This window comes from Ischnura elegans, chromosome 10, assembly GCF_921293095.1.
Source record: "Ischnura elegans chromosome 10, ioIscEleg1.1, whole genome shotgun sequence".
Lineage (NCBI taxonomy): Eukaryota > Metazoa > Arthropoda > Insecta > Odonata > Coenagrionidae > Ischnura > Ischnura elegans.
The window spans coordinates 78,429,591-78,556,870 of NC_060255.1; the positions used below are offsets into that span (position 1 = coordinate 78,429,591).

Here is a 127,280-nt window from a genome sequence, read left to right on the forward strand (position 1 = left end):
CGCCACTGGTTGTGGTTAACAAAATCAAATTCCTCCGCCTTTATATCAGGAAGATTGAAGAAAATAATAAAAATCAAATTTTGTAAACCCACAAGAATTTCTTGGTATCCACCGGTTTTATCATTCAGGACATGCTATGGTAAGGGGAAAACCGGTCTTCGCCAATAATTTTTTGCTGATTTATGAAGTTTTCCCTTTTCATTTCTGTTACTAATACATCTTGAACGGGCCAATCGAAAGCAGCGTTACTAAGAGAATTTTATCATAGGTGATTATTAAGTCTAAAAGATATTAATTATGAATCACCAATATCATCAAACTCAACGGAAGTTTTTGGCAACCAAATTTCCATAGCTAAAATTTTCGGTGAGCCCCTGAGTCGAAATTGAGCATTAACCGAAGGCCTACGAATTTGATGTTCATTGATGATGACCGAATGTCGATTATCAAAGATTGCCATTGATTTCACGCAGGACAACGGATGGCTCTCGATTTTCAATGGTTTGATTTTCCTGTAATAGGCAATGCGAGCATGTCGAATAACAGTCTAAGACTAGACCAAGCGACTAAAATTGCCGTCTCGAAGTGAGTGAGTTTAAAATCGCAGATTTTAAAAACAAAAAAGAAGCCTAAAATTAATCTATTATTGGATAAAATAAGAAGATTCAATCGTGATTGAGTTGAATTTTTCTAAATTAAAATAAATACAATGCATTACGACATAGGTTTCAATGCCACCATATTCTCATCAAAGTTCGACATGGACAAGCGAATTAGGTGGGAGACCCTGGAGACTCGGAGGCTGCGCGCTAGGCTTAGATTGCCTGAACAATGGAGAATGGATATCTATAATAATGACACCGAGGACGTAACACTAAAGCCCCACTATATTTCCAGGTCCGACAGAAGCGATAAAGGAGAGGTATTTTGCCGAACGGATAAATATTGGAATTCGTTTTTCCCCCGAACCATAAGGACTTTAATAAATGCCAGTCGTGATTTCGTCGAAGCACTTCTTTTTTATGTGTAAATGGATGGTGTCCTAACACCCCCAGCCACACGCCTTTTAGGTGGCTTGCGGGGTAGTATGCATATGCAGATGTAGACAAAGCTGAGGGTGATGCAGTAGAGTTGAAACCTAGGTCTTAATACATTTTATAATCTAGGAAAATTGCAATTATTTACTTCAGTACGATTATCGGATATATTGGGCGAAAATTTGCCAATGAACGAGTCGTCCATCAAAATATCGGCCGTGAGGGAGAACCTGACCCGGTGGAAATCCCGAGAAGCCATCCACGATACCATACGCCGGGAAATCCTGCTATCATTCTTCAAGTTGCCAATGCTTTCACTTCATTTGACAAGGACATATGTTAATTTTATTCCTGAAAAAAAACGCACAAATTTATTGACACACGTATATTACTAATGTACCGTGTCGTATATTTGCGCATCTCTAAACTATCCCTGAATCAATGTTCTCCCATAATGAAGGAGTCGTTCTTCACTTCCACTCACTACTCACGAGCCATTTGCCACATCAATGACCGCCCCTCCAAATGACCGCTGGCTATCCGGAGAGTGGGTGAGAATGGTATGGGTATAGAATCCCAAATAATATTTTTTTCCAACTTGAATAATAGTATTTTAGTACTGTGCTTCAATGTTTACCTCAGATTTTGGTGACGGTGAGGCCACCCTAGCGCTCTTGCTTATAAATACTCTAAGGCAGAGCCATTTATAAGGATCTTGTTTGCTGCATTATTGGCGCAGATTTTTAAAACAAGAAAAGGAAACCTACGAAAGGGCTTTATTATGAATTGAAGAATAAAGCTCATGAAAGGAGAGGAGACTGCTAGATTCTGCCTATTTATTAAATGTCTACTCCATGCAAACCTACCTTAAACGCTAGAAGACTTAAGTAAATAAATTAATCAATTATTGAATATTTTTCATGTGAGAAGTTACCCATGTTTTTGCTTCATTTTACAGGGGCATAAATTAATTTTATTAGTGAAAAAAGCTATATTATTCTATAACCAAACTATACCTACTCATAACTATATACGAATTATGCATGGGGGTACCCAAAAGGGGGGGCAACTGCCCCCCAGAAGTGAAAATAAATTCAGTACAAGACAAAAGTAATGAACAAATTTTCTTTTTGAATAAAAATGATATTAGTATATGACATGGGAATATGATAAAAATCATTATTTTTTATATAATTATTAAAACTAATAACTTGCTGTCATAATTTCCATGTAATTTTGGTTTCATTATCCTTTTCTGTGCAAAAAAGTTACAACTTGAACGACCACGGCTAGTTTTGTCCCCCCCCCCCTAGTTATGATTCTGGTTACGCCCATGTAATAATATTTCCATATCTCTAAACTATCCCAGAAGCAATGTTCTCCCCAAATGCAGGAGTCGTTCTTGCCTCCCCCTCACGATTCACGAGCCATTCGCCGCAACCACGACCGCCCCTCCAAGCGTTCGCTGGCCATCCGGAGAGTGAAAAAGAGAATGGTATGGGTATATAGCCTCCCAACCCCCACCCCTCTAATCCTGGGACCCCCTCCCGAGCAAAAGCGCCCAGCCTTTGCTTCTCAGTTCAGCCTCTGGCTCTCAAGCCGACAGGTCGAACCCGACAACGGCAGCCCACCCCAGGAGTGAGTGCGACGGAGCTTGCAGAGCGTCCCTTGGTTTTTTGTGCGTGCCCGAGTTTCGAACCGGTTGCACAGAGATTTGTTGAGACGATCGGTTTCGTGTTTGACACAAAGGAGGGGAGAGAAACAAGGTTTTTTTTTTGCGACCGTGGGAGGAGTGGGAAAAGAATTCAGAAAGCATCTCTTTCCCACAATCCGGCGGCGACTTCGGAAGGAAAAACAACGAGAGGGAATCATCGTTTCCAGCCGAGATGTTTACCCGGAGATCTGCTCTACTCCGCGAGTTATGCCTCTTCGCTCTCTTCGCCGGTGAGTCCAAATTTTCACTTCGAAATGTTTTGTTTATCGTTTCCCGTCTCTCTGTTGACGTTTGGTCGGGATTTCTTGCGCGCGTTCGCCGAAGCGTCTTAGGATTGAGGTGAAATTGACTATAACACCTCCGGAATTGGCTGGCTCCGACGAAAGAGTGTGTTGCCCTAAATTTATTTCGATTGTAAATTTGCTATTTGCACGCGAGTATTAGCGAAAATGCTTGGGTAACAAAAGTAGAATATAGAATCTCTTTGTTTACGTTTGGTGGAGATTTCTTGAGCGCGTTCATCGAAGCGTCTTAGGCTTGTGGTAGAATTGACCAAAGTACCTCCGGAAGAGAGGTGGGCAGACTCCGACGAAAGAGTTTGTTTCCCTGAAGTTTATTTCGATTTTAAATTAGTAATTTACACTCAAACATTAGCGAAAATGCTTGGAAAATAGGAAAATACTGCAATGCAAAAATAAAAAGTATTCTGTGGGTATTAAGTTTAGATGACCAAATTCTCCTTGTCAGTGATCGACTTGATCATTTCCACGGCCACTGTTATCGAGTTTCGTAGATTAATAAACTAAAATCATTTTGTCAGCTGCGATGAGAAAAATCTCACGATTTAATGCTTGCGCCCTGGATAGAGGAAAAATTGTTAAATATTAATTAAGTATTTCCTGCATAAAATTAGAATTGAATCAGCGATGCCAAATTTAATATGGCGCGATTTACCGCGGAAATGTTACAAAAATGACTTATTCGCCATCATTCATACTCTTTACTATACTTTTTACATTAAACTTTATTTACTATTGTGCTTTAAATAATTTAGCGGATATTTTTTCAAAAAAGCGGATGAACACAGGCCATCCGCAGCGGAACTGGAAGACGCGGTATTTGTGGCTAAATGTACACCTAAACGAGTTTGGAGAATAAAACCATAAGGTGGGAAAAAATGTAAATATCTGATTATGAAAAGTGAAGGACACATTTCTGCATGGTGAGATAAAGGAGAGAATTTAAACTCTTCATTACTTTTTACCGCTGTTAACAGCGAATGGATTGTGAGAATTATTCAATAGGCCAATATTCGCCAAAGTTAAACTTTTTCGACTTCCTGCGGGCTTCAAATTCTCTCATAAAATCGAATGATTCTGTCAAGCTATGACAACCATTCAAATCGGCATTTCAAGTGAAGGACAAGAATTGTTTAAAGTTGGAAAATGTGCACTAAACTGTGGCAGATGACGATAACATAAGATGGCTTTGTTGTGTAGTCATGAAGTGATGGCTCTAGTTTGTTGAAGAAGGTCATATTGGTTGATCGTAAAAAATCGTGGAAAGGGATGAAAATTATAAAAATCAATACGTGGAAATCAAATTGCCGATATCGGTATTTCAATCACCTTTGGACTGAGGGGTGGAAGGAGAATATTGAGTTTTTTGTCTCCTTAAGTAAGTGTATGGGAAAATACGAGAATGTTAATGTTCCTTTACTTAATGAGCTAAGTTCTACGTGACGCATCATTGGCTGTCAAGCAACAAATCTCCTCCGTTAAGATAGTAAGCTGATTGAAATGCCAATATTGATGATTTATTTCCCAATATTGCGGCTCTTAGAGAGTGTAGCACAGTGATGGTTTTTGCGGTGCACGGTCACGGTTTTGCAATGGTGGTCAAATTTATTGAAATTGAGGAATCACTATGAAAATAGAAGGCTACAGTGTTTTTAGGGTGGTGAATTCTAAACAAATACGAAAAAAGTAAGCAATAAAGTATAAGCAATTATTCTAATAAATTCGCGCATCCTTCTTTCATGTAAGTTAAATAGTTTTTGCAAAGAAAGTATTCTTGATGAACTGTTCCGGTATACGCAAGGATAGAGAAATAAAAATTAATAACATAAATTGGTAGCAGGAATAAGTATTTAGTTAAATCAAATAATATTATAAGAATTAAATTTAGGAATAAAAAGCAATTTTTAGGAATTAAAGTTGAACAAAAATTCTATAGTAAAACTCTGATTTTTATTAGTGTCTTAATGTGAAATCTCAGACAATATTAGACAGTGTCACTTACAAATTGACATTGAATTACAATGCGTCAAGTGACTGAGTCGGAGTGAGAAGGACCCCTCACCAAAGTTTCCGGAGTAAAAGAAAGTCCTAAAAGTCACTGACTCAAGTGTTTCATTTTGGGGTTTGGTTTAAAGACGTGGGCTCACCTCGTAGCGAGCTAAGCTGTTTGTTTTCAAGAATAATTTGTTCCGGGATGGGGGTCAGTTCTTTCTCTGGGCTTCCTGCGATTCAGATCAAATGTATGGCAAGCGGAAAACCGAATCGCTAAGAATATAATGGTTAGAGTTTTCAAGGTCTCTTCAATGGGATCCAAGCCCGTGACCTTTTGGTCCGTTGCACAGCGCTATGCTCATGATCCCACGATGCACAGTTATTTTTAAATTTTGTTTGCATAAGAAATTCATGTGTGAACAAAAAAATAACAATTCATCCATATATTTACATTTTCGAATTTAGATGCCATTCTAATAACTTTTTTGGAGCGACCCAAGAAAGTGCACGGATCTTTCAGGTTGTTAGATATGTTAGATTCAATTATTAATTCCTAATATTGTATTCATAATATGTTCATTAAAAAGACTATAAATTCACGTATATTTTTTTATAGAAATAAAAAATTTGATTTTTTTAATAATTGAATAATATGCAAATAAATATGACATCGGCTGATTTTGGAAACTATTTTTTGCAATTTCTTTGCGGAAGAGATATATTTATCTACAATATGCAATAAATCTATAATTATGGGCCCAGCTTTATTACTAATACTAATAATAATTATTAACAATAATCGTATTAAATACCTGAGAAAAGTTTTTCAATTATTTTATAATGCATAAGATTTAAAAGAAGTTTTTGAAATATACTGGAATTTATAATTCGGATATATAATTTATACCTCGGATGAGATATATATGGCAGGTGATGAAGGATGTATACAGATAAATAATGTAAATGTTAAAATACTAGATGATAAATTGTTTTTATTCTTTAAAATATTGTCCTTGCGAACAGCCTTGATTGTCGGCAGCCATTTGAAATAGCCTGCGTAGAAGTGAAAGTAAATTGCCGATCCAAACAGTTCGTCGGACTGGAAATGCTTCTCATTGAATATCGGCCCCCCCACACCACTGTGCTCTCAATCAATATGAAAGTGGATAACTTTAGTTTTGCGTTATTTTAGATGAAATTCTCCCATTAATTTGAATTTCGAGAGTAATTATTGGCCAATCAGATGACTCTATCGCCTCTAAGGCTCGTGCAGGCGTCGACAATCGTGATTAGTAGAGTTATATTTGCCTAAAAAACTATGAGTTGGGATAATTCAGAGAAAAACCCAGGTGGCATGATGATTTGATCGTCCCTTCAAAGGTGGCCTTGGTACTATGTGGTTGGATGCCATTTAATTAATCAATGTAATTATTACATTTCCGAGCACTGCATGAAAGAAGTGACTTTGTACGCAGTTACGCGCACGGGTGCAAAGTATATACACCAAGGATAAAGTTCACCATGAAAAATATTTTGGCTTAACCGGGATAAATGTTTATGAATCCCTGTAATGCGAAATATTTTTTCACCGTGAACCTCAACTACATTTAAATCTACATTCTACTCGGCAAGCCGCCCAAAAAGGCATGTGGCAGAGGGTGTTGGGACACCAGCCGTTTATATATATAAATCAAATGATCAAACAAAATTACCACAACCATTTATTAAAGTCCTTTATGGTTCGGAGGAAAAACGAATTACCATACCTATCCGTTCGACGAAATTTCCCTCTTAATTTATCGCTTATGTGGGACTTTGAAATACAGTGGGGCTCCAATATGAAGTTTTCGTATCGCTCTAAAGGTATCTATTCTCAATTGTTCAAGCAATCTAAGCCTAGCGCGGAGCCTCCGAGTCTCAAGCTGCTCTCAGACTAACTCGCATTTGGGTATCGCTATTTGTACGCCCTTGGCAGTTTTTGACGAATCGCGCAGCCTTCCTTTGTATTTTATTCAGTTCACGCATTAATTCTTTCTGCACCGCATCCCATATGCTCGCTGCATATTTAGTGTAATCGGACGAGTGCGAAATAGCAACTTTCTTTTACTTTCTCATCCGAAAATATTTCCACAATGTGCTTGACAAAACTTCATAAGGGCTCTACCACAAATATTCCTTAAATGTGTTACGCACGATAGGTTCGAAGTCATCCTTGGCGTATTTAATTACATTTCCGTTTTTTTGGTGCTGCGAGCTACATTTTTTGACGTACCGATTTTAGAATTCCGAATTTCGAGCTTCATCATCGCTCTGTACATTTTACCCTCTTGCGATCGCCAATGCTTACTTTTGAGCGAAGATAGGGACCGGACATAGTGGTCTGCCATCACAAGGGCAATGATTCAAAGTGAGCATGCGATGGACTCCTTTCCAATGAAGCGCGGACATACATTACTACAACGAACCCTGTCCCGCGCTAGGATGTTGAGGCATCGATGACAGCGAGTTCCGCAGAAAATCCATCAATTATTACGTGATTCGGCCTTGTTTCTGATAGCTTTCAAAGGAAATTTCCAGCCGAGGTGCTTCATCATGATCATTTGTCAATAATCCTAAGATTGGTTTGATGCTTTGACTCCTCGGTATAATGTGGTGGTTTCCCCTTGCCTTCCACATTGCAGTACTACAGCCGTTAAAGTAAATTTTACCACGCCTCTAGTGAAATGAGTGTCGCTGGACCGACCATTGTGGTCTCCATCTTCATTCATATGAGGAAGAGCAACTCTATCTCCCTCGAGTGATGTGAGGCATAATGGCTGGCGGCATCCCATCGCCAAGTCACGGCGACTTAGCAGGTTTAATGTATCATTTAGATGGCCTATCTTACCCAGGGATAGACCCATACCACCTCGGAATGTCGCCGCATTTTGTCCACGACTGTTTATTCGACAAGTAGACTCGCTTTATCTCGCAGAAAACCTCTTTATCTAGAGGTTGACCCACCATCCGCAACCCGGTGGCTTAAAGCTCTTCCGCAAGCCGAGGTGTTTATCCCTGATCAATCACCTCATACACGGAAAAGAATGCGAATGCGAGGAGAGAAAGAGTAATGAGAATTTTTTTAAGACGAGTGGTAGAAAAAAGAAATCTTTTAAAAACCTTTTTGGTGACCAACGGGGCAGTATAATCATGAGACACGAAGGTCTGATGAAAATTATCATTTAAAGACAGGTGGAGGTAAATAGCGGCAGAGAAAGACCTCACAAAAGATTCATATAGTAGGTGATGAGGGATGTAAAATAGATTTATTACCATCATCATTAGTTAACAATCCTAAGATTGATTTGATGCACCTGTCCATTCCACTCTCCTATCTGCTACCCTTTTCATAGCAACGTATTACTTCTCTTTTACATCCCTTATAAACCTCTCTATATAACTCATTCGGGGTCGTCCCTTGCTCTTCTTCCCTTCCACCTGTCCTGCTACGATTGTTTTCATCAGGCCATCTAGTGTCATAATGTGACCAAGTAAGTTGTCCCATCTTCTTCTTAAGGCTTTTAGAAAACTTCTCTTTTCTCCCACACTTCTTAGTACCAATTCGTTACTTACACGGTTTATCCATTTTATCTTCATCATTTTTCGGTATAACCACATTTCGAATGCTTCCACCTTGACTTCTCTGTCAACGTCCAAGCGTCACTCCCAATTAGGAAATGTAAATGTTAAAATACTAGCTGATATAGTAGATTGAGTGGAGAGCAGCATTAAACCAATCTTCGGATTGCTAACAAATTATGATGATGATGATGATAGAGGAAGGTCCTACCCATTTGTTTACCAACTTCATCTTTCAAAATACCATGATGGAATACATGAAAATTATAAGATACTAATTGATCACGACAGGGATTAAAAAGTAAGTTATTATATGTGGGACGTTGTACCTCCGGAGGCGAAAAATGAACCACTCTTGACAGGGGCGGATTCAGGAATTTTATTCTAGGGGGGGCACAAGGGTCTGACAGGTTTTCTCACGATTGAGATTAAAAACAAAATACAAAAATTACTGTAGAAAATATTCTCTTTATTTTGGTATGACAGCTATTAATATTAAATTAAATGATTGAGGCTAAATAATCCACAAATAAAACGAACGTAATGATAACCGTATTAAAAATCTTGTCTACTTTTTTTACGTCTGGGGGTGGCACGTGCCCCTATGCCCCCCCCCCCCTAAATCCACCAATGACTCTTGGCAATTATAATTTATTTCCAAGCAAAAATGGCCCGATCACCGGTTTGATATTTCTATAGACATTGTCTATGCTACTTTGGTAAATGCCTGACCGTGAAATGAAGTCTATCATGAATAAATTCGTAACAGTTTACTTTTTCTTGACATCTTAGGAAGTCTGTTTTTGGTATGCAAGATTTACCTCATATCACATCGGGTAGAAATAGTCGCCGTAAAAGCGTCGTTGATATAGCGTATGAACGTCTTTTTCATGAGAAAAACGCCCCATTTGGATTTTTCAAGAACTCCGACAACATAATTTTAAGTTTGGATCTGATTTTTATATAAAAACCCCAACTGTGCGAAACCCCATCTCGAAGCGAAATAAGCAGCCCTTTCCCGTGAGTTTATTTATTAATAAAAAGGAAAATTACTAATATATATGAATATAATCATTTATTAATTTATCTATTTATTTATGTACGTTAGAAAGCATGGATAAAGATATGGTTGGTATTACATTTGAAACTCACTCACCAATTACTAGTTGCAGTCACCATCACTTTTCATATTTTTTTTCATTGTTACTATGACTGCTTTTCAGATAAATATGAAAGATTTGCTGTTTAATACACAATTTTCGACACATACGAAGCCCCATTTTGCATAAAGGTTTCTCGGGTATTCAACCGGGTAATTGGCTCCATGTCTCCCAACGTTTCAAAGAGCGACTTGCTCTTCATCATCAGAGGATCTTCTGAATGAAAATCTAAGATCTTACACGACGCGTAAAAGAAAATCGACTGATATAATTGGATTCTTCATTTATTCAGAAATCCGTTTAAATAACTTCAAGCCTCGATCTTAAGTAAAAGCACATTTAAAAAGCAAACATTGAAACCGATACACTGGAAACAGACCACTAAATGGGGTCTTTGGGATCTATTTCAATGGAGTTAAATATAAAAGGCTAATTTGCAATTTTTTTACTCTTTATATTTCATTAAAGAATAACAGCTGTCATACTTCTCGGGAGGACATTTCTATTCACTATTGATTTCGTGTGGACTATGAGCAGTACCTACATCTTTATAGGTTGACTAATTCGCTGGGATGTCGGTGAGTCAAAATCTGCAGAAAAATTATCATCTTTTTATGATCATCGGTTGAAAATGATCAATCTTCCGCCTTAAATCATGTAACGTTCTGCTGCATTATATCGTCAGTTTTCTGTGTCTTTACTTCTTCATTTAATTCGTTGTGGAACAGTAAATTCTACGCTTAAAAAGGATATACCATTCACATTAAAGGAATGCCAGCGAAATATTGCTTTCCAGCCAATGGGAATTTTTTTTCAATTCTCCCTTACATTCCATTGTAATAAAACACTTCAACCACCAACAGCAAACTTCGTTTCATTGCTCTTAGAACCAGCCAAAAATATTTTCTTTCCCACTTTTTACGTCCCTGGCTTTCTTATTAATCAGTGAACAAGAAATGGAGCGTAAACCAGCGATAGGAGATATGACGAGCGACCAACTAATAGAGGCCTTTCTTGGTACATGAAAAAACCTCCAGTGGAGTCCTGGGGCCATTTTCGAGTTCTTCCGGGAAGTTCCCACACCCATTATGGAAGAGAAACAGACCACCACTGTAAAAAAGATACTCGCGCAGTCGATCCAGAGATTCAAATTGTAGGTCCGGTGGTGCCGGCCACTCCTTCTCAGAAAGGGCGACATACCACAGTCCTCGAGATAACAGCATAACCGATTCCTCTCGCTACTTCCATCTCCCACAGCTATGAGACGCTTTCTTTTTTCTCTTTTCCGCGAGAACGGAACGGTCTCAATGATTGGTATTCGGAATCTTGTTTCATTAAAACTAACTCACATAAATTTCCATGGAAGAACTTCTCCTGGACCAGGAATTGAACAATGTACTTTCGGCTTTCCGTTTAAAAAGTATTACATATCACCGCCTGGCGCGGCTTAAGCGTAGATATTGTACATTAGTAAGTATTGATAACATAATTTTCAATTATAAATTAATTGTCTGAGAGCCTTAGATTTTTAAAAATCAAACCTGAAAACTGAGTTATTGCCTGGTTATCTCCATGAATGCATATAGATCTCAGTGTCCTTTTTGTATAAAACATATTTTATAATTTAAAAATGGGTATAGGAACTTATAAGTATGATAATTTTAAGAAAATAATAATATGTAAACACACAACTTATATAAAGATTATGAATTAAGCGTGAACTATGGCAAAGAACATACATAATTACGGGATTTCGTGCAATATATCATTGCTATTCGAATATTTGGAAGGAAAAGCATTCGCTTAAAATATTCTCTTCATATTTTCATCCATGAAAGTAGCATTTTATTTAAGTTAAGTGCAGGATAGATCCATCAAAATTAAGTGGAAACGAGGCAGTACGCTCATAATTGACAGTACGCCGAAAACAATCCACCTTTTAGAAGGTATAACTCGCTCGTAGCCTGCATATTATCTTCGTGGAATTCCTTAGTTTTAATATCTGTATCTATCCATCGTAACACGTGTAGCGTCCGGGCCTATCTTTTTTCCGACTGAGATGGGTCAAATTATAGTAATTTCTCAAGACTGAGAGTGCCAATATAATTACGTTCCTCAGCCGTAGGCTTTCAGAAATATGGTTAAGAGACGATAATTTACCTTTTCATAATATGATGGTGCATGTCTTTGATCTCCTTCACGTCCAAACTCGTGGCGGTGACGCCCCTTTGCCTTCACCTGTAAGTTTTTAACGGCACGAAATGTTTTCTGTCCGTATCTTATTTTTTGTGGCACTGAAAAATACACGTTTATCGCTGATAAATAATTTCACCCAAATTTTTACACATAGGATATCTACGCATTCATATATGGCGAATTTTATATATTTTGAATCCAAGTTATGGTTGATGTGGTTTTACAAGAAAACAGGACAATATGATTTGATGTTCTCTAAAATTTCGAAAAACCCGATAAGAATACTCTAGCTCTAGCCAGGACGATTCACCTAAACCCGCTCTTTTTCTGTTAAAGGTTTCAAAAAATATGTACATTTGAAAGTACAGGAAAAAATGTTGATATTTATTTAAGCTTGTGTTTACACTTAAGATTAGGTGAACATTACTTCATAAAAGTTGTCCGTAGTCCATTTTGAAATCCATAACTATTTTTAATCATCCTATCCTGAATGCATCTTTTCTGTACATACACCACCTCTACTTTTTCAGTAAAGAGTTGAACATTTTCACTGTAAAGTCCCATGACAATTTACCCTTAATACTAAATGTAATAATTGTACGTCAATGTAATCAGACACCAGTGAAACTACTTCCTCAGTTCTAATTTTACTGTCTACTTCACTTATTTTTTAAGCATGTACTTTAGTTATTTTTTAAGCATTAGTTATAATTGACCCCTTGCGTACCGTCATAAGAAACACAACAGAGTGACAGCGACGTACAGCCAAAGGTAAGACGACATTCCTGGCGAAAAGGCCGCTATTCTGCTCCAAGAGCATTAGGATGGAGACTCGGTAACTGTCTGTGAAAACATCCTAGTGGACCGTGGTAGGTACTCAACGGATCAAAAACTTGGAGTTTTGAAAATGCTGGCCAGAAAAGATTCGAAACCTTGGGGTTTAGGTGCTGGCGACAGGTTCCCTAGATGAAAAGCACGAATAGGGTGAGAAACGAGGCAGTTGGCATCACTGTAATAGATAGCAAATATACTGTTTCAACAATTTATAAAGGGTTTTAGACGATTTTAAAAGGGGTTCATTCTATGACTTTTTGTCGTATATCGTTACGCTCTCCCCAAGCATAAGTAAGAATCAGTCAGTCACTGGTCGGAAGTGAGTTTTATAGTATATTTATTTATGCATTAATTTATCAATCAATTTATTTATTTATTTATACTTAGTTATTTAAGTAATTGCTCACATACAGAATTTCAGCCAATTTCAGTTACCGTGCAATAAATATGAAATATGAACGTAAGCAATCAAAAAAAAGACCAAGGGCTAAAAATAGTAAATAACACAATAAAATACACTTGGAAAGGGAGGTTGAAAAAGATGTTTATCAATTCGCCGGGGAATGGAACATGGCGAGATTGACAAATGAGTTCAAGGGAATAAAAAACGGATCAATATTTTTCAGCAATGAATTCAGCAGAGAGTAAAGGCGGTGGTGGAGTGAGCGCTTAACGACGGATAGCCTTAGGATAGGTACGTAGCGTAACGAATGCGTACGTGTGGATCGACTAGGCACTATGAAAATTAATTGAGGGAAGCAAATCAAGACAATCAATGTATGATTTGATAATATTGTAAATTAAATTTAAATCTGTTTAAATTATGGATACGTTGCGAAAAAAGAAGCGGCCGAGCAGGAGTGAATCGTCCTCTCAACCGTTAGGCAAATGGAACGAACAAATAACAGCAAACGGTCAGTCAGCCATTGGTCGGAAGTGAGTTTTTTAGGATAATGATAATAATTGCGTGCTAAAGATGCGAATATGGGGTCGGCAGCAGAGCTAGAGATCGTTTGGCGTCTCAAGGCGGGAATGGTCCGACCAATTCCTCAAACCCCTTCCCATCGTCCCAAAAATAAGTGAAATGATAACAATGAGTCATTGCGTAGAAGAAAGAGCTCAGAAACCCTCCACCCACTCGCCCATATGTGGAGATATAAAGTTCGTCCATCTACGAGATAGAAGCCCCGCAAGGGAAGCCATGCAGTAGTCCATTTGGAAGGGTCCTATTCCCTGAAAAGCATTTTGCTCGCTTGTATAGTATCCATTCCCCGTCAACTTCCAACCATCCCGCTGTCAATTTTTATCGCGTCATTATCCGAGTTCAGCCAATGAAGAACCTCAGCAGGTGAACTGTTTATTTAAGGGAAAAATATCTCTGGAAATTACTGTCATCTACATCTACGTACATAGTCCCCTGCAAGCTGCCTCAATAAGCGTTTGGCGGGTGGTGTTAGAAACACCAGCCGTTTGCACATAAAAAGGAAATACCCGCATGAAATTACGCCAAGCATTTATTGAAGTCCTTTTTATCGTGCGGGGAAAAACGAATTCTCATACCTATCCGTTCAGCAAAATATCCCTCTTGATTTCCTGTCGGACCTGTATATGTAGTCGGGTTTTAATATGATGCTCTCCGTATCACTCTTATAGATATCCACTCTCATTTGCTCAAGCAATCTAAGCTTGACACGCAGCCTTCGAGTCTCTAGCGGCTCCCAACCCAATTCTTCTAACAACTGTGTAACGCCTTCTGTACACCCGTAGCAGTATTTGACGAATCGCGCTGCTTTCCTTTATATTTTATTAAGTTCAGGGATTAAGTCTTTCTGCACCGGATGCCATATGCTCGCTACATATTCGACGAGAGGCCGTACGAGTGCGAAGTAGCACATATTTTTTACTTTCTCGTCCGAAAATCTTCTCACAACTCTCTTGACGAATCCTAGGTTTTTCATGGCTCTGACACAAATGTAATAGTTACTCAATGCATAAGTTGAAACCAGTTTGAACTCTCCCTTAAACATCGTTAGTAAACACTGTGGGCACTTAAATAGCCTCTTACTTTAAAAGAAGCGTTACAAAGTTTGTTTTTTTTCGTGATGCCAATGTAATATTCCACATCCAAAGCATTGTTTTTCAAGAAATATCAAGCTCATCCTGGAAGTGTCATCGGATAGCTATTGATTAGGTGATTAATCGCGGCTATTAACACTGCCAGCTGGTCATTCTTACACAAATAATGAACCGACCTACACAGCTAATATATTGTACACCAAATTATGTTGGATGATAAAGATCTGCCCGAAGTATTAAGCTGCCGATTGCTTCCTATTGCTACTAGCAAATTGCAAAGCATATTTCTGGAGCATTTATATAATGTATCTCTGGAAGCATATTCTGGATGAATACAGGAAAGAATAATCTCAAGATAAATTATTTTGGGGGTTTTCACTGAGTTTGGATGTCCGGATGCTGTTTTTTAATTATGGTCGATGATTGCTGACATTTCTCAGAGAAACGGACTCATTAAGCGTGTAATCACTATGGAAATTAGACTTTGCTTTCTTGAATACAAGAGAATTCTCAATTACAGAAGAATAATAGGAAGCCATTGATAGGAAGCCATTAATAGCTCAATACTTCGGGCAGATACTTATAATCCAACATAACTTGGTGTATATTATGAAAGCTGTATATTATTTAGTAAATTTTCGCATATCTTTAAAATCCAACATAATATGTTTTATATTTTATTAGCTGCATATTATATTAGTAAATTTTCGTTTTAAGTGCCTTTGATACTGATGACATCGTACGTAGATAGTCACCAACCAAGTATACCATGTTGGCCAATTTGTGGATGTGCTATTTTATGTTAATCACTTAATGATTCAGCTTGAAAGTTTGTTTGACAAAGTTTAAATAAGGTTAATTCAAAAACTCAGTTGAATACGTGTGAATAACACACATTCGGGGTGGTGAGCCAGTTCCTTTCACAGGGTCACCTCGCACTTCCAAGACTTTAGTTTGGGGAGTCCAAAACTTTAGAAGCGATTTGACCCCGGGACTCTTCAATCTGAAACCCAAACCATTACCCGATGGCTCATCACGCTCTTAAAATCAATTTCACGTATCGAGCTCCAGTTTTGGCACGGAATTTTAATTTGATCCTTGCGTATTTAATCGTGTCAAATCACGTAAATAAATCGTAATTGGAATTCATGCCGCATTATTCCCTCTGCTAAAATAAACGTCTCCGTTGGCTTTAAAAACTAAACTTCTATTGTACATGAATTCTGCTGGTTTTTCCGGGTATTCTTCCGCGTTTATACATTTTGTAGGACTACAAAATGGATAAACGCGGAAGAATACCCGGAAAAACCAGCAGAATTCATCATAATCTCCGCGGAAGCCTACTTGGAAACTTCTATTGTACAATTCAACCATGAAGCCGCTGCTAACCTATGCTTCCCCAGTTTGCTAGTGCATGCCATCTTAAGAAACTCCAATCATGCGAAAATAAAATAATCCGAAAAATTATAGGCGCCCCTTGGTTCGTCAGCAACCGTCAAATCCGTAACGATCTAAAAATCTGTCCAATTTTAACTTCATTAAAATCAGCTCTGACGCAATTTCAGAATTCTTGCAAAAGAACCAAAAATATTAGAGAAATTTCTGACAAATAGAGTATGCTTCTCTATGGCATTGAGGCGTGGACGACAAAAGGAACAGAGAAATGAAGAGTGGAGGTATTTGATATGTGGTGGAACAGATGAATGATGAAAATCATGTGGGTCAACTGAGTGAGTAATGAGAAAATCCAGCGAAAAGACGAAGACAGGAGTCTTATGAAGACTTTAAGAATAATATGGATAAACTTACATAGGATACATATTGAGGCATGATGGCCTGATTAAGACAATCGTCGAGGAGCAACTGGAATAGCGAGAATGAAGAAGGAAAACTTGGATAAAATATAGGAACAGGTAATTAAGGAAGTGAAAGAGAAGAATTATTTGGGCGTGAATAGATTAGCTGATGGGAGAATTGAGTGAAGAGCTGCGTCAAACCAATACTGCTAGTAATACAGGCATCGTTCCTTTGTTTTGATTGTGCGAGCGCTCACCAAAATGATTCTCACATCCTATCACATCTCCGATTCAAATATTCAAGGCCGCCTTAATCAAGCTGCGAGAGGGGGAAACCGGAGTGAACCAGAACCAGAATCGCATTTGGAACCGCGTCCGACACAACGTGCCCTATTCAGCACCCTCTTTACCCCAATCCAGTCTATTTCCTAAAATCACATCAAAACCGTTGAATGTAGTCACCATTATTTCAAAATTAAAAAAATAGAAAAATTATAACTGTAACGGAGTTTGGTTCAAGAAAAATATTCTCAAGGCCGCAATACACAGTGAATAATCATGCTGAATGATCACGTGATCATTCACACGATCATGCGAGCAAAATAGAACATGTTCTATTTTTTACTCAAAGATCATACTCATGACGGTTCATACGCGAATTTTCCGCTATACACGGTGAATGATTTCATTCGCATGATCATTCAGCAGGATCATTAACCGTGTATAGCGGCCTTTACACTCCATTGGAGATATATTTACAATGTAGTTGAATTTTGGAATTTCAATGGAAATTTTTGAAGCAATAGTTCACCTTTTTTTTCAAATTATTGAATTTTATTCTAACTTTAAGCGAAATTTGAAGAAAATGCTATGAACAGAGAAAGCCGCACTGTTGGCCGTAAATTCCATCAAACGAAATAACTTGCTCTTTATTTATTTCTATATATTCCTCTAATAACCATACGCCTCCATCGCGTCACATGTCCATTTGAATCTTGGAATATTTTATTAGTTTACTCGTTGAATCTGAAACTTGAATTGATGTTGTAGAAGAGGCACATCAAATCGCTTCACTCAAGCTTTCGAATGAAAAATATAATGAGTTTGCAGATGGCTCCTTCAAATTATTTTGAACAATATAATCAGAAGCTTCAAAAGCTTTTATTTTCGTTATATATTAACTCATAGCTTCGGAAACATTTCATGTTTGGAAACAATATCATGTAATAAAATGATTGACTTCTTCAAGCGGTCGAGGCCAAATAAACGAAGTATAATCCTAGAATGCCACCGACGACTAATGCTGTGCTCGTTAATTGCTTGATAGAAAAACTGGTAGCCTAAGTTTTACCAGGTAATTATTTGGTAGTAAAGGCGGTAGCCTAATAGGGTGGTTTCCTATTATTTTTATTGCCAAAATCGAAAGAATATTACACCTGGAGTAAGTATTTCACGCTTTTAGATTTTTAAATGACGATATCTATTTTTCGCGGTTAAACGAAAAGTGAAAATTTTCAAGCGCGCGAAAACGCGACGGCTAAGTATGAATGCCGGGAAATCCCTGTGTGACGTCGTACTGGTTCCCGCTGCCGCAAGTGAGGTGACCTTGGGGCGAAGGTTTGAGCGCTTATACGACGCAGGATGCTAGCAGGTAGCAGAGTACCCTGCTAGCTGGTAGCGCTTGGCTTAAATAAGAATTATTAATACCTTATCAAACGAAGAAAACTTTCCGACCTTAGCCAGTTTTAATAGGTGATTATTAAGACATGTTTCCCTGATCTCGGTGCCTCATGCATGCATTGGTAATCTCAGACGATGTATAACTCCTATCTACTCGTACAGAAACTAGGTCCCAGTGACGTCACGTGTTGTGGCATCGCATGTGCGCCAATCTGGCCTTTTTCATATGAGTATTAAATTGACCATTGCCATTTGTCTAAACTGGTATTTCTAAAACCAAAAAATTTGTATATTATGAATACACTAATGGTGGGTAACGAATCGCAATCAATGCCTTTCGTTTTCTTTGATAAAGGAAACTATCCTAAACTATATCTTACTTAGATTAAGTAGGTAGGTAAGTAAGCATATTTAAAAAGCTCACAATTGAGACCGAGCGTCAACCACGACCATTACCATCATACTGTTTATATTTTTCACCTGAGGACATGACATTTTTATTTTTATGACATCGTTTTGATCCAGTTATTTAGGGTTACGTATGCGCAGCACGACTCATGACGCGTGTGACGCTAGTGGGCCAGGGCAAGCTCCTCATGGAAATATTAACAAACAACGATTGTTTTACCTTGTAATGTATCAACTCATATTGATAGCCATGGGAAAAAAACACTGATACAGAATTCCAATGTTACAACGCATCTGCTGTTCACATTATTGACGTTTAACATAAATTGGGAAAATTACAAGCATTTTGTCTTTTAATCAGGCCTAAAGATTTAACAGTAAGGCCTATATAAAATCGAACAATTGCTGTAACAAGGTGTATAGAAAATATTTATGTGCCTCGCTTCTATTTAAAAATGACCAGAACCCACAAATTAAGGCCTTAAATCAATCTCTCTCAGCATTATCAGTCAGCATAAAAGCATTTTTTTAATTTTTAAATCACGATAAAGGAAGCACATTCTCTCTGTGCATCGCTTCCGCTGCTTTTCGATTATTCACGTCCGGATGCTTGCAGCTGATGAAAGACCATAGTTTGAACTCACCTAAAATGGAATCTCGGCGATCGCAACACTCCCTGAAAATTTTGAATACGCGTTCTAAAAGAATCCTTATCAGCGTCCATACATCAGTGGAAAATAAATTATGACTATACTAAAGTAGCCCTGTAGGGCTCGACACTGGGTATTTCCATTGCTGCCGACTTTCCACGACTTCAACAGCTCAATTCGCCGGAAATTCGTGAAATAATAAATAATTATGCTCATCACAAGTATGTAATTTGTCTAACAATTAAAAGCTTATATGCTTCTATATGTGCTTCTAATTATATTGACGTTTAAGTTATATCTACAAGACCACTTTAAAAATAAAGCACACTCACCAGTAAACCGCACCTTTTAATTCTTCATAGTTCACGTCCGAAAATGCCAATAGTTGAAAATTGCTATTTATCCAATACGGCACGACATTTAGATCGATTTAGACCCACAAAATCGATAGAGAATTTGAGATATCATCCTAAAAGAGAGATTTCGCTTCACCATACCGCTTCCTTAAATTATTCATGACTCATGTCCGGATATCTTCAACAATGAAAGACCTAAAGTATGGTCTCAAGTCGATTGAGCACTCAGTAATCGAAACCCTACAAGATAAGTTTGACTGCCAAGTCTCACAAGAATCGATGACCACCGCTCACTAATTAGTAAAAAAAAAAAAACAATCGGATAATGTGTATGTGGGCGAGAGAAAAAGAAGGGAATGAGACCAGCTCAACTTTTCCGGCACACCGAAACTTCCTCTAATTAAGACGGACGATTCCCTCCTCCCTTCCGTTAATTTTTTTTCTCCACCTCCCCCATACCCTCTTCTTATCCCACCGGAAGACTTGTGTGCGGATGGGCAGCCATCCATGAACTGCGTCGGCTTTTAATCGGTAACCTGGCCCCGGCGGTGAGCAGTACCCACGGCAGAGGATATGCGAACCGTCACGCTCCAGTGCAGCGGTGTAGCAGTGAGACAAAAATGCATCAACGGATGCCGCGTGGTGACAAAAAAATAATATGATATTCCCCGAGAAAAAAACAAGATGAAAGTAAAAATCATAGAAGCCAGACTGCAAAACCGATAGAGCTAACATTACGAATATCTTGTATCATATGCGGCACGATATGGTGGAAGTCCTTAATGTTAGTTTAATGAGACATTGAAGTATTTCCACAGGATTTATTAGAATACGACACGTGTAGTTGTTATGACAACATTGTCAAGTTAGTTGAATAACTACTTACTACAACAACGATACGCGTGGTGTTCTAATAAATCTTGTGGAAAAATTGAAATTTCTTATTTAACTATTAACGATTGAGTTAAGATGCCGTTTTTTCCGCGTACAATAAGGGACCATAATGCCTGCAATCATAAGCGGACTTAGCGGGGGAGGGGGGGAACACGAGGACAGGTCTCCCCCCCAGACGCTTAAAATATAGACAAGATTTTTAATACGGTTATCATACGTTTATTTTTTGTATAACGGAGCCTCAATAATTTAATTTAACATTAATAACTTTCACATCAAAATAAAGAGAAATGTAATACAGCAATTATTATATTTTGTTTTTAATCTCAAATATGAAAATATCTGTGAGACCCTTGTGCCCTTCCCCCGAAAACATCCCTGGCTACCCCTTGCCAGTGAGTTTAATTCTAGAATGGTTTGATTCGGGCTCAGCAAAATATTCTCTGCATTTATAGTTAATAACTTACAATAATTGTCAATACTAGCTAACGGTATGAATTTTGACGTAACGTAACGCTCGGGAAGACGAGAGAGCTGGAATGCGCCCGATAATGTCGTCCACCAACAATGAGTCAACGCGGCACTAACTCGAAAAACAATAATCAATTTAATGACCGCGGAAGCACAGAGTATATCCCTACTCTGTGGCGGAAGTGTCCGTAACAACTGATGGTTTTAATTTGTATGGTAGCATGTTCGTGTCCTGAGCACTCTCCTAGTTCCTCGTCTGACCGCATCTCGCTGTCCTGTGTGCTAGGCAAGGGGGTTGTTAATACCTGGAGGCGCTGTATTCGAGTTTTAAGCGTGGTCAGTATTCCGCCATCTTGGTTTGACAATTTTCGGACTTACGTCTCAAACAGTGTACGCATATAATCAAGTATTCTATTCCTTATATCGCCTCTGATGTATAAAATTAAATGCAACAATTACTTCTTGATTGTCGTCAGAGTTTTCCGATCGTTCGTCATACTACTGTGTATATTAAACCGTCCATATAGTCATATATATGTATGGTGATAATGTCGTCTTGAAGATACTTCCGTACTATTATTGCGACTAGTCCGCTATCGTAAGATTTCCATTGACTGTAATCAATTACTATAATTACTGTAATTAATTACCAATAGAAGTGCCGGGGAATGGATATTTTTCACTTGTAAAATGTTATTTTCAGCTTAGCTAGTTGCACAGCCGAACCGTGGTGATTGACAATAATTTTTCCTTGGGAAAATATATTCGAGGAATATTTTCACGAAGCCTTCCCATAATGATAGAAAAAAGGTTTACTGTGTTCGTTTGCGATAGATTATATTATAGCGCCAACTAGTAATCATTAACTCGTATGGGATTATCAATGTTTTGGTCTAAATAGGCGTGGCTATCCTACCCAAGGACTCCCATTCCTTCCACAGTGCCCTCAACGGTCGTGACCAGCGGTCCCCCCTCCAGTATATGTACAACCTCCTCGGTGCTCGGCTTATGTCCGGTAAGCGAGCTTAATTAAACGAAAGCTTTGATCGAGTATCTACAGTGCGATGGCGCAGTCTCACCCATTTTGAGATTAGAATTGCGTGGGTGAGAAGGCAAGGGCTACAAGGGATTTTTTTCTACACAGAGTTAGGTACAGAAATTAGGTATAAAAAGAAATGAAATCAATTACATATTTAGTAAAGCATTTGATTTTCCACTCGATGTCAGCACACTCACTCGTATCCCTTGGCAACGAAGTTTCTGTGTATTTCATCTAACAATTAACTTTACCTAACTCTGTTGAGAAAATAATCACTTGTACCCCTTGGCTTCTCAACTCGTCAATTAATAGTAGCGGGCGTAACTTACAATTAGAGAGAATCCTTTATCGTAGGAATAGAAGAAATAAAAACTTGGCTATTTCAACATTGTAATTTATTTTGACCGTCCACCGTCGATACATCGTTATATTATCAAGGTGAGGAGCAATTTCCCTGTAACTACTCACCTTGATAATGTTACGCTGTAACGAAACCATGGTCGGTCACAATAAATTACCATGTGGAAATAGCCAAGTTTTCATTTCTTCTATTCCTACCATTTTGAGATTTATTGTTTCAGACAATTGAGGGGGTGAGAAGCCAAAGGGTACAAGTGATTTTTTTCTCAACAGAGTTAGGTAAAGTTAATTGCTAGAATAAATGCACCAAACTTGGTGGCTAAGGGATATGAGTGAGTCTCAGTTCAGTGCTGACATCGAGTGGAAAATCAAATGCTTTACTAATTGTAAATATCTAATTGATCTCGGTTGTTTTCTATACCTAATTTCCGTTCCTATCTCTGCTCAGAAAAAAAATCAATTGTATCACTTGGCTTCATGTACATCTACTTAATATCCCGCAAGACGCCTAAAAGGCGCATGGCAGGGGGTATTATTACACCAGCCGTTCTTACATAAAAAGGAAGTGCTCTAAGGAAATTGGGACTAGCATTTTTTAAGGTCCTTTATGGTTCAGGGGAAAAACGAATTCCCACATCTATCCGTTCGGTAAAACATCTATCTTAATTTATCACTTCTATTGGACCTAGAAATATAGTGTGGCCCTAACATTTTGTTCTCCGTGTCGCTCTTAAAGTTATCCATTCTCAATTTTTCAAGCAATCTAATCCTAGCACGCAACCTTCGAGTCTCCAGCGGCTCCCAGCCAAATCCGCTCAACATATGGGTAACGCCTCTCACCTTTTCAGTAACAATCGAAGATTTTCGTCCAGCCATGATTATTTAATGCGCTTAAAAATCCAAAGTATTGAATAAAATGCCGAAAAGGTTAGCTAACAAAAAAAAACGTTTTCATGGTAACTGCTAAGTGCATCCTGACAAATATTTCCGTTTCCCTAGCTCAATAACTAAGGAGTTACGACTCCATGTAATACTTGAAACTGTCTCCCCTACCACCTCCTGAAGTATTGCAAATTCCTTCTGAAAAACCCTGTATTCTGAGACTTGTGAGCTGTATTTGCCACGCTACGACATTTTGTATAATGACACTGCTAGTTGAAAACATACACGGAGTTGAGTGCGGAAAAATGCCACCTTTCTCATTTCAATATGGATATTCACCTATCCTAACCAACCTTCAGGATGAAACAATGAGTGTATGAGTGACTATTAAGAGAGCGTTGCTCCCCTTAGCTTTCCGCAATAAAGGCATGAATGAAAAAGGAAAGCGAGAGAAACAAGCACTTCGCTTTGGATCTGGGGGAAGAGTGCTAGAGGTAGGGAAAATGGTGAAGTGGAAAGGGGGGCACGGATGTGGAGGGGGGGTTCAAAAGAGGAGTCGATGCGGCCGTAATGAGATTACTGCGGACACCCGAACAATTGAATTCTGAGAAAACTTTTTTTTTCTATTTTCAGTCCTAAGCATCCTCTTTGAAGGGAAACGAACGGAGGGGCAAAGCTTGTTTAACCCCGAGCCATAAGCTACACCAGCTTAAAGGGTGCACGGTCGAAACCAAGCATGTGCATGGCATAAAATGATACTATGATTTAATTTAAGACTGCGTACCGAAAGAGGTGACAAAAATTTCATGCTGACTCGCTAAGGCTTGGAGTTTAAGATTTTGAGGAGAATATATCGAGATAATATTCTCAAGAATTATCATAATTATAATTGTTAAACGGTTATATTGATAAAATTCGTTGCCTGGGGCGTAACTTAATAGAAATCGACTCAAAATAATGAAAAGTAAAAAACTGAATAATCCGTCATCTACACCAGATGATAGCCTGCCATTTCGATACCTAAGTCGTGCAGTATTAAATTTATATGTAATTATAAAGTTTTTAACATTTCATTATTTTGAAAAAGGATGCTTATTTATCGGGGATGCCGTTAGGTTCCGAGATTAAATCTCGGACAGGCCCGTTAACTTTTCTGTATCGGTATAATCACTCCATCATTTCTCCATTTAATTGACCATATACAACTTATAACGCTTGCCATAATAATTAAATATGATTTGCAAGTACGAAAAAATCATTATATTTATACTCTTATTATTTAATTTAGCCATCGTAAGTATTAATTATTTTGTTAAATGGATGCTGACCAAAGCAGTCCTAGCACCAGTTATTAACGTTCATATGAAAACTTTGACTAATTAATTGATAATTATAATTGATGTGCATTTATTTAAAATACTTATAGTCGTTTATCTATTGATAGACACACTCGAATTTGCAAATATTTCTCGACTTTGGTGCCCAGTGACTTTGTTTTATGTGCTGTAAAACTCAGAAGATCCCCTGAAGATGAACAGCAAGTCGCTGCTCGAAATGTCGGGAGACATGGAAAGTATCAACCGATGGAAAACCCGAAAAACGTTTTCTGCACATGATACTTCGGGAAAACCTAAGATCATACATCTGAAGATTGGTATCAAATCATTATTAGCATAGGTCAATTCACCCGGTAAATTTGAAAACAATGGGAGAGGCTCGAGTTTAATGGCATTTTGAATTCACTCAGAATGGCACGCTTCTGATTTTTTTAGAGAACCCGTATAAACATTTTAACAAAAATAATTTAATTCTTCCCAGTTTGTTTTTTCTATAAAATCGTTCCGTTGCTTAACTCATTATTAGTTAATTATGCCTTACTAAAGCCAGGTTGATTTGCTATATGATTTTGTATCCAAAAGTCAAATAATTATCTGTTTTTCGTGAGATGCCGAGGCAATTGAAAAATTTTCCCGACGCAGCTGCACAAATGGCGCTATTTATCGGAAAAAATGGACGAAACCAATCGCCAAGGGATACCTCCCATGTTTTTTTGTGTTCAAGTCAACAAGATCAAAATCCTTCTTCAATTTACGCATTTTACATCGGCTACAACCGTTTTTCTACATGCATTCGTTTCACGCTACAGAAATAAATAACTTCCATTTCGAGATATGAACTTGAAAAAATCCTTTGACTGATATGAGGTTTCATTAGTGTAGCTAAAGTAACATCCGGTGACGCTGCAATACTTGTTAATCTATTAGCTAAAACGGTGAGTTAAACAGTGGTAAGTTAAGGTTTCTCTATTTTCCTGGTGTTTATGTATCATGACGTTTTTTTACTTCAGAATAGTATATTCATACCCTATCAAAAATTCATAGAAATTTGAATCACCACGAAGATTTCACTTAATATTGTAGCATCCACTGCAAGGATTTAAATATTAATCGATTCGATAAGAGGCGGAAATGACGCTAGCTGACTATAAGTTTAAAATAACATAAGGCTATTATGCTACCTAAATTCATGGGTATGTGGAAAATATAATAATTATGATTTATTATGTATTAAGCTAGGAATTTGTTGGTTTAATTTGAGATTTTGGAGTTTTTAGCCCATATGAACGTATAATTCTTACACCTAGATTAATAAAGAAGCACTCAAGAGAATACAGCAGGATGGTTTCCTATAATAATGGCAATTGTATAAACGACAATTCAACATAATAAAAGTTCAACAATTCATAGAGTCGCATTTTCGTAAATTCGTGTTTTCACCGTCATAAAGCCACGAAATATATTTAAGACCCTCATTTGGCAAACACCCAGCAACTGTAATAGAGAGAAAGCGACTTATAAATGTAATACGCCAGGGTATTAAGTAATTTACATAAAATTTAATTAAGAGTCACCAGAATTAGTTGTCTGCAATGAAAAATATGCCGCAAAATACATTAGCAGACTTCCTGTCTGCCACTTTGTTCCAATAGAGAAAATCGAATGTAGGTATACAATTGAAAATTTCGCCTAATAATTGCAATTTTATATTAGGGTCAATAATTTCTCGTGAATAAATCCGCCGTTTACATTTATCCCATATGCTAGCAGGACTTTACCTGCTCATTGTAAAAAAATCCTATTCCTGTGGAAGAAATTATTTTCGCAACCACTCATTTTGCCCTTCGCCCTTTGGTTTGCTATGTGAGTGTGCTATCTCCATGGTTCTCCTTAGGTTAAGGATATCTCTTTGGGTCACCAAAATAGCAGTTACCTCCGCGGCACTCCCGATATTACAATATTCTCATTGAATACATGCATATGGTATTCATTTTTAGCACCCGTATTTATTAATAAAACTCTTCGTAGTTTTAATGCTTAGTTCCATGTAGCTCCGGGATGTAATACCAATTCAGAAACTTAATTCTATAATTTGGCACATAATAACGTTTATCTGCGATATGTATGAAGCTCTACAGTAAATCCATTAATGATGAGCGCAGGTAGTTTTTATGCGCATTTTCAAATTCCTTGTCCAATTAATTATTTGTTGTTTTTTTTAAATAGTGAGGCAATTGAAAAATTTTCCCGCAGCAGATGCTCAAAGATTGGTATGTACCTATGGGAAAAAAAATGTCGGTGCCAATCGCCAAGGCATAGTAGTATGTTTCCCATCCAATTTTTGTTCACCAGTAACCAAATTCTTCTTCGATTTTTCTGCTCGACAGCTGTGCCTACATTCTGTTTTTCTTGCTTCGTTTAAAAAAGGGAACTATTTCCTTTTCAAGAAACAAACTTGACAAATATCTTCCGACTTATATAATTATGTAGCTCATTTGATCCCGATATCGAGTGTTTTTCATGGCTGACTGATGAATTGACTGCTGGTAATACTGCAATGCATGTTATCTCTTCAGTTAAAGCGAAGCGAAACGTTTTCCCCTGAAATGTCGAGGAAAACGCTGAAGAGACTTTTTCATGGGTAAGGAAAAGAAGATTCCGTCACGGAAGGATAGCACAAAGCTAAGAGAGTTCATGAACCAGATATTTCCCTTCGGGTTTATTTTGAGACACGCAAAATGAAAAAAGGGAGCTTGGCATTGTGGGAAGACCGTTCGGATACTGATTGGAGGGTCCCTAGTTCATATCCTTGTGGAAACCTTCGGGAAGCCCTAGCAAAATCCTCGGTTCTGAGGAAATAAATCATGAAGGGACAAAGCTCAGGTTTTTATGATGAAGTTGAGTCAACCTAGATTGAGTTTTTTCTATTTTTCGGATTCAATCTCTGGTAAGCAACTGGCCCCCAAGAGTATGTCATATCCCACGCCTATTTAGTTTGCATTCGCCCCTTATCCGGCATAATATGTAAAATTTGAACTCAGAATATTTGCAAAAAAACTGAAATCAGGCGTGTATTTCGGATGATGGCTATGTTTGAGCAACAGTTTATTAAATAGTTCATTGTCTGGGATTCATCTACGCTGAGACTCAGCATTTACGCCTAGGCAATGTGTCATTCCGGGGTGATCTCCTGAAATCAACCTCGTGGTTATATCACTGTTGTGAGTGAGTGACATGAAATAAAAACGCTGTTATATGAATTTTAGAGATTAAACTCGGATACGCGTACTGAAATGGAAAGAAACTGCCGCTCTATTACCCTGCAGGTATGTTTTTCACACACCTGAAGCTAAGTTTTTGGTGAGCTCTACCCTCTAATACCAGAAACAACCTTCTGGATGAATCTTTCAGTGACTGAATGTCCAAGAAGGCTACATTAAATAATAAGATTCCAATTATCATGATTTTTTCGTGCTTGCAAATCAGATTTAACTATTATGGCAATCTTTATAACTTGTATATGCTCAATTCAATTGAATATTGATGGAACGATTATACCAACACAGAAAAATTAATGGGCCAGTCCGAGGTTTAATCCCGGAACCTAACGGCATCTTCGATAAAAAAGAGCGAGAAATGACTTTCGGGAAAATGGGAAGCCGCTGTAGATATGTGGAATTTTCAAAGATTTTCGCGGGTTACTGCGAGCTTGCTTCTCTGAACAACAAATATATTGAATACAAAGTTTGCCAACATAAGAAAGAAAGATAACCGAGGTTTATTGTGTGAAAGTTACTTCCTACCATGGAATATGCTAAAATTTTAAGAGTAACTTAGAAAATATCTTACGAGAAAAATAAAGGGCCTGTCCGGGATTTGAACCCGGGACCTCTCGCACCCAAAGCGAGAATCATACCCCTAGACCAACAGGCCGCATGTTTGTAGGCACAATTTTAAAGGAAGCAATTTAAAGAAGATTCAATTCGTTCCCACGCTTTCACATCCGCCTCTGGCATTGCAGTATCCCGTTTTAGACGCTTCCGCTACTCGGCGCCACTCGAGTTCCTATCTGCGGAATCTTAGAGGCAACATATACTTCGGAATCAATCTGCTACTTGGCACAAAACATTTATTCAAGATATGCGATGCATCAAGGAAGACCAGAATTAATTACTCATACCATCATACGATGAAACACCTTGCTGCGTTGTTAGAGCGGAAATGATGACCAGTTTATTCGATGTGGAAAGATGCTTTAATTTGAACACTCAAAGAAGTTAATGATCAAATGCGAGGGAGGGGCTTACACAGTGGTGTAGAATCTTTGAGTATGTTATTCCGGAACTTTCAGAATATATCATAACTCTTATCGTATATCGGCAGATGTGAGTTCGTATCCCGGTAAAGGCGAATATTTTTTCTCCGTTGAATTTTTGCACAATTAATTAATTTTAATTCGGAAATATTATATATTTACGGCCCTATTGCCAAGTGTGGGGTGGATCTACCGATATATAACGAAAAAACCTTAGGGTTGAAACTCGGAGTAAGTGATATATAATAAAAAATTGCGCTTTAAATGGCAAATAATTTAAATTTTTAGTGGCTATCCTGGCATGTTTTAATTAATCGATGACTATTTATCAGTCAGTTTATTCATCTTAGTGCATAAATTTTAAATGTTGCCAAATTGAATGTCAGAAAGGTCAGCAGACGAATACGAATGTCGGCCTCAGTTGCGGCGAGGATGAGCCCTCGCCTCCGGTAATTAAGCTCGCAGGTTAGAATACCGTCTGGATAGGTTGCCGTCTCATAAATATCCAAGGCATGAATGCCTGTAATCTTCTATTATTAATGATGCAAATGCACGATGTAAATACCCCATTTTGCTGTTTCGGGGGTCTATTTGAGATAAATAAATACGTCAAGAAAACACCCTCCTCAGTATTGAGCAAATTAGAAATACGCAAGAAATTGTATTGATTAGGCAATAATGTCATAATATAAAAAGGGAATACTTTCGAAAAAGATTTTCAATTAAGAGAATTGGTCGCAAAACACCGGAGTTTTAACAGAGGATACGAGGAAAGTATTTTGGATAGATACTGCAAAATTTATGAACAGCCTGTATTGCATAGGACATATAAAAGAATTCTTGGAGGAAATACCTTCTGTATACCCATTGACGTCGTCAGCATCAACACTTTGGGGGGGAAAAATGGGGTAATATTAAATTCTTTTATATTTAGACAATTCAGGGGGGGGACAAAACTGACTTTTCAAATATCGCGTCCCCCATATCCCCTATGGCGACGACGCACGTGTGTATACCTATAAAACTTTCGTAACTATAGAGCTTTGAGGATGATGCACAAGCACGAAAGACAAGTTTAGTAAAGTTGAGGAAATATCTGTATTAGTTACGACCGCGTCAATGCAAAGCATACGTAATAGATAGGAGATAGCGATGATGCAGGATCTTCGGCATGGTATCTCTGAATAACACGGTAAGGGAAATCATGTACTCGCTAGCAATACTATACAAATCATTCATAATATCATCATTATTGTATGCAGCACCGGCGTGGTGGGGTTTACTAACAAAAGAAAAAATCGATAAAATCGATCGAATGGAGAGACGACACCTGCGCTCTATTTTTAAAATAAGATAATGTTTGGGTAATGGAGCGGTGTACACGATTAGTCAAGTAACTGCAGCCAAAGAGGTGGTGCGAAAAATAGCTAAGGAGTATTTTGACGAACTGGCCGAAAAAGACAACGAAGCTATTCAAGAAATACTATCATATAGAGACACCTTGAGAGATAAATTTCGAAGACCTGAGCAAATATTGAACATATAAACAATAAATAAAAACAAATGACGAACGCAATGGCGTTATACTAATACGTCAGGGATGAAAAGAAGCCAGAAGACTTCAGTATCCGTTGAAACGAAGACTACACGCTAACATACTCTGAGTGGTGCAAGGTCAAGTAGCGTTTGATAATAGATTTTTAAGTCAAAATCTATTTTAAGTGCTCCAGATAAGGTAAATCTGAACCCCGGAATCAAATGATCCACAGAAATCGCTTTAGAAATTGCAAAATGAAAAATCATGGCCGAATTAAAAGTCACCATTACTCGAGGAACACTAGGCTATTCAGCGGTGTGCATTTTCGGAGTGTTAATTCGAGTAATAACGGCTCAGTAATTTCCCTTGCGTTTATATAACCCAACCGGTGTTGACTCTTATTGTGTCATTCTCAAGCTTACAAATTCACCCTGGAGTAATAGGAGTTGTACCAATAGGTGTCGCATATAGTTCAAATATACGTTGAATGGAAAATTGCTCACGATAAATCGTCACCACCCCCAATAATTTGACGATATTCTACAAAGTTAAGTCAGCGACTATGTAATCACTACCTTTAGGAAGTAATCCGCAAATACATACTAATTGTAAGAGTAAAATTCCTCAGCGAATAAATAAAACTCCGCAGAACACACAGGTGCCTCGTTGGTTCGAGTGATAGGAATCCAGGCGCAAATCCGGTAGATCCGAAATTAGAATCGCAACCAAGGAAAATGATTTTCCTCTGAGAAATTTATCTCTGGAAGTTATCATCTTTGCCATTGAGAAAATACACAATTTTGTAACACCCTCTATTTTAGTTGTTTAAATGATAAAAATACGTGCAAAAATTCTACAGAGAAGAAATCATTCGCCTTGACCGAGGTTTTTTTTGTACCGGTAGCTTAACTGGCTAAAGGACTCGACCGGAAATTGGGGGATCCGGGTTCGAATATCGGTCAAGGTGAATGATTTTTTTTCTCTGTGGAATTTTCACTCAATTTGTGCAATGCAGATGACTTATAAAAAATTTCACCGTGGCTATTACCAGTATACTTAAATTTGATACAAATAAGTTTGGCAGCATAATGTATAAATTGTGTTCGTTTGCCAATGCAATGTGTTAGTAGCTGATAATGAACGTGTGACAATTGAAACACGTGTGGTACGCTGTTAACCCTTTCTAAACCACAGCTGCTTCTGGGAGAAATCTAATTTCAAGATTTTTCATTTTGAAAACTTGACAATTCTACACTCAATCGTCATTACAATCAAAACCACAAAATAATGCGTAGTTTACATATTTCCTAAATAGAGCTGTGAATATACGCATTTTTGATGTTGCTCAAAAGCAGCGGTGGGTTATAATGGGTTAACAAAACTTTTGACTAATACGATATCTTATTTTATCATTACATAGTGTGTAGAGGTGGAACGGAACTCTGATTGATTAGGAACGACTCATTAATTTTAAACTTACGAACTAATCGATGAATCAGGAATTTTTGTTTTTATTTTGATCCACCGAACGGCCTTCAGCAGGAATGTTTTGACCAGAGGATGGACGACGCGGGATGGAATGAAGTTCGCTGACGGCCCGAAATCAAAAAAGAGGGCGATTACCTCACTTTAAAAATAAAAAAGGAACACTTGATGGTTGAGAGGGGTAACTAAATGCCTCCAAAAGTGGCCCACGGATGGAAGGAGGGTCGTCTCCTCGTGGTGCAGGCCGACAAACCGCGGGAGGGGAGGGATTGAAAAGGTAGGGGGGAAGGGGGGAACAGGGGTATCGTGATTGGAGCATCCGTTCCCGGTTTAAGGAGGGGAAGGGTGCAGCGCAACAAAAACGCAGCATCCTAGGAAGGGAAGGAAAGACGAGAGCGTCAAAACAATACTGCCTAGAAGTGGGTCGATGCCAAACAATAAAGAGGTCAACGTGCTCACGTTAGCAAACCCTTGAAGATTGCAGCTGGAAATTTTTAACCTTTCGCAATCAACCGCAATGCATAAATTGTGCGAAAAATTCCAGGCTGCAACACTCGAAATCGGGGGATCCGAGTTCGAATAGTAAAGATCGTTCGAATCAGTGGCGCAGCGAGGGGGGGATTTTGGTGGATAACCCCTCCCCCCCCCCCCCCCAGAGCTCAGAGAATTTTTTAAGTTTAATCGATTTTACTTAATTAGATTGATATTACTAATAGAATAGCGTAAGAATTAATAAAATATCCCTCAGAAAGCCGTAAAACTCACCATTTTGAGCCATTTACATTATAATTCCGCAATTTACTTATCTCGGTATTAGTTGCACCTAACCCTCCCCCAGCTTAATTCCTGGCTGCGCCCCTGGTTCGAATGGTTAGCGAATTAGTCTGGGAGCCGCTGGAGACTCGTAGACTGCGCGCTAGGCTTAGATTGCTTGAACAATTGGTAATGGATATCTTTAAGAGCGACACGGAGAACATAATATTAGAGCTCCAGTAAATTTCCAGAACCGACAGAAGCGATAAATTGAGAGAGATGTTTTGCTGAACGGATAGATATGGGAATTCGTTTCTCCCCCGAACAGTAAATGACTTTAATAAATGTTAGCCGTAATTTCCTTAGAGCCATTCGTTTTTATTTGTAAACGGCTGGTGTCCGAACACCTCCTGCTACACGCCTTTTAGGCGGCTTGCGGGGTATTATGTAGATGAATCCCGGTCAAGGCGACAGATTTTTTTTCTGTGAAATTTTCGCTCATTGCTACTGGATATCACAATAATTTTCCAAGGGAGGAAAATTCCTATCAACCGATATTTCAACCGTGGGCTTTTCTATATCTGGACCTCCTATATGTATTACCATGGCCACATGAATGCAGAGGAATGTCGATATGTTCTGTTTCTCCGTTATTTCATTGAATAGATCCCTAATCGTTAATAATTTATCTAGGATATGATAAATTCGTCAGAACCTCAGGAGCATATTTAGGAAAAAGCAAAGGCCTAGAAGTATTTGACAACACTGCAATGGATACAAAATTTAGTTTTTCGACAATTTTGCCTAGGGCTAAGGAGTATTTTTGAGGGGGTCGATTCGATAATTTTTTTCGTGTCTCGTCTCGTTCACCCGAAAACATTTCTATGAATCAGTCAGATATTAAGTGGTTTGAAGTGGATTTTATAGCATGAATGAATGAAAGTTTATTTATGCTCTGGGTTTCACCACAAGGACAAATATAAACTCATACTACAATTTGTGCTCTAGCGCCAAAAATAAAAATACACCTGTCACAATTATCTTGGCGACAAAAAATACAGAAAAAACACTGCGAGGTATAAATTACCCCAAGTAAATAATGGGAACATGGAGATACAAACAAGGGGAAGAAAGGAATCAGACAAAATACTTCCAGATAAACTTGTGACAGCACTCCATAAAATTTAATATATTATAATTTAAAGACATAATTGACCACTGAGGTAATAATTAAATAGCTTTTTTATGAAAATGGAAGGAGAAGAAGAATCTATAATCTAAGCAAATTGAACCAACAAATAATAGCCAACTTACGGCCAGTAAAGCTGATGCAACTTACTTTTTTGTCATTTTCAATAAATCTTAATTTTCCAAGGGTATTATAATTTGGAGAGTGCTTTTCTAAGCAGTAAATATTTTGCGATTTCGCCGAGCTTAGACATTCCTAGTAATTTCTGAGAATCGCAGGGATCATTTTGTATCATCAGTGTGGATGAAAAAAATAACTTTCTGGACTTGACATCTTCATTATCGCTTCCCCGAGATGACGTAACAATCTGGAATCCCGACGACGTCATGCCACTGGTATCGAGTTCGTCATCAGGAAACAAAGAGTTAAACGGCTGATGGTCCTCAATAGACTTCACGAAGTGCTACGAGGGTTGAATAAGATATCCACTCCTTAAGACATAGGTCATTATCCGTCGCAATTAATGACAGAGAAGCGTCTTAATAATCGTTCCGTTGCAGTGTCTTCTCCTTTCAAGCATGCCTATGCAATCCAATCCCTGACGCACTAAACCAACGCAAGTTTTCTTTTCCGTTCATAATATTTTATCCACCATTCCCGCCTGTCTCTTTATCCACCGTGACGACTTAATTCAAGCGGCAATTTTCAATGAAAAATGATTGATCGTTTTCCGGGGATGTGGTGTTAAAAAATTGAAGAACCCACATCCCCCAGCTTAACATGACCTTAAACAATCGCCATATGCTACCTTAATGGTTAATAATTAATATTGAACGGATGCGTAGCGAAATTCATTATTTTAAAAGTGTTACGTGTTGAGTGACATTAATAGAGATAAACTTGGGGACTTCGATGGATTAACCGCGACGATCGCTTAACTCAACAGAGTAGAATGGAACGACGATAACTCTTCTCCGACTGTACAGCTGTACCTACAAGAAAGTCCGAGTCAAGGGGACTGCATACATTAGGCCCAATTCCATCTCATAGAAGGCTGATTTCTGTTGCCACTTCGCTCGCATTTTAATCAGTTTTCAAAAATGTCCGCGGCGCGGTGATGAGTTCAACGCAATCCACTTATTTCCAATATTTTGCATTATAATGTTTTTAATAGCGAGGAATATCATTGAAAAGTTATGAATTTGATAGATCACATGATCATGCATATAAATTTCGGTTAACACCCCTAATTATACCTTATTTCCCCGTGAAACTCGGATCACTTTGTTCGTCAGCGACGCAAGTGGCGATTTTGTGAACCCATTTAAATGCGCGGTGGGGGACAACGCATTTATAGACCGACCTTAGGATCCTCTTCTGCAACATTCGCGGTCCGAGTGAAACCAATAAATTACGCATTCAGCCATCTTGGGAAGGGCCAACGAGCACTTCGCTCAATTCCAACGCATGGGAAATTATGTAAATTTGACTTTTTGTCTCAGCTCGTATAACTCGGCTTGAGCTGTTACTTGGATAGTAAAATACTGTTGGCACAACGGAATAAAAACTTTTAAAAAATCAATGGCCTTGCATTCGATTTTTTTGCAAGAATTTTCATTTGAAATTAATGACATTTGGCCATTTTGGGAGGTGCCGAACTGGATTATACGCTATGGACCTTTTGAAATCCGATTAAATAGTTACCGAAGCGGCAACATGAATAAAGAGTACTCAGAACAAACTGAGGTCCTCCAAGTACTGTCCCCTTGCAAACTCGAATCAAAATAGTTGCATTGTAACTCTTTAGGGACTCATCATAGCCGCGTTTAAAAACTTTAACTGATACCATTCCGCGTGGTGGCCACTTTGATAAGCGCGAGGTTGCAAATACAATGTAGGCGCTGTATTCGTGTTTTAAACGTGGTCACAATTCCGCCGTCTTGGTTTAAAATTTTCGGACTTAGTCTCAAACCGTGTATGAATATAATCAATTATTCCATTCCTTATATCGCCTCTGCTTCATAAAATGAAAATGCAAAAGTTACTTCTTGATTGTCGGAGGGGGTTTTCCGATCGTCGTCATACTACTGTGTATATTAAACTGTCCATATACACATATATATAGTGATAATATGTCGTTGTGAACATACTTTCATACTATTATTGCGACCGGTCCGCTATCGTAAGATTTCCATTGGCTGTAATATTATTAATTACGAGTAGAAGTGCAGGGGAATGGATATTTTACACTTGTAAAATGTTATTCTCGGTTAAGCTAGCTGTACAGCGGAACCGTGGTGATTGACTATAATTTTTCCTTGGGAAAAGATATTCGAGGCATATTTTCACGAAGCCTTCCAATAGAAAAAAGGTACTGCGTTCGTTTGCGAGAGTTTATTTTAACGTAACAACGATCATGACCGAAAACTTCGCCAACTAGTAAGCATTAACTCGTATGGGATTATCAATGTTTTGGTCAAAGTAGTCGTAGCTAATCCTACCCAAGCACCCCCATTCCTGCCACTCTGCGCTCAACGCACGTAACCAGTTATGCGCCCTCCAGTATATTTACAACCTCCTTGGATGAGCGAAAATATTTGGAGATGATACCAGGGTCATCCTTGTAAACATATTTGGGGCTGCTATTGTCCACCCTTTAACCGGCACAAAAGACAAGGACGGCCGCGAAGCTCTCGCAGTGAGGAATTGGCATTGTTCTCCTCCTTTTCATGTCGCAACCACCAACGCAGATTAAGTAATAAAGCCAATCCCCCCTTACCTCGTCCCTATTTGTGACGTCAGCAGCGACTGCTCCAATGTAAAATGCTCCTTGAGGGGATAAACTCTACGACAATACATTTATATAGAGCGCAGTCCGCCATCATTCTCCATTTAACTGCGGCCATTACCGTACCACTGCGAAGTCTTGAGGAATTCAAACGACATCTTCATTGTTGCAATTAAAGGAGATGTTCTGTCTGTAGCGATGCACAAAGGACTTGAAAAGCTTGTCTGGAGAGAAAGAGAGAGAGTGTGAGGAGCGAACGTCTAGTAAAGAAAACACAAGTGGCTCAAAATATTCACCCCGAGCAGTATGTATGTTTTTTAACTGATGTAATCATGATTGAATTAGGAAAACGTTAATTTTCCAACGATTGAGGAAGCTGTCTGTACACTCAATGCAGATCTGTCTATACGGTCTATACAGATTAATTTAGAACTCGTCGCGTGAATGTCAAATTTATTTGCGCAAGAAAAAAGTCAACCAAGATCTTGAATGAAACCGAAAACCTTACGTTACAATCTACTACGATATCCTGCATTCTGCTAGCAATAGCTATGAAGATAGAAAGTTGGTAGGCTGTATTTAATGAAAGGTGATTCTCACGGGTGTGAGAACAATTGCTTTGTTCCGTCTTGAAAAATAACTCGTTTTCATTGAAGAAGCTGGTTATTAAAGGACATGGTTACTTACACTACTGTACCATCGAAATCATTCTTTATGCTAATCTTGTTTGATTAATTTATTACATCAATTAATGCATAATGTATAAATCGTAGCATAACTTCAATGAAGTAAATATCATCGATATTTCATCATATTGCAAGTTTCCTTTTTCAATATGTAGCCGACAGTCAACCCGAGGAAAATGATGCAAGATATAAAAAGAGGCTGGTATGCGAACACTAATTTCAACGGGCAGCTCACTCTGCGCCTAGCCAAGATAATGGCGCAGTTGAAGGAACAATAAAAACATTTTCACTACGATGAAAATTTATAACAACATATTGAACATCCTAACTATCCGTTCCTCTACTACTTACGTCGGCCCTTCAAATATTTACACCAAACTAGCGAGCGTACAAAACCGGAATAAACTGTAAAAAAATTTAATCTGACGTTAAAAAAGAAAATATTTTTTGTAGTAAATATAAGTATCCAATTTTTTTTTTCAAAAGTCTACTCCTCATTGCATTATTTTAAAACCGCTAAACATGATAATGAATTTGCATAATGAGTGATTACTTACAATTTAATTTTTCAATTTAGGAAAACTGTATAATTTCCTCATAATTAGCATTGAGTGGTGTACGTGCATATTTTGTTGCATTCCTTGCCGTAAGTGACTGTATTAATACCGTTAATTGCCGTCTTTCTCGTTGGAATGCGGCCATTAATGAAAGGGTGACAAAAGAACGTCGAAAATAGAGTGGTTACCAATCGTGGGAGAGAAGTCACGCCTAGAAAAAAATTGGTCTAAGACAAAAAAGACAATGTCGGAACTAGGGATGGCGTGATAGACGATACATCATCTTTTCATAGATCGGGGTCAAAGGGTGCTGGTCGCATGAAAGGGTGCCCGTAGTGGTCATTGGGGAATGAGAAAAAAATCCACTACCACTCCAAGGGCTTAGTGCGGTGGGAATGCTAGTGGATGGCTTCTCCTCTCTAACCACGATTCCCCTCCTTCAAAGCTCTTCTATCCCGCGACCCCATCCCCAGTGGATGCGGTCAGAGGATAGGACCAACACCGAAAAGGAGAAGATCGTTAATTTCAATCACAGGGAAGGGATCACAAGTGAAAGATTACTCAACCAGCGGCCCCCTTGCCACCAGAGCCATCCTAACTGGGCGGTGGTTCTCGGAACTAAAAACTTCGTGCATTTCTTGGGGAAAGACAACACCCTCTTTTCTAACATCCCCAGCGACCTCAAACCCCTGACCACAGGCGCAACCACAACCCCCAACAGACACATAACACGTTCCTAGAAAAAAATTTACGCCATCGGAACGCGATTTCTGAATTTCTTAAGTCGCAGCAAGGATGTATTTTCCTGAGTCTCATTCACCCATAACTACTCGAATTTTGAGTTTGTTTTCTTGACCATTCACTAGAGCTGGAAAAAAAACAAATAATTTTATCACGCTCAATCGCTCAATAGTTCCAGTATTCTATCCATTATGAGCGTTATTTTCATGCTCTTCATTAAAGCATTGTTTTCCTATGACTTAAAAAAAGAAGTTTTTTGTTATAACAGTAGCTTACGGTTACTCTACATTTACATTTTTGTTTCTATTGAGATATTATGTACTTATATAAGTTGAATAAAGTCCTTAGGACTTCACGAAATTAAACGAAAAATTAGCAATTTGCCTTAATCGGAAAATCTATTAAACTGCCTAATAAATAACAAAATATCTTGTCTCCAATAACGCATGCTGAAAACTAAATTATATTGCTCATGAAAGTAAGTACGTAACATTCTCGTATACAGTTACTAAATTGATGGATTTTCCGAGCTCTTATGTTCTTATCTCGTGCAATAGTCTACGCGGAGTTATCATCTGCCATCGATTTATATAATGACTCATGCGATAAAGGTAAAGTAGATTATTTCACTCACTAATGTGTACAAGAGCAATGCTAGTCATGGGTAGTTATGGGATAGGTCCCTAATGGCGTTCATTAACCAACTCGAAGATAAGCCCTAGACATCAAACCAGCATTTGGGCCAATGGAGCCACTGATACCCCTCTTGAAGGTGTTCCTTCCCGCACTGGAATCCCGCATCGGCTGTGACCCGGATACGCGATATGTAGGGACCGTAGAGTGGATGTTAGGAAATAATAGCCCTATTATAGACATGATTACAGATAAACGAACCGCTTTGAATGGCAGAGCACATTATGCGGAACCTTCAGCTCCTAGAAAAAGTTAACAATATATATAGTCTCGAATGACCGGTAGCGAACCAGAGTGATCAAACAATCTGGGTAAATATTCTTGAAAATTGATAAAATAATACGAACTCAAAGTGAAACAGAAACTTGGCTCCTTTATACCTTTGATATGAAACTCTAATCGACACCTTGAATACATTCCAATGATACTTTATTCAATGAACATGATATATTGAGACCACAAGCTTCGGATTTTCCACACTTTTCTTTAATACCCGATCGAGGTTAACACCCTCGCATCATTTCTATGAAACCTTGTTATAATATAACCTTGAAAATGACGCATAGGTGTCTTAACTGGTGTGGTTTCTAATAAATATTTTGAACTAATGTATCAGGTTAAGTTATGATAAGAATATTAATGCAATTATATGAGTTGAATAAATTAAATATATTATACTCTGCGAAATAAAAAATGAAAAATTAGCAATTGGCCTTAATCATAAAATGTAATGAATTACGTAATAAACGGCAACTATTGCACAATAAATTTTCTTTGATCGATAATAACGGGCTAAAATAGTCATAGTACGATAGTTAAAAGCAATCTTGTTTAGAAATGAGGATGTTTTAGTAACTGATCATCAAGCTTAAGGTATATAGTATACATATATACGTACATATCTTTCTCTTTTATGATGCCCATACCAGTTGTATAAATGGGCAATTCCATTTGTGAGGGAATTACCGTTAGAGAAAACTATGCCATAGGATATTTCGATAAAATTGTAATATACAAAAAAAATGCCAAACTTCTTATTCAGCATGATCAAAAAACATTTATTAAGGTAATTTTCATATATAGAAACAAAATAAATTATCTAAATACTTTCTAAATATGCCCAAAATTAACATGTGACGGAATTACTGCTAGGTCAACCTCCTAAATGTAATGATTCCAAATATCTTCAAAACTCTGTGAATCGAAGTATAATTTGAAAACTTTTAATTAGGCCCTAAGTAATGTTTCAAATACTGATTTTTTTAAATTAAATCATTTAGCTGAAGATTTGTCCAGATAAAATATTTCCAGCCTGATTTTCAATTTGAGAGAAAAAGTTGACATTTTCATGGAAATGCCCAAATGTAATGAGTGGTTTTATTCCTGCTACATAATGCGGAATATGAAAACTTCAGCAGAGCACGCGTTATATTTTACGTTTCCGCGTACCTCGTAATTTGGGTTACACATTTTCCACCCTTACTCTTGCTTAAAGAAATGCCCAAATTTCCATAGTTCCCGCTCTGATTTTTAATTCTCTTTTCTCACTCTCTCCAGTTCCAAATTCCGAGTTCTTATTCACGTACTATATTCATTCAAATCTGTAGAGGTGAAGAATTTCGGGGTCAGGATTAAAAGAAACCTTCACGCCAGAGATTCTTTTGAATGCACGAGTTGGGGGAGTACGGTGACCTCTGAAACCTCTCATGAGACCCCAACATTCCAACTTGGTTTGAACTCTAACCCCTAAAATCTGGATGCTATCACTGCTACCCCTCATTGCATTTGTAAAGGGAGCTTACTGCAGAGGGTCGGCGGATGAGCTACAAGCATTCGATTGGATGTGAATGACAATTTTCTTTTTAACTTTCCAAGCGTTGATAACGCGTTATTAATTATGCCAATTTGAAAACTATTAGTGGGATTCTCCAGAAATATCATTAACTCCAGGATTTGAGTTCGAAAACCGTGTGTGAAATCAATATGCTTCAATGGAGGAAGCCTTTCAAAACTAGTAGCCAAACTTGTCACCATAAGCCAGACGCGACAGGAAAAAGTAATTTTATTCCAACCCTGAATATCAAAATCAATATTATCTCTATTTACATACCTATTTACCGATTTAAAGACTGAGCTTCGTAACAATATAACATTTTAATTGTTAAACATATTACAAATATTGAAATCACATTAAAAAATTTAATTCGAGTTAATTTTAAGGCCATTTCGAGTAGACACTTTACTTCCGTGTTTGTAAACAAATCTCCAAGCAATTGTTGACTATCGACAAAATTTCTGCGTTCCTGTCTACTAATGAAGCAGTTTGATTTCATTTCCTTGTTATTTTTGCAAATTCGTTTCATCGGAAGGTGAGCTCAACAACAAAGTGTTCCCGACGATGATTGATCGCCAGAAAAATCACAAACGGTTGATTGAGCGAGCAATTTTGGCGGCTACGAACGAAGATGTGGATGAGTGAAACTTGGTAAATCAGGATCAAATAGTTTGTACTCTGCATTAATTTAAATCTATTGACTGTGGAACAAACAAAAACGAAGTCACCAACTAGCCATCTGAATTTTTAAGTCCTTAGATGTTCGTGGCTTACCACGGCACAATTTACAGCTGATGGTTCGGTGTTCATGATGCTTCGAAACGCAAATCAACCAAAACTATGCAGTGGAACACGTTTAAAGATTAAAAAGAGCTATTAATGAATGTGATTCACGCGACTATTCTCAAACGAAAATTAAAAGGTGAGGAAGCTCTCATTCCGAAGATTCCATGATCACAACCTATTTGCCCTTTTTAAATTAAAGGAATTCAAATTCCTATTTGTGCTGCATTCGTGATGACGATTAACAAATCACATGGACAGTCTTTCAGTTTTTGTGATTTTTGTGCTCATGTGCTCATGAAAACCAATGATTTTCTCATGTTCATTTATAGGTGGTATGTTCACGTGTTGGTAAACCATCCGCTGTATTTCTTTCTTCGCTTCAGGGGCGCAGCTAGGCTTTCGTATTAGTAGTTACGTGGATACGAGTTCAAATCCCGGCGGTGGCGGCGAATTTTCAAAGGTTGTCCATGACTGACGTAGTGTGGAGGGAAACAAATTGGAGCTCTCCGTCCTTCAGATAGGACGTTCGTGATCTCCTTGGCGCCTTTCGTTAAAAGCAGATATCCTTAGTTTACCGTCGTACTTTGGTATACATTATCACGAGAAGAAAATGAAGGAAATATACAGCAAAAAGAGATTGATTTAAAATTTTATTCTTTCCACGCACTATTAAGGATAGCAACGGTGTCTCGATTAATAAAATTAAAGGCGTCACCCCCAAGAATGACTCATTGTATGTTTTTATTTTTCCATTTTTCTAGTCTTTCATGGTCTTCCTAAAGGAATTAGTTAACACTGAAAAGTGTTACATTTTCATTAAAATGGAAGAACATTTTGTTATTATGCATTATATTTTATAACCGTGTGGTGTGCTTGTGGGGATCTTCTTGCATGCTGGTGATTAATCATCCCCTGCCAAACACCCTAAAGGTAGCTGACAGGGTACTATGTAATGTAGACAAGAAGGCTGATTCCGACGACGGGTTTTTCTCCGCCATTCCTTCCTTACCAATTCCTCTTGTGCATATTTTCTAAGTTGTCGGTCGCCTCCTCCAATTACCACTCTAACATCCGCGAATATTACAAAAGAAGGTTACGTTGATCTGGATACGTTGCGCGTCCAAGGAAGGAAATTGGCCTATCTTTTTTTATTTTTGTCAAATTCACTCGCAAGTAATCTAGAGCTCTCGGTGAGTGTTAAGGCCGTTTTACACGGGGCACGGAATTGCGCAGGTTATAAATGAATTAGTTTCAAAAATGGCGTGGAATTGCACGAATGCATGAACGAAATTAGAACAGGGGCTGTTTTGCCATCTCACTTCCACGCATACTCGCATGTGTTCTAGCAATTCACCGCTTTACACGACGCAATTTTGACTGCCTTCTTAGACACGCCAAATTGTGCAAGTATGTGCCCCGTGTAAAACGGCCTTAAGGCATCCTCTAAATGTGCTGTCACCCACCGCGCAATGGGTTTACTGAAGTCGCCGCTCGCGTCGCTGACGGACAAATAGATCCGAGTTTCACGGGAATGTACGGTATAATAAGGGGTGTAAACTCAAATTTATAAGCACGATAATGTTATCTATCAAGTTCATAACTTTCCAATGCTATTCCTCGCAATTACAAATATGATGATGAAAAATATGGGGAAAAAGTGGATCGCACTGCACTCAAATCACCCCGCCGCGGACATTTTTGAAAACCGATTGAAATGCGGCCGCAGTGGCAACAGAAATCAGCCTTCTAGGGGAAGGAATTGGGCCTCCCCTATGCAGTCCCCTAGACAACAACATGGACTGAAGCGAGCGATGAACCGATGCATACTTCAGAGGCATTAGATATATGCGCAATTTTAACTTCTGCCTGGGTCTTTACGCGTGGGTACACACGCACCCACGAAGTCTGTGACTCTACATTAGTCCCTTCACGGCCACCAAGCGTCATTTCGACCTTTCAGTCGTGACATTGCCAGAATAGTAGATCGGTCAAGTAGTGTACGCCAGTAAAAAGGAGCGCTATTGTCCGTCGAGGCAGAGAATGGTTTTCCGTCTGCGTCTGGCCAGCCATACATATTGTCTTACCGCCACCGCCCGCTGGGTTTGACGTAGAGCCTCTTCAGAGGGAGCCCATTCACTCGGCTCAATAGCACTCGTTCAATTGGCGTCACACCAGCGCGAACAGAGTTTGAAAGGATGTCTATCACATTCTATAACGGGGCGAGAAAATAGGGGCCTCTTCATGTCTCCAGTTATATCCTATGTATGGCCTCCCGCGAGCTATGGTTTAGATTCGAGGAAATGGTCGGTCTGCCGTTTCATTCACTCCGGGAAAAGGATTTCAATCAAAACAGTCCGCCACACTTATTTTTTGGGCTCTCACCAAATGTGCCAAGTTGTGATTCGATGCCAGCGATTATAATACAGCAAGACCTAATTAAAGAAATAGTGAGTAAAGGAAGACACATTTTCGCCGAACACCTGATGCAATTCTGGCAGTGAGTCTAGCGTGCATGAAGATTGTATGTTGAAGCGAGGTTTAACACTTACTATTCAACAACAAAGTAGTGAATATTAAACGAATGGTCTTCCAAATACAAGAATATTTAACCCATAAAATTGCTCCTATGGGAGCTGCATTATTAGCATAACATTTGAGAATTTTTAAGTGGACAAACAGTTAAAAATTCAAGACGGAATATTTCCTTTCGAATATTTTAGTAGCTTCAGTATGCGGGGTCAAAACAGCCAATAGATTTAGATAAAAAATAAAATAGAGAAGACATTTTTTAAGAGTTTACTTTTGTTGCTGTGAATGACAAACAATTGTAAATCAAATTGTGTTCGAATTCACCGGGTGGACTTTGACAATGTGTCCCGCTGTGCGAATAGAGCGGTACATACCTAGTTTTTTCAATGCATTTTGATGCGAAATGTATCTTTGCGTAGCTATTGTATTATAGAAAAAAATGTAAGCACTTGGTGATAGCCAGGAAAATGCAGCAAGTAGTGTAGTGCATATTGCATGAGCATAATAAAGAGGCAGCTTATAGATTTTCAAGAAGAGACTTAACATAGAGTTAAAGACATGGAAGAGCTGTGAGTAAACCCATCAAAAGAATGCGCATTCTACCTCGGCCCGTCGTATATGGCGAATTATAACTCTATTAAAACTAAACGTTGCCATTTTGAAATGTTTACACTAGGGATGGACGGATCCAGGATTTTTTTCGGATCCGGATTCGGATTGAATCCTTGATTTTTAGAGCCGGATCTTTCGGATCGGATATTTTCGGATCCAAATGCATTTTCAAATTCCTTAGGCTGAGATTCCCCCGATGATTGTCCAATCTCTTTGGAAGAGTCACGCCATCTGCCAGTCGTATTTTGCCTTTTTTATTTTCCACGGCTGAAATTCTCCTAATAACCTCTGCGAGAGCTTTCAAACAAAAAGGTTCACGATTAGGACAAGAATTGCATGCGACGGCTCATTCGAAGATAAAATCGGAACTCTTTCCACCCTTTTGAGGTTGCATTCACTGAAGCTATTATTTAAAATTTCGGACCCAGATCCGATGTCTTTCGCGACTTTGGATCCGATGGATCCAATGAAGGGCAATATCCGCGGATATTTGGATCCCAGGTATCCGATCCGACCATCCCTAGTTTACACTAAATAGAGAAGGAATTAGTCGAGATTTTTCTGAATCTCATTCAAATTGGCAGAATTACGTTACGATGATGAAAGTAATAACGACCTAGTCATTTTCCGCACTACCTTTATTTAACCAACCAGTTTCGGTACTCACTATGTCGCATAAGATACAACTCCCTTGTTTTTGCGGAATAGTACTCTTGGGAAAAAAACAGTAAGTGTCGAAATCGTTTTGATTAAATAAACGTAGTTGATATTTACTAAATCGTTATTAATCTCATCATCATTCATTCTTTCTACCTTCCTAAACATGTATCTGTTTAAAAATTCAGCGATTCAAATACCTCCCTTCAAGTTAAATATTGGAAAGCCCTAGGAGTGGAGAAGTCAAAACTAGTTCCTCCGCCCAAGCCTCTTGGCTGACTCACGTGCATGTGTCCATGGACACCCCCATAGCATATAGCGCTCCTTCCGGCGACAACTCCGTACACCGATCAGCCGTCCATCATCCACGCCACCCTCCTACCGCCTCACCAATGCGTCACACGACCACCAGCACACGCTTCTGCCACGGACGTCCACAACACACAACTAGAATCAGGCAGAGAGGAGGCTCCACCCTCGTCACTTGGATGCGTCAGATTATAATCGTTCAACCGCTCCCGATGTGCGAACTCAAAGAGTAAATGCAAGGGGACTTCATGGAGGAGGCCCAATTCCATCCCAAAGACGGCTGATTTCTGTTGTCATTTAGGTCACATTTCAATCTGTTTTCAAAAATATCCGCGGCGCGGTGATACACTTTTTACCAATATTTTGCATTATAATGCTTGTAATGGCGAGGAATGGCATTGAAAAGTTATGAATTTGATCGATCACATCATCTTGTATAAAAATTTCGCTTAAAATCCCAAGTTATACCATGGAACAAGAACGGTTATACCTTATTTCCCCTTGAAATTCAGATCTCATTGTCCGTAAGCGACATACCATTTACTATCGCGATCAAAAGCATTGAAACTTGTGAAATTAATAGATCGCATCATCACGAATGAAAATTTCGGGCAACAGTCATAATTATTGATTATCTCTCCATGAAATTCGGAGCGTTCTGCCCGTCAGCGACCCGAGTGGCAATATTTTAAACCCATTTAAATGAGCGGTGTGTGATTACACATCTACAGGCTGACTTGAGAATCCTCCATTGAAATACTCGTTATTCTCAAGTTAGATACAACAATTAACAACGTCTTGCACTATATGTCTGGGAATGAAATACAAAAATGCTTGCCGACGTATCGATATATTTCTTATGTTTTCTTCAAGGCTATTAATGACAGAGTAGATGGAGTAGATTCTCCAGCTAGTCACTGCGATCAGACCTGCTGGTCTGAGCGATCCGGATTTTACGGAGAAATAACCTACAATTAGGGATGTTAATTTAGATTAGTTTTAAAATTTAGATTTGTGAAAATGTAATACCATACATCAGCTTAATATATTTCAATGTTATATTTCATGATAATAAATTTTATCAATCAAATATTGAGAAGGGGTAGGATTAATATTGAGGGATCGCTATCCACTCATCGCGGAAACTTTTGGAAACCGATTCTAGAAGGTTGCAACAAAAATCAAGCTTTACCAGGCCAGACTGATACCTCCTGTTTATAGGGGCAGAACCCCCCACACCCCACCGGAAAAGCCCTTTGGACTTTTATGGCCACTTTCCAAGTTCTTACAATTTCTGTTGAACCCTCTGACGCAATACCGTAACTCCCTCCGTTGGTGAGATAATAATTCACGAAATAGTTAAATTGTACTTTAAGGCCAAAATTAAAAGTACTTCTTTCCTAGGGTTTCAGACGATTTTAGAGGGGGTCGATTCTATGACTTCTTGTCGTATCTCGTCTGTTACACCCCAAGCATTTGTATGAGTGAGTGGTTAGAAATGGGTTTTATAGTATGAAGATGAGGAAAATGAGAGCGTTGAGTAGTGACAATGAAATTAATGGACTAATACATCTTGAATTTCTATATTTTCAGGCACTGCTGGTTTGGTAGAGGAAGAACTGTATCAAGGCCCTACAGATGGACTTCCCTACTTCATGAGCGAGCCGACAGTCATCAAGACTACGGAGAATGACACTGTTGTCCTGCCATGTTTCGTGGAGAACCTGGGTTAGTGAACACTTCTTAAAAAGCTACCATCAACACCCATCATGCTTCTCATCTGTCATTAGTTTGCTATTTCTATTGACATCCAAGCATTTAGTTCGTAGATGTAACTGTGTGTATTGTTTTATAAGCATGAAGTTTTCCTTGACGATATCACATGTGGTATAATATAGGAGTTCTCTCCAAAAATATTAATGGTCACTGCGGAAGAACAGAATCAAAATCTATTACATTGGCGCAACTACGGGGGGGATGAGGGGATAGATACCCCCCCCCCCCCCAAAGCCTCAGAGAAATAAAAAAATTATTTAAAACTACTTCCTAGTTTTGAAATTTAATAACTGCATCTGCCTATATTGAAATTTTTAGTGTTAAGATGATGTAAAATGTATATCCAGGATCGTCATTTTTCAAAAATTTTCTCATGTCCCCGTTTCCTGGGGTGGGGGGTCGCCATCCCAGGCAATCCCATCCCCCCAAGCACATTCCTAGTTACGCCACTGATCTGTTATGTTTATACGTTACGCCTTACAAGTCACTGGCAACAAGAGACTGCGTAATAAGACTACTCTTAATGCATTCTGTTGTCTCAGACATGAATTTGAGGAATTTGGTGATCATTTTTTTAATAATAAGAATAGAGTTAGTGGAATTACAAAGTTATTATAAAAATTATCATCAAAAAACAAATGTATTCTTAAAACAAGATATCGCAAAATGGGTGATATTGCAGTTGTTGTGGTGTTGATACTCACTCTAAGTTCTCGTTTAATTAAGATAAAAGATCAATTGTATCAGACAATTACAATCGCACAATTTCGTCAAACCTTAATTATTTAATGTCATTAAAAACCTTAAGTATTAAATTAAATTTTGAAAAGGCTGTATACAAAAATAGCGTTCATGGTTACTACAAAGTGCATCCAAAAACATTTTTAGGTTGCCATAGTTCAGTAACTAAGTAGTTGCGACCCCATGTTTATGGACAAAAATACTTTAAATTATCTCCCCTACCACCTCCTGAAGTATTGCACATTACTCATGAAACACCATGTATGTATGCATTAAGAATGGGAAGGGATGTTTGGATGGAGTGGAAAGTATAGAGATACTTGGTGCTGACTTGACGCTTCTGACAGATCCTCCTCTCGACCCCTTTCATTTCATCCGAGCACCCCTTCCGAATCTCACTACATATGGAAATGATAGATAGATATAATAACTGCTTATTGGAGATAAGTTGTATCGAAACCGGTCACATCAATAAATATAATATTGGAACCTGCCATTTCCTTCCCTTTCTGCGCTATCGTGGAGGATTTCCATCATATTCCCAAAGTATTGCAGGTTCCTCCTGAAACACCCTGACAATCCTGAACCCATTTTATCATATAAACATTTTCAGGGTACATAGAATAGACCGCTATCAATATTTTCCACTAACCCAAATATAGAAATCTTATTTTCATTTTCTTTATTTTTATCTTATTCATTTTTTTAAATTCGTTTTTATCTTATCCATTTTTATCTTACAATTTTATATATTATTTAGTTAAAATTTATTTATTTTAATAGAATTAACTTTATTTTTATTATTTTTACTTATACCCTCAGAATATTCACAGAGAAAAAAATTTCAAAACGGTGAATGGTATATTCCCTTAAATTTTAAGATAATAGTGCTAGTTTTGAACGAGCCATGCGTCATGAAAAAAAAAAGGAAAATATAAACTGTCGAGGGTACGTTATAAGCCCACTGAAGAAGCGGCCAAAATTTTATTTTAATTTCACAGTAGGCGATGTAGCTGTGCTTAGGTGGGCTTTGAAGTCTCGTCCTATCCTAAACAAGGAACGACTCTTTTGACCGGAAGAGGAATCTCTTGCCGAATGGTAATCAGAGTTCGGCCGGTAGCGGATCCAGGTGTCCGGTTCCGCTTGAACGTGCGCGATGACACCTGCGGGCAATGAAAGGAATAGCATTTAGCGCCCATATTGACACGGAGACAAGAGAAGGATCTCCGACAACCTCCCGCATAAGGCAACAGTAAAATACCCATCACTACTGGAAGTTAATAATATAAGGATGTTTTAGACTCGCTTCCTGTTTGAACGGAATATAAACGGGACTTAAACGAGGCTACCGCTAAGTTAAGCCCCAAAATTTCGTCAAGGCGACTCCTCAGCTTTTAGATTGATTTCTATGAAATTTTGGGGTCTTCAATTATTAATCATTGTTTTTTTAATCAAAATTTTCATGAAAATCCCAAAGCCTCACTTAAAGAGCATCTGTACATTAAGGCGGCTCGTATGTTGAATTGCGTTCACTATATTTATGATGAAGGTGTGTCATGAGATATTCAAAATCGAAGTTTATGTCGTAGATCTTTGGTTTGAATATTCATATAAACAGACCATACTGCATAACAGTTTAAAGTTATTTTTATTTTATTTTCAAAACTATGTTCCTATATCCTGTTTCTGTATTCAAAATAGAATATAGACGTTTATAGATTAATAGAAATTCTTGTGACGGTAGTTTTACGGGTTTCCCGTGGTCCTTAGGGTAAATGCCAGGCAAATACTACTCCCGTGCCAGTGTTCAACACCAGTAGTGCTGAAGAGGCGCAAGCCTAAACAGCTCCACGAGATGTATATTATTGTTATTTTGTTATCCTGTTAAATTTTATATTTTATTAATTGTTGAATCTCGTGGAATAAACAATTGTTGAACTGAACTGAGGTTCGTAAAAATATCCCCATCCCATTTCTGATACTATGCAACTTACTTGTTCATTAACGTAAAACTAAAATTTGATCATTTTTTCATGACTCACAAGGGTCACAAAATACCGAAAGAATTAGATGAGATTCAGTTTGGGTAACGTTTTGAATTCAAATGGAATAACCATCATACAAAATCGCGAATCCTCACTGTGTATTTTTTGTCAACTTGCATCCCATAACGACACTTGTTGAATGAAAAATGATGAAGATCGGTCGCAAGCGGTATGCTCTCTTTGACAGGCAGTGGATACGAAACCCTACGGCGGGCTCGCGAGGTTACACTCCTGGGCCGAAGTCTGAAGCCGAAGCTAATCACCTCTGCACCACAGAAGGGGGGAGGACTGGAGGGAGAAAGGAAGGAGGCGCCGCCGCGATAGGAGCCCGACGACGCCTCCTGGGAGTGGATAGGGAAGGAGGGGAAGGGACGAGGAATCCCGCACCGTCACGAAGGCGGGCGGGTCCTACCCTAGCGAAACCAGACAAAGCCATTAATGTTCTAACGATCTTGGAGGATCATTCTATGAGGAAGAAGGATCCAACTATCAAATCGTTAGACATCTCTTTGACAGGCAGTACTAATGAAACTACGGCGGAGAAACTATCGGTTAACCTGTTCGGTATTCACCAGCAAGTACTTTCGAGGTGCGAAAATCCTACGCTGGAAAAATGTTTCAGTCCGCACTCTAAACCAGGATTTAGAGGATCTTGGTTCCAGCGCAAATACAGGCAAACGATACTTTTCGGCAGTTATGAGACAGCTCTCCAGCTCAACTGGCATTTTTTGGTGACGGATAACTCGTTTAAAACTTGAAATGAAATGTCACCTTGAAATTCTCAGGGAATATGAAATATACCCTGGTCAATATCTGCTCGTATCTCAAATTTGAAAATTTTACGTCTTTAATTAGCTCAGGTTACAAGGAAATATATTTGAGAGACAGGCAAATGTTGACAAAATTCTACTCCATGTACTATGAAAATTTCAAGATGATTAGTTTCAAAAGATTTGCATGTCACCAAAGCAAAAAGAAATACGACTGATCGTGATGGAGAAGGAGCAGATATGCATTGCAGGGTAAAGGGGGGCAGAGGACCCCCCTCCTCCAATTGTTAAACCCCTATTTATTGTCAGCATCACACGATGCTAAAAATGTCGCACATGAGTTTTCACATCAAAATAAACGTTTTGTTGAGTGGAATTTTTTACTTTTCGGATTTTCAAAAAATATGTAGCCCCCAATTAAAATTAAGTAACTTGCTACTGTTAGAGGACCATATTTCAAGGCGAATGACTCAATAGGGTGGTTTCCTATTGTTTTTTTTATTGCCTAAATCGAAAGATTATTACTCCTGGAGTATGTATTTCACGCTTTTAGATTTTTAAATGACGATATCTATTTTTCGCGATTAAATGAAAAGTGAAAAATTTCAAGCGCGCGAAAACGCAACGGCTAAGTATGAATGCCGTGAAATCTCCGTGTGACGTCGTTCTGGATCCCGGTGCCGCAAGTGAGGTGACCTTGGGGCGAGGCTTAGCGCTGATACGATGCAGGATGCTAGCAGGTAGCAGAGTACCATGCTAGCTGTTAGCGCTTGGCTTAAATAAGGATTATTACTACCTTATCAAACGAAGAAAACTTTCCGACCTTAGCCAGTTTTAATAGGTGATTATAAAGAAATGTTTCCCTGAGCTCTGCGCCTCATGCATGCATTGGTAATCTCAGACGATGTAAAACTCCTCTCTACTCGTATAGAAACTAGGTCCTTGTGACGTCACGTGGAGTGGCATCGCATGGGCGCCAATCTGGCCTTTTTCAAATGAGGATAAAATTGACCCTTGCCATTCGTCTAAACAGGTATTTCTAAAACCAAATAATTTGTATATTATGAATACACTAATGGTGGGTAACGAATCGCAATCAATGCCTTTCGTTTTCTTTGATGAAGGAAACTACCCTATTGTCTACCCGTTGAATGTTCGCGATTTGAGTCTTGGTCATTCTATATGGTTGCAGGCGACAGCCGGGTGCAGTGGTGGCGCGGTGAGCGTCTGCTGGCGGACTCTAGCGGCGAGGCGCCTTCCTTCGTGGTGGAGCGAGTGAGAATGGGTCCCGACAACGGACTCGAGGTGGCAGCCATCATAGCGGACGACGCGGGGGAATACGAGTGTCGTGTGGAGAGGCCATCGCCATGGGAACCCATCGTCCAGAAACACTCCATCCAAGTGCTCTGTGAGTGCATCCACTATTCATATATAGATAGGCCTCCATTCATTCATCCTATCCCATGTTGATAAACGGATGGGCTTGACCAAACAGGCCTATTCGAAGGCTCGGTTGCCTGGGATGGTATCAACACATTCAGACTTGATGCAAGTAAAAGATGTCCATGAATGAATACAACTGTGTTTGGCGAGATATGGAGGAACAGTATTCTGAATAAAATGATAAAACTTATTCTACTGTGTACTGGTAAATCAATGATAACAACGCGATTCGGCGCCTAGCGTCATCATCAGGTCAAATAGAAATAACAAATATGTCGACTTGTTATGACTATTTGACCTGATGATGACTCTAAGCGTCGAAACGCGTTGTTATCATTGATAAACCAGTAGACAGTGGAATAAGTTTTATCATTATATTCCATGAATGAAATAACTGAAGCTCTTGCCCACAATTTTACTGAACACATAACGCGTTTTAGATCAAAGAGTCATCATCGCCTATTCTTTCACGAGGGCACCTGATGACTGACAAGCAAGGGTTCTACGTTCTCTAAACATCGCTTTCTTAATTTAATTCGTCATTTAAAGCAGATACCAAGGAATCAAATCAACTCTAACAATAAGAATTGTCGTTGTTTCACTAATATCGATTTCGCTGAACAGACAACATGATCAGTTAAAGTTTTTGTGTTACAGCTGACGGTTCCACAGTTCACAGAAATCAGGTTTTAATTTATTTCACTTCCTTCCGTGAAAATTCAGTCAATTTATTTCCAATATGAGTTCGATTAAATTTCAGTATCTTTTTGTCTAATTTTATTTGCATTTCACTAATGGAGGAGAAATCCCATAATATATTTACTCCACCTGCTTATTCAACCTATTTATTCTGAGAAACTTTTATTCCATTAGATAATCCGACGGTGTCCCTATCGCCTCCTGGGCCAGTGATGGACGTGAGGATTGGGGACGAAGTGAGCATCATGTGCGACGCATTCGCCTTTCCTACTCCGACCGTCTCTTGGAGCCATATGGTAAGCGAAAATCGGAAGCTATCCTCTTCGTATCATTCAATATAATTGGTTTTTTAAATTGTGTGGTTTACTTTCATATTCTCAGTAAAACCTAAGCACGGAGATACTTAGGTAAGAAGAAATAGTTCGATGGGCAATAGCCATGAGCGAATCAGTTCATGTCTTAAGTCATCATCTTTTCAATTTTTACACATTATACGGGGAGAGGAATGACCGCACCCCGCGCCCTACCTTTTAATTCGCCAATGGCATGATCCATTTCAAATATATTTACGACTGGCCCAGTCGTGCAAACTCGGAATAAGTCGAGCGGCATCGGGGCAGGACCTGAGATGTGGGATGGGGAGGGAGGGGGCTGGCGTTGCCATGTTTTCTCAAAAGACTCTGTCAGTGAATGGAAACGAAAAACAGTCAAAACCCCCTTCCCGCTTAGCAACACAGCTTACTCACGAGGCGTAGATCACAGAGGTCTGGAAGCGACTGAAATCCCAGAGTATAGACTCTGCCTATCGTATTTATGTTGTTTTTAGGAAGTCACGTGCTCTCTGCCGTCACCCTCCAAAAAACTTGGGTCAGCCTCTCCGAAGCAAAGACATTTGAAATGACCTCTAGGTACAAGGGTAATTTGATACATATCTTATCAAGTCTTACATATGTCTTCCTTTGACCACTCAGGCATTATCCCAGCAACCAAACGTTCATTATTGCTTTGTACACAAACTTAGCGTCCTAATCCTACCCAGCATCATCTCTATCTAATCTACAGAGCAGAAAACATCCTCGAATGTCTTTCCTTGAGTTGATGAAACTCGGCGATATTCTTGAAATCCTCATTTATATATCACAAACCAACATCCAGACCTTTCTATTCACTCCTCCGATTAATTGGAAAAGGACTAATAAATTATATTTGAAATATTATATTACTATAGACTTTCTTTTTATTTTTCAGCGCGTTCTTTGATATCTTGTTATCATAAACAGTAAAAACAATGACATCCTTCATTTTCCTCCGAATTTCCTTCTATCCGTACCATATTTTTAATCTATAATTACACATATTTCTACGGTGCACATCCGATAACTAGACAAAACTGCAAAAGAATCTTGCCTATGAAAAGGGCGGATGGAAGGCACTATTTTAAGGATGCGGGAGTTCACTTATTTCCGTGGCACCCAAGGGTATGGTATGCAGCTTATAACAATTGTAAAGATTGAATAATCTCCATCGATACATTAAAGAGATTGAAAATCATACATGAAATACATTAAAGCAATATGATGACCAAGTAAAATTTAAAAAATGCATTGGTTTACTTAGTTGATTATAGACATTTTTTCTCCTAAAATTTCACCGAGAAAAATATCATTCGCCTTGGCCCATTTCATTCGCATTTTGTTTTTCTCTGTGGAATTTTCGCGGGTGCATTGTGGGTGACTCCGTAAAGTTATCACCGTGGCCATTCCCGGTATACTTAAACATTTTTTTCTATTTTGTAATGAATTTCGTATCTCTATCTATTTAATAGCAGCACTGGTGTATGTCTTAACGGCCAAAAATCCTTTCTTCCTATTATCATTGACAATGTTTCTTGATTTTTCTGTGGAAGTATCGAATATCAGATGAGAAAATGTTTATCCTTTAATTCAATGCGCCCCTCCACGTAAGGACCCATGATATAACGTTTGAGTTGAGCTGGGTGTTCTTGTTGGTTGAAGGGGAACCTGCCTGAGGACTCAAGTTCGCTGAGCGGCGTTCGCAGCTCTCGACTCATCTTCAAGGCGACCAGCAGGAGACTCGCTGGCCTCTACACCTGCACGGCACAAAATGGCGTCGGAGGACCTGTCTCCGCCACGGTCCGGCTCCGAATACTGCGTAAGCCTCCTTTCCATAGTCATCACCAGTGACGCAGCGAGGGGGGGGGGGGGGGGTTTGGGGGATAAATCCCCCCCCCCAGGGCTCAGAGAATTTTTTAAGTTTAATCCACTTTACTTAATTGGATTGATATTACTAATAGAATAGTGTAAGGACGAATAAAATATCCCTCAGGAAGCCGTAAAACTCACCATTTTGAATCATTTATCTTTAAAATTACGCAATTTATTAATCTCGCACTTACCGCTTATCCTGGTGGGTATACTATACCCCCACACACAACGGTATTAGTTGCACCTAAACACCCCCCAGCCTTAATTCCTAGCTGCGCCCCTGGTCATCACCATGATAAAAATTACTCTTAGATATTAATAGATGCATGTAATCGTAAATGTCACTTGCCAAATATACATACACAGAAGAGAGGAAGAATTTTCTGAAATAGTCACTTTAACAGAACGAAAATTAACAATGAGAAAAATTAGTTTAATGAAATATTGCAATCTTTCCACAGAATTCATTGGAACACGGCGCGTTTCGTCTTTACAGTAACAAACTCAGCTATCCAAAAACGCAATGTTGTACAAACGAAACCCGTTACGCTCAAATTAAGTCATTGGAAAGATTGCAATATTGAATTTAACAAAAGTAATTAATTTCTATCACTTCGTGCCACATGCCATACAAGAATGAGGAAACTGTTTGAGCGTTCAAATTATTTTTTACTCTTCCAGAATGAAAGCTAAAATAATTCTTCCATTCTAACAACGTAGCATTGCCACGCAACTGCCCTTCCTATGAATAGAGAATGGCTTTGCTTAAATACACGCGTCTAGTAAGAAAATAACTAATTACGATCCTGTCTGATTGCTCTTATCATTTTTCAATATATATCTATAACTATACCACTTTTTAGTAGTTTGACATCCACCTTTTTTATAATTCATGAAAATTTCCCCATTTGCTAGTTCAATTTCTAATTACTGCCTAATTTTAGTATAATTTTCACCAAAAATGAGTTTATATACTGTCTGCATTCATCGAGCATATAAATTATTTTTTGAATGACTGAATGCGAAGTTAAATATGGATATTTTAAAGTAATTGTCGTCATTCCGATTTTCGGGTAGTCCCTGTCCCTTTTAATACCAGAAAATATTCCACTATTGATATCATTTTTTTAAATACTATAAAAGTTGCTTTTCCATTCAGAATAGAGTGTCCCATTGGGTAACGCAAAGCAGTGTTGATTAAAAAGTTTTCACTTATTCCGCAGATCCCCCAGAGGTGACCGTTGAGGAAGAGCGGGTTCATGCCACGCCCGGGCTAAGAGCCGAGCTCATTTGCATCGTGACAGCAGAGCCGACAGCCAAAGTAAGTCATGTAGCATTATGGTTCCCGTTGATGAAAAAGAACCTCAGTATATTAATCAGTGATTAATAATCACGTACTTGCAGTATTTTGACGTGCTTTACTAGCAAAGCTACAATCAAATTAGCTTCTACAATGATGGTAAAGCCATCAGTTACACTGAAGTGCTCTCCTTTCCATCAGTGGCGTAACTATGGGGGTGATAATGGGATAGATGACGTGATGATGAGACACTAATGACATGATGCTTTTTAGATCACTTTATAACCCCTCCTGTTTCGTGTTTTTGTGTTTAGTGATCTTACAATAGGTTCGTTCGCCATTTTTTAGTGTCGATTGTGATACAGTATGAAATAATTCAAAATAAAAATAAATTTTTATAGAAAACAACGTTTTTATCGCAAACTATAAAGAATGATAAAATTTTTCTACGTGGAATTGTTCATATGTACACAAGTCATGAAGAATTTGGTTTTTCTAAAGTTACATTGTAAATTTCCTACGTTATCTGTCTCCTCATTTTGTTTTGGCTCCATTTGCTAGTAATTTTTTGTTCAATCAATTTTTCAATGAAATTTGATGTGAACTAATTTGTTGCTATGGCTCACTATCATTCCCGTTCATTTAAATTATCGCAGCGCCTCCAGCGGATTTTGGTGGCCATTTTTTAACAAATCTCCATATTTAATTTGAAATTCTGAATAACAATCGAGATACAGGAAAATTATAATAATATTAAAATCATAAAAAAGTGTTATAATATTGAATTTTCATATGTTTCTTAGTTATCTGGAGTTATCCTGAAAATTTTAGCTTGAATCGGAAAGCAGGTTAAAATTGAGTTGCCAGATTTGACCCTGACAAGATGACAAACAAAAAAGCGAGTTTATAAAAACGCGATAAAAGAAAGGTATTCGTATTTTCCAGTTTTTTGCTTTATTTTACCATTTAAAAAGGCAAAAAATCGTTTTTTAAACTCGTCCCTTCCTTTTTCAAACTCTATCACAATCGATAATATTTTTTAAATGTTGAATGAGCCCATTGCAATGTCCCACGTAGCCATAGGCGAATTAAAGGGGTGGGAAGAGGCATATCCCCCCCTAGACGCTTAAAAAATAGACAAGATTTTTAATACGGTTATCATTACGTCCGTTTTATTTTGTGTATTACGGAGCTTCAATCATTTAATTTAATATTAATAACTCTCATATCCAAATGAAGAGATTATTTTATACAGTAATAGCTGTATTCTGTTTCGATCTCAAATATGAGACGAACTATCAGACGCTTGTGCCCCCCAGAAAAAAATCCTGGATCCGCTCCTGCACGCAAATAAGAGAAATTGGCCCACCACTATAAAAAGATTCCCGACGTTTAAGATAAGCTTCCGGTGTTTGGGTTGGTGACGGAATTTTACTTGATTGCAGGTGGTGTGGACGAGGGGAAAGCATCCGCTGCCCCAGACGAGTCGCATAATCCGCAAGGTGAACGGGGACCGATATTCGCTTGTCTTCCACCGCGTCCTCTCCGATGACCTCACCTCTTACACCTGCACCGCCACGAACAACCTCGGACAAGACCAAAGGACACTAATGCTCACAGGTGAGCCATTTTACCAATTAACACCCACTCAAGGCGTCCACTAAAGTTATAGTAAAGCATTCAATCACGAAGCCAGATTTTTAAATTTTAATATTCGAAACTTTTTGGGGTTATGTCAGCGACGTCAATACTGGAGGACCGATAGTGCAGGCATAATTAAATAACTTTCCACCCGAAATGGGGAAACGTTTTCACGATTAAGCTGTCTACCGCCCGTCGCTCAAAAGTATTGTAGTAATTACTAGACATATGCTATAAAAATATCGTTTTTTCTTATTTTTTTTAAATTTCACAATTACTTTAAATATGAAATAACATGATATTCACTTACTTAAATTACTCTTCTTTAGCTTTAATTGTTCCTGCCACACGAAAATATACTTCATGTACGCACGTAATTGAGATATGTATAAATGCCTTTTTTATCCGTGCCGATGCTTTGTTTCATAATTGCAGATACAAATTGTCCACTCTAAATTTAAATGAACCACGTTTCAGCAATTTATTGTCATTACTGTTTTAGGAAAGACGTGAGTTTTAATGATGAGAGATTATTGTTACAGTAAAACTTTCAATCAAAAATACTAGGTTTAAACATACAGGCTACGTACCGATTAAAATTAATAATCGCAGGCAATTAAATCAAAAATAATGAAAGGAGATCGCCGAAATGCTTGCATTCATTGAATGCGGTGTCCGATCGACACGCGGAGCTAAAGCTGCAGCAGAAAGAAATAGCAGTCCAGCCGAGCGTCGGAGTTCTTCGTTAATAGGTCTCTGAGCACCTATTTAGGTAAAGACGTTTCTGAAAAGTAGGTGTAATTATGAAGGTCAAAGTTGTAACAATATGGCTGTAAAGTCATCTATTTTTTTATTATGAGCATTTAAAATACCTCTTACAAGCCATCAAAGAAAAACGTAATTCGCACCGCGGCTATCTTGAATGACGTCAGCTCATGCAATAGTGTTGTTCTTAACCACCTTTATCGTGCACATTATTGAAGTTTACAATGGAGATATTGTGGTTATTACGCCGTATTTTTCATCTCGTAGTTCGTCATCATCATCATTAGTCAACAATCCTAAGATTGGTTTGACGCAGCTCTCCATTTCTCTCTCCTATTCGCTAATCTCTTCATAGCTACATATTTATTCTCTTTTACATCCTTTATAACCTGTCCTATATAACTCATTCGGGGCCGTCCCTTGCCCTTTTTCCCTTCCACTTGTCCTTCAACGATTGTCTTCATCAGACCATCGTGCCTCAAAATGTGGCCAACTAAGTTGTCCCTTCTTCTGCTTAATGTTTTTAGGAGGCTTCTCTTTTCTCCTACTCTCCTTAGCACTTCCTGGTTACTGACCCGGTCACTCCATTTTATCTTCATCATTCTTCGGTAGCACCACATTTCGAATGCTTCCACTCTTGACTTCTCTGCTGCTATCAACGTCCAAGCCTCGCTTCCATAGAGAAACATACTCCATATGTAGCATCTGATGAATTGTTTCCTTACTTCTATGCTGGTATTTTCAGCTGTAAGAAGATTCTTCTTTTTGTAGAAAGCCCTCTTCGCCTGCGCTATTCTACTGTGTATTTCTTTCTTGCTCCGTCCATCGCTGGTAATTCGGCTTCCCAGGTAAGAGAACTCGTTCACCTCTTCAAGCTTATGCTGTCCTAGGTTGATGTTTGTTTTAGCCTCCTCTCTTTTGCTGCAAACTAATATCTTAGTCTTCTTTTTGTTGATTTTCAGCTGATATCTGACCATTGTTCTTTCCATGTTTGTCAACGTCTTCTTCAAATCCTTCTCTGTCTCGGCTATGACTGCTCTTTCGTCAGCAAATCGCAGCATACTAATTTTTTCTCCGTTGATATTGACATCCGAAGCTTTCTGCTTGATTTCGTTGATGGCTTTCTCAATGTAAACATTAAAAATTAAGGGGGAAAGCGCACAACCTTGTCTCGCCCCTTTTCTTATTCTCGCTTCTGCACCATTTGGTCCACATTTGATCACAGCTACTTGGTTTTTATACAAACTATGAATAATTCTACGATCATTGTAGAGTACGCCGATTTCTTTCAAAATTCTAAGCATTGAATTCCATTCCACGTTATCAAAGGCCTTCTCTAAATCGACAAATGCTATGAAGGTTGGTTTGTTTTTCTCCATTCTCTTCTCTATGATCATCCTTAGAGCCAAAATTGCTTCCCTTGTGCCCCTGCTTTTCCTAAATCCGAATTGGTCCTCATCCAGGAATTCTTCTGCTCTTCGTTCAATTCTCCTGTAAATGATTCTTGTCAGAATCTTCGACGCATGTGTCGTCAGGCTTATGGTCCTAAATTCTTCGCACTTCTCAGCTCTCTTCTTTTTGGGTATGGGAATGATGATGTTCTTCTCGAAGTCACTAGGTAAATCTCCTGTTGAGTACATATCGCAGATAGTTTTATACAGTTGAGTTAAGACCTTTTCTCCTGCATTTTTTATTAACTCTGCTGGAATGTCATCTATTCCTGGGGCCTTATTCTTTCGCAGGTCTCTTACTGCAGCGTCAAATTCCGATCTTAAGATGCTTGCTCCAATGTCATCCTTTTCAACTTCACTTTCCTCTTCGAGAACTTTTGAGCTAAGTTTGCTCCCGTTGTATAATTCCTCCAGGTATTCCTTCCATCTCTCGGCTTTGTCTTCGTTTTCAATTAGAATGTTTCCATTCCTGTCCCTTATGCTATTACATTTTTTGTTTCGTTCCTTGAAATGGTTCCTCACTATTCTATAGGCCGCTTCCACTTTCCCTTTTACGAGGTTATTTTGTACGTCCTCACATATGTTCCTCATCCACGCTTCTCTGGCTTTCCTCGCTTGGCGGCAAATCTCGTTCATTATTCTCTTGTAGCAAGCCTGTCCTTCCTCAGTATTCGTATTCTTATACTTTCTCCTTTCTTCAATGAGGTCTAGGATTTCATCCGTGATCCATGGCTTTTTCTTAACACATTTTCTTATCCCTAGAACTTCTCTAGCGGCCTCCTGAAATCCAATTTTTATGGTAGTCCAGTTATTCTCAACTGAGTTTTCAGACTGATCTAGTCCTATCTTGCGCTCCACTACTTCTTGAAAGGCCTGTTGATTTTTTGGCTCCTTAAGTTTCTCTAATTGCCAGGTGTTCTTTGCTGATTTCTTCAATTTCTTGAATTTCAAATGGCATTTCATCATCACTAGATTATGATCACTGTCAATATCTGCCCCCGGGTAGCTTTTACAGTCCTTTATCTGGTTTCTAAACCTCTGCTTCACTAAAATATAGTCTAGTTGAAATCTTCTTTTATCTCCTGGCATTTTCCATGTGTATCTGCTTCGCATGTGATTCTTAAATAGAGTGTTGGCAACCACTAATTTGTGTTCTGTGCAGAACTCTAACAGCCTTTATCCTCTTTCATTTCTATTTCCTAATCCATATTTTCCGGTTATTCTTCCATCCTGGCCTTCGCCGACGACAGCGTTCCAATCACCTAAAACAATTAGGTTTTCTTCACCCCTTACCTTTTTGATTACTTCCTTTATATCATCGTAGACGTCTTCAACTTCTTCATCCTCGTAGTCTGTCGTAGGCATGTAGACCTGTACCACTACGGTTTCTACCGGCTAAGTCTCTATCTTCACCATAACTATCCTTTCATTGTACTGTTGGAAGATTTTCACACGCATTCCGGCGCTCTTTCTGAGCATTATCCCAACCCCAGCATTACCGTTCAGGGATCCTGTGTGTATAATCCTATAGCTTCCACTCCAAAAGCCTCCCTCCTCGGGCCATTTCATTTCGCTGATTCCTAGCACGTCGATATTCAATCTTTCCATTTCCACTTTAAGGTTTTCTAGCTTGCCGCAAGTCCTGAGTGATCTCACGTTCCATGTACCTATACTCATAACTTTATCTCAATTGACCGATATACCCTCTCGGGTAGTCCCCGCCCGGAGATCCGAATGGGGGACTAGTTTACCTCCGGAATTTTTTACCTGAGAGAATTCCATCATGTCAGACAATTTAAAGTTGGAGTAGCTGCGCCTCCTCGGGATAATAATGTGGTGGTTTCCCCTTGCCTTCCACATCGCAGTACTACAGCCGTTAAAGTAAATGTTACCACGCCTGAAGTGCAATGAGTGTCGCTGTACTGACCATCGTGATCTCCACCTTCACTCATATGAAGAAGAGCTGCTGCCCTCTCCTCCGGGTGATGTGAGGCATAATTGTTGGCGGCCTCTCATCGCCAAGTCACGGTATCTTCACAGGTTTAGTGTATCATTTAGATGGCCTATCTCACCCAGGGATAGACCCATGCCACCTCGGATAACCGCCGCTTTTTGTCCACGACTGCTTATTCGACAAGTAAACTTGCTTATATCGCAGCTAACCTCTATATCTAGAGGTTGACCCACCATCCGCAACCCGGTGGACGCACTCGGTGGCTTAAAGCTCAGCCGCGAGATGTCGTAGTTATTCCTCGATATTTCAAAGCGTAGCTTCAAGCACTGTATTGTGTCTAAGTGCAGAAATACGACAAGAAATGCTCCTAATAAATATTTTCATACGGTCCCCCAAGACGTAGAACGAAGATTGGTTTGGATGAGAAAGTGCCGACGAATATGAATGAATGAAGAATATGAATTCTAATATTAACACAATGTTTATAAGATTTGACATAATCCTATACTCATCTTCACCAGTGGAAAGATTTTTCGCTAGCTGGCTCTGTCCATTTCGAGAGGATCTCTGTCCGATACTTTTTGAAAAACTTGTATTCCTAAAAGGGGAATAATGCAACCATATAGAGCAAAATTTGAGAAGTTTTACTTTTAAAAATCAAATATACATAAAACATACTTTTCTCATGTACTATTTGTAACTATCCTTACGAGCAACAACAGGTTAAATATTTTTTTAAGATCTCTTAGTTTCCATACAAACGTATTTTTTATTTTAAAAAGTATTTCAAATACTGTTTTAGATTGTAAACACCCAAGTCACAGGTATTGTGCATTTCAAAGACTCCTGGGCCTGTATTTTAGGCCCAGGAGTGCTTACATAGTACATACTTCAACTGCTCTTACGTTCAAACTTTTCCTTATCAGAACTAGCTATGCAATCATTGCAAGAAAGGCTCTTAACTTCCTCCTCAAAAACTCGTGCCACCACATAATAGGTCTTATTTGTGCTCGGGGCACACACGAGCTCTAACGATTCATTCGTTTTGATTGTGCATAATTTGCACACAACCAATGGCGTCGTCAACGTAATCTTGTCGTCCGACCCTAATAAATGGAATTTCATTGTTAAATTTCATAAACACATTTAATATGTATTTTACAAGAGCCATTAATATTATATTTCCATACCTATGCATTTTCACTCCCCGGCTTTCAGCATGTATGTGGCAATTGCTGTTGCTTATGTAAGTAAACATTGCTGCCGTTGTAATTTTCAGCAAGTTTCTGCAGTCAGCCTTGGTGAAACGTTCCGTGGCGTTTGTTTTTTACGATAAAACCTCCAAAAGATATATAAGAAATAAAACCTTACTTTAAATTCGTTAAATAAACCGATAAATTTGGTGACAATGCGCAACGCCACTGATATTTCCTACACGATTGCATGAGCTGACGTCACTTTCCGGCTGGCCAATGGAATTACGATTTGAAGTGGGTGTGTTTGTGGAACTGTTACGGACATTTCTTTTGTAAATTCTTAATAAAATACGTGAAATAAGTGCGTTAAAGAGGCATTAATGACAATTTTACTATATTTTACGATTTTTAGTTAATATTTGAAGGGGTGTTAAAATTTTGTCCAGAGACCTATTGTAGCGAACACGACTAAGATAAAACGGTGATTATAGTTATTAATAATTCATCATACTAGGTATGTACAGTTGGTCTAGGAGTATGATTCTCCCTATGGGTGCTAGTGGTCCCGGGTTTAGTTCCCGGACTGGCCCCTTTTTTTACATTCTTTTTTTCCTAACTTTCTTCGTCTGGCAATATGGCAATACAATATTCGATAATAAGACTAGAGAGTGTGTTCCAATTTTTCCCATTTAGTTAACTATATTTCCATAAGGAAAAATATTTTTATATTTTCTCAATAGATGACATTAATTTCGATCCGAACTATCTCCATATATCACATAATAGGTCTACGACGTTTCAAAAATCATTTACAGTTGCCGCCTCAAAATTATGGAATAGCCTCCCCATAACACTTAAGGAATCTTCATCCCTACAAGTGTTCCGCAATAGACTATACTTGGTGTTAGGCAGCTCATCCTGATTGGCTGCTTGTACGTTGCATAGATGTGTTTTGTGTGTTCTCTATTGATGTTTTGTAAACTTTTCCTACGCTTTATTTTCATTGATTTGAAAGTTTTTGTAAATGTTCATTTCTGTCAATTGTTTCAATTTATTTTCCTTCCATTGTATTGGATTGGCCTTAAAATTTTGTTATGTGTTAATTTTTGTTAATTTGTTCAGTTTTGTTAATTTGTTTGCTCGAGACTGCTGCACTTGTTTGACTTGAATCTTTTGTGCATATTGGTTTCTGTTGATTGGTACAATTTATTTACTTCTATTGTGTTTAAATTGTCATGAAGTTTTTGTATAATCCCATTTTTTGTTAATTGGTAATATTTTATTTGGCTAAATTTATTGCTGAGCTAAAATCTGGCTACATATAAATGTTCTAACGGATGTAAATCCGAGAATAATAAATTATATTATTATTATTATTATTATTAATTCTAAATTTTTGGCAGAATTTTTAACAGGTCTGTTTTCATCGATTACATGATTCACCACTAAAAGGTAGAAAGCAAAAATAAAAACATAAAAAACACCTTTTCCTAAAGCAATAAAATACACTATAAAGTAAAAAAAAGGCTTTTCATCAATCGGAAAATAAAACGTGTATGCTGATTGCATTTAATTTAAATTATAATATTGTATGCAAACATAAGCCTGTTTATTTAAATAAAGTTTTATTGTTTTAAGCTAATAACGACTCGTTTTAATTTTTTGGGTGCGCCTAAAAATCAGAAATTATTATCTTCAAAAAATGTATTACCACTCTCATTATTGTATTTAAGGGCTATAAGTTTCAGCAAAATTTTATATTGATAGCAATGACAGATAATGGCAGGTAATTACACAACCAACCCACACATTTTCATACAATTATTAACGCTGCATTTCACAAATTATTGGCTTTATAAAAGCAATACCATTTCATGAAGAGACGGAGGATTCACCTTTATTTCGACAAAACCGAAAAAAAATTGAAGCAAACAAGTTTGTTTTCCTTGGAATGTATGAGAAGATGTAAAGATACAGTTTTATTTTGAAATAACATGAAATTCAACTGCAAAATCATTTATGCTATTCCGAAAAGCATGTCATCAACTCATCATTTAGATGGTTGAACATGTCGATTTTTCGTCGCAAATAGCTCTAGACGCAGACTACGGATCGAAATACGAAAAAATAATGGCCTCCTAATAAGCAAAATTAAAATCGATTGTTGAATAAATATTTGAGTGTGGCCATTATTGCTGACACACATTACGGAATCTAGTGGAGACTCTCATCCAAAGCGATCTAAAATGCCCAAAAAATTGGTCAGCGATCCCATAGCATTATTCTCATATTAGTGCAATCATCCGAATCAAATAATGCAGGTACTGATAATGAGGATCACTTTATTTTTTTATTTTTCTCGCTTCAAGGCGTTGCACGGGAAGCAGTCATCAAGGCGGAACGGATGTCTGACGAGAACGACGATGACAGCGTGAAACTCATCTGGGAGGCCGAGAGCTACACGCCCATCATCAACTATAAACTAGAGTTCCGGAGGACGAGCGTAAGACCAGCGTTCCAAATATTTAAGTTAAATTTCCCACATTCATCATTAGAACACCAATCTCAAGTAAAAGTAAAGGATTCCGGCTTCACGTTGAAAAATTATTTCGCTTTCAAAAAAATTTAGTTGTAACCAACTGTAGAGCAGTAACCATTCAAAAAGATGGCGATATTTTTTTGAAAATATTCAACCACGAAAATGCCAATTTTTCAAAATCTGTGTTGGTAAATGAAAGTCGGCGGACCATAAAAACGCTTTATTGTCATTAGCTGCTGCTGGTATTTGATCAGGGCCGGAAGTAGGAGTTTTGTCACGGGGGCAAATATCAGTTTGCCCCCGTTTCGAGACTGGTTTCGAGAAAATTCTTACATGCCTAAATTACTATATTTTTTCTATTTTTTAATTAAGTATATATTTATATAAATATACTACTTCATTCATTCACACGACGCCTTAAGCGCAAACATACGTATAAATTCATAGGTAAGATACTTCATATAGCCACACTTTACGGTCTACCTCAGTCGTGCCAAGTGCTATAGGAATGGTGTTTGGAGAGTTCGGAGCAGAATCTCTGCACGCACATGTTAGACTTGGGCCTAGTACTGCATCTCGACATTGCGTAAAGTTGCGGGAAAGAAACGTGCAAAAACGGCCAAAAAATAGCCTGCCCACAAAACTGGAGACAAACAGTGGCAAGCCACAACAAGGCAACGACCGGTAGCGCAGCAGAGTCAATCTGGCCTATAATACCTAGTCAATATGGTTATAATACCTAGACGTTCCTCAAAAAAAGCTATTTTATAATTATTTCATGTACCTCCTCGGTATCATAGGTTAGGTGAGTCAAACAAGAAGTATTTGCGCGGAATCTAACATTTTATAGGTGGCTCTGCTCTAGCAATCGCATCAACCCGATATCCTGGTAATAATCGTGCTATCGTCACAGGGTCCGGGCGGCGCGAGTAATTGGACAGAGGTGGTGATTCCGGCCGATGGCCAATCGGCGCTGGTCCACTCCAAGAGCTTCATGCTTCGCGGCCTGAGCCCTGGCACCCGCTACGAGGCGGCCGTCCACTCCAGGAACGCCTACGGCTGGAGTCTCCCGTCCCAAGTACTTGCCTTCTCCACTAATGGAGGACAACCCAACGCCGATGACGCTCAAGCGACAGACAACGAACACATCAAATCGAGCGAGTCCAACTCGGAAGAGGATTCCAAGTCCTCGGAAGCAGGTGAGCAATGGGCTCGAGTTTTCATTTTCCAAGAATTAACCTGACAAAAACAAAGATTTTCAGCCATCCAAGGATGAGCCAGATAGCAGGATTAAACTTATGGTAGCAGGGAGGCAGTGGAAGAGGCAGTATTATTAATAACAATATGATGGATAACTGATTGCAGCTTTCGAGGTCCATTGACTATAGATAAACTTCTTTTTTTTTACGAAAATGAAAAGGAGACTTCGTTGCTTTCCACAGATTTATTTCGTCCGTACGACATGTTTCGAACCATAGAGGTCATTATCAAGTACAAAATTTCGAATTTTAAGCAAACATATATACTCTTTGAAGGGGTTGGGGGAAAGAGTGGAGTTCAAAGAGTATATATGTTAGCTTAAAATTCGAAATTTTGTACTTGATAATGACCTCTATGGTTCGAAACATGTCGAACGGACGAAATAAATCTGTGGAAAGCAACGAAGTCTCTTTTTCATTTTCATGTATTAATTTCCACACAGTTGAGCCGGAAACCATTGAATGTATTCTTTTTTTACTAAATCGTGTACTGCTATCACTTCTACAAACGTTTTCTCTCTCGTTAAGGAGGCTTCCTCTTGGGCTCTGAAGAAATCCCCAGCAAGAGAGGGTAAAAGTTCGCAAAAGTGTTCAAAATATGCGGAATTTATCTAAAAAAGAAGTTATTTTTTATGATGACTATCATCGAAAATTCTACAAACATTGTAGAAGGTTTTTTCGCAAACTTTTTCAACCCACCGCGCGCCACTCAAGCTCCACAAGCCCTTCCCCAACTCAGCCCCCCTATCATGGTATCAGAAATTTTGAGACAAGGTTTTCAATGAAATAAGCTTTACTAAAATCAACTTGGTCATGTTCAGCCGCGAACCTATCTCTAGCACCCTAATTGACGTCTTAGGATACGTTTCGAATCACGCATTCTGTGCATTAGAGTTGCTGAAACCTTCGGATCGTTTTAACTTATGGTCGTAGCAACTGAATAAAAAAATTTTTGTGTGCTTGGTGTGCACATAGCAACTGATGCTTACGGGACTCCAAGGCGTCTCCTTTGAAACGAGAAAGGTAATAAACGAGCTGGTTCCAAGCTTCTAAGCTCCTATGAAAGTTTTATTTAAAATATACATTAATATTTACAGCTGAGAAAATGTATTCCTCACTTTGAATACTGAATTAAACTTTCATCAGTTACAAATGAGACGTAAATTTTCGTTCACTGACGGATTTTTTTAATTTTCTGTTTCTTATATTAACAATTTACAAAATGGGGAGATTTACTCGCAAAAACCTTGATTTTAAACTGTTGGAGGGACCAGAAATATAGCCCCAGCGTAGAATCATGAATCGGTGAAGAGGTGATCATGGTGGTTCACCGGCCAGACTTAGGCATTGCTATGAAAAAACAAAAGTTATGTAAAACCAAGGTGTGTGTAATCAGAGTATCCTCCGAGAGTTTACCATGCCTTTCTTCTTCCTTATCTGTTTACCTTACACTCATTGTCTCTGTTTCACTCCCGAAGCAACATTAATCTTTGTTCAACCGCTCCAACGGAGTCAATCCTATTTGCTTTGGTTTCCTTCAGTGGTAGGTATAATAGCGGGAGAAGACGAAGTAGTGGCAACCGATGAAGTGGAAGAAGTCGTCGAGAAGGCTGCCATTCAATCATCGCAACCGAGGCTTCACTGGACGCAAGGTACTTCTCTCAAAAGCTTCTGTGGCACGATAGAGTGAGACAGCTTCCGTGGCATACCTGCTTCGCTAGCACAAGAAGTAAAATACCAGCATGCTTAATCATCAAGCTAATAATTCCTGAAATAGCTATTTAAAATCTTCCTTTTTTAGACGAAAACAAACTGATTTCACAGCGGTAAAGACGATTGCAATGTTCCAAAGTATAATTCAATCAATGATTACAAAGCTATTGATATGAGAAGTAAATTTTCAACAATACTCATGAAATATTTCGTGATTTTCCGGCGAATAGACTTATTGTTAGTGAAGATTTCTCGGGATAGCCACCGGGTCAGGAACTGCGTAACTGCCGACGTTTCGATGCCCTACTCGGTCATCGTCCTCAGGGCTGTGAGTGTCGAGTGAGAATTTAACTTGCTTATATACAGTCACTGCATATAAGCAAGTTAAGCATCAGTGACTGTGTGTGTACATAAGCAAGTTAAATTCCCACTCGAAACTAACAGCCCTGAGGACAATGGCCGAGTCGGGAATCGAAACGTCGGCAGTTATGCAGTTCCTGACCCAGTGGCGATCTCGAGAACTCTTCACTAAATTCAACAATACTGATTCGTAACGACCTTATTCATACTTCCTCCTGAGCATTTTGGATATCTCAAAAATATATGTTCACACACAATGTGTTCAAACTATGCTCAGCTTAAGTACTAAAACTTTCACCCAACTTTACCCGTATTCAGACATAAATTTTCAATTTTCGGTTCCGATTGATCTTACTATGAGTTTCGATTTTCTCATAGTTAAGTTTCAGAAATCTTACTGAAACTTTGTGTAATTTATACTTTTTTTACATTTTCGTTTCTTACGTACATCTTGCTTCATAAAATTCCTTTTAAGTTTATCGCACTACATTACTGAATATGAAGTTCGAATTCGGCACAGTAAATGAGAAATAATACCCTATTATGCACAGGTCTCAAGAGTGTCATCAAACCTTAGATTTAATTGAACGAATGACTGAATTTTTCCACGAAATCAATACTTTATTAAAATTTACAAAATTGCAGTCATTCTTTTTTTTATGCTACGACTTTAGGAAATAACCCCTGAAACCTTTGTTTTTGCACATATTTTATCACCGTCAGCTGAGAAATCTGTTTATATGCAAAAATTATTTTAAAAACTAGAAAAATATATGCCACGCTACCGAAACTTTCAATACCACCATAGAGTAAGTATATACTTACTCTATGATACCACTTAAGCCATTCTCGCCCCTTACTCCGAGAGAAGTAGAGGGCAATCTAGTGAAGCCAAACTACTCACATATCTTATCATTTTTTTAGCTTTTTCCACTGCTTCAGTGTGAATGCTCGTTAGCAAGCGCCCGAAATAAGCTTTGCATTTCTGTAGACTTAAAATTAGAACACGTAGATTCATTAGCGTAGCTGCAGTAGCTGTAGTGCTAACTTAGAATTTAAAGTGTTTTTAATTCAAATCCAATGGAGGTATTATTCATTATTAAAATCAATCAGTGATGATTTTACCTTGAGCATTCTTTGTGATATGATGAGAATTTTGAACGGAAAATTTTTTAATAACAAGGTACACCACAACAATTGCATCTTGATATTCTTCCAAAAAGGATTCCAGATATGAAGGATGCCAAAGATTATTTATTTCGGAAAATTGCTACTGTTATGAACAAATTCCACACCATCTCGCTAGAATCTTCGGATTTTTTAAACTAACGAATTGTGTTTTATAATCATGAAATTCGTTAAATCTTATTTAATCTTCTGACGAATATCTCTCGGGTTTTCAGCCACGTTAATGCTTGTATAAAAGCATTAACGTGGCTGAAAACTCGAGATATATTCGTCAGAAGTATTCACCAGGAAAAATTTAAAACGTTTATTATTTAATCTTGTTGACAACTATTCCTTCACACAGATCAAACCCCCTGGAGAACCAGATCACCTGATACATACCATAAATTTTCAGATTCCTAAACGACAAATTTGAAGAATTTTTTGGCTGTTATTTTTTTCCAAAGCCTACACAACTAGAAATCAATGTTCACCTACTAAACACTAGTACCTTTGAAGGGTATATGTTGTTCTTAATGTTCAAAAATTTGTCGATTTCATTCTGATTTCTAGTTGAACTGACTGCGGACCATACATCCTCGGCGAGCACCGCATCGGCCATCTCATCATTGCTGTTGCTCACAATTGTCATGACGACTGTCTCATCATCGTAAAGCTATCATTAACATCAAAGAAAACCTGTCTGTGATTACTTTTGTACATTATGATATTTCATGCGAACTTCATTTAATAAGAAATGTAAATAAAAGCACTAAATAGGAAACTCATTTTTGACCTTTTCTCTTTTACCTTAACCTTATAAATTAGATACTATTCTCAGTCAATATATACATACACCTTAAAAACAATATTGATCCGACGAGATGTTTAACATTCATTTTATATGAATCATATTAAAAAATCGCCATAGTGCATGTCTTCCTAGTAAAGTATGACATGATGATGCATTTTATTTTTAAAAATCCTAAGTTTTAGTAAACTGGATTTCAAGATGAAGACAAAAGTGCTATGCGAACAGTGGCAGATACGCGCGCTCTCCCCCTCCCCCTTGCAGGGCCGCCCGCATTACCGAACATTGCAGAACCACAATTGAAAATTTTTTTATATCATAAGATGGAATTGTTTTGTACATTAGTATAATATTTTTAATTAAAACTATCTTAAACTTTGCATCTGACTTGATTATGTTTTCATATCGATAAAAGTAAAGCCAGTTTTTTTCTGTATCCGCCACAGTGAGCGCAAGATACATTTTGGCAACACAATATCACATTTGCAAAGAGCACCACTCCGAATTTAAGGAAAAATCTCGGTGAGCAACATTTAATTTTCTTTATGCAGCAGTTTCCTATGTTGTTTCTGACGCAATACATATGAAGACATAATTTTTGACCAGCTTTTTTCGATTCCAGCCCACAGTGAGCCCAAACCACTCTCTCGGCAATATTAATGCAGCGTTCATCATTTGATTGTTATGATTTAAGTGACTTTTTGGGCTATTTATCATACTTCCCGGTCCTATCAGAAGTCTGATAATGTACTACGGAAAAATTAAAGGAAAAATACGTAGCAGAATTAATCAGGGATAGACTGCCTTTTACGAAAAGAAAAATCTCTGAACTATAAACTTAAACATAAGGAAAAGACTTTTTTTAGACATATGTCTGGAGCGTGGCTTTATATAGAAGTGAAACATGGACAATCGGAAAGGTGGAAGAGGAAAAAAATGATGGCTTTTTGCTGGAGGAGAATGCTTGAGATCAGTTGGGTAGATTATGTAACATATGAGGAAGTGTTCAGAAGAGCTGGAGATAGGAGCTTTACAAATCGCCTAAGAAAAAGAATTTTGATATGGCAATTTTGATACGGCATTCTCTCAGGCATAAAGGCCTACTAGCAGGAGGCATTGAAGGGATAGAAGGAGGGAACACAAGAGGAAAACCACAATTTGCATAAATCAAGGTGATTATGAGAGATATGAACACAGCTTCATATTGCCAGCTGAAGAAGAATGGCGAGTTGCCACTAACAAGCCCTACGGCTGCTAACTGAAGAAGAAATCTATAATGATAGGACATATCCAAATTATCAATTAACATGAGCTTAAATACTAATCACAGCGGGATCAAAGAGAAGACCCAGGGGCCACCCACCAACCCAGGCCACCAATTAAGCATGAGCCTTACGCAAATATAGAGGTAAACCTCACAAAATCGGAAATTAAAAAAAAAATTAAAAAAACAGAATAAAACATCATGTATGATAGGATTCGAAGTAGAGCAGGGTTGTTCTTTCGTCATGTAGTCGTCAACATTGATAAACTCGATTGTTTCAGGCTTAACTTTGTGAAAATCCATTCTGAACAATAAAAAGTCATGGTACTTTTTCACACGATTTATTCAAGACGACCGGTTTCATCGCAGAGGCGACATCATCAGGTACAGAAATCGTTATTTTAATAGTTATTTTGTTGTTGTTTATTTGGTTGCTGTTACGCGTTGGCAGGGGAGGGTTTCGTTGGGGTTGGAGCGTTACTCAACTTCAGGGGAATTTCCAAGAGTGGGGAATAGTTGACAAAAATATTCTCATTTGCTAAAATTCCATTCCTGATGTGCTTCCTAATCTCCAACTCCTTCAAGCAGTCCATCCTTCTTCCCTTTTTCTCAAGGTGGAGAATTTCCGGAACAAAATCGCTCCTGAGGTCACCCATAGGTGTTTCGCGAAATGCGATTTGTCTATCTCCCCGTTTCTCAAATGTATGGCCACATGGGAGAGATGTTATGGAGATGGGGATTTATGGTCGTCCTGCTACTAAATAAAAGTAATAAACAAACGGTGCATAGTTACCAACCGCTGGTATTTTCTCCGCACTCTCCTGTAATAGGACCTCATCGGCACACAATGAGAGAGCTTCAATAACGATCTGAATGCAGTATCTGTAATACTCGGTGTCCAATAACACACGATTTTTTCAACCACAGCGTCTCAGAAAAAATGGCTGATAAAAGGACGGAGTCTCGATCTAATAATCCCCTTTTATCTAAACGTTCTAAAGGTGATTCTGTGGACCCAGTGACTACATTCTTAGGTAGGTGATAATTTCGTAAATGAAATTAACGTTATCATGCAGTAGTTTCCTTTTTAAGGTTCCACGAAGCTGAGGTATGACACGAAAAACATTTTTCACACACAACCCTTGCGCGTTTGAACTAGTTTTAATGTTAGTGCCAGTAACAATTTCCTCGATCTCCATCTGTAGTAGAAAACTGCTTCATTAATTTTTCTGAAATGCAATCAAATCGTAGCTAGAAGGAATTTCAAAATTACATGATAGCATGGATAAGAATTAATTCTCGTTTTTTTATCGACTGCTAACATTATATTGGATATAGCTTGCTGCCGCATACAACCTATGGGACCTGCGGTGATTTGAGTATTCACAAATTGGGTATTGTGCAAACCCTTAGCCTACATTCGGGCAGTGGAGTGAACTACCTCAAAACCTAGCCAATAGTTCAATTTCTAAGTATTTTTGAGAATTTCAAAATTACTGCTACTACATTGTTTGATTCATACGGGAACTAATATGTGCAATATCCTATAGCAGAATTCATTTTAGTCATGTATATTGTCATCTGAAGTTATGAAGTTTGAATAGGGTGGTTTCCCATTTTTTTAATTGCCTAAATCGAAAGATTATTACTCCTGGAGTACGTATTTCACGCTTTTAAATTTTTAAATGACAATATCTATTTTTCACGATTTGATGAAAAGTGAAAATTTTCAAGCGCGCGAAAACGCGACGGTTAAGTATGAATGCTGGGAAAAGCCCGTGTGACGTCTGCCTGATGCTGTGTGAGGCCACCTAGGTGCGAGGCTATAAACGCCGCTATGATGCAGGCTGCTTGCTACCGAGCATGGCGGTAGCGTAGAGTACCCTGCTAGCAGGTAGCGCTTGGCTTAAATAAGTATTATTAATATCCTATCAAACGAAGGAAACTTTCCGACCATAGGCAATTTTAATAGGTGATTCTTAAGAAATGTTTCCCTGAGCTCTGTGCCTCATTGGTAATCTCAGACGATGTAAAAACTCGTATCTGCTCGTATAGCATCTGGGCCCCTGTGACGTCACGTGGAGTGGCATCGCATGGGCGCCAATCTGGCTTTTTTCAAATGAGGTTAAAATTGACCATTAAAATTCGTCTGAACGGGGATTTCTAAAACCAAATAATTTGTATATTATGAATACTTTAATGGTGGGTAACGAGTCGCAATCAATGCCTTTCGTTTTCTTTGATGAAGGAAACTACCCTATTACTATGTTTCATCCCTCTGCTGCAGCATCAAATTTGGTCGGACCGGCAAAAAATTTCCGTTCTTCCAATGTAAATGATATTTATAATTTTTTCACGAGAAATATATGAAACCTAGCCAAAATTCCAAATTGTAAAGCCTATTTGAGAAGTTCAATATTATTACTGAGAAAAGAATGAAGGCTGTAAAAAGTATATCGATAGGAGATACATAGTTTATAAGTAAAACGCCCGCACTCGCAGATATTTTTTCGTAGTAGCATCCACGGTTGCAAAAATGAAGGACTCATTCTGATAATAGCTTCTAAAGTTCGCTATTCGTTTGGTTCCACACTATGTACCGCAATGCGTTTCACTAATGAGTTGAAGTTGCATACCATTAAGGATTTAAAAAATGCAACTTCAATGGTGAATCCGATGTTAAGTTACAAAAGTATCTTGCCACGACACTTGTCGAAAAAAATCTAGTCAAATAATAGTTTTTTCATCAAAATCATTCTTACATTGAAATGATACAGAGGTTAGGGAATACAAACAAAATTACCTTCATCTAACTGATATCATGAGCTGATAATGAAATTTATCAAAACAATTGGCTTACTTTAACCACTCATGAATATCATTCAGAAGTGCACATTATGTATTCAGTAAGTAGACCACTCCCCAATCTCAGTCATACATCAACCCTTCACAAGAATTGGAAATGTTAACTGAGAAAATGACTGTGCTTTATTCTGCAAGAGTTTCAGAACAGCTGATGGTTTTCTGAATATGATACGGATATGGATATGATTATTCTTTGGATACGATAGGCAGCAATAATTCTCTAATGAACAACCAATTGAAAACACTAAAATTCTTCAAAATAATAAATGAATTTTTTTTGTACTGGTGGCCCAGTGGGTAGAGCACTTGACTACTGATTTATGGGACTCGGTTCCGATCCTAACTGAAGCCTTCAGAGGAGGCCCAGGGAGAGGAACTGGCCATGCTAACCTGATAAAGTTCACATGACTGTCCAGGCTTAGTCTAGGGGAAGCTCTACCCTAACGTAACCAAAACAACCTGGTTGAATCACTGAGAGATTTTGTACAGCATTACAGAGATTCGTAAATTTAACAAGAATGTTTAACAATGTAGGCGAGTTTGGTTATAGTGCCTAATAAACTCCCTTAAATGTTTGGGAGGTCATCATCAGTCAATAATCCTAGGAATGGTTTGGTAACTCTATTCTGCTCTCCTATTCGCTAACCTTATCATAGCAATGTAATTCTCCTCTTGTTTGGGAGGTACAGAATAATAATCCCTCCAAATGTACCCACTTCCTAAATATTTTTCTGGCTACAGCCTTGAAAAATAGAAATGGTTACTGTCTTTATTGCAAAGTTCTGCAAGTCACCAGTAAGTAACAGCAGCCAGCAAAATCCAGCAACGAGGTTAAAGTAAGACATCCTCATAATTTCACCAGTATGAATTCACTTCAAATTACCCATAAATAAAATTCTGATTGTACCAAGCAAAAAAATGAAATATCTGCAGTTGTGCAAGGATTTTGATGGTAAATACCATACGCATTGGATCTGCCCACAGAAGGAACTGTTGTGGATAACCAGTAACTGTAACACCCAGTAATGAGATTAGGTGAGAATGCTATTGAAGGCAATTTTTCTTGGTATCAAGGGTAATGGAAAATGGAAGTAGGAAAAAATCTAATATAATGTCGTTTATAGATATAATGCTGCTGAAAATGAAACGTATGATATTTTAATATCCACTAGTCCTTCACCATATGAACAGGGCTCTTCCAATGGATCTCAAAAATAGGGTCGGTAGAGGATTACAAAAATCTCCTAACTGCACTACAGAGGGATTTGTCTATTAAGTATTTTGGACACAGATGGGAAAACTTTAATATAGTTGCCACAGCTAAAAGATTAAAAGACACTCACTCGGTGGCTAAACACAAAGGATAGAGTTGATTGGAGAGGAGAGAGCTCAACTGGAACTAAGCCAAAGGTGTGTGAAATTCACCTATTAGGGGTAGGAAGGCCAGATTCTTTCCCAGGGCTGCCTCACACTTTGAGTTCTGTCTGGTGGTGTCCAAAGGCCGCACCCAGGATTTGAATCTGGGATGCAATGATCAGCAGTCAAATGCTCAACCCAATAGGCTACCATGATCTCCATTAAAAGTCAATTATATGAGTAATGAACGAGAAAATAAAATAATGTAACACAGTTGTGGGTGAGATACCTCAGGCCCAGTGAAAATACAAATGGATCGGCCACTGCTTTTTATTTATTTATTTACTTAATGATTGTGTTTAATTTTACACACAACATATATGTAATTACAAGCCTGACGCACCCGCTCCCAGCGGGCTTCCCCCACTCTTTTCAATGCAGGTCCACAGAGGGATAGGCATGTTTCTAATTTTAAAATGTAGAAAAAAAAGGCAGGGCCTTATGTACAAATTTAATTGGAATGTTCATGTGCAAATTGAGGTCAAAGGACCTCTTTAAACACAACATTGGAAGTAATTACACTATCCTCTGTTAATACTTGTTTAGCGTTTTCCTTAATATTTACAAAAATATTTTGAAAAGATCTTACCCTAGAGAATGCTACATAAAGTTTGCCATGAGAGAATACAGGGTCAGGCAGGAATAAGCCAGCTCTTTGTTAAGTCTGACCCTGAGCCTTGTTAATAGTTATTGCATAGGAAACCTTAATGGGAAATTGTCTGCGAGTCAAATTAAAAGGCATTGTGGGATGCGACGGCATTAACTGTATTCTTGGGATGAGGACAATCTTGCTGGAATTGATTATTTTTTTTAATAGATTTTTTATTTTTATTTTTAAAAATCAATTTTAGGAAACAATAGCAATATTTAGGAAGTAAGATATGCCGTCGCATGTTCTCTGATAAATTCTGTGCATTTTGGTACCTCATTTGTAGACTTTGGTTGCGTATAAGTTGAGAAAAAGGTGTCTATACAGTGGAAATAATACAGAGGATAGGGTGAAAATTCCAAAAGTACAAAAATTAAAAATAACCTGGTCACAGCCACAAAATAATAATAATCAAGATTACAAATATGTACTGGCTTTATTTCCCCAAGGAAATTTTGATACTTTGATTCCAAAAAAATTAATACTGAACTGCTTTATTTTCGCTTCATATTTTTTATTTCCACCACCCTTCTGGGCCCTCCCATTGCATATGCTATTGAACCAGTTTATAAGACAAAATAACTAAGCAAAATATTCTAAATGGATTGATGATTACATTACAGCATCACCCTTTGCTACAGAGAATACACCAAGAGTGACTACAGCATTCAGTGTATTTGATTCTGGTAACAGGAAACGAGTGGAAGTAGAAGATATCCCAATTGTTGTCCGTGTATTAGGTTGGTAGAAATATTATAAATCGCATAGATATGAGATTTCAAGGGGAGAGCAAATAAATGATTTAATTAATTAGATAGGATTAAGGACCATTATATGAACCCACATTCATGAATATACAGTAAAACCTCTTTGTAGTGAACCTCCTTACTTCATACTACCCCTACAGTCCCGTCAGATTTACATGTAAATTTATAGGCAAACCTCTATGTGGTGAACCTCTTTATCTCTTGAAACCTCCTCTTATCATACCAAGGAGAAACCCCCGAGACGCCCTAACTACCTCTGCAAATTGTACAGAGACAACTAGAGACCATTAATGCAGCCGTGATTACGTACATGGAATGACATTTTCAGCGATAAATTTTTCAAGCTTATTTTTTTCTTATACGCCTTTAATTTGCTGTAACTTTCACGTTAATCATTAGTTATGGCCATTTTGTTCCATATGAGAGCATACCAGCCTAACAGTTAATAAGAAAAAAGGTATCCAACTATCCTAATCATTTTATGTTACTGTTGCATTAAGAGAGATCACATCATTTTCTCTCAAATCATGGTAAAAATCACAAGATACTGCTCGTTTTTTGTCATAATTAAATAATAAATATATGCTCACTAATGCATGCATGTTTGTTTCAACACATAAATATAATGGTTTAAAAGACAATAGTGCCTTTAATTTCCGAAGGATGTGAAAAAATGGTGCTTATAACTAAAACCTCTCTATAGTGAACCACCATACATCAAATTGCCCAAATTTTAGTCCCCTCCATTACAATGTAAAGAGGTTTTACTGTAGCAGTCTAAATTTCTTATCATTAACTCATTAACTCAAGACTAACCGAATATTACATGCCATTCACCTCAGGACTCTACCCAACTGATAGGGAAATGAAGGACATCGTGGCCCAAACTGAAGACCCAGACTTTGAAAATTATATCAAATTTGATAAATTCTTACCGGTGATCCTGAAGATGATGGAAGAAAAAAAGTAAGGCTTATATCAGTATCATGTGCTATAATGTTCCTACCCTGCCAGCATTAGTTTTGGAAAGGGAAAACATATGCAATTAAAATACTTGTGAATCTCCCTTGAATGAGATCCACAGGGCAAACCCGCATCACCTTAGACAGTGAAAATGGCCACACAAAAAGGGATAGACCCTGTATCATTTCTCGTATTCCCTAGCTTTACCAAAAGGCCAGGGTGCATTGAGAGTAAAAAGGGATGTGGCAGGGGGTGGTAGGGAGTCTTGTTTCTCAACCCATGAACATGGATGAAACTCACAAACACTCCAGCTATTTTCAACAACACATAAATGCATAAACTGACATTCATAAGAAAAGCAAATAATCGTCTTAAAATTAGCGAATAATGATTTAGTGAAATGGCTTAATAAGGCACTAATATCAAAATCATTTACAAAATAATCAGATAATATGGAAAAAAATTGTGCGTTCATGGACAGTGGGCAAGAAATAAATTGTTCTGATTTTTTTGGGGAAAAAAAAGAGGTAAGTGTCGTATTTACTTATGTGAGCTGTGCCCTCGTGGGTCCCACACACCCCCATTTTTGGCCCAGCTCGTGAGGAAAAAAAACTACTAATGCTTTTTGGGTGCGGTCATAGGCAGAGCTAGGGGGGAGCATGGGGGGCACATGCCCCCCCTAGACTCTTAAATAATATACAAGATTTTTCATACAGTCCCATTTTCATTGCATTCATTTTGCATTACGAGGTATCCTTCCCCCCCCCAGAACAAAATCCTGGATATGGCCTTGCTTGTGCCCCCAGAGAGAAATCCTGGATCCGCCCCTGGGTGCAGTCTAATATAGAAACTTGTGATTCGTTGCTAAATCGTTGATAAATATACGTTTCCATGATTATTAAGGTTAAATAATGATAGAAATGTAACTCCTGTGAAGGTTTCCTAGTTTTAATGCTAAACTCTGGAGAAATAAACGATAAGAATTTGAGGGAAAATGGAACATGGCTTAGATTAAAAATTTAGAGGATTCATGTAAGCCGCACACTCCCATTTTTTCACCGGCATTTCCGGAAAAAAGGGTTTTGCTTATTTTTTATCAGATTTTTTATAGCTATTGCTTAAATATGCTATGGGGTGCAGAATATCCATTTTGAATGTTATGTTAAACAATCGAGCCACGGGGTGCAGAATATCCATTTTAGAGGTCGCTCAAAGAGCATAAATGCAATGACATTTAATTTTCCCAATTCTTTGAAATAACATCATTTTTAGAGGTAACTTACAAGTTTACAGATCTTTAGCACCAAAACTCACTCCATTTTTATGTCTGCTCAAGAGTTTTCCATGAATACAATACTTTTCAGCAAGCTACAGCCGTGCGTCACACCCCTGATAGCAAGCTTTTCACTCGTTGGCCACACTACACAGCTCTACGGGTAAATATGGTATTATATTTCTAAGCCTGCTGCATGAACAGTGGTGAAATATACATGAGTTGCCATGAGAAATAATTTCCCTGGATCCGGAATCGAACCACGGACCTTTGGCTTTCGGGGCCACTGCACAGACCACTATGCTATTCATGTTCCTAATCTCTCGTATCAATTTTACCGAGGCTCATGGTACTAGATGTTAGGCCCTAGCAGACCATCAAGGATGGCAACACAAGGGCGAAAGGACTTTAACCTCCCTCACTTCTCCCTCCCGTTGCTATCCTTGATGAATCGCGAGGGCCAAACATTTAGTAGCATGTGCCTCAGTAAAATTGCCAAGGGAGATTAGGAACCTGGATAGCATAGTGGTCTACACAGTGGCTCAGAAAGCCCAAGCCAAAGATTTTAACCCTTTCACGTTGGATGTCGAGTGGAGCCAACGGAAATTTTCAAACGCATAACACCTGATGTCTGGTATAGCAGTCACGGATTTTTCAACGCAAAGGAGCGGATATTGGCTCTGGCTGACGGGAAGGGAAGTGACCACTAAGGTAGCAATCGCCTGATGCATTTAGGCTCGGCCTGGGACCCAGCTTAGCAAGTCCTATGGGCCACTCCCCATGCAATAAAGCCCGACCCTTCCACTCATTTATGATAATCCTCACCACAGAAATCCATTGCAAATTGGTTATATTGTGAATAGTTTTTTCAATGATATATTTTGCTGCATAGTACAATTTCTTTATACTTTGAAATGAATTCTTTGTTTTGTTCTGTGCTTAAGCAATTTTTAAACAATATTTTAGAGTTAAAAATAATGGACTTCCAGACCAAGAGCCTTATCACTTTTTATTTACTAACTTTGTTGTTATTAACACTAGAAATCTGTTTAAAATTCCACAATGCTTAAAAAAATATCAGTAATTCTTTTAGAAGAGTAAACCATTGAAAATAAAATGCAATTTTTGGTTGATAAAAAAACACTGGTAACACAAAAAGTTGAGCGTGGATTCATGCAATGATAGGGGTAGAGGGTGTAGTCCAGTGGCTGGGGTTAGGGACAGGTGCCCTGTTCAACTGGGTCCCAAATCTGAGGAATGAAAATACCCAGGTAACTCACCCCCATAAAAGAGCTACATACGGAGAGGTTTAAAATATTCTAATGCTACTCGTAGCACGGAAAACGTTTTCCAGTTGTAGACACTGGCGGGAAAGGGTTAAAAAGTACATATATGATCCAAGGTAGAAATAAATTCTCTTTCAAATGCTTCTTGTTGCATTGAAACTGATTGCTTCGTTTACACGCCAGAGCTCCTCAAACTAGGGTGTCTTGGTTTTTTTTACAGACAGTAGTCACTTTAACCACTTTCACATTGCGCTTATCAGGTACCCACCAGATTCTCCTGAGGTCTTGATGCAAGCATTTGAGTACTTTGATCCCAAAAAGAAAGGCTATTTGGAGGAGGATTTTTTCAAGCATATACTGACTATTTCTGCAGAAGATGAGGAAGGGATCAACAAAATAGAACAGGATCTTGAAAATGTGCATAAAAGCATGGAACTCAAAATAAGTATATCCGATGAGAAATTTCCTGAAACCCCACCTCCAGAGGAAGAAGTTGTGGAAGAGAAGTCTAAGAAGAAAGTTGTGATAATGGAAGAGGAAGAAGAAGCAGAAGAAGAGGAAGAGGAACCAGTGACAGTTGAGCCCTTGAGCAGTGATGAACTAGATGAGCTTCTGCAGGTAGCGCTGGACAAAGAAACAAACACAATCAAATACGGAGAACTCGTTTTAAAGTTTTTATCATGTCAATATTACAAGGAACCAAAATTATGAACTTTGCTGAAACCTTTTTGCCCAACAGAAGAAGAAAAAGTGTCCTAGGTGAGATAAGAGAATGGTAAAGCTCTTTTCAATGGAGAATGGGAAAATTACCTGTATGTTACATTTTAAATTCATATATCTATACTACACATTCATCAAACTTCAAGGGAAATGTTGACCTTCATGAAGGACAAAAAGTTTTTGCCAACAAAATAGGAAAAATTGAATAAATGTAGATTTAAACACCATCAGCTACAATTTCTTTCCTCGGCTTGCATTAGTTAAACATGGATTTCACCTGCATACACTATATTTATACATGAGAGCCAATAACAAAGTCGTTATTTAGTAACTCTACACAGTATTTTGACCCACCAAATGCCATAGCACCATGACTATGCTTACATCTCCCATCCACCATAGATAAATCAAAATATGTAAATATGTATATTTTAAATAGGTACTCATGTCATTTTTATGAAGTTACATAGTATACTGCATTGAATTACCGTATAAGCTCGTGTAAGAGGCGCACCTTTTTTTCCCTAAAGTTGCAGCCGAAAATGAGGGTGCGCCTCTTACACAAACTTCTTATATTCCCCCCTCCCCTTCACCGGTCGCGAGTCTAAGGGGAACTGAGTGGCCTTGGTTTTCAGTGTGAGTCAGTTATCTGTAATCCTAGGTCAAAAACAAGCGGCAGGCAGGGGATTTTCTCCCTTAGTGACGTATTTTTAAAATGCTCCTGTTTGCTTTTCTTGTAAGCATAGCGCCGTCACGTCAATACCCCAGAGGTGAACATGGAAAAGATCGCGCGGGGGTTTTTTGCTCCGGAGGGCGCGCTAAATTTACTGCCACGAGTAGGCATCCCGCGCCATTTATACTGCATATAGTAATCGCTTATCAAACTTAGAGAAACGCGTATTTTTGAATGACATACCTGGTCAATAGTCAATATGTCTTGCCGAGTAATTTCCATTACGCTGAGGGCCTGATTTTCCAAAAATCATCTTCAGACGCAAATATGACGATTATTGCAACTGAAAATTATATTGGTATCAAAACCTGCGCTTTAAAAAATTTGAACGAGTGTGTTCATAGTTGGACTAAATTGTGGATGGAAGAAATCAGAAATGCTTGTAAGTGAAGAGCGCGGAAGGAGAGGTCCAGGGGAAGGAGCGCGATCCCTCCGTCTTCGAAGCAAGCGACGAAATACGGAGGGGCAGGTGCGCGCTCCCTCCCCTCCGTATTTCAAGCTACGAAGCTATGAGCGAAGGAGCACGAGAAGAACACGTCCGATCTTGCATTTGACAACGTTGCCTTCAAAGCGAAGGGGCGAAGGAGCAGCATTGTGATATACGCAGATTGCGTTGCATAAAGTTTCCAGTCCGTCTCGTCTTGTTTGAATGCGCTTATGCTACGCTTGTTTCTTCCTAAATTGTCCTGTTTGGACTATTTTGAATATAAGTAGCCTTGTTGTAACTGTAAATCTTTGTGTCAAACAATTAGATCTTAAAAAACTTAAATTCTGTCAGATATGCGTCTCGTTAGATCTCTTTCTTTTTTGAACCTCGCGCGTGTCATACTCATACTCTATTAGAGTGTTTGCATGGGTGAGGAATAAGCATGAAACCAATGCCTTCTTAAGCTAACGAGCCGTGATGCTGGACATTTGGCAACACAGGAGGTAGTCCGGCACTCACTTCAGGACCACGTTGTGAATCGCTCACATGTTTGCATGAGCAGTTGTGAGAGCATCGTTTCTGAGACTAATTGATCATTTTCAATTCGCAGTAGCTCCACAAGTTAACTAAAAGTATTTCAAACTCATCTATTTTCGGAAAATAGGCTATAATGATAATTTGCTGGTGGTTTACGACGGATTCTTAGATGTATCTTCGCTGGAAAGATCGTGATTATCTGTTAGTAAGGTAAGGTTTTTTGTACTCGCTTTCGAGGTATTACTTATTGCTTATTACAATCATAAGTTACGTCCTTAATCTCAGCATACGCGTTATTTTATCATCTTCTTTCGACTAGATGCCTAGAAGGTGTTGTGTACCAGGCTGTAAATCGAATTATGACAGCACGTACATTGAAAGGGAATGCTCCGGTATCAACGTTTGGATTCCCTAAAGATTCGGAAAGGAGAGAATTATGGCTGCGTGCTATTCCACGAAAGGCCTGGATTCCATCATCGAATTCTGCCGTTTGCGTCCTGCATTTTGAAGATAGTGATGTGATTAAGTTGCAGAAGTGTAGAAGTGCAAATGGTGTTGTGGAGGAGATTCCACTATCCTTCCCAAAATTGTGTGAAAATGCTGTGCCTCGTTTATTTTGAAATTTACCTGGGTACTTAACCAGTCGAAAGCCAACTGAAAGAAAAGACCCTGACAGCAGGCGTAGAGAAACGTTGGAGCGTCATAACGAGCAGGTAAACACGTTCCTTAACAGTGATGGTGTTAGGGATTTTAATAATTTTATTAAGGAATTTCCTCAACATGTAGACAGCCAATTCTGGAATTGGAAAGTTAAAGAAAATGATTGTGTATATTTTTATGTTTTGAAAATTTGACGATTTACATTTTGACGAGTTAAAGGTGGTGTGCAGTGTTTTTGTGCATAGGAATTTGATTATAAAGGTAACTCTCAGGGGCATTGAAATTCCTTCTCATGATTTAAGCTAGGTAATGCCTTCTGATCTGAGGCTAACTAGATGGTCACAATTTGAAAATTTATTAGCACGTTATATATATATTAGCGTTCGAGAAAAAGAGATCGAGCAAAATAAGGAAAATTCAGACTCTTACCAGTTAGTGTGTGAAAGAGATCTATTCGCCTTTGTAAATACAATACTTGTGTATCCTTGTGTATACAAAACTTATTGAACGAATAAAATAGCTCTTGCAAATGTACTAGTTTTCTTTTCCATAACTGTCTTTCAGGTCTTGCATCCGAGAAGCTTGCCTATTACCTGTTGCTTTGGTGTGTGTATAATTTTACAACTCTTTCCATAATTCAGATAAAATGTGCATTTCCTCTGAATAATTACATACAAATCCAGGCATTTCCCCGCGATCCATTCATGTTTTTCATGTTCTACCAATGTTGCGATGGGTATATGTGCATTCTTAGGTATTTTTTGCTATGATTGTTTAAGTTAACTTCAAGATTTCATTTCTATGCCCTGATGTGTTAGTTGTGCTAAATTCCATTCGGAAATATCTCATATATTTTGTAAAAGTTTATTTTGTAATATCTTTTATGTTCTTAACGGACAATTTTGTCCAAGAACAATAAATATTATTATTATTATCCCTAAGATCGCATCCGCAGAGTTCTTCAAAGGTAAGCGAAATGCGAAGTACTTACGGAACCTACTCTGAAACTCTTCCCCATGTTATTTATACATTATTTCGAAAGTTTTTCTCCACAATAATCGGTAATGAATTAAACCATTTATGCTTTCTAGACAATATGTTCAGCAGCGTAATTTTTGGCGTCTCTGCGCATTCTTTCCTAATTGCGTAGGCAATGCTTGGCTAAGAGAATCGGACCATCGTAGAACGGATAGGACTACCTAATCCGCTATTGCGGCGTTGCCAAATTTAACAGCACGGCTCGTAAGCTTAAGAAGGCATTGATGAAACCCTTTCCATTTAGTGCATACATGTTTGAAGTTCTCATATGTTTAATGAAAATTCCATGTGTTTTGTTATTAATTTATTATTTAAGTTTTAATAACCTTTGTTTTAGCATCGAAATTCTGGAGGGTAAAACGACCTGTAATTGGCTATTCGTTACGTGACGTCATCTCCCATATTATAGTTGCAAGCAGACGGGAGCATTGACGAATAACTTATATTTCACGTATTTTACGCGATATTTCTTCATTTTTCTGCAAGTAAATTTGCAAAATGGAACCTGGTTTCGTTAAGGCTTCTTCAAATAACCTCACAGACGTTGACTCCTTCGTGATCGGTGTATACCTAGGGCCTATCTTCGTTTTTGTAAGGTCTGTAACTTCATTGTCTCCCGAGTTGGGAGAAAATAGACTCGTGATTCGTGAAGCGTTTCATCCAACAATTAAGTCTCTAACTCGATTGCATATAGACGATGAAGTAAAGAGTGAAGTGAGTTGTGAATGTAACATCTTCGAGGAATTTATTTCTTCCATGCTGGTTCAACCAACCGTATGCATTTCGATCAAAGGTATCTGACTATTGCGAAGGGGATATGTTTCATATTTGGACTAGTTGTGCCTTAGGGATACATCGAACGCGTATTAATTTGCATTCGTTTGTTCGCTTCTAAGTTCTGTTTGATTTTATTACGTATTAACCTATTGCCAATTCATTTTGAGATTTAGTCAATGTTTACATTTCACGCATATTCGTTGCGCTTTTGTTCGTTATTGTTTTGGTCATATTTTGGTTACGGTAGGAGTGATAGTGAAATTCTAAGTTTTTTGATGTTACAATAACTGGTTTAGTAGGTAATTTGTTTCAGACTATTCATTTAGTTGTCTTCGCAATGTTAACGTGAAATAACGTAAACTGATTCTAAGTTGTTAGTGATGTGTGGGAAGTGAGATGTGAAGAATCCTTACGAATTTTAAGGAGTGCAAATTCTTTTAGTGTGGTGTGCAGAGTGATTGGAAAACCGATAATTATGCTTTATTAGTGTTACATAATAGTGTTTTATATTTATTGTGAGCCAAGTTCTTCATTGAAGCAGTTGATTCGGCATATACTGATTATAAGTATTAAAAAGACAGCTCGTGAAATGTGTGCGTGGTAGTGCTATTTGTGATATGATGAGCAATAAATAAGTACAAGTAAGGGTAATTTTGCATAGTTTTTTATTCATTAACACCTCTAGTAAACTATTTTTCCCTATGTTTCCGCACTTTTATGCTGTCAATATTTGAAAATTTAAATGTAGGGAGGCAGGTTGTTGTGTTTCCTCAACTATAACATTTTAGGGGTAAACATATGTTACTAATTGCTCGCATGTAGGTATTTGCAATGCATCAAATTTGTACCATTTATACATTTACCGTAACGTTATTTTCTTTACGATTCTTTACTGCATTGTAAATTCTTTAAATTTTCCTTTTCCACTCCAACGTTGTTTATATCTGCTTTTCGAGTATAAATGCTTAAAATACTGACGTTACCAATTATGTTTTTCCATAGTCATCAAGCATACATAATGAAAGTAAGCATCCGAAGTGAAAAAATATGCAATGTATATCATCAATGAATACACGGCCGTCAGTGGCGGCTCGTGAGTCAAATGCTAGGGGGGGCGCACTCCACCGGGGGGTCATAATTTTTTAATATTTCGTATATTTTATTAAGTTTTTACGGCAATCTAGGAATTAAATTCTGTGATGCCATACGTTCCGTTTTTTTCAACAAAAATACCTAGTTTTCCTAATAAAGCTTGATTAATAAATACTAAATTCAGTAGACTCTCGGTCATACGGATCGGCTTAGTCCGGACTCTCGATGATACTGATCAATGATCTTGAAGACTAAAAATATATTTGCTGCGATATTTTGCAAATACAAACGAAAATACGTAACTTTAGGTTTTAGCGCCTACATTCTTCGTGCGGATATGCCCGCAATACACTTATGGTGTTCGTTTTTCAATCATAATGCGTTATTTATCAAATCTATTCAACATTTGCAATGCTTTAGGTAGCAATGACACTTGTAACACCTGAGGAGAGAGGAGAGTGTCACTGGCTTCCACTAGGCAACTAGTGATGGGTCGGTCATGAACGATCGAATCATGTGACCAGGGTCATCTCCGAGATTGATCGGTGAACGGAATCATTTGGATGACCGAGAGGGTCATTTCCTCACTTCGTTCGTTCGTGACCGTGGACGTTCTCCATCAGTCGCGATCGTCGGTCATTCATGATTGTTCTAGACGCAGGTCATTCGTGATCGTGGTCGTTCTCCGTCAATCGCTAGCCTTTAGGTCATTCGTGATTGTTCATTGAATAGGCCGTTCTCAAACACAGTCCAATCGCTATCATTCTTCGAAGATGTCGCGGTTGATGATCGTCACTCGCGACCTGAATTGACCGTTTTTGACTGCTCTTTCACTCGTGGTGATGAATGGCATGGTATTGCAATCACTTTTAGGGGCAATGTTCGTAACAATTGGAAAGTTTTCTATAATCGACATTTCAGGGTACCTATGGCCTCAGGAATATGCCGAAAATCTTGAAAGAGCCCATTTATCTCTCACGCCTTTCAATCAGTTCCATTATTTATATTGCCTTTCCATAATAAAATATTGATCACTAACCCCATGCCCCTCGAATGATTGGAAATTATCATTGATTCTGTATCTTGAAAAACAATAAAAGGAGTGTAATAAACAACATTTAAGGCACATTCTGTATTTGCAAATGTTTTGGAAGTAATCAAGATAAAAATTAACTAGTTTCTGGTTTTAACAAATGAAAAAACTTTATAGATTAATGATAATAATAACAACTCATCTCTCGTTTAACAAGCTACATAGATATTGCCCTGAAGTAGAGAGCGATCAGCGGGTCATGATTGACAACAGGGTAGTGATTGCCCCCTCGGTCGTGATTGCCCACTTGGTCGTGATTGCCGTCCACTTTCCACAATCATGACCCATTCAATCATGACCTCCCGTTCATGACAGAGTCACTCAAATGAATGGTCACCGTGATTGGGATCACGAGAATGACCGACTAAGTCCATCACTATAGGCAACAAACACTACTAGAATGCGCGCGCTTTGCTATTGCAGATGTAAACTTTGATGGCGGTGTTCGCGTTGCTTCTTGAATACAGTATGATTTAAAATCAACAATTAAACATTTCTCACACATTTTAAACAAAATATGAAATACTCACAGGCCTTTCGTTATATTGCAAAAGTCCATCCTTCTTTCATTCTGTCCAGCAAAGTGATCAATTACACGTTCGTTGAAATCAGCGCTGGACAACAATTTCTTTCTGATTAAACACATGGCAAGGGCACTAGTCTATAAATAAACAAGGGACGACACAAAATAGGCCGACGAAAAATACGACCTAAAAGAACAAGGTGCCTGGACACAGAATTGGGACAATTTTTCCCTATATTTCCCTTAAAAAAACGAGCACTGTTGATTAATTCAAAATTGTCTTCTTGAATGTACACACAGCACTAAGAAACTTCTTAATCGGCAATTACGCACAATTAACTCCTCGAAAATGATGTCTGAACTCATTTCACTCCGTTCTTTCCGAGAGTCTTGCCGTTACTATAAGGACGACTCAAGGGAGATAGAAGTCGTGGTCCACTAATGCTGATTCAGCTGAGGGACGAATTTAAGGTCAGCAAAGGCATTCAAGCAAACAAAGGACGTCACAGACCATCTCCTTGAGTCTAAGATTCATATGTGGTAAACACACGAGACGCCAACGGGTCGCATTTGGAATAACCGTGTCTTCGAAATCATTGCCATGATATAATATAAAATAAGTTCTAGATCGTAAAAGAAGACGACTCGACTGAGCCACAGATGGGAGCTGTAAGGATTTCCGCACTGATATGAACTCTTCGAGGCCACATAAATCAGACCCAAGTGGGCATTTTCCGTCAGACAGCTACCGCTCTGCCGCTGAGGAATTAGGTGAACATGAACTAATACAACAAGGACGGCTAGAAAAATGATGAACCTACACACAAAAGGTGCATTGTACGCGGCACTTCATGACATTAATTGAATGACTCTATTTAAAGTCGCGCTTAACGATTTAAATTATATTTAATCCTTCACCCTTTCACGCACGCAACTATTTCTTAAATTATAAATCAGTGGGAATTGTTAACTGATTTTTCCTAATACTGCAGGTCTTTTGATAAATTTATCTGAAAAATAGGTACCGCATTTCTAATCATCGGGAAGATATGAATACATTGTTAAGGCCTAAATATTATAATATTAGTTTCCCCAAGGTTCTTGAAATTCGTAATCATAACAGAACTGTGTCAAATACTAGAGAATAGTTTTCCTTCGTCAATACGGCCTTTAACTGGTTGGATTTTATGTGTTCCGGAATTCAAACACCAAAAAACGCAAGCATAATGGGATAATTTATTTACTGTAGCAATACCTACCAGTAATTAAAAATTAAAATCGTATAACTACACCCAGTACAGTGACCATTCTGATTCCGTAAGCCCCTTTTCTGTGGCAGCACCAAGTAGACGCCAGATTATACGCCCGCCGGCCTGCGCAGCGATGTCAGCTCACTCGTCGCTCTGCGCATTTTCGGACGACGTCCCAAGACTTCCATAAGACACAACGTTAGACGCGTCATAGCACCAGCGGCCCCCACCACTACCACTCTCCATATAACTGCATGGGGATGGATTGGGACGTTCTGGCCAGCGCCCCACGGCTACAAATACGAACTTCTCGCGCTATTTCTTTTCGTGTTTTTCCAACACTTTCGATGTATGGGACTGAAAAAACGCTTTGATTAATCAGATGTATAATTATAAATTAATGGATATTTATTTTTTTTTACTTTTTCAAATATTTGGGAGGGGCGGCGTCCGAGAGTCCTTATGGGCAAACCGCCACTGACGGCCGTTTGTATACAAGAATAACTGGATCTCAAACATACATATGCTTCAGTATTACGCATTAGTCTCTCCTTTCTGAATGGAATAATAAACTCTTTTGTGTGTAATAATGGCATCGACTTAAGATCCCTCCGGGCTGCCAATAACCATTTCCGTCGTAGTTCAGGCTTATCGGGAACATCCACAAAAATCTTGTTCGGTGTAGAAACACGGGTGCTCCCACGTATCGGAACAAAACAATATTCATTCCGGAATTATGTCCCACAAGCCATTAATCTATCTTCGCTCATGGCTACGAACTTAAAGAATTATTGTACGAAATATACCACTAATTTATAGTAGGACAGATGGTTTATTCCGTCAGATTCACCTCAGTGTTCGTAAACAACAATAAACAAGGTTTCCATCAATCGCAGATGATCGGAGGAACTGCAGTCAGTTGAGTATGGGGATTGACGTCACAAGCCGTCTGGCATGGCGGCGGAGTGTTTTAAGCGCAACATTGATTTTGGAATGTTTATTTGTTAATAACAAATTCGCCCATGGTCGTACGACTGTAGGAGTTGGAATTTTGCTTAATTAAACCAAACTGATATTTTTAACAGGCTTCACCAAAAACGTGCAAATACTCTAATAGAGTATTTGCACGTTTTTGGTGATTGAAAGCTATCGAGATATCTTCAGGCTCAGTTGATGACTCAGCTAGCATTTGGCCTCCAGAAACTGGGAGATCGATCAAGGTCAGTTGGTGAAACGGGGTAGGGATGAAACACGTTTCCATTGTTCCCCTGTAACTTGATGTTTTCCTGTGGGGTCTCGGAAAGGGAAAAAAAAACGGCAGAGGCATTGGCTGATGGAGGACCGAGGGTGGTTCCGTTAAATCTACGACGTGGTTATTATCCTACGGCGCTGAGATTGCCCGATTGTCGTCCAAGGTCTTGGGAAGGTTCGTGCTAAATGCCTGTCGTGTTTTGCCTTAAAATTTTCCACGGCTACAATTCTATTGCAATACTCCTACGAGAGCATTTAAACAAAATTGTTCGTGAACAGGACAAGCATCGCAGAGCAACGGCGATCGGAACTCTTTCTACTCCCTCTTATACCGCTATTACCGCTGCAGTTATCAAAATTTCCTCTTTCAATATTAATTGAAAGAGGAAATTTTCCTTTCCTTTCCTCTTTCAATTAATATTGAAAGAGGAAAGTTCGATAACTGTCGAAATTCCCGGCGTACGTCTGCAACACCGCGCGATAGTATTAAAAAAATGCCGTAAAATTTTTTTCTTTATAGCTCCGATGCTCAAAATAGGGGTGCGCCTCTTACACGTGTGCGCCTCTTACACAAGCTTATACGGTAAATACAGCTCTAAATAACTAAAATCAAGAATTATTCCATATCAAATTTAATTTCTATGATTTTGGATATAATCTATGTCTTTTTGATACCATCTATATATATAAAAGAAAGTCGAAAATCGTGTTAGTTAGAACACTTATAACTCGAGAACGGCTGCACCGATTTCAATGAGATTTGGTTCTTTGGATTCGTCTCAGGCGGGGTTAACATATAGGCCATTAAAAAAAGGATAATTTCACACAAAAAATTCATCTCTTTCCTATGGACATGCTTTTAGGAGTTATAGTAACACAACAATTGATAAGTCGGTCAAAACTACAAATTAAATAATTTGTTTTGTTTTTACCACTTTAATAACTGAATTTAGTAACAATATAACATTTTAATTACTAAATATATTCAAAATATTAATTAAATTGAAATTACATTTTTTAAATTTAATTCGAGCTGATTGTAAGCCCAGCCGTGGCCCAGCTCGAGTTGACACTTCACTACCGTGTTTGTAAACAAATCTCCAAGCGATTGTTGACAAACGGTAATGTCCGTGTTCCTGTCGAGGAATCGAGTAGTTTTAACTCATTTCCTTGGAATGATTGCAAATTAGTTTCAGTGAGCTCATCAACAAAGAGTTGCAGAATATGATTGATCACCAAAATAATCAAAGATGGTTGATTTAGCGAGCAAGAACGAAGATGTGGATGACTAAAACGAGGTAAATTCATATAGTTCGTACTCTGCATGGATTCGAATCTTTTAAATGTGTAACAAACGAAGACGAAATCACCAACTATCTATCTGAATATTTTAAGTCCTTGGACGTACCTGGCTTACCAAGGCACGATTTACAGAAAAATGTAGTTTCTGTGCTCATGATCTTTCGAAGCCTAAACCAACCATAACTATCCAACGGAACGTGTTTGATCATTAAAAAAATTGGTGATGAATGTGATTCACGCAACTTTACTCAAAAGAAAATTCAAAGGTTAGGAAGTCCTCATTCCGTAGATTCCATGATCTCAACTCATATGCCCTTTTGAGCTTAAACGTATTCAATTTCCAATTCGTGTTGCATTCGTGATAACGATTAAAAAATCGCATAGTCATTCTTTCAGTTTTTGTGTTGTTTGTGCTCATGTGCTAATGTAAACCCATGATTTTCTCATGGTCAATTTAGCGTGCTATGTTCACGAGTCGATAAACCATCCTCTGTATTTCTTCCTTCGCTTCAAGTACGTAGCTAGGATAGGGGGTTTTGGGCGCAGCTAATACCACGGGTCTGGGGGGGGGTTAATACCCATGGGGGGGGGGGGGTTTATCCCCCAAAACCTCCCCTCGCTGCGTCACTGCTTTGCTTTGCTATATTTATTTAGCTTCATCCGCTTCATCTTGCGCCTGATAACAAAACAAAAACTGTTGTTTCTCAGAAGGTGCTTGACGCAAGACATTAAACCCGAATGTGTAGGGCTCACCGTGGTGCGTTTACGCATGCAGTACGTTTACGCAGTGCATTTTTTCCAAACAGAGATACTAAAACTGGCGCGCCTTAAGTCATTTAATGCGAATGCTGCTTCATAGGGGCTTTTCTTGCACGATTTTGAGCATCAGTCAAGCGTCGGTCTGGGGTCGTGTCAACCTGCCCCCTGAATGGGCCAAGTGTATGCAACAGACTTGGACCTAAAAACATTTTTTACTTCTAATAACGCAAATAGCCAACAACTGAATGCGTATAATTTTTATTTCATGAACTGCTTTATTAAACCACAATGCCCAAAATTTCTTAAGCTAAAACGTAAGAAAATTTGTTGAAAAAAATCCGCGTAAACGTGCTCCGATTCACCCTATGTAGATTCAATAAAGAAAATGTCTTTCTGACAAGCAATTTTGGTACTCATTTACGTAGGTTTATTGAATTTGTATCCTTATTTTATTATAATAAATTAAACATGATTAAAAACGATACAGCCGCTCTTGATTTATAAATGGTGTGAGTAAACTGTAAGTTCATTGATTGTTAGGCGGTACGAAGTTCGCCGGGTCAGCTAGTTTAATTATAATAGCTTAAAATAACATGTATACATTCAGAAATGTTCTGTACTTTATTCAATATCCCTAATTTTCAATGTTGCCTTATAAGAAAATTGATTGAAAACAGTTTTTAATAATTTACTGTCAGAATTTTTGAGTAACTAATTTAATTATTGTTATTTTGAATGCTGTCTCCTTCATGTGATAAAATATTAAGTTGAAAATAGTTGGTGCACTCAAGGCTTCCAAGCAATGACTTGTAGCAATGTCTGCAGAGATCTATTTAGGCATTCATCATGATCCCCTGGTATAGACTTTATCTGTGTAAAGTAATTGCTCAACAAGATTGACCTGCCATTTGGTGCTTCAGATATATTTGTCAGTGCCTGAAATACATCCAAGTAAATAATACAATAACCATCTCTTCAGTGGTCCTGATTATCATCCTTAAACCCTTTCAATTTGGATCAGTCAATGCTCAGGACATATGCCCTGGTTTCCAAAAACCAAACATCCACTCCTGCATGACAAAATAATCATGCACCACTTGCCTTTCTTGGACCCCCACACCGGTAGTTTCCAAGTATTCAGGATAATGTGCAAGTATGATCTTTCTGCATGTTTAGGGAACCACATAATGCAGCAGTTGCTTCCAGGACAAGTTGTGTACAATCTAATGGTGTGCCACAGTATCTGACAATGAATTTACCAATGCCATGCAGTGTGTGGCGGAGCTCTTAATTTCAAGGGCCGTCACCAAGACTAACCACCTGGCCGAGGTCATTGCCCTGGGACCCTGAGGTCCCTGCTGCCGCCGCCAGGGTACGCGGAACCTGGCGCCAGGAAGGCACCGCGAGAGAGAGAGACGCTAACGAAACGGCAACGGCGAAGGACTATCGCACGTGAGAGACATTGAGCAAGTGTATCGCTTACCATCGCAATAAACGTGGTCGAATTTACTTTCATTTACTTTATTGAAGTGAAGTTAATTACCGGAGTACCCCTTATCCCTTCACAGTGGTTTAACCAATTCTTAAAAACCACTTTTCTTGACATGTGGTCATGCCGCCATGTATTGTGCATCATGTAGTCACAGATGCATGGTTCTTGGAAAACAATGCCATGGGCAGTTCCAAAGTGAAAGGACTTAAATAATTATCCCAAATGATTAAATGGACCATACACAGTTTGTATAGGAGTGGCAGATTAAAGGGGGTGGAGCTCTCCCTCCCCTAACGGAATGGAAATTAAGGAAATTTAAATAATTATTTAATTTATGGACAGAATGAAAAGATGGTAATCTTCAAGGTGGCTTGACAATGAAAAGTTTTACTTCACCGCCTTATCAAACCATGTTTAAAATACACACCTTAAATATTAATATCAAAAAGCTACTTATCTAAGTATGTATATTAGACCTCAGAAGCATTATCACCTAGAGAAATTTCATCGAAAACCACCGAAGTAAAGGCAAAGGAAAGTAATGACCCAATCCCCCTCCTCCCCTCAGAAAATCTGCCCTTGGTGTAGGTCACAACACAATAACGTTAATTGGCTGGGATTTGAGGTGCGGCAGTAATAATACTCTTTACCTTCACTGCATTCAGCTGAAGTTTTAAACTGTGCTTATAGCTGGCAAGAAACACTAGTCTATCAATCAATTCAGGCTCTGCTGCTTTCAGTTTTGAAGGTGTTGTAATTGTTATGAAGCAAATACAACCGGCAGCACTTTCAAGTTCAGCAATTTCCTGGAATTTAATGAAAATATCACTAATGGGAGTGGCTATATCTGCATTTTTCAAATACATATTTATGTTTAAAAATGAAAAAAGGATTGTTCACTTCCAATACCTGCTTTACTTCATTAGTAAACATTGCAGAATAAATAGAATATCTTTCAATCGTATGGGAGATTTATGGGTGAAATAGGTTGATTTACCCTTGGGCTGTAGGAGTTCACGATTTTAGCTGCCAGCCAGTGCAGAAGAGACCCCCAGTGCAGGAGGCACCCTCTGCCACGAGGTCTGGTCTGGTAGAGTTAAGCCCCATAGCGATCCTTATGGTGAGGGAAAGTGCTCAAGTGCAAGATATCCAGGTAGCAATAAAAAATTTCGGTAAATGCTGCAGTCAGCATGCAAAATGTATAAAAACGTTTCCACACTCTAAGGGTTAAGATAAAGGCAAAACTGTTACATCCCAACAGATAGCCATGGTGCAGCACCAAGAATGAAAGAAGACAATTCTTGTTGCTGCAGAAGACTTAGATGGATCCAAAATCAATATTTCCAGTGATTATGTACTACTCTGGAATGGACTGACCACCATATCTATACAGTGATAATTAATGGTAAAAAGTAACATGGGCTCTAGTTGAGCTCTAAGAATGAATCAATTAAAGCACAATCACATATTCTAATGCTCAAAAAAAAGTCAACTCCAGTACGAGTACAGAGTATTTATGCAGTTAGTAAAGAGTATATATGTAAGCAAGATACCATTTATTCAGAGGTTCAGTCCAAGGGTTAGTTAGAGTAGGTGAGGGCAGCCCCATGACACTTCCTATCCCACTCCATTGGGAACCCATGGTCTTTTATTGAAGTCGTTTCCTCAACCTGCCGCACGTTTGCCGGGGCGGCGCCACGTATTCTGGAGGGCAAGAATTAGCGGGTAAGTTAATTTCCGTATTGTTGAGCGCATACTACAGGTGAGTGGAAACAGTCATTTTTGTAATTAATTAAGATTTATTTTTCATTTATTTTCGAATGTTAGTCTTCTGCATTATTTCTTTATTGTTCTACATTAATATTTCGTGGATATATATCGCGGATTTACTGAAAAAAGGAAAATGCCGTGGACATGTGTGGTACCGCGTTGCACCACTGGTTATGGCCACAAGACTTCGGGGATTTCGCTTTTTAGAGTCCCCGAGGACCCTGAGAAGCGATAAAATAGCTGTACGATTCCTTTTTTTGGTGTGCTAAAGCTCCAAAATTTATACATATTTTAAATTACAGGTTCTGCTGTTCCAGTGTTCAATGTCATTCACAGTGGAGGAATGAAGTAACACTGAGAAAATGCAAGATGTGCGACGGCTTTCATCAACTATTCATCATTCTCTCCTACTAAATTGAATCTCTAAGAATGATTAGTAATTAGAAATAGAAATTAGCAATAGAAAGAATTAATAGAAATGTTAAATTGTGAGTACTTAAAACTTATTTTTCATGACATTACCTTGCATTGATTGTATAAATAATCTCAGTTTCAATAGCATTGTGTAATCATTCTGGAAATGTAGATTTGATGTGTGTGTACATTATATAAGTTGGAAAAATGTGAATCGTTTTCATTCTTAATACCTCTTTCGATGATTTCTTTTAATGCAGCTGTTATCGATGGTGCGTGCAACTCTCATGAAAAGTACATTTACCGCGTATTAGCAGTATTAGCCTATGGTTTCTGTCGTACTACTCATCTTATTTTTGGGCGAGGGATAATATTTCAGATTTGCCAGCACCTGAAAGTGATCAGACATCCGCAAATCCCTCGGATTATATCCATTGCACTGTTTTCGTGGAAGTTTATTCGGAAATTATTTGCAAAATCTCTTTCGTTCTTATCTTTCATATGGTATTTTACTTCCTTAAATCTCAAATTATTCCTTTGGTGAGTAGGCAAGCATCGTTATAAAATAGCCTTTAATGGTAATAATGGTACTTCCGGAAATTATTCACCCTGTTCAACGATTAAATATGCCTATAGGGTGGTTTCCTATCATTTCTTTATTGCCTAAATCGAAAGATTATTACTCCTGGAGTAAGAATTTCACGCTTTTAGATTTTTTAATGACAATATCTATTTTTCGCGATTAAATGAAAAGTGAAAAATTTCAAGCGCGCGAAAACGCGACGCGTAAGTATGAATGCCGGGAAATCTCTCCGTACGTCGTATTTCTGGTTCCCCCTCCCGCCCGGTGAGGTGACCTTGAGGCGAGGCTTAGCGCTGATACGTCGCAGGCTGCTAGCGGGTAGCTGAGTACCCTGCTGGGTGGTAGCGCTTGGCTTAAATAAGGATTATTAATACCTTATCAAATGAAGAAAACTTTCCGACCTTAGCCAGTTTTAATAAGTGATTATGAAGACATGTTTCCCTGAGCTCTGTGACTCATGCATACATCGGTAATCTCAGACGATGTAAAACTCCTATCCTCTCATGTACAAGGGTGCGTTCCGAATCACGCATCATGCGCATCAACGCATGACCTTGATGCAGCCGTTCCGAAATTGCATCAAGGCATTGATGCGCTTATGCTGATGCGTGATTCGGAACGGCTTGATGCGATATGAGCGGGAAGTATTCCCCCGTTCAAAATACCCGCAGGCAGCAGTGCTGGAAGATAGTTCGGGTTAAGCGATAACACAATGATTGATATGCCGAAATTTAATATGCATAGTACTCATGATGACGAACAACGTTTATTGATGCGTATATTAAAACTGAATTATATTCATTACGGTCGTTCGAAAGTTCCAAGCCGTAACTTGCAACTCATATTTACGTAAAATAGTGATAGACTGAGCGAATTGACGGGAATTTGTGCAGCTAACTCGAAAAACGGTCAATAAGGAAGCGTAGTGTATAGTATATCTCAGCCATCATTGAGTTTTACGGGTCAAATTGTTTTGAAGATAAGATTTTTACGATCAATAGTACGTAGATTTAGCTGCTAGACATCAATTTATGGCTTTCCGATAAGATATACGACTTGAAAACAATTTTTTTTCATAAAAATCGGGAAGAAATACTTAAAACCTCGATAAAATTTTCACAAATACTTTTTCATACTGCATATATAATGCTTAAAAATAAACTCCAAGACATTTTTATTTGAGTATTCTACCGCTTGGTATTAAGGTAGGTTTGCATGGAGCATTCCAAAAGTCCCTCTTGCCCCCATGGACTTCCCTCCTGAATTCACAACTTCACCCTTTTCATGCTATCTAAAAATCCTATTCTCTCCTTTGTTTACCCAACATTCTATGCCCTAATAGTGAATTCAACATCCACTCCCAGCTCAGTACTTGCCTAATCCATATCTCCTGTCTCCTTTGAAGGCTATCCAGAAGCTGTCTCTCCTCACTCACCATGTCTCGCACTTTGACCTTCTTTCTTCTCTCAGTCCACTTCACTTTCTCCTTACCCACATCTCGAACACCTCCAGCCTCTCCCATTCTCCTCCCTAAGTGCCCATGTTCCCAAACTGTGAAGTGCTATATTCCAGATCAATATGTTACAAATTTATCAACCAATGTACTGTCTGTAAGCAAGCTAGTTAAAAAGACACAGCTGTCTTGTGTAATGAATCTAGGTACAGCTTATTTGATGCCAGATCTTTGGAAGTAATAGGAGTGATTTAGCCACTAGTTTTGAAGAAAATGGCATATGTTGTCAAGATTTGAAAAAATATAATTCAGAAAGTAAATGTAATGCAACTTGTTATGTAGGATTGACTGTCAAAGCAGTAGAGGACTGTTTACTAAGTCTGTGGCACAAGAGTAGCAGACTTGTGACAGAGTAACATGCAGGTTATAATGTGGTTGACAGTGGTGTGGATTGTCCCCCTAATAATAAATTTCAGCCTTGTATAGCATATGTTGATGGCAAGTTAGCAAAGAAATGATTCGAGATAAGCGCTAGAATGGAAGCTGTATGTAATAAATTAAGTCTGATCCTCTCAGAATTGTGTGGTCTGATGGTATTATAGGTGAAAATATATTTATATTATTTATGTAAAATATACATATAAATTCAGGGGTAAGGAAAGAAAGGGATAGGAACATGGAATAGAAAAAGGACGAGGACAATGTATGCTCACCTTCACTGATGACTGCACAAGAAAGGTTTTTGTTTTCTTTATTAAAATTAAGAAGTCTCATTTAGTCCTACAATGCTATACAATTTTTAAGGCAAGCATGGAGAATGAGACAGGGGACAATATGAAATGCCTGCATACAGATTATGGGGGTGAATATATGGGACAGGCATAACAGGGGAGGTTAAGGGCATGTGCACTAAAATATTTAACTACAAAATCTTATAATCTTCAAGCAGAAATGATTAGCTGAGCCAATAGAAAGCTAGGTACAAACTCTCTGGCATCAATTTACTAAAATATTATTGGGTTGAAGCTTGTTGAGAAGCTGTATATCTCGAAACAGTACCATCCAAAGCAGGAGGGAATGCATTACCTGAGGAGAGATGGTTTGAACGAAAATTGAATCGAAGACATCTAAAAGTATTTGGATGTATTTTCTATGCTTATGTGGCTAAAGAGCAATGAAAGATGCTGGATGCCAAATGCAAAAAGTATTAGCAATTGTGAGGAGTCAAAAATGGTATTTTTTGACTGACCCTGATATTTCGGGAAGATTCATCGAAGCATGTGATGTAGTATCCTTTGTAAATATGTTTGGGGAGCTCAAACCAGTCCAAATATCTCTTGGTAACTCTTTAATTCTACCTAGGCTCTTAGGGGGATAAGGGATAATTAGTTACTAGCCTCAACCTGACAGTGGAGAGAATGGCAGTGCTGAACTCACAAGGTAGTGAGGGGAATATCAGAATATCAAGTAATGAAGACTCCATCCCTGAATCAAGTTGTGAGGGTAATGAAAAAGTTCCAACTAATGCAGACAGTAGTTTTGAGAGTAATCAAGAAAATGAGTCAGTGTTTGGAAGCGAGGGAGGAGAAGCAGAAGAGACGTTTTCTTTAAAAAATGGAGTGGCTCGAAAACTACCAGATCACATAATCTCCTTGTCATCTACTAACTTGACCTGCAATCAACCTTTGTCTCATAAAAGCAGGTTTGAATGTAGCTCCTGCAGTGACCCAAAAACTTATCCTGATGTTCCATTTCTAGTTTTGATTGGTTGTCTTATGTATGCAATGATTTTTACAAGGCCAGATCGTGTCTTTGCAGTGTCAAAGTTAAGAAGGTTTATTGATGATTTTACAATGCAATACTGGGCATATGCAAAGAGTATATTAAGATATTTGATGGGAACTATAAATTATCTTATGTCTTATTCTTAGTCACGAACATTTCTGAAAGGATACAAAAATGCTGACTTTGCCATTGACAAAATAGATTGAGTGTCCTGTACTGGATACATGACAAGTTAGTTAATGGAGCAGTGGCTTGGGAAAACAAAAAGCAGTGCTGTGCAGTGGCTATGTATACAATAGAAGGCGAGTATGTAAGTTAGGCAACTGGAGCAAAAAATGGTATTGTACTCTCCAGAATTGTAAAAGAAATCATTGGAAAGAACTGCATTAAAAACTTGGTACTGGTGTGGTGCATGGAAGGTCAAAGAACAGAGGTTGGACATCATTTTGTTAAAAACTCTGTTGCCATAGAAAAAAATAATTGCTGTCATGTCAACAAAATACGGTAGCAAATGTGCTTCCAAATGGGCTTAACAATGGTAAGCATTTGAACTGCATTAATGAATAGAATTTTGTAGCTGATGGAAGCAACTAGTTGAAGGGAGGTTGTTGTGCTTGTAACCTAGTTGCAAAGTTAAGAAATAAATAGCTACAACATGTTAAAATAGTTCTTGGAGTGTAGGTCAATGTCTCATTTTTCAACATAGGTACATATTCTACTGTTCCGAGCCCATAAAAAAAGCCTTAATCACAAGAAAATTAAGTACATTTTGTGGATTGAATAGTTGGGAATTGTCCATTTACTTAGAGTGGCATTCATCAAATAGAATTTAGCATTTCCTTCTGATCTTACAAAATTTTATATGGTGTAATTATGACTTAAAGTTGAACGTAAACATTGAAAACCGGTAATAACTATAGTTATGGCGATTTCCGATTTTCAATGTTTTTGTTTACTTTTCAATGTTTGATATCATATGATGCAGCTTCTTAAGACGAATACCCAAGTTCAACTGAGAACCATTTTGGAAACCCATTACTTTTGATAACATTGATAGAAGTGTGCCTTTACTTGGATAGCATTTAGGAGGACACTGAAAGTAAGTTGGCCGCGTCATCAATGCGTCGATTAAAGAGTATTTGGAGCCAATTTATAAACTAACTGCAGTGCTGCAATACGTATTTATCCGGGCTTACCAAATCACACGCTATGAACAAAATAATTGCACTGAATATATAAACACACTGAATACTCAATCAACTCGATGGGGTTCTTCAAGCACACATCACTGCAGTGTACATGTAAATCAAGCACACATCCATGATCCTTGCATAAATAAATTAATTGATGATGTTATTTATCACGGCATCACTACCCTGAATGTCCCTTTACTTGTGGTACCATAACGTGAACTAATCTCTGTAGCAGGGGAAAATAATTTTAGTACCTACCGAAGAAATTCACTTGCAATGAATGTATAGTTTCGCACATTAAATAGCTAATAAACGTTTGGCAAAATGGCAATAATTTGCAACATATATGCCTTCAAATGATAGACCAGTGAGATTATGCAAAGCGTAAGCAATTGTAATATTTCGACGAACAAAGTCTTATATTGTTATTTTGAAGAATCTATTATACTATAAACCACAGTCTCTGTGCTATGAACACTCCCTGATGTAGCTTTTCAACTTATCTTTTCACAATATAACGTTAAAGTGTCGAAAATTTCCACAAGTTAGTGTACAGAAGCAACATTACGGTTAAAACTATCACACCAGCATATCAATGTGTGAAATTATAGATCGTATTTTGCATTTTTACCACCAATGAAATTAATAACGGCTGTAAACAAGTTACATACACGCACACTTCAACGCAACGAATATACATTTTCCCATTTTCAATTTTATATGGACTAATTATTTCAAAAACTAATATCTATAACTCCTTAAACTCTTTCCTACGATAGTAGAAGCAAAATACAGTCGTGTAAACACCCTATGCAAACACAAAACACCAGTCACATTTTTAAAGGTTGCGCCCATTTTCGCCTTCGCACCAACTGCATCAAGAATTTCTGATGCGAGCCGATGCGAGTTGATGCTTCCGGAACCTCGAAAAATGCTCGCTCCGGGGCCGCATCGATGCGCATCAATGCGTGATTCGGAACGGCCTCATGCGCATCGATGCACATGATGCGTGATTCGGAACGCACCCCAAACTAGGTCCCTGTGACGTCACGTGGAGTGGCATCGTATGGGCGCCAATCTGGCCCTTTTCAAATGAGGATAAAAATGGACCATTGCCATTCGTCTAAACCGGCATTTCTAAAACGAAATTAATTTGTATATTATGAAAACACTAATGGTGGGTAACGAATCGCAATTATTGCCTTTTGTTTTCTTTGATGAAGGAAACTACCCTATTCTATACCCGCAAAATGTCCCTAGGATAGAATCATTTTTTTAGGTTTGCTGTGCCCTACCATTATTATTATCACTTGATCGAGACTCAGGAGATTAAAAACATTAACATACGTCACTTCATAAGAAGTGTTTCACTTCGGCCTTGGTAAGAAGCCGTTTGCGTTTCTGATATTATATTTGTTAATAGTGTTTGAAAGCAAGGAATAACATCTATATTCTTATAAGGCCGTGGAAACATGCCGATGGGCTCAGAGGCAATGGTGCGTACGTAGCTTCTATGACAACTTATATTAACGTTTACCACAAGATAGCTATAAATAATTATTTCCTTAAAAATACCTTTCCTCACTGCATAAGGTTTTAACTGCTGACAATCTTTTGTTATGGCTGTAACTGATTTTACAAAGGTATGGAAGCAGAAGAAGCTGAAATCCAACGCCTTCCATTTTATTAATACTCACGTATAAGAACGATTTCTAGGTATTTTTCGCTATAAGATGTTAAGTGCATATTAACTTGTTAACTAGTAGCCACTGTCGATGTGTTTATATTCATTTTTGCCATAAATTAGTTCATAATTACTGAAGTATCGTATACAGATACGTAGGAAACTTGCCCTTCAGGATAGGTGGCGCCCCTACCGGCCTCAACGGGAAACGGCTTCATTAAATGACCATGCCTAAACGGAGAGTGTCCAGACCTTCTCATATTCTAAGACCGTGGGTGAGGGTATAGGCAGAGGGAACATGCTACATACAACAGTAGCCAAATGCTCTCCCCAGAATGTCAACTTGCTCCTCAAGGAGTGCATGAGCTATATAAATCTCCTCCATGCAACACAGTTTCTATAATGGTAACCTTTACATACCAATAATTCAATAATTTTCTATATTGATTGAACAGCTAACAGACAATTGTGATATAGTATGCTTGTAGGAAGAATATATTCAACACTCTCACGAAACTCGTCAGTAAAAAAATCTAACTTTAAGAAAATTTATACATACATTCTTGACTCGCTTCAAAGATTTGTTTAGGTTGAAACATGGTGAAACCTGCCTAAACAGCCATCTCTGCTTTACCATCACCTCCATAAGCACAGCCACTTCTCCCAAGTATTAAGTATAGTTCTTATATGAGCAATATGAATGTTACCTCATCTCAGCAGCCAATATGGTCAATTTGGTGACCAGCCTTTAACATTCCTTTTTAAATAAATATTAGGGATAATGCTAGTGGTAAAGAGGTCAGTGGGTTGGTTAGTGTTAGGAGTCACGCCTGGACCCCAGTTCAAGTCCCAGTGGCAGCAAAGACAAATCAAAGACGGTCCAATCCCTCCTTGAACTCTGTGTGTACACCATTTCAAGAACACCCCTCCCTACATCAAACGGGACATTCAGCTGCTGACCTCTTGGTCTACTTATTCTTAAAATTCTACTTTTAGAATTAAACAAGAACTAATCCTAAACTTAATGGCTGAAACATAGAGCTAAATTATGGTGAAAATGCATTCTTACCTCAGAATACAAAAGAGGCATCAGTGATTCTATGAGATTTATTTCAATGGCTATGGTTCGTCCAAGTGGATGTAATTCTAGAGCAGCAATACATTCAGCAGACGCTGCTCTTATACTTGTGTTATCACTTCTCAATAAATTGTCAAGAAGAGTTAAACCTCCCAAAGACAGTGCTTTGTACTGATCATGAAGAAGACACCCATGAAGTGCTTGAAGTACCTCAATCTATGGGATTACATAATGATGCAATTAGTATATGTATTACATAAATAATTAAGGAAGCCCATTTTTTAAGGGGATGATGAGGAGCAAGATATCCCAAGAGAGACAAGGGATGCAAGGAGAGGAAAGGGAGCCAATATGAATATGGGAGCCTAGGAAAAGCAAGAGATCCTAGGAATTGCAAGAAAGCCTAGAAAAATCAAGAAAGAGTAGGCTTTCTTTGCAGGGCTGCCCGTATTGCCAAACATTGCATAACCATAATTATAACTTTTTTTATATCATAAGATGGCATTGTCTTGTATGTGTGTGTAATAAATTTTATTAAAATTTTCTTAAACTCTGCATGTGACTTGATTATTTTTTATTAGGATAAAAGTAGAGGTAACTCAAGGTATCTTTTGTGCCCACGCCTTCGATTTTTTTCTGTATCCGCTACTGGGTGCAGGCTCAAATCCCAGAAGTGGAAGAGAATTTTCAGAGGTCACCTAAATCCTGCTTGAGTCTGTTGTATGGAAAAAATTTCGAGCACAACACTCCATTTGTTGGATGTGACACTAAGCTGCTGACCCTTTGGCACCTTTTTATAAGAGCAGGCTAATGCCAACCCAGGGTTTCTCTCCACCCTTCCTTCCCTACTCTCCCCTTATTGAGTAAATGACCTTAGCTTTTGGTCGCCTCCTCGAAATACCATACCCAGAGAAGGTGTGTCTGATTGGAGGAAGGCTGAATAAGAGGGTCGAGGAATCCTAGGAGGGTCAAGAGATCCTAGGTGGGGCAAGGGAGCCTAAGAGGTGATAGGGTACCCAGTGGAGCAGGGAGGCAATGAGGCCTATTAAGAAGAAAGATCATAGGGAACAGGGAAGCGTAGTGGGACAGTGGCTCCTATGTAATCCTGGTGGCTTAACATGGGCAAGGGAGTCCAGGACGAGATAGGGAACCTAGTTAGACAAATCATCATAGGGGACTTCGATACTAACTGGGTAGAGGAACATTGGTGGGGAGGCAGAGGCTAGGAGGTATAAGGGAATATAGGTTTGTAAGAGGTGCCTGTGGAAGATTATGGAATAGGGTAGTTTCCTTCATCAAAGAAAACGAAATGCATTGATTGAAAAAGGCCAGATTGGCGCCCATGCGATTCCACTCTACGTGACGTCACAGGGACCTAGTTTCTATATGAGTAGATAGGAGATTTACATCCTCTGAGATTACCAATTCATGCATGAGGCAAAGAGCTCAGGGAAACATGTCTTAATAATCACCCATTAAAATTGCCTAAATTCGGAATGTTTCCTTTGTTTGATAAGGTATTAATAATCCTTATTTAAGCCAAGTGCTACCTGCTAGCAGCCTGCGTCATATCAGCGCTCAAGCCTCGCCTCAAGGTCACCTCACAGGGCGGCAGTGGGAACCAGAAAATACTTCACACGGACTTTTCCCATCATTCCTACTTAGCCGTCGCGTTTTCGCGCACTTGGAAATTTTCACTTTTCGTTTTATCGCGAAAAATAGATATCGTCATATAAAAATCTAAAAGCATAAAATACATACTCCAGGAGTAATAATCTTTTAATTTAGGCAATAAAAAAATTATAGGAAACCACCCTATTTGAATTAAACCCAGAAGCCTAAGGAGGACAGGAGAGCCTCTATCCACAAAGTATCCCAGATGAAGTTGTGAGTTCTACTTTTACTGAGGAGCTTAGAGAAGTTAAGGGAGTCCAGGAGAGACAAGAGAACTATTTTGGAAAGGTCCTATGAAGAGCAGGTTTGCCTATGGGTCAGGGGATTCCAGTAGGGTAGAGGAACCCACAAGGGCACATAGGATTCCGGGAAAGAAAGGGAATACTAGGGGGAAAAGAGGATATTAGGGGCAAAAGGGGAAGGGGCTTCTAGAGAGAAGAATCTAAATAAGAAGGAGGAACAATTAAATCAGAAACAACATGAGACTGGTGAAAGTGAAAATTTTCTCGTTTGTAGGTACATAATTCAAAATCCATGCTTTAAATTACATAGAAGAAAGATGATCTCACCTTTATTTCATCTATATTTTCAAATTCTGCTCTTTCAAGCAGCACAGGAATGAAATTATTTTCATGGAGACCCACAGGGCCTAGAAGTAATAAATTTTCCACTTCATTGAAAGAAGAGACTTAGATAAATTTTTCTGAACCTGAAAGAGGTACTCAATGGATCCATATGTAAATTTTTTTTGAATGTATTATATGAGAAAAGGATTACATATCAGTAAAGTTACCAATAATAGATATTTCTGACCTAATGTTTGACACATTACAGTTAACAAGGCACACTGAGCCGCTGATCACTGTGAGCACCTGGTTTTGGCTTCTAGTGGCTGTCTATAAATAGTAGTTATAGCTGGCAGTGGTAGCCAAGAATGCACCCAGTCTATTGATACATTTCATGGTTTCAATGATAATCATCACAGATATCATTATCCCTTTTTTCTAGCAAATCATTAAAGTGATAAATTTGAATATCCTTTAACCCGTGGCTCTAAAAATTGAAGTTGTGAAAATAAAGAATTTTGGAGATGGCATACATCAGTAGCAGTAAGGATTAAATGGCATAAATCAGCAAGAATAAATCAGTCTCACCTAGAAACTGTAGTAGGAAAAAGTGAAAATGGAATATACAGGGAGATATCACAAAAATTACTAAATGGGTAGTACGATTTTTTTAAGATAAGGGAATAATCCTAATGGCTCTTTCTTGGTGTGGATGTAAGCTTGGAACAGAATTAAGGGGTTCATGAATGCGACACTAAATTTGCGAAACTGAGGAGGTGTAAAAAGGCAATGAGACAGACAGTTGAAGTATGAAATGAGTTTAAAATGAGAATATAAAAAATTTGGATATTAGCTAGTGGCATTCTAATAATCATGAAAAGGAGGGTGGGAGATAATGTGGGAAACAACAAGAGAAAGAGAAGAGTTAGGATGCAAGGAAGCTATGATGGTAAAGAAGACATACTTTTCAAAAGAAGTTTCTGAAAAGTATAGCCGATAAAATTGGAAAACTGGGAATAAAGAAATTTCCTGGAGGAGGTATAAAGTATTCATAGATAATCAAATATGTGGAGAAGCAAACAGGTTGATGGAAAGAAGAAAAACAACATACAATAGAGGCAGAGGGATCAGGGCAGATTAAAAAGTCTAATAATCCCTGGAAAAATTGAATAGATGACAATCGTCAAGGTGCCTCCCCAATGCAAGTTTTATTTCACCAGTAAAAATTTTTTAAAGATAACTGGAGAATGTCTAAGGCCCGTTTCACATGGATGCGGATGGTCCGCGTTCTGTGCTACGTGCATTGGGTGTAGAGAGCAGTCACCGTTGTTCACATAGGTGTGGAGAAATCCGTCTCCATCTGATACAATGTCAGCTGTGTGTAGTTTACCAAGGTAGAAGAACATCATACTGCCAAGTACAATTCAAGCAATTGCTGTATACCAGGATAGAAAAAAAAAACGGAAGAAAAGTGTTCATCTAAGGAGGTTTTGGGTGCACTCTATTGTAGCATGGAGAATATTAAAAGCCGCTTTAGTGACCATATTTACTGAACTACGCACTGATGAATACAATTTTTTCAATAATTTTCTCAGTGTCAATTTCACTATCAATGGCGAAAAGATGCACTCGCACTGTTATCTCCAAGCTCGCTCTAATTCTACTGACAAATCTTCTTGGTCCACATCTGCTGTCCGCGTTCAAGTATAAGCACAAACCTGTCTCTGTAGCCTATATGCACATAGATGATCCGCGGGGCAGAGGAGCCACGCAGATGGCTCCTCTGCGTGCGGACAGTCCACACTCATGTGTAAGCTTCCATTAATGTCTATGGAACCTTATCCACGTGCATAGTGCAGACTGTCATCCATGTGAAATGGGCCTAAAAGACAATTGTCTCTGTAAATGCATCAACACGGACAGGTATTTCATTCCAACATGAGCTATGGAAAATACTGAACATCCTTGTCCCCACACTCCCTAAAAAGAGAAGTTGATCCACCCAAGCGAGGGATGGAAATGTGATATGCATTGTGTGATGAGGTGGATGCACCAAATTCATGACTGGGAGTGCTGCGGCAATTTCACAGCAAATATAAATTATGCTCACATCATTAAGGCAAATGTGATTTTTTTTTAAGAAAAAAGTAGGTGTTGCTGCAAATTTTATATTTTGATGCCAAAAATAAATTCTTAATTGTCTAAAGTCATATTTAGGTCCTATTAATCTTCTCTTCTGATTTACATTGTTTGTTAAAATGCTTCTTATCTCAATTTTTTTACATCTCTAACATAAAAGTTTTGTCACACTATGTCTTTTGCTTCAAATTTCACTGTTGATACTATTTACAATGCCATTCATCAGAGCATCAGCTATAAACAAGTGACTCATCTTATTCTCTCTTACTAATCAACTCTTTGATGCCACAAAGCTAAAGAGAATCTTGGTGGATAATTCATCCAGATATCAGATATATTGTCTCTTCTATTGAAAATTGAATACCTTGGGGCAAAGGCACCACCAAAGGGAAAGCTTAAAAAGTAAATTATGCTGCAATTTGCTGCAGATATGCCTAAAGAAAAGCCATTTAAAAATTCAAAAAAATCCCCAAATTATTTTTAATTAACATGGGCTACAAGAAAAAATAACACATATTAGGAATGATGCACGCACTCATTAATACACATTCTTGCTTTTAAAAACGTCATGTAATCAACTTTTGAAATATTAGGTATACACATTGATTTTGTAGGACTTACCATGCCAAGATTTTGAAATGTTATTGACGACATTTGCTGCTTTATATCTCACAGAAGGATATTCATCAGACAATATGATGGCCAGTCGCCCCACGTCAACAGGATTTACATAAGTTATCGGTGAGTTTATTTCGTCATCACATGTTGGCTCATCTTTGAAAGATTCAAACAGATTCTCCGAATCCCATCTGCTTTTGGCCTCTGCAGCAATGGTAGCATCACTTCCTACGTAGTGATTGCAGGCAATACCAAGAACAATTAATGCAGCTTCTTTAATTATTACTTTCTTGGTTTTGAGAAGATCATAAATCCTAATTAAAAAATCATTGTTAGCAGCATAACTAATGGTAGAAATTTACTCAGCTAATTAGAGAAGGTAAACAAAAAGTAGTAAAATACTTAAGCCAAACCTGTCTATTATCCTCAATTCTACTGCTTCATAAAGCTTTTCAGGGTCATGGATCAATCTTGCAAGTGAATTAATTGCCATCAAACATCTTTCCTGGTTATCTGAATTTAGGCGCTTAAGCTAAAACAATAACAACTTATGTACCCTAAGTATGAATGTAAAGTTATAACATGAACTTTATTGTGCCAGTATCATAAGGAAATAAATGTCTATGCACATAATTTTTGTATGACATCTAAGTTTTGGATGACATAGGCATTATGAGGAATGAAGACATATGAAACAATAAACGAGATACAGACAGATAATTATAGATAATCTAATAGAATAATATGGAACACATAATTTGAAGAAAAAAACTGTAACTACAGCATAAATCAAGGCTAAAAGAGCCTTTCAAACAATGACGCAATCTATAATGAAGAAGAACCTAGGATGCAACTAAATTTTTAAAATTATATGGAACTAAATTTTTTAAATTAGTAATTACTATAGTTGTTAACTGAATTCCATGATGAAGATAGTGGAGGACCAGGGCCATAGTCTGAGGGGGGCAGGTCAGGCTATGCCCAACCTGGATGTCTTGACAAACCTGGGAAAATATATGCCAGACTTGGGCATCTTGGAATTGAATTATTTTCTTAGAGAGTCTGCTTAAAAATTTTTATTTTTATACAGAACCTCTGGCCCTGATCTAACAAGGGGAATGTCACAAAACTGGGTCTCAGATTTCAATCAAACTGATCACGACAACAGGATTTACATATATAAGTTGTTCCCCCCACCCCAAATTATATGTATTAGTTGCACTGGCTAATCCTGGCTATGACCCTGCAGTGGAACAAATGCATAATATTAAATTGGGAGATTGTATTTAAATACGGCCCTTAGCCGCAGGGGCCTTTTATAATAGGTACTCTTGACCTTACACACCACTGGCCAGGGGCGCAGCTAGGAATTAAGGCTAGGGGGGGGGGGTTTAGGCGCAACTACATCTGGAGCGTGAGGCAGGGACGCAGAGCTAGGAGCAGTGGCGGCGCGTGCGTATACGCATGTTAGCAAGTGCACACCCAAAGATGAATTAATTATAAAAGAAAACTATTCCTTTGCAACGCGAAGGATAAAAGTACTGTCTGCGTATGCAAGAAACATGAGCCTCCGAACGCTACAGCTATCTCCTTTTCGAATTCACCGCTCTACAAGTGTGGGATCCCGTGGCATCATGCCGGGAGCATTTTCGGTCTTTGCGATCGCTTGTAGGTGCTCTGGCGGGACGAGGTAAGCGGGGGGGTATGTGCTGTTCAAAGGGGCGATGGGAACAGACTCACAACCATGCGAATGCGCACGCGCATATTTTTGGTGACTGACCAGCAGGTAGTGTAGTGGTGTAGCCGCCACCTACACTACCTGCGCCCAGGATCCTAGTCCGTCTACAGAGCCATCTGTATAGCCGTTTTGTACACTACTTCCTCATAGGGTGTAAGGAAAAGAGAATGAATTTCAACTACCGTCACTTGTAAAGGTGTGTTGAGAATAATTATTTTCATGCATGCTAATATTATTTCTGTTCATGCAATTTTAAGGGTAGAGTGTACCAGTGATATGTTTTGCTTGCTATGTATTCTATTACGACGAAATATGACGCTCATGGATTAGGATTAACATAATATAATTAAATCATCCTATATCTGCTCTAATGCACACCCTAGATAAATTACCACCAGCCGCCACTGGCTAGGAGTCAAGGCTGGGGGGGGGTTTAGGTGCAACTAATACCGGGGCGTGTGGGGGTATGGAATACCCACCAGGAAAAGTGGTATGTGCAAGATTAATAAATTGCGGAATTTCAAGATAAACGAGTCAAAATGATGAGTTTTACGGCTTTCTAAGGGATATTTAATTAATCCTTAAACTATTCTATTAGTACATATTATCAATCCAATTAAGTGAAATGGATTAAACTTAAAATTTTCTCTGAGCTCTGGGGGGGGTTTTTAACCCCAAAACTCCCCCTCCCTTCGCCACTTGTGTGTGGTATACCAGCCAGGATAAGCAGGTGGTGCGGGGGCCCTCCCCCAGAAATTTTTAAAGGTAAATGGTTCAAAATGGTGAGTTTTATGGCTTTCTGAGGGATATTTTATTAATTATTACACTATTTATTTTATTTAAAGATCGGAACTTAACATTAGAAACACCAGGTAGTAAGATCATTTGGACGTTAAAAAGTCGGCAAGCCGGTGAAAATCCTACGTACCCGTTGGATGAGTGGTGAGGTACCGGACGGGCCCCTTTCGAAATAAAAATGGCGGCTTCTGTTTATACGAGGTGATTGGGTCAACCATGGTCCTTATATACGGATCGTATATTCATATAGGTCAAAAATGGAGTTCCCAGTGATTAATTGAGAATACGAGCAGATTTAGTGATAAAGGGGCGTTATGTGCCGTCATGCCTCAGGTTGTTTCGAGTTGGGCGTGGTGCACCCTGGGAAGGGCCGCGACCCTTTCTCGAGTAACTCATCATCGTTGGCCTCTCACCTCGACCCTCCGAGCTCCGAGGGCTCCCTCCCGAAAACTGACCCCTCTGACTGAAATTTTAAATTTATCAACTACGAAATGCAACAAAAAGTGAATTTTTGAAGCGTACTTCGCCAATGGTAAGATCAAATGCGTCTTTGAATTGTGTTTCTGCGATAAAAAATAACGATTTTATTAACTTGGCTAAAATTATGGTTGTGGGCCGCCGGAAAATGGCAACAGATCTTTGGAATGGGTAGCTAAGTTAGCGGGCTATTTGAGTGACTTTCGAGTATGATTAGGCCGTCTTGTACTGCAGTGGCGCGGGTTTTGGGGGATAAACCCCCCCCCCAGAGCCCAGTGAAATTTTTAAGTTTAATCCATTTTACTTATTTGGATCAGTATTACTCTAGAATAGTGCTAGAATTTATCAAATATCCCTCAGAAAGCCGTAAAACTCGCCATTTTGAACCATTATTCTTCAATTTTGTCTGGAGGAGGGCCCCCGCAACTCCTGCTTACCCTGGTGGGTATGCAATACCCCCACACCCGTAAGTATTAGTTGCGCCTAAAACCCCCCCTGGCCTTAATTCCTAGCTGCGCCCCTGTTGTACTGGTCATTTCCCTGCCGAGGCTTCAGTTAATTTACGGGAGATGCTGAAATACATGCGCAGATTTGAATTGAAAGCTTTTGGATTCGATGAGTGATGGATTAATAAAGACATTACACATTATAAGACAAAGACAATGTACATTGGTTTTATTGGACCTCTTAAAAATGAGAGGTAATATGCAGGGATGGCAATCGAAACTAAACGGAAGTCAAAACCAGTAAAATTTCAATTGTTTCGTTTCCGGGAGCGAAATGTAGAAACGAAACGAAATGGATTTAAACGAATAGGAGCTAAACTCAGGGTCGAAACAAATCGAAGTCAAAACTACGTCGATTCGAAACCAAACTATAACTCTGGGACGAAAAGAAACGTAGACAATGTTTCGAACCGGAAGGGCCACTTGCTTCACTTTCGAACAGTTTCGATTCGACCCACACACCAAGTACGAAGTATAGTTGAATGAAGTTCAGCCTACCGCCATTAGATGTATGGAGCACTCATTTTTTTACCACTAACAGGAGAACGGTGAACGCAAACTGGCCATTCGATTTTTCAGCTCAATGTTTTAACCCCTACGCATGTATGTCAAACGTAATGGGTCGATACTATTCCCTCTTAACTCTGTCCACTCAACTTCTGAGATCGAAACTTAACAACGAGCAGCGGAGTTTCGATTAATTTAGTTTCGTTTCCAGGAGCAAAGTTTCTTCGCGGGTCAAAACTAAACTCCTATGTGATTTTAATTACGTGCGGGAACGAAAATAAACCTAGGCCTCGTATTTTAGTTTCCCTACGAGTCGAAACGAAGCACTTTCGTTTCATTTCACTAGCCATCCCTGATGCTAAGCTTCACGAAGTTCTGGCCTCTGAGAATTGCTCACGGTACTATGAACCTCTAACCCAGAATATCCTCTCCTCATATCAGTTTATAATTTCCTGTTTATCTTATGAATGTTATTACCAGTGGAGTAGCGAGGGAGATCCGGGCCCCCCTCCCCGAAATATAATAACGCAATTACTTTGCTTCATCATGATGGAAGACAAAATATTGAAATTCTTGCATTTACACAATATTCTTTCAAAATTAGTTTTTTCGATTGTGAAAAGTGTTATAGTTAGTTTAAAACTCTCCAATTAGTGCCCTGTTTTCCAAAAACATTTCCCCGGTCCCTCCTGGTTTTGGACCCCCCTCTCCACGAACGAAATTCTTGGCTACACCACTGGTTATTACCTTGCATAAGTTGGCTGCATCTAATCGCACATTGCCCTGGTGATTGCATTCTGTACGTATAAAAACTTGAGTGAGAGAACTTATGAGCTTTTAACTAATATACATCTACACAGTACCCTGCGGTGTACCCCAAGGAAGTTTATCAGGGGGTGAATTTTCGTGATAACCCGTAATTTTTTTATTTTATACTTCACCCCCCCTACGGCTTTCAGCTTTCTTTAAGCGTGTACTACTAGTGTATTTTTACGTTGAATGGAGCGATGCATGCTAAGTGAGCATGTATCGTTTTTGCATGCCGCATTTTGACGAAATCTCGCGGATAAATATCACATCTTCAATGCTCTTGTCGACATCGTAAAAATTGAAATGCTCAAAATGCATTCTTTTATTATACATACCTACTTAACATGATTGTGCACTTGTGCGACAAAGCACACGAAATGCAGATCTTTCAAGAAAACAAAAATGGTGCGTCGTAGTGGCGATTAACGTTGATAGATAAAATGAGCGACGAATCTAATGGATTCATCATCTTCAAGAGATTTCATTGCATTGGAAGTAATTCTAAGTTAATTTCATTTGTTGAGGGTTGAGTCACAGCTCTTCTACGGGAAATAACCGCTCGCCGGGGTCCAATGGCGTAACTAGGAATATGCTTTTTGGGGGGGGAGGGATGGTCTGAGTTGGCGACCCCCCAAAGCCTCAGGCAACGGGGGGACCGGGAAAATTTTTGAAAAATGACATGCCTGAAATACATTTTACATCATTTTATCACTTAAAGTTTAATTTAAAACAGATGCAGTTAGTATAAGTCAAAACTAGGAAATATCTTAAAATATTTTTTTTGTTTCTCTGAGGCTTTGGGGGGAGGGGGGGGATCTATCCCACTCATCCCCACCCATAGTTACGCCACTGCCGGGATCCATGTTTCGACAGCACCGTAAGTCTCATATGGTAGCCATTACTTGAAGATAATAATTACTTACTTCCCATTATGCATTTTACTATGTTAACTATGATGCAATGCGCATAATTTACGGTGTTGGTTGAACCAGAGGCGCAGCTAGGAATTTAATCAAGGGGGGGTTTTAGGCGCAACGAATACTGAAGGGTCTGGGGGGTATGGAATACCCGCCAGGTGGTGCGGGGGCCCTCCCCCAGAAAAGTTTTAAGATAAATGATACAAAATGCTGATTTTTACGGCTGTGTAATTCGATGTTTTGTTGATGAGTCATCCTTCCCCCTAATATTAATTACAAAATTTGTCATATTAAAATATTTTTATAAAAAAATTCTCTAAGCTCTGGGAGGAGGGGTTTATCCCCGAAAACCCCCCTATCTGCGTCAATGGGTTGAACTTCAGGTTGCAGTTTTATTTTGTCTCTCAACAACATCAGAGTCGGATTATCTGGGCCGCATATGAAGGCACTTGAGATTTTGTCGACGACATTCATTAAGGACCCATCCATTAATTACGTGAGGTGTTTAGGGGAGTATAGGGTCAAGCCGAATCTGATTCAATTTCACTTGTGGTGCAAGGGGGGTCTTGGTACGTAACTTTTTTTGGAAAGAAACAGCGTAAAATCACGATCTAGGTAATTTTAAACACTAGTCTTTACTAGTGATAAATAAAATAACTAAAAATCTATTAAAAATCCAACGCAGTGAAGCATATATTAACTTATTTACACTGAAAGTACGCATTTTGAACAATCTCACGTGAGAATAGATGGAGGGGTCGAGCCAAATCTCACGATATCTCACCAAGGGGGGGGGGGGGTCGAAAATCGCCAAAATCACCTCATGTGGACGATCCGTACCGAAACGGTGACACGGTACCATGTGTGGCGTTCCTCTAATGGACGTCTCTGTAACTAATGGAATTAACGACATAATTTATGAATTCTCTAAATTTGATACTCAAAGAGAAAAATATAGAGTGCTGTGATGATAATTATACGAAAATTCTGAAAAACGATATCTTACGACAAGTTTAGCATCCCAATTTGGGTGACGGTGACAGCCATCAATAACAAAACCCGGTAGCAGATGAATTTAAAAAATACTTCGTGGGATATGCAAAACATCACAGAGAATATAATTTTCACGCAGAATTCACAAAAGCTATTGCATGCAAGGTTCTTGGGATTGTTTACTTGCAGATAAAGATACATATTCACAGAGAGTTAATATAAATTCATGCATACCATACTTTTGCGTATTTACTTGAATTACGTCCATTTAATAGTAATAGTATATCGTACTTCCTATGTTTTCAGTGCGCACCAGATTCGAATTTCTTTATCATTACACAGTTTACATTAAAACGTCTAATTGTTTGATTAGAAAGCTGATTTTACATAAAAATACGTAAAATAATACCTTATCTTAAAAGTGAAAATCCCTTTATAGCTACCAATCCCACCTCTACCGAAGCGGTTCAATAACCAGCACTTTCCATTGGCCGTGAGTTTCAATGTCCAGATGATGTAATCCGATAGCCAGATAGATACATAAGATCGTCCTTATCATGGCTTCCCTTTATGAAAAATAGGTCTTACAACTTGTAAACAACTGTACCGACCAATGAAATACAACACGCTCTAAGTTGAACAGTGGACCGCCAATTATTTATATAAACACTATGAGAATATGTAACTTTATCAAAGCCTAGAATTTCGCGGATGGAAAATAGTAGTAGAGTGGAAGGGATAAATTCATGTAAACAAAGCAGAGTTAGCATTATAATCAATGTAACTTGATGACTTGAAAAAATGTTTAGATTTCATGAAAATATAGCTTTTTTTTCTTCTGGAAGAAATTGGAATAAAATAATAGAAATAGGATTATATTCATTTCTTAAAGGTAGTTAAAGATATGCGCTGTAACCGAAAATTATTAACATCTAATGCATTGCCTATGGAATCGGATTTCTATTCGCTATTTTGATTACATAACGTAATCTATTTGCTTAATTTTTTGGTTCTTTCTACGAGAAAAGTTTAAAGTGACTGTGAAAGACAATTCGTGAATGCATTGAAACGCCGAGTATTCTAGACGGATTTATTCTATGATTGCGATCAGCTGACTCTTGTACGACCTACATGCTATCTCTTAATATCTCATTTGTTTGTAGAGCTGTTGAAACCGTCAGAAAAATTATTCTTAGACTATTAAAATTATTATTGCGTGAAATAACTATGCATAAACATATATTTGAATAAAAGATATTCGCTGGGATGTGTGTATCTTAAAGCGAATCTTGAGTGCTTCATCGATGGGTATAACGCATATATTTTTCATAATGTAAAGTTTTCTGACTGAATAATCGCATCGACCAATGAAATGCAAGATCCTCTAACTTTAAAAATGGAACAGTGCAGTGGAACACTTGAAGAGTGGTTGGTTCACCACCTATTTTATTTTTAAAATGACATTAATTAAGAAATAAAATTGTCTTGATCGCAGAGGCCACGCTAACACATCTGATTGACCTACATCTGATGTGATGGCTAATACAGACTTTCAACGCCTTGCACAACCTACCAGTTGGGGTAATGCCCATCGTCCATATGCTATTTCCTCCCTTGCCACGTTACAGTCCGGGGAAAATATATCTGGCTCATTCCTGATCAAAGGTAGAAATGGTGGTTCCAAATCTTTTACATCAGAGACCTTTCCACGCGCTGGGTACAGCCACCGATGATGAATAAAAGGGTGGCATTAAATCAATTAGTTAATTTCCAATGGGATATCATCCCTTAGAACATTATCCTAAACAGGTGCTCTCAATACTTATGTTTAAAAAACTATTTTTACGATACTATTCCATTAATACCTACCTCGATCAGTAATTCTGTTTATCACCCTCTGAGAAACATCCGCTAAATTTAAGCCTTCATGCTTTCGAGGGCACAACATGGTCATTCAAACTTTTAGTGTAACACTTTTAAAATTTTTTGTCTCATCCCCAATCAAATGTGGAGCTAGTGCCTCAAATCCTGTAAGGTAAATTTTATGTAGGAAAATACAGCATAATTTTAAGCTAGAGAGATTTAGCGTTCATACATATTGTATTTGTAAGAGGCACAATCGCCATTCGTGTGATAAAATGTTGTGTAATACATAAAATATCAGAAAGATCTACCATGGAAGTATTTTGCTGTTACAACAATAAGGAAAAATATTGTAAACAAAGGAGTAAATAAATATTTAAAAAGTACGGCCGGATTTCAAGCCAACTATACCACCGTAATATGCACCATTTACTAACTGAAGTACATCTACGTGGCTTACTAGCGAACCGGAACCTACCTACGTCGCATCAGTGTACGACCAAAACGCTCGTACACTGATGCGGCCCTCTACAAACTACTTACCAAAACAAATCGCTTTCTGTTAGGGCTGTGTTGTGCTGAAAGACGTGATTGTGATTTGTACATAAATGACCGTACACTTATATAGACGCATTGATTCTCTAAGTGACTTATGTTATTAATGCATTAAGTACCAGATGCAAGTGGATGGCAACGCACTGTTAAAGAATCACATGCAAAGAAGACACGCATAAAATTTCACTACCAAACAAGATTTTTAAAATTACAAATTTTATAGACGCTGAGATTTAAAAACTAGATGAAGGTCTACAAACGGTCTCCAGAGGCAGATTTCGATAATGATCAAAATGGAATGAAGATAAATATCTATCCCACGAAAAGATAGTTATGAACATGCATTGCATAGAATAAAGATAAGACTATAATAAAAGTGAACTACTAGAGGACGAAAATTAAAGTTCTGAGAAGAAATGAAATTTTTAGGGAAAAACATGAATCTTGGGTGAACTCTTAGACGTCATTAGAGATAGAAGAAATCCAAGAAAAACGGAAGGACAGAAGTACTACTCCATGAGATGTAGGGACAAGATTTGTAGAAAAGCGAAGAAAGCCAGGGAAATGTGGATGCAAGAGCGCTAGAGATACCTATACGATGATATGCAAAATAATCTCTCCCGTGGAAAAATGGAAGCTGATGATGATTTGCTATTAAATAATGATAAGAAGTCTGGGAAACATCGATTTGAAAAATTCAAGAAAAAGGTGAAACGTGAAACGAACAAAAAGGCGAGTGGGTAATATTTAAGAAAATCCATCTAAAAAATCCATCCATTGCGAATAGGAAATAACTCGGCTGATAGTAATTCAAGGGAAGTTGCTGTAATATGGATATCGGCTATGGCTGAATTAAAAATAATAAAATTAACGGATACCGCGCGGATACCCGAGAAGCTGTGAAGAGATTGCAAGAATGATTAAAAACTTAATACGAACGTTGTGATTTTATTCATTTTCTCTCGTTGGCATGCACTCCTATAAAGCTCACAAAATTAAGGACAATGATAAGCACTCAAATGAATAATCCTCTCTTGCCAGTTCATTTAATTTCTCGTTCAGAAGTGGGTAGCGGCACAATTGAAATATGCCAAAACAAGGATATCTAAGAAAAACAATAAAACAAAACTTAGCCAAAATAAACGAAGAAGAGATAAAAGACACCAAAATTGAATTTCCCTCATAGATTGGCATAGGAAGAAAAGATTATTTATTGCAATAGGGATGCATAAGAATCTAATTCTAATTTTAAGAAAAATGTACAGGTTTTTTTGGAATTATTTAACACAATAAGTTATCGCATAAACGGTGATCTCAAACCTAAAGGTAACTGATATGTATGTTTTATTACTATGAATTAGGGGGAATTAAGACTTGATTGTTTTTCTGTAAAATCTTAATTTTAAGCTACTGGCTGTGAAACGCTATGAAGGAAAGAGGAAAAAAATCTAAAGAGATAAATTGCTTCTCAGATAAATTGAGAGAACCTCCACCGTAGGAAAAGGAATAGCAAAAGCTTTAAATATTATCAAATAAGGTTTTTCTTTACACCTGGTATTTCAAAACAAAAATTATTCACCCTAAAATGTATAAATAAATAGTAAAAACACATGCTAAATTCACATTTTGACGCACTAAAGACTTTAACAGCACACAAATAAATTAAACGTAGTTGTAAAAATAAAAGATGTTATCAATTATAAGAAAGAAATTTTGAAAATCCTCTCGAAAAAAAACTTGAATTTATCGGTAATAAAAGGAAAAAGTCATAAATATAAGTTGATGATCTCATAAATGAATGCTCGTGACGTGTCTCGATGGTTAAAGGCAATGGGACCACTAGACTGTAGAAATAATTATCAAATTATTTGTAAGAAAAGAAAAATAAGAAGGGCAAAAATTAGAAGAAATTGCAGACTGTGGATAAAGAATTTTAAAAATTTAAGTAGTGACTAAGATGCAATAAAAAGTTTAATTAAAAGTAAAAATGGATTGATAGTTAAAATGATTGATAGTTAAAATGGAACTGAAATTGGTTGCCGTTAACTCATTCTGCGTAAAACTTACATCCATTTAACACAAACAACGATTTTAACTTCGATGCATAATTTTATAGAATCGCGTGAGTTAATGAGTAAGAAAAGATGAAAGCATAACTTTATACGAAACAAAGAGAAAAATAAGTACATGGGAGAATTTTAACTGTATCTATCTGGTCATCCTGTTATTGCCTTGAAATATTCAATATCGAAAAAGAAAAAAGGAAGTCATTTAAAGCATTCAAATTCCCACCGTTTTCATTGGCACCACCGAAGTGATTACTAGGTAGACATGTTTCCTCTTCAGTTGTCTGACGATCGTCATTGCGACGTTTTCATTTCTTCGGCCACTAAGATGTCTTGAACCTAGGGAGTGAGCGGGTTAGTACTTGTAACATTAAAAAATAGTCCTTCCCCCAAGGAGTCGCATTCGCTCCACTATAGAATACGGCAAGCCACAATGGAACAAGGAGGAAATTACCACTTTTCCTTCCGAGTGACAAGTATCTACCAATCCCGTAAACTGCAATGGTAAACAGCGGATACCAGACCTCGAATCGACAACAAAACTACAGTTAACGCGCCTAAAAAACCTAGCCTTACTCGACGCAATAATTCATAGCCCTATGGGCCCAAAGCTAAGCTAAGGTTGTGAAGCTGGGGTCCTCTTCACGTGGAGTTTTCTCTTCTTCGGATGTCTTGAGCCTAGGGAGAAAGTACGTACAAGGAAAATAAATTACCCTTCCCCTAGGAATAGCATACGCTCCATTACAGAATACTGGAAGAAGCTATGGCACAAGGAGGAAATTGCCACTTTTCCTTCCCAGTGACACAGTGCCAATCCCGTACTCTGTAATGGTATACAGTATATGCCAGTACTCGGTTCGATAAAAAGACTGCAATTAACGAACCCTTAAAAACCTAGCCTAACTTGACGCAATGATTAACGGCCCAACTAAGCTTAGTCACTCGCTGTCTTCCTCGTTTGGTCCTCTTGTCCTGGAGTCCTCTTCTTTTGTCATTTCTTGTCTTCTATCTTCATCTTCTAAATTTGGAGGTCACCAGGATCTCACGCAGCTTATTGTTACCCGTACGATCAAATGGCAATTGTCGCTCAATCACGCTACGCATCGGATAAAACGCACGCAAAAAAATTATTCGCACGCATATCGCAGTTTTTTTCTCCGAGGTCTCCTTGTTATCTTATCTCTTCTATGCCAATCTTTAACAGAGGGGGCTACCGCCATGCTCGGCAGCAAGCAGCCTGCATCGCAGCGGCGTTCATAGCCTCGCACCCAGGTGGCCTCACACAGCATCAGCCAGACGTCACACGGGCTTTTCCCAGCATTCATACTTAGTCGTCGCGTTTTCGCGCGCTCGGAAATCTATAAGCGTGAAATATGTACTCCAGGAGTAACAATCTTTCGATTTAGGCAAGAAAAAATAGGAACCACCCTACTTAGAACATGTTTTACGCGAGTATCACTTTTCTTGGATGCCTGCCCTCTATTGCCCGAGTATCACTTTTCTTCCTGCCCTCTATTGCCCCCCACTGGGTACGCCTATGATTCAGGCTTGAGAATCATTCATTCCCATTATATTTGAATGGAGTATCTGCAATCGCCAATAATAGCGTGAAAAGGAAATGAATTTGATGAAACTAATCTGGAATGTAAATTTAGGTTTACATCCCTATATTAACTTATTTCCGCGTGAAATTCGGATCGGTCTGCCAATTCTGTAAAGCCTTTGAAATGCGCGGTGAGTGGTAGCTGAAAGGATCCTCTGTAATATTGTTGCATCTTACAGTAGAATTTGTCAAAGTTTTCCCGTTTTTAATAAATGAGTCGAGATACTTCCCAAGTATAGTCAATAGTCCCCTTGCTACGTATCATGGGCGAATATACTTCAGCTGATGGCGAGGTATGGCGGCCGTTATTATATTGCATGTTTTTGAGTCCTCGTCTTACTTTTAATTTTGAATCGACACTATTCTGCGACGCGGTGAGGGATGGTCCGTTATCCCTTGCTTCATATTATATTTGGCAAATTTCTCGTACGTAAAAATTACTCTGGATTCCGGACAGGGGCGGATCCAGGAATTCTTTCTGGGGGTGGGGGGGCACAAGCAAGGCCGTATCCAGGATTTTGTTCTGGGGGGGGGGGGGCACAAGGATTCCTCGCAAAAAAAACGAACGCAATGATAATGGGACCGTACTAAAATCTTCCATATTTTATAAGGGTCTGGGGGGGGGGGGGCACGTGCCCCCGTGCCCCCCCTATATCCGCCTAGGATTCCGTACGAAGCCATCATGAGTAACCGCTATCGCTTAACCGGTCGTATTTGATTTTTTGTTTAGGGACTAAAAAAACTGTGAACTGTTGTTATATACTTACTGTAGGAAGAGGTAGAGTCTTTACGCCTTCGGCATGATGCAGAGTTGAGGGTGGAGAAACTTTCGGATCAGTGCGAAGCTACTCAGATTATTGACCAGTCGCTGTGTAACCAAGTGATGAGAGTGTTGGATTTTATTCCTGAGTAATGTGCCGTTTACTTCTTGTGAAGTAATTATTCCAACTTTTCTGATAACATCTAGAAAGTGATTTAATAATCTAAAATAAGTGAATTTTTCGTGGCGCATTGTGAAGATGTGCATCGGTCTCTGTGGAGTAAAAAAATATCTGAATATTGAAGTCACTTGGTCAGCACATGGCATAATGTGTTTCATAAGTGTGTTTGTTGATGTGTGAGTGGAAGTATCATGGGGTGGTTGTGTTATGTTGAATTGAGTATGAGTTGTTATCTTACATCTTGTTGTGTTACCATGAGAGTTACATGAAAGGAATGGCAGATCGAACGATATTCGGATCTTAGGATTAGGTTTCATTCTCGAGAGTATAGTGAGTGATATGGTTCCAAATACAAGGCTACAACCAGGTAACAATAATTTTAACTCACTAAAAGCTAATTATTATCTTTATATATGTACTGTTACTCGTGAGAAAGTAATTATATTGACTATATTGATCACAACGAGTGTGTTTCGAAGTCTTTACCTTCACTTTGTAGCATTACCACAGTCCTGCACATCAATATCTTAACACCCACGAGCCGAAAATTTTCTTAGTCCTGAATTGGCAATGCCATTAAACTAAGCTTCTATATCAGAGAGTTAAGTCGGAAGGGAGGGCATATTCTTCTGTGCGGTCGAAAAGGAGTATGTTGCTCATCGCGGAAGGCAATTTGACCAGCAGAAGTAGAATCTTCTCCATTTTTAATGCTTCATTTCAAACTATTAACTACGACATATATAATCGTTGTAACAAAATGTATTTTCAGTAGTATTCTGACATAGCCAATTAATAAATAAGCAAAATGCTTTCCGCGGAGGAAATGACGGCCACAGAATACTTCATAACTCAAACCCAAGTGGAATAGGGAACTTGCATACATTTCATGTATAATCAAGAGCCCCAAAATTATATAAAAATATATGTTTGCATACCACGGTGAACGTTTTTTATTATGTGTTTTATGACGTGGTTTGCAATATTTAGTTCATCAAAGTTCACGGTAATTTTTAAATACAAGTGAGAATCGGAAACGCCCGATGTTTGGCGTTATTATATTTTATAGTTCACAACAAAGTGAGACTTGCATGAATTATTGACAAAGCGTATACTCATGTGAAATGTGTATTCTTATGGTAGTCCGGTAGAGTGTCTTATGGTGAACTTATTTTCCACCTCGAAGCAGTCAATGATGCTTTCGACTTAAAAATACTTTGCCTGGAAGGCGACAGGAAGCCCTTTAAGACTGAAATCTGATGACTTCAGCCATGTTCTCCTTTAAACGCAATGTGACTCTTCCAAACCTGCAGCTACGACGTTACTGGGCTCGGATCTTGGACTCCAACTGAATAATGACGTCACGGCGTAAGATTAGTGGGGGCGGTATTTTTTAGTCCGCGAAACTCGGGAGACTTTTGGGGCTCATTTTCTAGAGTATAAACTGAATTTTATGCGGAAAAAAGTATATTGCGGTACTAAGTATTTACTGTAGTATATCAGCATACTGTCTATAAAAAGTCGCTCACTCGGAGGAGAAGACTCGTGCGCACCTTATCATAACAATCACTTGGCTTGTCAAATTCCCTTCCTGTATGAGCTGCATATTACTTTTTCGGCCTTTCGGAAGAATAGGCCCTCCCTCCTAACTGAAGAGGATTTTCTGTTCTCCGATGCGGAAGCGTGATTCAGTAGCAAAAATTTCGGCTCCTCGGTGGTAAGATTTTTGTGTCCCAAGGCCGGATCAAAGGGGGTTCCCGAAGGGCCCGGGCCACCCACCCACCGAGCGTGAGCCTTCCGCCATTATGGAGGTAAATCTCACAAAATCGGAAAAATGTCGATTTTGCAGCATTGAAATCAATGAGAGTGCTTTGATTGTAATTCATTAGTTGCATAAATAATGTATTTTTCTACGTGATAAAACTCTAGGTTTAATTTCCACCCTATCATTGCAGTTTGTTTTAGGACCTCTGTTACTCGTTTTGTTATTGACAGAAAGCCGATTTAAATGAACTGCCTTTACGTCTTAGAGTAAGGATTGGAAGAGGGCCATTTTCAAGAACACTCTTCAGAAAACACGCGTAATCATCGTATGTAAGACGTAACGAGGGAAATTCAAAAATTGATGATCCCGGTAGGAAAAATTAGGCATGCATTAAAATGAAATACGATGCAATAAAATGTTTAACTTGAGTTACCAGTTAAAGGTCACTAAGCTTACCTCAAATGATTTTTCTTGCACAGCAATTAATAATGCACCATTTCGCTAATCGTATGAGCCAGGACAACA

General features: G+C 38.4%; 3 protein-coding genes and 1 non-coding gene across 7 annotated transcripts; 2 read left to right on the forward strand and 2 right to left on the reverse strand.

The window, feature by feature from the left end:
* The first annotated feature begins 2,629 nt into the window (after positions 1 to 2,629).
* Positions 2,630 to 72,102, forward strand: LOC124166909 (protein amalgam-like). 2 transcript variants are annotated; one of them, XM_046544618.1, is made up of 11 exons: positions 2,630 to 2,981; positions 47,864 to 47,998; positions 52,795 to 53,010; positions 53,919 to 54,040; positions 55,760 to 55,916; positions 57,193 to 57,290; positions 58,715 to 58,889; positions 66,646 to 66,779; positions 67,729 to 68,014; positions 69,616 to 69,726; positions 71,888 to 72,102. In XM_046544618.1, exons 1-11 carry the CDS (start codon positions 2,924 to 2,926, stop codon positions 71,986 to 71,988), a joined length of 1,593 nt encoding a protein of 530 aa, XP_046400574.1. In that variant the 5' UTR covers positions 2,630 to 2,923; the 3' UTR covers positions 71,989 to 72,102. The 2 variants fall into 2 exon arrangements, with proteins under 2 accessions (XP_046400574.1, XP_046400576.1); XM_046544620.1 differs by lacking the exon at positions 69,616 to 69,726.
* On the reverse strand, positions 28,661 to 28,732 carry Trnap-ugg. Its single transcript has one exon. It is a non-coding gene; the product is annotated as a tRNA-Pro (tRNA).
* Positions 72,103 to 74,182: 2,080 nt separating the features above from the next.
* On the forward strand, positions 74,183 to 83,809 carry LOC124166715. Its single transcript, XM_046544370.1, has 4 exons — positions 74,183 to 74,423; positions 78,943 to 79,059; positions 79,929 to 80,052; positions 82,869 to 83,809. Exons 1-4 carry the CDS (start codon positions 74,330 to 74,332, stop codon positions 83,317 to 83,319), a joined length of 786 nt encoding a protein of 261 aa, XP_046400326.1. The 5' UTR covers positions 74,183 to 74,329; the 3' UTR covers positions 83,320 to 83,809.
* An 11,563-nt stretch (positions 83,810 to 95,372) lies between these two features.
* LOC124166719 (radial spoke head 14 homolog) lies at positions 95,373 to 120,062 on the reverse strand. Of its 3 annotated transcripts, XM_046544375.1 has the most exons (8): positions 119,835 to 120,060; positions 119,539 to 119,678; positions 111,633 to 111,751; positions 111,223 to 111,533; positions 108,466 to 108,545; positions 106,214 to 106,438; positions 96,913 to 97,068; positions 95,373 to 95,706 (listed from the first exon to the last, which is right to left on the reverse strand). In XM_046544375.1, exons 1-8 carry the CDS (start codon positions 119,917 to 119,919, stop codon positions 95,557 to 95,559), a joined length of 1,266 nt encoding a protein of 421 aa, XP_046400331.1. In that variant the 5' UTR covers positions 119,920 to 120,060; the 3' UTR covers positions 95,373 to 95,556. The 3 variants fall into 3 exon arrangements, with proteins under 3 accessions (XP_046400331.1, XP_046400334.1, XP_046400333.1); XM_046544378.1 differs by lacking the exon at positions 111,633 to 111,751 and having other exon boundaries at positions 111,223 to 111,447; positions 119,835 to 120,062; XM_046544377.1 differs by lacking the exon at positions 106,214 to 106,438 and having other exon boundaries at positions 119,835 to 120,061.
* Between the last annotated feature and the right edge of the window lie 7,218 nt (positions 120,063 to 127,280).

Coding starts and splice junctions, on each gene's coding strand:
- LOC124166909 (XM_046544618.1), top strand. CDS start 2,924: ATGTTTACCCGGAGATCTGCTCTACTCCGCGAGTTATGCCTCTTCGCT. Junction 55,917..57,192: donor GGTCCGGCTCCGAATACTGC/GTAAGCCTCCTT, acceptor CTTATTCCGCAG/ATCCCCCAGAGGTGACCGTT. Junction 57,291..58,714: donor CAGCAGAGCCGACAGCCAAA/GTAAGTCATGTA, acceptor ACTTGATTGCAG/GTGGTGTGGACGAGGGGAAA.
- LOC124166715 (XM_046544370.1), top strand. CDS start 74,330: ATGGCTGATAAAAGGACGGAGTCTCGATCTAATAATCCCCTTTTATCT. Junction 74,424..78,942: donor CCCAGTGACTACATTCTTAG/GTAGGTGATAAT, acceptor ATTACATTACAG/CATCACCCTTTGCTACAGAG. Junction 79,060..79,928: donor AATTGTTGTCCGTGTATTAG/GTTGGTAGAAAT, acceptor CATTCACCTCAG/GACTCTACCCAACTGATAGG.
- LOC124166719 (XM_046544375.1), bottom strand. CDS start 119,919: ATGACCATGTTGTGCCCTCGAAAGCATGAAGGCTTAAATTTAGCGGAT. Junction 108,546..111,222: donor CATTTCAAAATCTTGGCATG/GTAAGTCCTACA, acceptor TATTACTTCTAG/GCCCTGTGGGTCTCCATGAA. Junction 106,439..108,465: donor AAAATATAGATGAAATAAAG/GTGAGATCATCT, acceptor GTAATCCCATAG/ATTGAGGTACTTCAAGCACT.